General features: G+C 32.8%; 2 protein-coding genes across 2 annotated transcripts; one reads left to right on the top strand and one right to left on the bottom strand.

Annotated features, from left to right (window-relative positions):
* Positions 1 to 13,162: 13,162 nt before the first annotated feature.
* Positions 13,163 to 75,549, bottom strand: LOC129229242 (DNA-binding protein P3A2-like). The gene is given in 12 exon segments (XM_054863507.1): positions 13,163 to 13,434; positions 26,436 to 26,622; positions 32,808 to 32,963; positions 38,335 to 38,499; positions 39,229 to 39,336; positions 39,338 to 39,388; positions 41,201 to 41,350; positions 45,015 to 45,141; positions 45,570 to 45,684; positions 51,207 to 51,379; positions 55,155 to 55,254; positions 75,243 to 75,549. Coding segments are annotated over 12 exon segments (1,584 nt in total). The 5' UTR covers positions 75,265 to 75,549; the 3' UTR covers positions 13,163 to 13,204.
* Positions 75,550 to 75,632: 83 nt separating this feature from the next.
* On the top strand, positions 75,633 to 88,916 carry LOC129229243 (5-demethoxyubiquinone hydroxylase, mitochondrial-like). The gene is made up of 3 exons (XM_054863508.1): positions 75,633 to 75,737; positions 76,677 to 77,009; positions 88,388 to 88,916. The coding sequence occupies exons 2-3, from the start codon at positions 76,685 to 76,687 to the stop codon at positions 88,666 to 88,668; spliced, it is 606 nt and encodes a 201-aa protein (XP_054719483.1). The 5' UTR covers positions 75,633 to 75,737; positions 76,677 to 76,684; the 3' UTR covers positions 88,669 to 88,916.
* The last annotated feature ends 40,144 nt before the right edge of the window (positions 88,917 to 129,060 follow it).

Here is a 129,060-nt window from a genome sequence, read left to right as displayed (position 1 = left end):
CCCCCCCGAAAGTCGGGTCTAGCTACGCCACTGGTTATCCAAGTTTGTTAATCCAGAATTTTCGCTTTCACCAATTATTAAGGAAATAATGAAAACTAACATTATTTTGAGAAGCTCGAGAATACTACTAAGGGACGAATTAATTTCTGTAGCTGAAAGCAAACTAAGACACATCGATTGCGTTAATAAATACTCAGAACAAACTGCATGTGTTTACGTCAACAGACACACGTGGAACGCAACGTGGCAATGTTTTAGTTTCATTTGCAATTTTGTAAATCACCGCAAGGTAGCGTGTTCGAGCGCTGGAGTTCCGATATTCGCAACTCCAACGAACTATAGGGGGCACTGCAGTCACTGTCTAATGGCCGACTTAAAAACTAAAACAAACGCATGTGGTAACGAAGAAAATGCTAAAAGTGTTGTGATTTTTGTTCATATGTATGATATTTTTCGCTTTATTCTTTTTAAATTAATTTTCAAAGTCCTGTGGATATTCTGACCCACGTAGAAAGAAATGAGAATTCAAGAAGCATTACTAAACGTCAAAGATTAATGCAAACTACGTAGTTCGTAGTTCTAAGCAGCTATTTCCACGATGTTGAATTCGATATTTATCAATTCTTGATAAAACTAAATAATAATTGTGGCCTGACAAGAACAACAATTAATGCTAGAAAATTCAATATGACATTACAAATTATTATCGAAAGAAGATAATACTTGTTTGCCTTGCTTGGCTAGCGCTTATTGTTTTGCATTTGTTGCTAAGTTATTTTTCTCGAATTCCCGAATCGGTTAATTTAAAATTTTTCTGTTTCGATTTTTCTAATTTCTGAGTTACGATTTTAATTATATCAAGTTATGCAATTATGGAGAAGTTATGACTGATGGTATAGCAATATCACTGTCAAAGAACAAATTTATTGCCTTCTACTATTTATGCTCAGATTCTTAGCCTGATACTGGTATTTTAGCCATAGAATGGGGGTGAAGAATCTAGTCTTCTAAAGCACACAATTTCCACGTAGTTATAGTGGCAAGCATCGTCCACAGTGAGTCGATGATGGCTTAGCCGTGTGAGTGCTACTTACCTTCACCAAGTCGTAGGATCAGTAAAAGTTTTTGGATAATTTCACCTCTCACTTTAAAGTGACTTTCAAAAACTTGAGCAGATTAATTTACTGCAATATCATCCAAGTTTTTGGGGCCTCTTTTAGGGTCGTGCCGAAAATATTAATAATGGCAGGTTTTACATTGCTTTCTTCTTTGCAGAAAAATATTGTGCATTTAAAGTTATAAAGGTTTTAAGTGCATTCCTTAAACTTACAAAAGTTCTCCAACATTGCATTGAGGCTACCTCAGCGGGTTTTGCAATCCTTTTCTAAAGCGTAATTTTCTGGAATTGTAATTTTAGGTATGGTTTTCGAAAATGTTTTTAAATTATACATTTTCTCAGTTGCTGAAAATATGAAAACTAAACCCTCGAATGAGAATACCAATTCAATCTCGGAAAAATAAATTCAATTTTATTGTGTTCTTAAATGGTAAATCCACCGTTCATCATATGAGACAAAGTTTTTCTTGCAGATATAAAAGGAGAGTTGTGAAAATAATCATTTTATGAGGCAAAAGTTGGAAAGCATTTACATGGGAAAAAAATTGCGGGATTTGACTCTTAATCCCGCTAAATATCATGCGAGATTCGGGATTGGGAACCCTAAATTAAACCCCTACTTCGGTGTTTTCTTTCACTGAATAACAACCTTACCTAAGTCCTCCAAAGATTACCAAAAGCTGAGTTCTGAATACTTCAGCTTGTATACAACATTTTTAGTTTTTTTTCTGGTGCTAAAATTATTAAACTGCTTGATGAACTGGCTTTGGAACAAGCTACATAATATTGGTCGTGTGAAAAAAAGTCTTCTCTTAAATCGATCCTTTCTACTTTTAATGTCTGTCCTTGTGACTTATTAATGGTTATTGCAAAGCAAACTTTAACAGGAAACTGCACTCTTCTAAATTCAAAAGGATAGTTCGCCTGTGATGATGTTCTTAAAAACTTCGTTTCTAGTTTTGAAAAAATAAAAGCAAAAGACAGAAACATTATGATTTGACTTGAGAAAAGCCTCGAAGAATCACGTGAGAAACAAAAACAATATCAAATTTATAGTTCGCTATCGACCAAAAGTTGAGATGAAGTACTGAATAATGATTTGAATGGAGGAAAGCCTTCGAAAATAAGGGATTTGAATTTTAATTAATTTCTCCCGAACTAATTCGCAACTCCAACGAACTATAGGGGGCACTGAAGTCACTGTCTAATGGCGGACTTAAAAACTAAAACAAACGCACATGGTAACGAAGAAAATGCTAAAAGTGTTGTGATTTTTGTTCGTACGTATGATTTTTTCACTTTATTCTTTTTAAATTAATTTTCAAAGTCTTGTGGATATTCTGGCCCACGTAGGAAGAAATGAGAATTCAAGAAGCATTACTAAACGTCAAAGATTAATGCAAACTACGTAGTTCGTAGTTCTAAGCAGCCATTTCCACGATGTTGAATTCGATATTTATCAATTCTTGATAAAACTAAATAATAATTGTGGTCTGACAAGAATAACATTTAATGCTAGAAAATTTAATATGACATTACGAATTATTATCAAAAGAAGATGATGCTTCTTTGCCTTGCTTGGCTAGCGCTAATTGTTTTGCATTTGTAGTTGAGTTATTTTTCTCAAACTGCCGAATCGGTTCATTTTAAATTTTTCTGTTTGGTATATTTCTAATTTATGATTTAATTATGTCATGCTATACAAATCATCAACAAAATTCTCACGGATATATGGTGGTAGTTTTCTTTTCAATTTGATCTACCATTATTTCTTTTTACTTATCGAATTCTGTAATCTTTCTACCATTTTATTCCACTGATGATAAAAAATAAAAATGGTTTAACTAACATGGACGGAATCTCGCCAAGGATACTTAGCTCGCACAATACTAAAACTATAACCCTAAACAAATTTGGCGAAACCTTTCAGCTGAGAATAAAAGCAACAAAATAAATTCTTTCTCGGTTAACATTTTTCATTTCGTTCTACGATAATATATTCAAGAAAAAAATTTTGCATACTGTATATTCCAACTAAATGCTGCTGTAAAATATGGTTTGTTAAATTAATTTAAGATTTAAAAAAAAAAAAAAAAACCCATATTCTTACAAATTCACACAAAACAATAAAATTTTTTACCTGGTATAACGTTATCCAAGTTTGCTAATCCAGAGTTTTCTGGTGTTAACGCGCTTTCACCATTTCTCAATCAAATCACTTTTTAGAGGGAAATAATGAAAACTAACATTATTTTGAGGAGCTCGAACACTTTCTGTTGCTGAAAGCAATCCAAGACACATCGAATGCGTTAATAAATACTCAGAACAAACTGCCTATGTTTAAGTCAACAGACATACGTGGAACGCAATGTGGCAATGTTTTAGTTTTTTCGGCAGTTTTGTGAATCACCGCAAGGTAGCGTATTCGAGCGCTGGAGTTGCGAATTGAGATTTCGAAAAATCCTTTCTTAGTGGTTACTTTTGTAATCATGCAGACATGCCTGCCAAATTTCAAGTCTGAAGCTTCAGCGGTTTCGGCTGTGCGTTGATATATATATATATATATATATATATATATTAGGGTGTCTCAAGATATAATGGCGAAAAAAAAAAAAAATTGTGAAATCTAATACGCACACCCTCCAAATTTTTTCCTTTTCACCTCAGAAACATGAGAAAAAAGTTTTATTGCAATAAAATAACGGGAACCCGTGCCGACTTGAGGTCAAAGTTGGACTTGAAATCCTGTACAGCGACTACAGTGGAAATATTGCTAACTGTATAATTCCTTACTACACGTGACATCAATTTATTTAAAGCAGATATTTATAACAATATTAGACTACAAGAAACATTACTGTACATATTTTTATTCCAATGTTTGCTTTTTGCAGTCAGGATAGAGCTTCTGGTGCTCTTGAACGCAACGTAACACAAATTGTTTTTGTTCCTCCCTCATCAGCTGTAAGCAAACCATGAAAGTCCTGCATCATTTTCCCCGCTTTTTCAGTTGTATCGTTTACTGCTTTAAACATTGAGACAGTCTTTTTCACATCAAAGAATGAAATATTATTGACCATACCATAAAAGCTGGATGAATTTTTGTCGAGCAGCTTTTGAGATAACTGGGTTCACATTTTCGTACACTTTTTCAAAAAGCACAAATATTTCTTGGGTGCTTTGATTGCCAAAATGCATTGGAACCATGGTTTCACGTATATTGTTACTACAAACAAGCAGACATCAAACAATGTTTCATTTTCCTTCGTATCTAATTTTAGTTGTGAACTAAATAGTAATAGTTTTAGGGAGTAAATCGCTCGAGCCGTCCATCGAGCTTGTTGCATGACTCCCGGTGGTCTTATTTTAAATTCATTTTCTGTATCTCCCACTAAAAATATGATAGGCAGTTCTATCAACTCTTGATAGTCATCCTTGACCGTAATATTAGTGAGTTCAGCACGGTAAAAGTCAAGTAATTTTTCCAAGTTAGGGTACAGTTCGGAACAACTCCGCAGCTGCACTGTATTTTAGTGGGATATATCAGTTCATATATATGATGGCGGCAAGCAAAGAAAAGCATTTCTCTATCATATATTTTCTCAAGAATAGCGCAAGAACCACTTAAAGGACCTGTTTTGGAAGCTTCAGTATCACAACAAAGAGTTTTGAACTTTGTCTTCGAGATTCCAATCTAAAACTGCCTTTCAAACAGCCTGTTTTTTGTTCTTTTTCTGTAGAATTATCCAGTTTAGACTCAGCAATGAGTTGTTGGTCACATCCTTATGAAATAACTATAGATAAGCGATATTCTTTTGATTTTTGAGCACTCAAAGCAGGCAACACTTTTATATCCCACGGTAAATTCACTATGTGTGGTACCTCGTATACTTAAAACCAATTTTTATTCTTTCCTCGTGCTCCTTCCGCTTTTCGGTTCAAATCTTTGAATTGAAGATACCTATGGGAAATCCATCAATGTTACACCCAAGTGCGTCAATAGTAGCTTCAAGAATAAACACATAATCTCGTATACTTAGACACCTGTCCAATGCAGCAACTGACTTTGGAGTAATAAAATGGCTCCTCATTACATATTTACTTGTTCCAGGTTCTGATAATTCTTGTTCCAGGTTCTGGAATACTTGTTCCAGGTTCTAATATACTTGTTCCAGGTTCTGATAAATGGGGCTACGTACTGCTTTATATGTTTCAGGGAAATCTTCTGAATTAATATTTTTACTAGAGTTCGAAGAGGAAATTTCTTGTACAGATTCATACAATTTCGAGGATGTTGAAGCGGAATCGTATTTCATGCGCCTGTTTTCTTCTTTGACAGCTCAAAGTTGAGCCCTTTCCTCTTTATCGGCCAGTTTTTTATCCACCTTACCTAAAGTGACCACGTCGGTCGGGCTTTCTTTGGAGTTGCAAGGAAATCCCATCTTCCTCTATTTTGATTAGCCGAAGTGCACCAGCATGTGCAATATTGAATAAATTGTTTAAATTACTCTCAAATTCTTGTTGGCGCTGCCTGAATACTTCCTGCAGTTTTTTTTTTTTGCATTTTTTTGTAAGTCTCTCCAAATTTGATACAGGTTTTTAAGTTTATTCACACAATTTGGCGGGAATGCGTGCTTTTTCCCAAAAGATGATGCATTTCTGAATGTCGAGATTTGCACTTTCATTGATGGTTAAATTTACTTCTCAAATGTTATAAAACAAAACAGACAAAACTTGTCCGTTAGAAGGAAGTTTCAAACCGGTAATTTGGTGTTTTACGACTCCTATTAAAAATACAGTCGAGCCCGCTTAATGGAATAGGCAATTTGCCAGGAAAAATTATTTTAATAAGCGGAATATTCCATTATCCGGGATAAAAATAACACACATCAACGGTGTAGTACATTGGAGTTTTATTACATTAAGCGGGATATTCTATTATCCGATATTCCATTAAGCGGGCTCGACTGTATCTCTTTTTTCAAACTTCGCAATTCCAGTGCCATGTTTCGTTCCCTATGGAGCGAATATACTGCGCTCAGCCGACCGAAATGTATTCGTACTGACACGTTTGACGGTTTGCAAATTGCCACAGATAAGCCCTCCCCCCCTCCCCAACATATGTTTTTTCTGTTTTCATTTGTTTTCTGTGCACAATTTACAGCTGTTTTGAGCTTCTCAAAGTATCACGTTTGCTTGCTTATGAATACACGTGCTATTTGCACGTTTAGGCCTTTAGACGCAAGTTGGCACGGGTTACCGTGCTTCAAATTGCATGAAACTTTTTTTACAACGGTTTTTGATGTAAAAGGAAAAAAATAAGAGGGTATGCGTTTTAAAAAAACGACTTTCATTTTTTTGGGACACCCTAATATATATATGTATGTGTGTGTATGTATATATATATATATATATATATGTTATCTCAGGACATTGATTTTTATATATTAAGATTAGTTTTTGCTGATTGAAAATATCGGATGTGTATCAAAATATTGGATATTTCCGGAAATATCATTAATTTTCTAACCCTGCTCAGTCTGCAGTCCTTAATGCGATAACTGGGCTGTCTGGTATATTGCGTGTAGTTTTGGCTTAGGGAACTATTCAGATTTTGCAAGTATTTTACTGCCATACCTAGAAACTTCTGAAAACATGAATAGGTTGAATTATGTTTACCAATTTCCTCCAAGTATCTTAGTAGAATTTTTGCTCCGTACAGATATTTTCATGTAGTAATAACAATTAATTTAATCCTACCTTTTACAATCTAGCTATTATACACTAATTTCTGAAAAAGAAAAAATCTTAAGAAGACTGGGAAAGCAGCTTCCAAAAACTTGGAAGGTTTTAGTTGGTCCGTTGGGACATAGAGAATTGACTGTATATGTATTTTTTTCTTTTTCACTAAAGCAATTGCTCCCCTCCCCCCCCCAAAGAAAAAAAATAAAGAGTCATACAATTGGTTTTTCATTTATTTTTATGACATGAATATCAATTAGAATCTAAACCACAAAAATCATTCTCCATACCAATTTGCACATAAATTAATTTTCATACAATCTAATAATATTTACACTATGAGCTATGAAGCCACAAAATTGTAGCATTATGTACAACATTTACAAAATATAAATAAATATAATTTAATCTTTAAAAACAAATAACATAAGTGGATAACAAATTTAATAGGATTCCTTAAGCAAGTGATTTCAAAAAGAAACTAATAAAAATTTCCTAATTGTTATAAAGCTTTTGGATTGATTGATAAAAATGTAATTGATATCATCAAAAGTCTTTAATGGGATTTTATAGAATTATTGTACAGTGGATTTAGTTACTTGCAGCGGCTCTTCCAGGAGAGATCCACTGACATTGATTTTATGTCTAATATTTAGTTATAATGTTAAACTGAAAAAAATAACTAATTTATATAAAGAGGTTAAGTCATTTTCGGTATTTATTAAAGGATGTTTTACGTTTTCCAATTAGTCAACTTTTTAATTTTGAAATGCATCAAACTTTATGATGAAGCTCTAAGAGGATTAGAAAGGGGCTTGGAAGTGGCTAGGCTTAAAAAAGCCATCTCTTGATACTTGAAAATGTAAATAGAAGTAGTCGGAACTTTATTTTAATTTTACACCGACAGTTTATATTATATACATAAAATTTATAAGATGACAAAAACTTCTTTTAAACAGAAGAAAAAGCCTTTAATTTTCATTGTGATAAATTAATTTTGGGTTACAAGGGAAAGGTCCACTCTGGAGACCACTCTCTATACTATGCCACTGTATCAACTAAAACCAAAATATGGCCCTCTTAAAAATGATTATGACATGAAATGTAAAAGCTACGTATGGAAGACTGAGAAGCAAAGAGATGTAAGTGACAAATTAAAAATTTGGATATAACAAGTACAAATTGTAGGTGAACTTCTCCTCTGACTTGGGGAAGGTTGGCATGATTTAAATCTAGATGTAAATCAGTTGATTTTTTTTAAAAAATCAATGATTTAAATCATTTATTAGTTTGGACTTAATTTTTAAAAATTAGAACAAAACATTACTCCATACAGTGATGTTTCCATCTACTTTTCTCAGGGTATACTCCCAGTTATCTATTATGCACAATATGTGCACGCAATCGTGTATGTAATATGTCATTATATGAAGTTTTTTGAAACTTGCGGGTATAGGCTATGTGTCTAAAATAATATTTGAGAGTATACCGCGTATACCCTATGGGAACACTACTGACTCCATGTATTGCATGTGTCAACGGAAAATTTTGGGTAAAAATTTAGAAAAAGTGTTGGATAAGAATCAAATGGATGAAAAGATACGAACAAGCAATTTATGCATGCCATTGTGCAGGAGTTTTACTAAGCTCCTGTCTTAAATCAAAATGAAATTTCAACTAGTGTGGATGAAAATAATCCAAGATTTGGAATTTATTGAAGAAATATGTCCAAGCCTTGTCAGGACTGTAGCCAATTTCCAAACAAGAAGTGGCCCATTTCAAAAATCAGCATTGATTGATAAAAATGTAACAGGTACAATGACCCATTATGACTGGTGGGGTTCATATTATGCAATGAGAAGTAGAGAGAGATCACAGAACCAATAATTCCAGATTATACACCAAATAACAACAGCCGTAGCTTCATCTACTGGAATAGAAAGACGATTTTCATCTTTTGGTTTAGTTCATTTTAGCCTTCCTAACAATTTAGGAATGGACAAAGCATCAAAACTAATGTTTTTATAAGAACAATTATATCCTCTGTTTAATAAAAAATGCGGTATGAATGTAATTTTTTTCCTTTTAATAAAATTTTTACATTAAATATTTAATTTTCCTTTGAAATTTCCTTTATTTAGTCTGAATTATCCAATAATAAAAAGCATTTAGGTTGAAATATAGAAATAATTATTTAAATTTAAATAGAATATTTTGTGTCCAACTCTGATCTTGGGGAAAGAGAAAGTACTAGTAGCCCTGACAGGTGCTGCTATTCAGCATGATTTAGCAAAACATTGCAATGAAAGCCTATCTAGGATGTTATCTCTAAATGTGTTTTACACAAAACTTGAAAATGTCCTCTTACACTCTTTTGCTTCTCATGCCTCATGTTTTTTTTTTTTTTTTAATTCATTTGTTAGATAAGTTGCAATAAGTAATATCTAGAAAATATACAGTATTTGTTGACCTTTGAACTTAACAAATACTACATTTATGTGTTTAAAAATCACTCTTGAGGAATATATTCAGATTTTAGCCAATCATTGAAATAGTTGGAAAGGATCAATTAAGAATAAATTTTAAAATATTTTGAGGATAGCAAAAGCAGAATTGAAATGGGTGAAATGAAAAGGAAATATATTCACATTTGATTAAGTCTAAAAAATTTCGTAAGATACTAAGATATTTCATAAACAATACTTGCATAAATAGGTATAATCTCTGGAAAATTACTAAATAAATCTTTTGTTAAGTTACGATTACACAAAACAATTTTTACCAATTTGGTCGACTAGATTTGCCTGCTAATGCTTTGAAAGCAATAGGCATTTGAACAAAAAATATGTACATGAACTACAAATTGTACTGTGTAACCAAAGTTACAAAACAAAGTTTCAACTTAATCACAGCTTAATGTAATGGCAGTGCAACTTATTTTAAAACAAGTGCTATATCAACAGTGCAATTTTTCATGAAACCTTGATTCATGCAAAAATAAACAAAAAAGGAAATGCAACTTTTTTTCAAAGCACTCGCTATATTTTAAACAGAATTAATAATTAATGTATATAATTAGAAACACTAAGCTAGAACACAATCCAAAAGGAACATACAATTCACTCTCAGATATCTCAGAATCATTAGATTGGGAAAAATATTTAAACATGCTGTAATTGAGATATCAAACTATAAGGTACATTGATATAAAATAACAGTGCAAGAGATTTGGGGGGGGGGGGAGGCATTCTGATTGTACTGAATTAGTCAGAAGAAGAAATATATGAATGAACATGTTAAACTTAATAATATGCACGACAAGAATTTATTACTAAATTTTGTTTAGGACAGATAAAATTTTATTGCAAATTTGAAGGTTAAAGATACTATCAACTCAGCAGAGAAAATTTCATTGCAGCAAAAAAATTACCTTAAACTTTAGCATTTATTCAAATTACATTTGGGAGATCCTAAAATTTTGAGAGTAGAAGAATTTAGATAAACAAAATCAAGGCATTGAATGTCAAAGGTATGTTTAAATGGTATATAGTTTACCTTTTCCAAATGGGATAGAATTCAACAAAATATTGTACAGAAGACAAGTAATTCACAAATTGCTTTCCTTTTTCCAAGCGGTATTTACATTTTGTAATGGGCATAAAAAGAAGAGGGAATTTTCACCAGTCTACCAATGTGGACAAAGTAAATTAATACAAAATGAGACCCAAATTTCAGAATCCCAAATCCGGTAGACCCACAACCAGAACTTTTCCTTAAATATTTTTTTAATAAAAACATTTAAAAAAAAATTGTTTCAAAAGCAGTACATTCAGTTCAGCTATTGTTTTAACGTTTTTTCTATGCCACCTGTTATGTGCTAATTATATGCGCGTTTGTCTGTTATAGTGCAGCAATCTTTCAACAACCTTTTCAGCTAAAGGTAATTCTTTTTTTCTTCTCATAAGTATGCAACACAAAGCCTATTGAACAAAAGTACAAAATTATTTTTAGTAAAAATAAGATTTATTTTTTGCATTGATCGACACATTGCATAATAATAAAAAGCAACATTTGTGGACTATACAGATTTGCAAATCATCTTCGACTTTTGTTTTGGCATAATGAAGTGAACTTAATTTAGATTGATCAAAAATAGAAAAAAAAGTTAGAGCAAACATTTAGCGAAATCGGGGAAGGGGGACAAAACGTCACAAATACCAAACAGGAAAAAAAAAAATAATAAAATCAGGAAAGGCCGGATTTGGGACTCATACTGTAGTATTCCAATAACAAAGACAAAACAAAAGAGATTGTTTTAGAAACTTTGGCTCTACAGAGTTTATTTATTTTTAGTTTTCTGCATGCAGGTAGATGTTTTTGTGTAAATTAGAATGTATGGATCAACTAAATTCATATAAAACATTGATAATGCATTACATTTGAATAACAATGCCCTTTTAAAATTTAAATATACGTAAAAGTGCATTTCCATTCTTAATTGAAAATAAATATTTCAGACATATGTATCTACACAAATCAAATAAGAAAATATTCCCCATAATTTATTTTACATAATTTTGCAATATAGAAAAAGTTTGAAGAAATCACTGCCATGTGATTAAAACTGACTAAATTAAATTATATCAAGCATCAACAAAGATAGATTACCTTATAATGAGATCAATTAAACTTTCATTAAAACTCTCTTCAAAACAACAACAAATTAAATTAACTATACATGTCTATGAAATAATATGCATTATACACAGTTATGTAATGAGTTGATGAACTTGAATAGATAATTATATATATCAAAATGACTTTCAAAATATGAATGCCATGAAAACAACTATATTTATACACAGAATGACTTCTTGCCAGAACAATCATTAGGTTTAAAATCACAGAACTGTAACACGAAGGACACATGCACAGTAAATACTGAAAGTCTGTAAGACAATTTTTTTTTGTATAAATGAAAATCAACAGAAGTATTTACATCATGAGAAAGACAATAAATTGCATATGACTTTTTTCCCGGACCTCTGAATTATCTTCTTTCTAAAAAAAGATTTTAAAAAACATCAATTTTAAATAATGATAAATAAGTATGCAAATAAATAAAGAAAAAGCAATAAACATTTAATGATATTGTCACCAGATTAAGGGGGGAAAAGGAGGACGAAGATATTAAAATTGGACAAATATGTTACTACAGTGAAGCCCCCGATTTTACGTTTGTCAAGAGACTCGGTTGAAAAAACATAAAATACAAAGAAAGCAAAAATCAAATCGAAAAACTAAAGGCAATAAAGATGACTCTTTTAAATGGTAAATCTATATTTTAGGGTAAGAACATTATTATTGTAGTACACATTAAGTAAGTAATTTAATAAGTAAAAAATATAATAATTAAATTCATGCATGTTTTGACATTACTAAAAGAAACAATTGAGTAATTGGTCCAGCGAACCTGTAAACTGAACTAGTATCAAAAGATTTTTCCTACCAATATTCCCCCTTTTCTTCTTTCTGAGCATATCTACATGTCCCACACATCTTCTCTAATGATTAAACAAAAACTGAATGCATAGTCATTCCCGTGATTCTATCTCTGTATGATAATATGTAAAAAGGTCCGTTTCTCTTTTAAAGAATGATTTTTTACAATTTAGTAGGTGGGCAGTACTTCACATTTGGAATTCTATCTGATTGCAAAAATTGGAAGGTCATGGTGAAACTAGAGTGAATAGCACTTTAGTACAAGCAGCTCTCTTTTACAGCAAGTAAAAGATAGGAAATATTTCTCTTTTGTATTGTAAAATAAGGTCATTTTATGAAAAGTCAGAAAGTTTCATTATGTTCAGTTGATTATTATTCAACTTTTCGAAGAAAAAAAAAAACTATGAGAGGGGTTGCAGAGGCTCCTCTACTTTTTTAGTCTTAACTGTAATAAAACTATAATAACCGACTGTTGATTTAAATAAAAGTGAGTGATACAAGGATCCTACTATGCCAGAGCATATGATAATCAATCTAATGTTATACATTTACAGTTCATTCAGCGAGAATTGACAGAGAAAGTAAACAAAGAGGGTTGCTGTTTAGTGTCAACATATGCCACTGTCATGAATTATTCATATGATTGGTGAACCTTCTTAGGAACATATTGCTTATCTGTTTGGCGTTGTTTTGTCATCACATTGCCAATCCGACAAGGATATCGCCAAGAGTCACCTCGCTTTTACTTCCACTACCAGTTCTGGCTGAATTCACTATAACTATCTTTCAGGACAAACTTACCTGATGATAAAGGAATACTCATGAGTCATGAACAATGAGGCATTAACTCTGTTCTGTCACTTGTGCAGCTGATGAGGTGACAGCTGTCAAAACATTGACATTATCTGTTGTTGATGTTACATTCACAGGAGATTCAGAGTTGGATTCTGTTACAATTGGCGCCATTGCAACTTGAATTCCATGAGCTTGAACATCTGATAGCTGACTAATGTTAGCTACAACTGTTTGGTACATGGACACGGGAATTGAAACCATTCCAGATACAGGGAAAGCTTCAGGAAAGAAAAATTACCATGTATTAAATTTAAAAAATATACTAAGTAAATAAATACATAAATTGATATGCTTTTCCAGGAATTAAAAAATGATTCCAGTTCAGTCATCATGTATATGTTTTGATTTTTTTTTTTTTTTTTTGAAATAAAGTAGCTGCAAAGAATGCTGAAATCATAGTGAAGAAACAAGATAGACAATATTTTAGAGGAGCTAAATACAGTCAGCCCGCTAAAACGAATATCAACGATTCCGACATGCCTTATTCGATTGCAGGGGGAATACAAGAGACATATTTTTGAAGTATTTTGCTGGTACAGTAAAACCTGTGAAGTTGACCGCTTTTTTTCAGGCACAGAATTTGCCCTTATCATGTAAAACAACCTTTGTAAGTTGACCACCTGTTTAAGTTGACCACTAAAGTAGTGCACCGCATGTGGTCAACTTACACAGGTTTCACTGTATTATATTCATCATTACTAAGATAAATGGTAAATGATTTTTTGTTACTTAAATATGCACATGAATTTCACCAAAATAAAATTGCTAAATGTTCTTATGTAAATGATAAACAAAACTACACTGCATTTGTGAATACATAAAAAAATTATATTTACTTAGTTTCATTTCTTCTTAATGAACTCTTCTTCAATTTTACCAGCCTTCTGGTTTATTCTAGAAACCTGACTTTAGAAATCCCAAATTCTTTCACAATTATTTGTCTAGGTTTTTCCTTTTTTTTAATTGCTCCCAAAACTTTTAAGTGAACACATAAGCTTACGTTGATCCTTTTACCACACAATCAGTCCAAAGCAGAGCAGAAAATCAACAATTAACGGATTTCGGAAAAAGCCTTTCTGTATTCTCCAGCTACAACTTTATCAAACCAAGTCTAACAATGTCATTGACAACCTTCTCTTCCAAGAACAAGAACCAAATAGCCCTGGGAATCACTTTTCTATACAGAAAGCAGCCAAGTTCCTTCAGGCGTTAGTCTGGATGAGACCAGTCAGGATCAGAGACAAACAAAGAAGCATTTTAATCCTTGCTCACTGCATGTGGTCCAATTCTCTCAACTCTTTAAATACCCAACCTCTGATGCATTGTACAGCCGTGATAAGATTACAACTAGAAGCCAACTAGGATAACTGTTAGCACTTCTTTTATGCTTTGTTACAAGTGAACTTTTACTTTCAAGGGGTGAACTGGGACTTCTTTCCAAGAAATAGACGAAAAATTAACTTAAAATAAGTTTAGCTCAAGAAATTTTGATACGTAAACGATTAAGCAGGGTATGGATGAAAAAATATTTCTGGGGAATTTAACATTATTGCTATATTCTTTTTTTTTTTGTTCCACAGATTTATACTCCGATAAGTGGGTATTCAATTATCCGTTACCCGATTAAGTGAGGACGACTGTATCTGTTTTACAGTGTAAGAAACCTGTTTTGGAGCAGTAAGCTAGAAGTGTAGAAAAATTATTTTTTTACTCAATTTGGAACAGAAATAACTTTGCTTCATGTCAATTTAGTATGCAAAAAATTCTGTATGTCGGTTTTTAACTAAGAAAACAAGCGAGAGATTATTTAAACTGTATTAGTAAAAATTTCTTTGTACAAAGTTTAAACATTACCCAAAAACAACAACAAAACTTAAACACAAAGAATTTAAAATTTATCTTTCGAATACATTAACATTATCTAGTGACTTTAAATTTCCCTATTGCTATTTTCTTTTTACGCTACATACATTTACCTTAATGTGAATTTTAACAATCATTATTTAATTGGATATTCCATGGAAAACAGTTTGGTCCAGCATGCAACAACTCATACTATGAACTGCCATTTGTCTGCAAATAGGGTGGCACAGTAACCACAAAGGCTGCAAAATGGGTAAAAAACAATATTCTTTACCAATTTTGCGGCTATCGTACGCAATAGCGAGAAAACACTTTGGCATATTTTTTAACTATAGCTAAAAAATAAGTGTGGAAAAATGTATGTAAAATAAAATAAAAAAAAACTTTTGCTCACAATTGCAAACAGGGTTGGCTTTCTGCCGACAGAAACTAGTTTTTGCCGTGCCAGTAGCAGAAATGGTTTGCAGAGGCTCGTAGTATTGGATTAATTTAACAAAGGATAAAAAATCATACAGGGGTGCTTAGGAAAGAGGAGTGACCTACAGAATTAAACAGGCATTACTGATTGTAATTTGCTCACTTATATGATTCCTCTAAATTGTTTGTGATTGAAATTATCATGCCATGTGCTTCAAGAAGAAAGTGGCAGAATTTTACTTGCCTCAATTTTGTACCTAATGTCCCAGCTTTGCAAAACAAATTGGCCCCATTTCTCAAAACTTATTTTTCCCGGCAAATTTTTACCACTACCCCAGTTACTACATGGTGGACCAGTTATACAACAGATAAAAATTTCACAAACATTGCTTACTCCTTGATGCATTGTCTGCTAGCTCTTCTGTTTTAAGAATATTCTAAAATTTCTTATTTGTGCATAGTAAATTGAGAACCTGTTTAGATTTTTGAAACCACCTATTCTAAAAGGCAATTGCAGGGTCCAAATAGTGTAACATTTAATTTTTAACTGTGATAATTTTGCAATAAAATTACAGTACTTTGGTTAACAATTATTTTTTCCATGACTTTTCTGTTGTATATCAAGAATGAATTTTTCATTTTGTGAGTTTTTGCCAGTTTCTGCCGCAAAATGGCAGAAAGTGGTTTTTGCCATGCCGGTTTCTACCAGTGGTTTTAACCGCCTCGGCCAACCCTGATTGCAAATGAATCATGCACATATGAGAGCTAATCCTGCAAACAAATTTACTAAAACAGATTAAGCTAGGTTATGCCAAAAACGTGTAAGGGAAGGGGTATATTTTCTTGAACAGACCAGTTTGGTCACTCATTTATGAAAGTACTGTATATATAAAAATCAGTAAATAGTACAGATCTAAAGTCGTAGTAAGTATTGTAGATTTTAAAACCAGAAAGTAGAGAATATCTAAAGCAGCAAGTAGTGTTATTCAAAAAATTACTTTTCAACTAGTCATGTTTCATTGATGTTGGAAGGTTAAATGTCATTAGAAAGGAAGGGAAATGAAGAAACAGGACTGTATAAAAATAAATTTTGTACTTGCTAAGTTAAAACTGGTGCATTTATCTACATATCATGGGTGCAAGTTTGGTGATGTGTTCAAGACGGAAAATATTTTCAGCTCCCCCCCCCCCCCTGCCCGCATGCAGGCTTAAGGAAAAATTTATGTGTATTAATGTTGTAGATTTTACAATGCCAGGTTTGGAATGTTTTTTCGATTTAAATTTTAAGCCTTTAAATTGTAATATTTAAGCGTTTTGACATCATAATTAGAAAAAATCTAAAATCCAGCAATAAGTGGAAGGGGAGGGGGGGGTCTGGGAGACTCTCACCAGAAATTTTTCAAATTGAAGTCCAAAAAACACTATGGTAGGCCATTTTGGTAAAGTTTTGGGAAAGGAGGGGTTCAGGAACTCTTACATCAATTATTTCAAACTGATAGTCCCAAAATAACAATATTGGGCAGCTTTCAAAAATATTAGAGAAAGGGAGGGGAGGGGGTGCTCTGGGCTCTCCCAGAAATCGATGTTTTAAAAATGAAATTGTACTCCATCTTTCATAACGTTTATAAGCTTTTTGAATGTACTATGGAAGGGATGGAGTTCAGGAACCCTCCTTCGGCAATATTTCGAAATTGAATTTCCAAAAATGCAATTTTAGACGATGTTGGATAATGTTAGGGGTAAAAGCGTTCGCAGCGCCGCACCATTAGTTTTTGCCGATCGTAAATATTTTTATTGCAGCAATAAAATCGCTTAGGACATAAGGTTTTAACTTTTGCAACATAAATCAGTTCTGATCGGAATGTCCTACATTAGGTAGCGCCAACAAACCAGAAATGAAGGAAAGGTGGGGGAAGGGTATGGCCGACTAATGATAATGAATTGGCACTATTCCCCTACACAGTCTTCATTTGAAAAAGAATTCTTTTATAAGATAGCAGGTGTTGAAATTAGCAATAAAAAATCGCTTCAGTGAAATAGATATATTTTTTAAACAAGGTATCCTTTCCAATATTCCTTTAAATTTTCAGCATCAAAACATTTTCTGAAGAGAACTCCCGAAATCCTTCCTCTGAGTTCACCACAAACGTCCTAATTTCAATTTTTAAGGCTTCAGTTTCTAAATTGTTTTATAGGAATAGTACCCCTCTTACCTATAAACATGACTTATGACAGCCTAAAAGTTTTAATACTTTAATTTTGGAAACTTTTTGAAAGAACCTTCCTACACCCTTCCCCCTTAAGTCATCCAAAGATAACCCAAAACAAAGCTCTTAAAATTTCAGAAACGAAAATATTAAAACTTATTGAGAGAAAGCCTTCGAATTCCCTCTTCTTAAGTCTTTTAAAGATTACCTAAAACCGAGTTCTGAATACTTCAGCTTTGAATATTTTTTGGGAAAGGGGAACCCCGAACCCCCAAGACAGTCTAAAGTTGCTCTTTTAAGACTCCAGTGTCGGAATTTTGCCTAAAGAGAGCCCCTTCCCTCCCTCTTGACATTCCCAAAGACAGCTTAAAAGTTTTAAGACTTCAATTGCAAACACTTTTCGGGAGAGGGTCCCAAATGCCATTTCACTCAAGTCCATTTAATTATAGCCTCAAATAGTTTTTAAAACATCAGCTACAAAACATTTTCATGTTAAAACACCAAAACCATCTCTCATAAATTCACCAAAGATTGCCTAAATTAGTGTTTTAAAGACTCCAAATTTTTTATTTTTTTTAAACCTCCCCCTCCCCCCTTTTACATCATTAAAGACAGACTAATAAGTTTTAAGAGTTTGCAGAGGAGAAATATCAAACTACTCCTAGCTTCAAAAATGGCTTTCAATTCAGTTTTTCGATAGTTTATACTGTAACCCTTAAGTAACACCTCCCCCCACCCTCTTAGATTGTCCAAGATATCAACTTTTTAAAACCTCAGTATCGTGGGTTAATTTGCGAATTGTTTACCCTCTTTGCAAGAGCAGCGTTTTTTCGCAAATTCGTGCTGCCGTTATTTTTCTCCTTTTCTTTCTCTCCCCCCCTCCCATATTTACATTCTAGCGATTGTTAGATTCAATGACATAGGAATTTAGTGATTCCTAAAGTCTTTGTCAAAAATGCAGGAACGGTTGCTCATCGGTGTTTCCAACCAGCTTGAGATTTCCTCTTGATTATTTCCAAAATTCCCATTTTCATTGAAATATTCAAAATCCCTGATAGTTTCCGTTTTACCTGGTATGTGGACGCCCTTTGATGTGGCGAAAACATTTCATCTTGTCAGCAATCACTCACAATCGGTGATTCAGATTCAGCTCTTTAAGACATTTTAAGAGTGTACATAATTTTCATTTATGCGTGTAAAGTTTGCAAAAAAAAAAAACCCGCAAATGAAAAAAACGAAAGAATGATCGAAAATAGCATGAGAAAAGGCTAAATTTTCAATTAGAGTCAATTATTTCGAAAAAACAGGGAGAATAGCGAGTAACTCATCGGTCTGCAATGCAGTGAGTTGGAAATAACAGAGCTATACCTAAAAAAAGTCAAACGGCGCGAGTCGAAAAGCCACTCCTCCAAAAGCACGTTGCAAACAAAACAAGCCCATGGCGGAAAACCGAGAGAATATCTATGTAAATTCGTGGTTATGGAACGGTCCAGTAATTAAAGCATATTTTCCAAACACTCAATTTCTCTTTTTTAAGTAAAAACCGAAAGAAAGGCATCGAATTTCTTTCCGTCCCGACCTCCGTCTCGGAAATTTGTCCAAGACGGAAATCCGTCCTGAGACGGAAGGTCTTGCACCCTTGCTACATATAAATGCAATAGTTTTAGTGTAGTATTGTAAGAAATGCAGTGATTTATTCTTATTCAAAATGAATATAATAAAAGGTGCTATTTACGGCATTTTTCTTGGACTCCTTGGATATTTCTGCACTCTTTGAGATTTTTTGATAGTCTGTACCAACCCTGCTGTATGATTATGCTGCACCCAGTAGCAGAAACAGTGTGATGTGGGGAATGTAATTAATTTTACTGTAAATACCTAGTTTTAAACTCAGTTTGCAGGGGTCTGTCCAGGATTTTTCACAGGGTCCGTTTTTTGTAAAAAAATCAAATAATTTTGTGAAAAATGAATTAATTTTGTGAAAAATCAAATTATTTCGCAGAAAAAAAAAAAAAATTGTTAAAACGAAATTTTAGAATTTAGAGATGGCAGACACAAACTGCATCAATTAAACTTAAAGTTAAGTGTTTTCCTCTTCTATGTCGAGAATATCATTCTGGAGTGTTTTTTATATCGTTCTGGACATTTAGTGAGGGGGGGGGGCCTCGCTCTCTCAAGTATCAACATTTATCTACCATTCTACATTATGTTAAATTATACTAGACACATTTCTATACAGTATTTAAAATATATGTTACAGAAAAAAAAAATAAATAAACAAAATAAAATTCAGACAAGGGTTCAGCATTTTTAACTTTTTGACCCAAGACACTCTTAAAAAGCACAGAATTTCGTTTAAAACTTATAAAGTCCGTGATTTTTACAAAAATAAAAAGATATTTTAATTGTTTACCTCTTAACAAAGCGTAATAAACATCAAAAATTCGAAAATCGAATTCCCATAGCGGAAGCAAAGAGATTGCAATTCTCAAAGTGAAGGCATCAAAAGTATAAAAACGGCTTGTAAAAGAAATATTTTTGGTAAAATTATTTTAAAATTGCATTTTAGAGTCCTATGATCTGTGGACGCAGTTGAAGCAAAAAAAAAAAAAACTATTCATATCTATCCTTATAAAAGAAAATGGAATTTTTGCTTTAAAAACTTGAAATGAGAGTTCTAACAAAAATAAAAAGACTTTTCATTTATTTGCATCTTAATAAAGTGAAGTTAGCTTGAAAAAAGAACAAAACATGATTCTCATCTCATATCGGATGTTAAAAGATTGCATTTTTCAAAGCGTAGACATCTAAAGAACAAAAAAAAAAAGGTAATTAAAAAGAGTTTACTCAAAGTTAATCATCCTTGTTAGCATCGAAAAATCAAAACCCATATAATTTTCTCCCAAAATAACAGTTAAACATCGCATGGCACCGCACAGCACCTTAAAAACGCAAATATTGACAAGCTGGTAAAATGATGAGTATTTTTTCTAATCAAGTCATTATAAAGGTTCAATGCCAGACTCTAAGTGGTGATAATTTTGAAGTTGCTAACCTTATGTGAAGCGATCATATTTTTCCCTCACCCTTACTATCCCTTAGCAGTTTTAAGTTCATTTAGCAGTTTTAAGTTCATTTCACAGATATATATTATTATTATTGTTTATTAAATCATGAGCGGGGAGAAAAGTGCTTACAAACGCCTTTTCAGTTTACAACAACAACGCTGCTAATTAGCTGTGATAAAACAAACAACAAGCACTATATTTATTTGGCAGTAGCAATTATTTATCGTTTGCAGGAACATTGCAAGAGTGTTTTTTTTTTTTTTCTCTTTTGCAAAATTAGACGATTTAGTATAAGCTGATCCCTCTAATTTGACTTCAGAAAAGGTTCCAAAAATTATCGGTTTATACTTTCACATTTGCTCTACCAATAAATAATTTGTGAAAGATCCGATCTTGTTTATCAGAATTTTGTGAAGGGTCCATTTTGATTGATCGGGAGATTTTGTGAAAGGTCCGTTTTGGTTGATCGTGATTTTGTGAAAGGTCCGTTTTGGTTGATTGGAATTTTGTGAAGGGTCCGTTAACGGACCCAAATATCCTCTGGCCAGACCCCTGGTTTGCTATACGATTAGCTTGAAAAGATTATTTTATATGACTTCAATCCACTATCATATTTGTGTGCATTTAAGAGAAAATAACTGCTAATAATATGAATTATTTTGCTTATAATGTATTCATTCTTTAGCCACTGCAATATTTTTTTTCCTATCTTTTGTTATTTTACAACAATGGTTTGCACTCAAGAATGCCCATATAAGAAGGGGGGGGGGGGGGGCTCAAGCCCCATCCTTTGAAAATAGAACTTCCTTGCTTTTAGTACTTTTTTTTTTTTTTTTGCAAAAATATAAAAACATTTCTTCTCCAGTAATTAATGAATATGTTATTAAAAATGTCAAATTTTAATAACTAAGCTGTACTGAGATCTTTCTATTGGGAAAATATCCTGCTAAATAATGGGGGAAATATATGAGCTCCGCCCCTCTTAAAATTTTGCATATGGGCGCCCTTGTTTGCATGTACTTAATTCCATACTATCTGATCTTTACTGCTTATTTGGAAGTCATATTCATAAACAAGTGTTCTCCTTTGATTGAAAATCTCATATGGGATTACATTTTTAGTATTGCATAGGTGATAACTTCATGCTATATAAGAAAGTAATTGCATTAAAGAAGTTTTTAATGCTATTTGCTCAAAAATATGAGGAAGTTGTGTCAAGTGAAATTCCCGGGTTTGCACAAAAATCTAGAAACAATGGTTTTAAAACTGTAGATCAACAGCCTCATATGTGTTGTTAAATCAGTTTTTAATGGGTCATAGCTTTCTAATGTCGGATTTAGCATTACATTTAGTTCTATCTGGGCAGTGACTCGCAGAGTGATGCAGTTTTTGAATGCCTCTTAACTTTTTAATTAAACATTTATAGTTTAATTAAAAAATTAAACGTTATTTTTCACATATATCGAAATGTTTTCAATTGTTTTGAACAAGAAAAATTAAAAAATATTTTTTATGCAAGTGTAAGCTTAACTCCTTAAAAGTGACAAGAATTTCAGAAAAATGGTCAAAAATGGGGGAATTTTTTTGACTCTAATTTTTTTTCCTTATATCATTATAGAAGTTAGAAAATGGGTTTTCATTACAAAAATAAAAAAAAATAAAATAAATGCAATAAGTACTATTGTTATAATTAGTATATACACATAAAAAAAAAGGATTACACACACATCTTATTCGAATAGAGCAAATTAAACAACATTTTGATGCTCAATATAAAATATAACTAGTGCAATATGATATACAAACAATAATAAGATGTTAATGCGTAAATTTTACAAATCTTTTACAGTATGTTATGTCCCAAAACAAGATACTGCGCACAAGTCTGTGTCGCAGTCTTTGCAATAAACTTGTGTCTCACGTCTTATCTTCTACCCTTTTTTGTTGGTTTTACGACAGTATATAAAACACTTTCTGGTTGTAGCAAATTTTTCCCCCAATGGTGGAATCTAGAATGTGTTCTGGGAAGTGTCGACCTGTGAGACATAGCGAGTTCAGACTAAGCCACTCTGGTCCTAGAAGCTGCATTTTCAACTTATTTTGTTCCACAGTTTGTTCAACAATTGCTATTCTGTTGTTTATATTATTTTTTGCACCTCCTGCAGAACTATACAAAATGAACACTAGAAATATCAGTATCCGATCCGAAGGAGCCTAAACTGTACTCCTCATCGGTTTCTGCATCGAACATTGCGAAAAAAGAATTATTTGCAAATAAACTCACTAAAAACGAACAAAAACTAAATGAGAGAAGCGAAAAAAACTTGAACGAGAAAGTGAAACTGTCCAAGAGTGTTTTTGATTGTTTCAGCAGCCGACAGACTCCTGCCTTTCACTCCTTCCTTCCCACCTCCCAAGCTCTCATGATTGGTAAAAAACTAGTACAACTATTGCCATCAGGGTTGCCAGACGTCCCGTATTTCAAGGGACAATCCGGTATTTTGAAAAATTGTGCCGCGTCCCGGGGATCTTCCATACGGGACGGCTTAAGTCCCGTATTCTACCTGATAACAATATTGTACAGAACGAGACTTTATTTTAAGGGGAAAAAAATAAAACAACACATGTGAAATAATGAGCTATAAGAAAATCATGTAGCAGTAAACGCAAAAACTATTTTCCTTCCGATTTGGTTTGTTTGTTTTTGTTTTGGTGGCAGACCATAAAAAAAATCATAGCTTCATAACGTATAAGTTTTACTTAACAATTTGGAAACTATTTCTTTTGCGAATTTCAAAGCAGCTGCTGATTTATTCTTAAAGCTATGATGCAGTTGAGGTAACGTTTTGATACTACATGACACTTCCACTACTAATGTGGTTTTGCCAAGAAACTACCATATAGTTTCCTTTCATTTTGTATTTTTCATAAGCTGAAAAAGAAATTTATTATTTCACACAAACTGCTTCCTGGATCGAAGTGACTCTTCTAGGTAGTTTACACATTTTTTTTTTGAAATGTTATCGCGATACTACATTCCCTTAAGTTCGAAACCAATGAGTTAAATGGGTTCTGCTGCTCTGGCCTCTGAGTCCAATATTACTTCTTTAGCAAACAGAAATGTTTTTATTCATATGAACTTTGTGTTCTTTTTAAAAAACTAAAAAAAAAACATTTTTATGTTATAGAGAAGTCAACTAAAAATAATGAAATAGTGAAATTAATTGATCCCTTTGGGAGGGGCATGCCCCCCTCCTCCCTAAAATCCGCTACTGGTTGCTTCTTCTTTGCTCATTGACTAATGTTGGAAATATAAATCTCTGCGCATGCGTCGTCAATCGCAATGAAAACGATTTTTATACTTTAAAAGGCACATTTTGTAAGGTTTAATGCTTTGTTGCGAATGAATTTTTCAGATTTATCATGAATAGACTCCTCAAAAATCACCCTCCCCCCTTTGCACTCATAGAAAGCTTGTCCCGTATTTACTGTTCCTAATTCTGGCAACCCCGATTGCCATCTATTAGGAAAATAGTGAACTAAGTATTCTCAAAATAAATCTGCTTGGGATTCACAAAAAAGTGAATTTTTTCTCCAGCCCGAACTCAGTTTGGACATCACAAAAAATGCACTAAGTTGTTGCCTGAGCAAGGGGTGAAAAATGTAATTGTTATTGTTCACCGTGTTTCAACAAGATTAATGAGTTCAGTGAAAAAGTAACTTTTTCCTATGGAGTTTGACAATTTTCAGGAGTGGCATCTAGCATAGAATTAAACCATTTACATGCACACGTCACTCCATGATAGTACGGAGCTGTTACTGCTTATGGTATTTATTTTGTTTCTGTTGATTTACAATACTTTAAGATGCTTCAATCTTTTGTAGTGGTTTATGCAAATTTCAAATACATTGATACAGAAATTAAGTAAAATAAAGTTACCTCAGAACTTCCTTTTAAGATTGTATGACTAACATGGCAGTCTAGAACCATGCAAAGCCAAGGGTGTCACAAAGGGGGACGGGCGGTGAGTGAGGCTAGCCCCTTAAAATTTCCAATCCTCCCCCCCCCCCCTCCAAAAAACAAAAAAAAAAGGTGCAGGTTCCACCACTGATTTCTTCGGTCGAACGGAAGTATCAGTTTTTTTTTTGGGGGGGGGGGGGGGGGCATACACCCTTGCTCTTGGGAGATGGGCACCTCAATGACAAAAATATATGCAATTCAGCACATTATTCAGAAAGCCCTGCAGGTTTGTTGCACTTAGTCCTAAAATTTTTTAACTGGGCCCTGCACCAATGCGTGGATCCAAAAGGGACGTTACCCCTTCGAACAGATCAAAGAAAGTCCACAGTTACAGCTTTAGGCCTTTGAATTTGAAACATATTCAGGGGTGGGGGGCTGTGATTTGCACAAACCTCCCTCATATTGCCATAAATAGTTTAAACGTGTATTTTTGAGGCGCGAATTTCGAAATATGATCCTGAAGTTTTGTGACTTGTGCGACCTTTCATCCTTTCCTTGGACAAATACAGCCTACAATTTTGGGTGCCCCCCCCCCCATCCCTCACTTGTCAACAATTGCAAAAATGCTTAAGAGGACAGCTTAAAAAAATCTACAGCCTCTTCTCATAGAATCACCCAAGAGAGCTTGAAATAACGTTTTTAAAACTTTCAAGTCTGAGAGAGCCTAAGAACCCATATCAAATTCACCTAATGTCATGAAATCTATATATATATAAAGGTGACGATGTTTGTTTGTATCAGACGGCCAGAAGACCCCATAGCACCTACAGCCCTGAAACCTGGCACAAAAATTCGAATGTGCCCCAGGCCCGTACACCTCAAAGCCCGAATTCTAAATTTCGAATTAGTTTTTTTCTAATCAACTAATTAAGCTAAATTTCGGCTAATTAGGGGTAAAAAATCCCCCCCTCAAACATTATACATCTTCCCAAACAAGATGATGTTTGTTCCATTTTTCTCAATTATAACAGGAGATATAAGCGATTCTTATTGAACCAATTTTCAAGTCTTCTCTTTCGAGAAATTGCTATAACACTAGGTTCACTTTACAGACAATTTTTCAATTACTTACTTTTTAAACATTTTGGAGGAAGTTGCCTTTGTTGCTTATGCATATTTTATTGTTATTACTTTATTTTAAATTTATTGTGCATTTGTTAATTATTTTCTTTTTAATTGGAAAGTTGCTTGGCGAATTTGGCGATGAATTATGGAGTTTTATACATTTGAAAGCTACTGCAAATGTAATTTTGATGTAATTTGTTTATCTTTAATTCAACGGATTTACATTTAAATTTTCAGCACAGGCATCGATGTGCGGGTACTGCTAGTATAATATAGAAGTGCATACTGCTAGTATAACATAGAAGTGCGTGTACTGCTAGTATAACATAGAAGTGCACATGTTTTGTAATTTGCAGGCTTAAAAGCCTGCAAATTCCAAAACTTGTAGAGAGAGGGAGAAAGCACACCTCTTATTGATTTAAAATGTAATCAAAAATTGCATTTTTTAATACTTCAATATCAGAAATTTTGTTTTGAGCTAATCTCAATGCCACAAGAAACTATGCTTACCTTTCTGAATAGCAAAAAATACTTTTTTATTAACATGGAAGGGGAAAAAATAAACTAAATATACATACCACTTTGTGTGCCATCTTCACCAGTCAGAATAATCTGACCATCTTGATTTATGGTAGCTTCTGTTAATGTCGCCACAGCCTGAGCTCCTGCTTCTCCATTTAAATCTATACTAACAGGAGTTACAGTCTGTCCATTAACTTGATGTGTACCAGCTGTTATTTCACCATCAGCTTGTGAGCCAAGAACCTGCAAAGGAAAAGGGATTTTTTTAAGGGGAAATAAAATGAAACTTAAATCTTTTTTATAAATACAGTGACCTCTCACTTATACAAGATTAAAGGGGACAACGAAATTTTTGCACACAAGTGAAAAACCTAAAAATTAGCTTAAATGAAATAAGTTAACATTAATTATACGGATACTAATAGTACACTACTAATACTTATGAATAAATACACTCATAATTTCCGTTTATGCATTGTAATTTTATAAGAAAGTAAAGATTTGAAGCTGTACCTTTTGTGATTATTTAAACTGTATGCAAGCAAATTTCCAAAAACCTAAAGTATGTTTTGTGATCAGTGCCGTAGTCTATGAGGATGCAAAGCCCCTCGTAGGTTATATCGGTGCTTACCTCTTGGCCTTGCCAACCTTCTCGAATATAACCTGTTCTCGTTCTCCCCTTTCGACCTCAATCACAAGACTAATCCCTCCCCCAATTGCACATTTGTGCGAAAAACAATATGTTCTGGAAGAATGGAGTAAGTTCGTGTGAATACATTTCAAGAGACAGAAAAAAAAAACTATTCTTCAGGTAAGCAAAGCATGGAGCAATTTAAATAAATCTTGAAAAAATTAACAAAAACAAATTTATTATTTTTCTCAGAAAAATCTGATGTGATACACAATAATTTTTCAAAACAAAAGAAGCTTCAAACATGCAGCAATAATGTGTATAAACTAATGGTGAACAGTGAAGCATTAATTCTTTTTCTTTTGCATATTTTAAAATAAATATTTTATTTTATAGACAAATAATGAGAATCTAAAACTTATTACTTTTTAAAGCTAGTACTTTTCTAAAAAAATCTGCAATTAGCAATAATTTAGTAAATACTAAAACTAAGTTTATGATAAATATAATAAACAAATAATCAGAAAAAAATATTAAATTAATGTACTTCATAATTAACTTATCAGACAATACCAGATATAGTATCAACCAAAATTTTAGGATAGGCTACAAATATTGAAAAAAAAAAAATCCTGATTGAAAATTCTTCCAATTTCTGTATTTTATCGATGTTCCAAAAGTCCTGAATTAATTCTTTAGACCAATTTTATTTTCCAAAATGTTCATTAACTTAAGACACTGCTGACAATTAATTACAATTTTTTATGAGTCTCTTGAATCAACTCTGATGCAAATGACTTAAAATTTTTGAGTCGAATGAGAGGCAAAATTAGAAATATACAAGTCCCCAACTACACAATTAAGCATATAATCAGGAGGTTAAAAATCATGCTAAACCCAAAATTATAAATGTCCAAACGGTAGAATAACACCATAAAGGAAAACAAACAAGTATTATAGAAGCAGATGCAAACGGATTTCGAAATGTGAAAAATCGGGACTGATGGGTAAAAGTGTAAGAAACGGCCAAGATGCGTAAATTGCAGGGCTGCGGAGTCGGAAGGAAAATAGCCGACTCCGACTCCGACTCCGGGGTTTCGAAACACCCGACTCCGACTCCAACTCCGACTCCGTCTTTTTTATTTATTTATTTTTCAATTCAACCCCTATCCCCCTCATGAGAAGGGAGGAAAACCTCTATACAGAGATTGAAATATTAATTTGTTTCTTATGAAATTTAAGCGCTGTATTTTTTTTTTGTAAAATTAAGAAGCATACAACGTCAGAAATTGAATTTGAAAATCAAAGTGTTCCAATAATTACGATTTTAAAATTGAAATCACATAATCATCCTATTGTTAAAAAAAATTGAAAAGGTTTAACTTGCTCCCCATTAATGTTTAACGAATAGATGTTGATCAAATCGTGTGATTTTCAAAAACGCTTTTTTTGCTAAGTCAAAAAACCTTTCTAGAGCGAGGGCGGTCTGCTCCGGCCGAGATCCATCTGGTGGGTGACACCTCAAGTATATTTCAGAGTTTATAAAAACAATACACATACTTTAATTCTGAAAAAAAAAGCCCCAATAAATTATATTTCATCTATAAAATTTCAACGAAAATAAGGCACTATACTTGTATTGAGGGAAAATATGGGGTACATGTACGCTTGGAGAAAATTTTACAGAAAATGCGGCAATATACAGCTTTGTACAAATAGCTTTTCTTTTTCCCATAATTATTCCATCAATTTTTAATTTTAATTTTACTGGCTGCTTTAGAATTAATCTTGAAATGAAGATTTTAAGATTAACTGCAATTATTTGAGTGTTGTAACCAAGATATTTGTTCTATTTCATACTTTTGTTGAGAATCAAGCTCATAGATGTTGTCCTTAAATTGAAAAGACAGATATATTTTATCATGTCTTTTAGATTTGCGCCTTTGCACGCCAACACTAAGTTGAATTACAGAACACCGTAAGATACCTCTCGAACTACGGGCTCCAACTTGCTCAAGGGGTACATTCCTTTTACAATTTTATAACTGAGGTCGAAGTAAAAAAAATGTTATTATTGTTGTTTTAAAGTGATTTAAAAATTTTTTATTATTGTTGTTTTAAAGTGATTAAAAAAATATAAAATGTTAGGTAAGAAAACCGTGCTCACAGTTGCTATTATTTCAAGAATGTTGAAAAACAAGCAAACTAGGGAACAGCGTAGGTGGCTATTACAGAAAATTCGATGAACAATCAAGCCAGCTGGTTATTAATGACAGTTGTTTTCTTATTAGTAGGCTTTTATACATGTAATCGAATCAACTGGTAGTCAGTTTTTCAAAAAATGCCAGGAGAGTCAGCGAAAATTAAAGAAAAAAAAGTAGACCGGAGTCGGAGTCGGCATATTTTCTACCGACTCCGACTCCAACTCCTTTACGCCAAAATCAGTCCGACTCCGACTCTTCGACTCCGACTCCACAGCCCTGGTAAATTGTACACCTAATTTGTAGAATTCGATAAATATGCATGTTCTTGAACCCAAAATCCATGACCAGATGTCAGTTTCTATGGCTTTTGCGCATTTTTTTTGCTGAAAATCATGACTTTCCGTGACCATTTTTGATCATAGTCAAAATCCATGACTTTCCCCGACTTTCCATACATCCAGGGAGGAAGTGCGAACATAACTGCTATGCTAGCGAGCCCAGTAGCAGAAACTGCGAGACGCACATCTCAGATTTTTCAACGGCCTGCAGATAATTTTACCAAAGATCAAAAAGAAAGAAAAAATTATTAAATGAAAGAAAAAAAAAAAAGAAAATACAACTTGGCAAAGATCGTTTTTTGACCGGAGAGGCGATGGATGCTTCAGCATTTCAGTTAGAAACATAGTCGCCATATTTGGTTATTCACAAGATCGAAGTAGATTAGATGCTTAAGAGCCAAAGTTTTCAAAAATAGAGCAGATCTGGATGTCTTATTTTTTAACTGTAAACTAATGAAAATTACTTAAATGTGCAGCAAATCTTTTTTTTTCTTCTTATTTTTTCAAATAATTTTCTTGAGAGATGAACATTTTATGCTTAAAATTTCACCTTCTCCTCACTGCTTTGCAAGCAAAAGCGCTAAAAACTTTTCAACTAAAGTTGTAGTCTCATGAAGATTTTTTTTTTTTTTTTTTTGAATTATATTTTCAACAAATTCAGAAATTTATATCTTAATTTTTGGCGTAGCCGTCATGTTTGGTTATTTCCGAGATGTTAGTACAAAAGACTCTTTAAGGGCCTTTGTTTTCAAAACGGAATTGTATGTTGATTGCAATGAAAACTATTGAAAATTCTGCAAAATGTGCCATTTTTTTGCAATAATTCTTAATTATTGACTTGAAAAATGCAAAAGTTTATCTTTAGAACATTATCTTATCTTCATTGCTTTAGAGGCTAATGTGCTAAAAACTGACTATTTCATCTAAATTTTAGTTTAAGGATTTTGAATTTATTACTACTTTTATGTAGAAAAATCAAACATCTATTTTACTCATGATTTTTTTGCGTAGACGCCATGTTTGGTCATTCGCAAGATGGAAATAGGCGAGCCAATTGCCTAAGTGTCCAAAAACAGAATTGGATTTTTACCTCAATACAAACTATTGAAGATAATATAAAATGTGCAATGAATCATGTTTTTTAAAAAATTATTTTCATGAAAAATGTGAATTATTATCTGCACAATTGTACCTGATCCTCATTGCTTTAAAAGCTTTGCTATAAACTAAAACTTTCATCTAAAATGCAGATTCCGGCCAACTTCTCATTTACTAATATATTTATTCATTTATTGAAAAATAATTCAAAAACCCACTGCTCCCCCCCTTTCCCTTTATACTTTAAAACTCGGTGACAGTGGTGGCCACTAAGTTTTTCGGGTCTAATGGCTACTGGCTAGTTGGAAAATTTCTGAGTCTTGATATTTACAAGGGACTTGTATATTTTATGAAATCTTAAATAAAAACTAATAATAATGCTGCAGATTATTTTCAACTGCCCAAAATAGTGTCGCAGACTGGCTAGAAAGTTTCTGCTACTGGGCTAGCGAGTCACGATAAACAACACAAAGCGGTTTACTCTGTGTATGGACAATGGGGGAAGTCACCCACCTAATTTAATCTTAAAACTAAGTAAAACAAAACTTTAGATAAGTGCCTAGATCATAAAAAAACAAGTAAAGATTTTCTGAGTCATATATTGGGTTTCCTTAAGTTTTGAAAAAAGGAAGATATGCTGCCCCACCCTACATCATACTTAATCGATAGTAAACATCAGATGTGTTCACATCTACTCTGATAGTAAAGCTGCTATAAAGGCCTTAATTAAGGTTGTAATGACATCCCATATTGTTTGGGAATGCTATGATATGCTTTGCACTCTTACAAATCAGAATAATGTCACTCTCTGTTGCGTACCTGGGCACTCTAGATTTAAAGGAAATGAAATAGCCGATGACCCTGCCAGAAAAGGTTCTGATACTCCGTTTGTTTACTTGGAACCAACAATTGGAATTTCAAAGACTCTTATTAGGACTGCCGTTTTTAATATTTTTAGGCAAAAACAGTATCATGACTGGCATAACTTGGACGTGTAACATCAGACTATATTATAACATAACAGCTTAATAGGGCTTGTCCTAGAACTAAGCAAAGGAGCTTTTCAGTCTTTATAGCAATAGTATTAGGAAGAATCTAAGTTGAAGAGGTTGCCTCTTTTATGAGGAAACTGTTACTGACATCCTGTGTGATTGTAAAAAAGCAGTCGAAAACTTTGTACTGTGGAATGAGTAAAATGACAACAACGTGTGTAAAGTACAAATAAAGTATTAAAATAGAGTTGAAAACTCAGCAAATTTGACAGCCCCGAAACAGCTGTTTGCCGAGTTTCGAACTCCGTTTTAATACTTTATTTGTACTTTATACACATTGTTGTAGTTTTACTCATCCTGTGTGATTGTGTTTGCCTATAGGTTTGAACACCTTTGTCGTCATTTGCTTGAATTGTGGCAGATTCATGACATTTCTATTAGGTGTTTGCTGAATTTTGCTTCAGCTACTGATCTGTAACAAGATTTCTTTTGGAGACTAGTACAATAGACCTCTGATCCCAGTGCTCGGTTACATTGAGCAAATTTGTCTTTCATTTCATAACTGACAGATAAAAATAGTTGTTATGGCGAAGAAGTTAGCATATTTCCCAAATGAACTTGGTGAAAATGGTCTTTCTCCTGGCTGCTTTTATTTTTGGAAATTCCAGTTGGTCTTTTTAGAGAAGCACTCTTAGATGAAGAAACAATTATACAACTGTCTCAACAATCTCAGTGGAAGAAGCACTTGATTACCCAACCTATTAAATTCAACTTTGAAGAATTTCATGTTAAATGGTTTATATTAATCTGCATCTATTGCACTGCATACATATGACAAAATTTTAATTCACAAAAATATTCTAATAATAACAATAGGTGATTGATTTTACAAACATCTAATTTGCAAACTTTCAGGGTTTTACAAATAGCTTACTAGTCCCGAAAAATATTTTTCTAAAAGAATGCTATTTGATTTTAGATCTCTATCTCATAAACAATTTTGTAGCAGAAAAGATTTTGTAAAATCATCATTTGTATTATTTTTATATTGCCATTTAATGCAATACTAGGTAAACAAAGAATAAAGGAATTAGAATAAATTTTCCTTCAATATTCAATTTCCAACCTACTAAGAGAATAAAATTTGATTCTAAGGTCTACTTACTGCACTCACAGTTCGTAATTGTGCTTGCGTACCATCTGGTAATGTAACTACTGTATTTGTTGGATCTACTTGAATTAATGACACTGTGCCATCTGGATTACTTATGGTTTGCACCATAGCTGGATAATGAGCTGTCAATGGTTGAGCATATAAAGTCTAAAATAAAAGATGAATGAAGATTAAAAAACTAGTAACTCTACAGCTAAGATTAAATAATACAGTGTACTGTGTTTAAATCCTGCTTTACTAAAAGAAAAAACTAATTTTACTTTTTGAATGAATACACTGCTGCTTTAACATAGTATTTTTAACCAGTAAGTTTTAATTAATTGCTTGCTTTCATATATTTTTAAAAAGTATCAAGAATTAAAAAATGATTGAGAAAATATTAATCTTATTCTTTTTAAGTTCTAGAACATAACTTATCATTTCGGTTGAGGTAATACAAACTGGAAAAATTACCGCCAAAAGAGCTTGTCAGTAATGAGTGTCTTAACAGATTGTAAATGTGTAAATTTCTTAATATCAACAAATAAAAAATATATTAGAACAATCAAGTGTAACTCACTGCAGAAAAAATATTTTTCACAGGGTGGCTATCAAAATACAAACATGCTAGCTGACCCTTGTGAAGCACCTGTGCTCGACAGCGTTAGTTTGAAAATCAAGTTTTCTGATGGTATTTTTTTGAAAAATAGTCAAAGCGTGATTTGTTACCTTATGTTTAATTACTGACGACGGAATTTATTTTCTAAAATTATACTTTATTTTTGTAGTTTTATGGAGTGACTAGCAGCGTCACCAGGATTAAACTAGTCTACCTTGAAAATAAAATTTATGCCAAGTGAGGCATGTTCAATAATTCGGCTTAAATAAAAAGAAAAAAAGTGCAAAATTTCAGTGCTCAGAAAATTAGAGTAAATTGGCAGTAACTTAAGGGGATATCACACGAGAGAAATTACAGGACATCGCAACCGCAATAGCAACCGTAACGCTATCCGGAACTGGTTTTTCTACTCACTTGCACAAACGATTGCTCCAAAATTCTCGTGTGCTATGGAAATTCGCAATTGCTCGTATAGGGGCAAACTTTTTCCTCCGCTAGAAAAAAATTGCCTTTAATTCTGGGCAAGTTACGAAGGAACCAATCAGGGCGCAGGGATTTCGTGACGTCAGGCAGCGTCACTGTAAAATACATTTGCAATCGTGGCGACAGAAATGTGGGGATTCCTTTTAAATTGTTCTATTTATTTTATGTTTCAAAAATTTTCAGTTACACTTTAAAAAACGGATGAGCGACATTTAATCTTTGGTTTTGCATCTGATTTTGAATTTAAATTGCTACTTATATGTTAGTTAACATCAGTGCGAATTTTATGCATTTCTTAATTTATATTGGTGTTTTTCGTTTCATTAGGTTTTTGAAAATTATTTTGCACAAATGTGACAATGGGGTCGTTTCTAAAATTTTAAACGTATTTTTTTCTGAAAGAGCATGTTTAAAAACATAGGATCTGACCATTTTTTAAATAATTTGTTTTTGTTTAATATTTTAAAAAAATTACTTAAATCGTGGCTTTTTCATTGTTTACATTTCTGTCGTGTGACGTCACGAATGATGAAATTCCATTCGTGTTGACATTCACAGAGCAAAATATTTAATTCGCATCTTTACTCACGTGTATTTGTAACGTCATCAGGACCGCGCTTTGTTTGAAAAATCGGACATTTAAAAAAATTAATTAAAAAATAACGGTTGGGAAAATGAAAGTATTTTTGGGTCCAAGTTATTTATTTATTTTATTTTTTTTTTTGCTTATTCTATCAATTTCAGTGATAAAAGTACTACTTTTGACTGGAGGAAGCCACCCCATTCTGATACTTGAACAATTACAGAAAATTTTTTCCTTGAAAAAGTTACGTGAAAATTCCTTTTTAAAAATCATAGCATTGAAGTTGTACTTTTCTTTTTTAATTCAATCTGATGGGTACATACAGTATGTACCATTTGAAAATACTTAAAATGTAGGAGAATGTGAGGCAAAGTGAAATGGTGAAATATTTACTCTACTTTTAGCTCCACCTATTTAGTAATATTTTGACTGTGTAGTAGTAACACATGTACTCTATTCCAGTCAAGAAAAATAATCCCTCTGAAAATCAAAGAATAAGATAATACAAAGAATTTTTTAAAAATGATACGCACATTGTAATTTTTTGTTGAGATGTCAAAAATTATGTTTGGCATTATTAAATGATAAAGTTATTTTTATTAACATTTGAAATATTGATTGAGACGTACTAATATTCAATGCAGTGTTAATTTGCTCAGTATTAAGCTTATTTGTATTATAAATACTTGTATAGCTTGTATAAATGCGCATCATCGTTTCATTACATTTTTTTAAAGCGTCACTTTATTTTTAAATGTCTGGAACTATTTTAATAAACTCGGCCACAGATTTTCCTGTGTGCAATATGTATCTAGTGGCGTTATATTTGTGTAAGTTAAAGTGTTAGCACATCTCCAATATATTTATGAACTCGAAGTTTAAAAAAATTATTATAAAAGGCCTATTGATCAGAGTTTGCTGGCTTTTTTTTTTATTTGTCATGTTTGTTTTTAGCTATGAATTTAGGTATAATTTGTTAGAATTAAAATTTCTCCTTACCTGTCAATAAGTGACTAATAAGTCCTATCTAAAATTAAGATTTAATTTAGTAGTTATGGGAAAAAATAAGCCTAGAGAAGTCATATATTCTGTATGTCTTCTTTAAATGTAACAAGAGTATCACTTTAAATCAAACATTCAATTAATAGTAATAAAAGTTTCCTGTTTTTCTGAAATTTTCACCATAAGTTCTACAAATTAATGTTAAAACTCAAATATGAATTTAACAGGAGGAGCTTTGGTGACTGCATGAAATAATAATTGATGCTCTAGCTCTGAAATCAATCATTGCCTTGATCATTTCCCTTTTTTTTTTTTTTTTTTTGCCATCTTTTCACAAATCCACATACAATTAAAGCTGCAAGAGCTGTATTAAGTATTCGATTACTAATTTCATCCATAAGTGTCGAATTAACGCGGCGCAGCGTGATAACCAAATGCGGAATTGACGAAAAGCGATGAACAAGCGCAAGCACATGGATGTACACTAAAAAATGGTAGCCCCCGTTGTGAGCAAATCGAGCAACCGTCCGAGCAACCGGCAGTAACCCTGTAGGCAACTTCCCGCCCGAAAAACCAGTTCCAGATAGCGTTGACGGTTCCTATTGCGGTTGCGATGTCCCGTAATTTCTCTCGTGTGATATCCCCTTTAGGTCGTCACAAAAAGATTGTTGCTGATTAATGTGCCATTTCAAGTACCAAGATATCAAACACAGAAGTTATAAAGATGTGTACCTACTTTTGATTCAAATACATAAATTAGTTAAATTACAAAGATCAGAAACAATTCTTGGCTCAAACTTTAATATTTTCAATGAAACATTTAAGCAATAGAAAATCAAATTTGATAGGTTAAAAAGAAATCAATTACAGTTGGCTCTCTGTTTAATGACTTTCTCTATTTAAAGACTGCTTTTCGCAGTCCCAGATGGTCCACTATAGTTTTAAAAAGCATTCTCTTTAAGGACGATTTTTTGGTGGTCCCTTGAAAGACGTTAAACAGATAGAAAAAATATTCCTTTAATGCTTATCAGTCTCAAATAAACTTAGTTCATGCTTTACTTATTTTCTTTCAACGTGGGATTTTTTATAACTTCTGAAAATTTACTTTGAATTAATGAATAAAAATTTCTATATTTTCCTAACATCAAATGTTTAATTCTATTAATTATCTGAAAAAAAAAGTTAAAATACTATATATTGTCGATTTGGTTGAAAATACTTATTTGGTTAAGTTTCAGAGGTACCATGTGTCTATGGTTCAAGTAATATATCATAATTAGAGGCAGTACAACAATTTTTAGCCTACTTTCCCAGTAAAAGAAGAAAAAAGCATGAAAAGAAGGCTTAATGCATCTTAAAAATATCGCGAAAAACAAAAAGTCAAAAAATAAATAAAATAATTAAATAAATATCGAAAAATTAAAAATTGGAAAGTAGGGTATTGAGATGGGGAAAAATGTCTGTCGGTCTGCCTGTCCTCCCCCCCCCCCCCCCAATAATTTTTGAATGAATAGTCAGATTCGAAAAAACTTTCTTTTGTTCGAAAGATCTCGGCAAGGACACCTCATTCCCATATTTTACTTTTTGATTTGAACTATTTTTTGTTCAATTTTGAACAGTTCAAAAAAACATTAGCGCCTACAGGGAAATTCAAGGCAATTTTGAACTATGAGACGAATTTGCTTCAAACAAACTTTGTAGGAAAAAGCTTTTGATGAAACACACTTGTATATAAAATATCTTTTTGATTTGAACAATTTTCCGTTCAATTTTGAACAGTTCAAATCCCTTAACAATAGCGCCTATGGGGAAACTGAAAGTCAACGTACGTTGCATACTTGAAGGCGGATTTACTTCAAACAAATTTTGTTGGAAATAACTCTTGATGCCAAACTCCAGACTTCGACTCCGAGAATTTAGGGGCACCTGACTTCGACTTCTGCGCCCGACAATTAATCAGACTTCGACTCCCCGACTTCGAAGCTTTGGCAAATATTTATACACGGAGGACAAATGACTGACTCTGATTCTTAAATATTAGACTCCGACTCTTTTATCTCAAAATAAGATTGACTCTGATTCCACAGCTATGGTTTTAACTGTGAAATAATTATTGTTGATATGACTTGTTTTTATTTCTACGCTAAAGTTTCAATTTAGGTACTCAGTTTTTGGTGAATAAACTCGAAATCATTTATGTTTCAACATAAAGATATGTGCAGATGATTTTTTTTTTTACAATGAAAATTATTTTTTTAAGTTGACATTTTATTTATTTATTATTTTTTTTTTTTGGTAAGTGCATTAATTCATTTAAAAAAATGTTTTTGGCAACAGGGAAAAAAGCAACGATTTTTTTTTGATATGATGTATTTACTTTAATGAGCTTATTAATTTTAATTCTTATTTTTTCGTTTTGAAAGCCGTTAAAGATTTTTTTAATGGAAAAAAGTGTATTAGGTGCTTTGTTTAACAACAGTTGCTGCTATTTTATTCGTTAATTTTTTTTTTACGCATCTAATTTTTTTTAGATGAGTGAGGAATATTTTATTCTTAGAAATCAGCTTAAAGTATCTTAAAAATAGGTTTGAAAAAATTTGAGATTTTAGCTATTTTTGAGAATATTGATCAGGTACTAGAAAGTAGTATGGGTATACGGGAAAGTAGGATCGTCTAGTTCTAGACAGAACTTCTTGTTATACAATGAGATTGTAGTACAAATGCTGTAAACATTTGAAGAATAAGGAACTGATTTGACATGAAATGTCTATTTATAAATTAAAGTATGGAAACTATTATTAATATTATTATAAAGAAAGCTAAAAAAGAAATTTATTCACAGAATATCTTACTCCTTGAGCACCAGCAAGGCTTTCAATTGTCGATGCTTGTGCTTGGATTGCTGCTTTCGTTTTTTCTTTATCATCATCATTCGTAAATGCAGGTAATAGATCCTCCCGCCCATGGTATTTATAACAATTTATCACAATCTGCCGTAAAGCATGGGTCCAAGATACCTGAAGTAAAATGAGACATTTTTGAATCATAAATGTAAAATAAAACAGTCAAAATAGAGGAAATTTTTTAAAATAATTTTAATTTTTAAAATAGATGCAAATTTTATAGACCAAAAATTAAGTTATGCTTTGCGAAACATATGTTAGATTCTCAACAAATTGTTTTTCAATACATTAATGCATTTATTTTAAAATTAGAAGGTCCTATAAGAAATGGGGATTGTCAGTTCCTTTAATCTGTTGAATAAACTACCAATTTCAGAGTAAGTTCAAGGGGAATGTTGTGAGATATGAATTTGGATTAATGTCCTGATCAGTGTGTGTGTGTGGGGGGGGGGGATCTCATCGACCACCCCTTACAAAGTAAAATATCACACTGAGCAACGTAAGCATATCAATGGATTGAAACCCAAAAATTCTAAAAACAAAGTTCTGTAAACTATTATTCCAAATTGTGTGAATTATAGAGTTGACAGTTGTACAATGCATGCAAAAATGTATAACATTGGAACAACTTGTAAAAATAAATTACAATTTGATTAATGGTTGGATAAAGTTTTGAAAAATGTGTTTAAAAACTGCAGTATGCTTCAAAAACATATTTTAAAGTCTTGTACATATGATTTCTCCAGAACATCATGATGGTTAAAAATAATTAAGAACAAAACATTCTAACATTTTACTTTCATTTATATGCAATTCAAAAATATTACATTCTATATTACATACTTTCTGCTTATCTTCATCTGTACGGGCATCACTTCTTACATTTGCCCAAGGTAACTCTTTAGGCCACCATGCTGGTCTAGTAGATTCTCGTCCCCAACCTGGTTTTCCCTCGTCCGGTAGAATATTTTAACATTAGAGGTATGAATGTCCTTAATTGTGCCTAAAATTTAAAAAAAAAATTCAACAATTCTATTCAATAAATTGCAATGAGTATTATTTGTTACAAAAAAAAAGTAAAACAATAAATTATTTGTTTATATCGATTATCTATACTTTCATGTGCATGAAAAAATGGGTATGAGGTATATGCTATTTTAATCCCCCTGACAAACAATGAGAAAATAATTAATAGCAAAATTAGTTTTGGGTAAAATCAATGTGGACTCCTGAAATTGGTGGATTTGTTACGCTCCACTATATACAGACACAAATATACAGGGTGTATTAAAAAGAATGACCCGATTTCAAAAAATCATAACTATTCAGATTTTAATTCGTCTCATTAAATAAAGGTATCGTCAGAATGGGGAAAATCTTGTATTTCACAGATTTGCCAATCAGTAGAGCTAACTCTCATTCTTCGCCTGCCATTTCAGTGTTTGTGAAAATGACGACTGCACGACAAAACTCGTATTGTGTTCTACGCTTTGCGAAGTGCTAGTTCGTAACAACTATTCAGCGTAATTTTCATCAAGAATCAGGGTTGGTTTTTTTGCCGGCAAAATGGTATTTTTGCCGGGACAGTGGAAAGAACCATGGCAAAAATGGAAAAAAAAACGGCAAAAATGGAAAAAAAGGCAAAAACCTAATTGCAAATAAAGTAGCATTGTATTGTTAATCAAGAAATAGTGACAATATAATATAAATAATGCACTTTTAATATTTTAATTATGTCTCTCCATGTTACTTCTAATTTATAAGGTGAAAAATAAATAAAAAAGAAATGTTGGGATTGCAAAACTAGGGATTTTAAATGTTTGCTAACACAATTTTTTCAGAATGATCCAATTCCTTCAACGCTAAAAAAAGAATGTTTACTTAAGCTTAGTAAATTAATAAAAACATTGAATTCTAATTATATGTATATATACATATATTTAATTAATCACTTTTTTTATCCCACTAAAATTTTTAAGCTATTTCATTAATAACAGAATATTTACTTAATATAGAAAAATATTAACTTTTCCTCACTAAAGAAATAATGCATTTACATGCAGTACACTACCTATAGATTTCTGCACACTTGTCGCAACTCTTCAAATGTGTCCTGCAAGTTCTGTTGCAATAGAGAGATATTTCTCAAATTTTTCTTTTGTACAATCAAAAATACGAAACCGTTTGTCAGTTGCTTCTCTCATGAAACTAGTTTATTGCTATGCCATGTTGATGAAGATGGTATAGACTATGATGATTTAAGTGATATTTCAATCTAAAGAAATGTGTATTTTGCTTTTTAATTACTTTTATTTCTTTTATTTTATAGTTGTATCTTGATTAAGCATACTTTATATAGATATTTAGTATTCTGTAAAAAATGCTATAATAAACAAGCAAATTACATTTTCATTGTAAGTTAATTATTTGTCTTAGATGTTACAAACTGAAATTTTATGTTAAGGTTTAAAAATTTAGAAGTAAAAATTCTCCATAACTTTAAAAGTAAGTTAAACCTTAATTTTTTTTAAAACTATAAAAATAATTAAATTAAAATTTTATCAAAATATTTTCATGCTTTTACTTTTATATAAAAGGAAAAAAAAACTGTCCGTAAGTTGTTAACACAAAATCAAAATAGATTTTGCCACTTTGGCAAAAACCTATTTTTGTCTGGCGGTAGAGGGGGGAGATGGCTTATAGTATGAACAAATTTGAAACAGTTCCCTAAGATTGTAGTTAGGCGTAAAAATAGTTACATATAGATGACGTTTCAGTAGCATCAATCTTGGTTTAAAATTTAAAAAAGGCTTACTTGTGTCATTTTTTCTACAGGAGTAGGAATGCCATCTATGACTAAAGGTGGCAATTCATGGAGTGTTGGATCATCCTGAGTTTGAGGCGGTGCTTGCTGAGCTAATGCGGACTCTAATTCTTGCATTATAACACTCTTACAATTTCTAACCTGAAAGATAATAAGCACAATAAAATGTAGACAGAAAATTAGTCCATAATAACAATTACAGAGTGATATAGTCATAGAGGAGTGAGATAGAAACAAAGCAAAAAATGCTTTCTTCATGCATGCGTCATACGCATGTGTACAAAAATCATGAAACCATTATTCAACAATGAGAAAAAAAAGTAGCAAAATTTTTATTGATTGAAATCCGTGTATTTATTTTACCACTTACTAGTTTTGAGCAGTTTCTGATGAAGCAAGTTTGAAAGGAAGATCATGTCTTAATCAGGATTGTAATTAATCAAATTAAAATAATTAAATAAGTAAATTAATCAAATAATGGTTCAAAAATCTTTCAATGAATGGTTCATGTTTACTTATGACATTTGTGTCACTAATTTATACACATGTCATAAGAAATTAATAAATTTTAACCATTCATAAACAAAAACTGTGAAAGATCTTTTTGTCTTATTAATTCATATCTTTTTTACTGTGTGTTCAATAATTTCAACTTATTTAATGGAACTGTTTATCACTCATGGGTTTGGCTAAAGGAAATTTGGGTCCGTTAAAGGGCCCTTCATAAAAATCTGATCAATCAAAACGGACATTTCGCAAAATCCCGATTAACCAAAACAGACTCTTCACAAAATCCTGAAAAACCAAAAAACAGATCTTTCACAAAATATTTATTGAAAGAGCAAATCTGGAATCAAAGTACAGTCGGATCCCGATTTACGGATCCCGGGATGCGTTCCAAGACTTCTTGCGTAAGTCGAAATTTCGTGTTGTGAATATGACTTTTTTTATTAACATACCCGATCATTTTAGACATTTTTAAACACCTTTTAAACTGTTTTAGATCATTTTTAACTTTATATTGGCGCTTCTTATATAGGAGTTGATTTTTTACCAAATTTTTTAAAAAAGCTGCATTATTGAAACACTGCACTGTAAGAGTTATACAGTAGATACAATAAGTTACATTTATAACTTAAATATTGAAGATGATGACTTATGCAGTGCAATCTGATCGTCATTCTAATATCGTCATACATCTATGGTAACACCCCTCTTTCAGAGTCTCTATAATCTACAATACAAGAACAGATTCTAATTTCATAATGTTTGTATTTTGCTTAAACACTACTCTGCGAGCTGCATATTAAAACTAAGGTCTGCACTTATAACGGATTGCCTTCTCTTAATTTTTAATTATACGTATGAAAGTTTGGCCCACTTTTTAGTTGTTCAAAGTATAAAAAATCTTTACCTTTTCCTTAGATTGTTGCAAACTTTCGCTTTTTGTTTTCATCTTCAAACTTCAGATGAAACAGCGTGCCTAGGTGCTACACTATTTCATCACCTTTCATATTTAGAATAAATAAATGAAAAATATGAGGAGTGGTGGGTTATACGCTTTTATAAAGCTACGTTTATAGTGTAGTGCGTGTGAACTTGCGCAGTCAGTGATGCTGAAAGGAGGGAAGTACATTCACAAAGTCAATGCTTAGTTGTGAATAACAAAACCGAAACTTAACATCACGATTTTTTTCCAAATATTTTCATGTTGAGAGCGAGAAATTCGCTTTAGCTCTGAACTTCGTTGCTCCCGAAAAGCTCGTGTTATAGCCATTTCGCGTGAGTCGAATTGCGTTGTAGCGGGAGTCGACTGTAATGCATATTTCAGCGCAGGCCCGTGTTCAGAATTTCATAAAGGGTGAAATTATGTTCTGGTTTCAATGTTTTATCGTTCTTACCTGCACTATCAGAAAAATACAACAGTGGGTCAAATAATTCATTTCTGTTTAATGGCTACAATGAGGGGCATATCGGTGTGTGGGGGAGGGGGGAGGTTCAAATTCGCAGAAGATGTGTTTTTAAGTGATATATTACCAATTCTATTATTGTATATTTTATATACAGTAAAGCCTAGTTTTTATTCGGCTCATGTTTATCCGGATCAAATTTGTACAGTTAAAAATATATATTTACTTAAATAATAACTTAAAACTGTGAGTGTAAAACAGTGGTGCAACTAGAAAATAAGTTTTAAGGGAGACATGTTGATAAAAAATCTAACCTAATAAGAGGAGTCGGGGGTTCTCCCCCGGAAAATTTTTAGTATTGAAAACGGAATTTTAGACGGTTGGCTCCGCGGAAATTTGTAGAAATTAAAAGCGTAAAACGTGATTATAGGCCATATTTATTGACGTTAGGGTAAGGAATAGGGCTCAGGGACTCTCCTTGATCTTTTTTTTTTCTTGAAAAATTGATAGAAATTTATTTCTCCTTTCCTTTTCAAATTTTCTAAATTGAAGTTCCAAAAACGCATTTGCAGACAAACTTTGAAGATTTTTACGGGGAGGGGATTTTAAATCTGTCCCCTGGATTTTTCTAAAAAATCCTAAGAAACTTAAGCAGTATCCTAATATATTGGAAACGGGGGAGGTTCAGAGGTTATTCCACTTACATTTTTAGTAAGTTTTGTTTTAAAAACCTAATTTTTGATGATATTAAAAAAAGGCGGTTCGAGGACCCTTGCTCGATTTTTTTCTGAAACTGGAGTTTTAAAAACGCAGTTGTACGACCATATTTGGAAACATTAGGGCGCTTTCCGCACTGAAACAAAGCCAAACCCGAGTTAAGGTGATTTTTTACAATTTTAAGCGATGTTGTTAGATATTGGGGGACTTTTTCTGGAAATTTTGCAAAACTGAAGATCTGGAAACAAAATTTGAAATGCTCCATAATGCTATTGGCATGGGGCGCGGGGGGCGGGGGGGTTCGGAGGAGCAGCACTTTGAAGAAGACTTTCTTATTTTCAGACGAACTAGAAAAAAGGAAAAAAATTGCTGGGAAACTTCAAAGATAATGTTTTGTTTTTTTAAATACTATAAACAGACTTTTCAACATTAAAGTTAGTTTTAAATCAAATTTACACTTTTCTTTGGTTTTTATTATGTTTCTCTAATGGGAGGGGTTTAACCCCTAAAACCCTCCCCTTGGACATGGCTCTGTTTCAGCGTATGAACCGATAATTGATGGAATCTTTTTTAAGTTAAATTAGCTGCTAAAAAAGCTAAAAAGTTATTTTTTATCTATTGTATGACATTATGTTTATAAATGTAAAATAATTAATATCTACAAATTTTTGAAGATTTAAAAAAAAATAAAAATTTGATTTCAATTTTTAAAAATTCTAATTTAAATTAAAAAAATCCAACTTTTTAGATTTTATTTTAAAAATAAAAAAATTACAAACCCCAGGATAAAATGAATAACACAAAAGATAAAAATTATCCTTCCTGAAAAACTTAGCTGCATTGATGCATAATGCTTTCTACAAACAGTAAAAATTCTTTGCATTTTTGCACAACAGAGCTTAACATCAGTAAAGGACAAGTATGTATGATGAAGAAAGCACAATAAATAAAATAATAAGTTGAAGTAACAATTTTTTGACAAAAAGAAGGAAAAAAAAACAGCACTTGGTATTTGCTGTTGCTGCATAAAGACATGTCTCCCGATAGTCAATTGACTCGCAGAAATACTGTAGTTGCAATTAAATTCATTTTCTGATCAAATAGCAATTACTTTAAAAGCCTAACAGAAAATGATGAAAAAATAAATAATAAACATTCAACTTGCAACACATACATACCACATTTTCTAAAGGATGAGCCCCAAACACTTTGAAATTATTTTGTGGTTTACCCGGAGTGACTACTAAAACCACAGCTTGCTGTCCTACTCTTATGGTATATTCATCAATGGTTGCTTTCAATTTCCTAGAAAGATAAGCACCATAAACTTCAGGTTGCTTAAAAAAGTACATGGTATATATGTGGTAAATAAAAAGTATAATGTAGCTAATTTTTAATTCACTCAATTATGTTTTTACGAGAAAAAATTCACATTGAAAACCTTTTATTTTAACAGATCATTATAATTGATTATAAACAGGCTAAGGGGGGGGGGGGGATATCTTTTGAGAAAGTCTCCTTCAAACTGATTAAATTATAAAAATATTATCTAAAGAAATATTTTAAGTGCATGTTAGTATACACACTCAGATTTATAAAAAAAAAAACAAAGGAAGAGAATTTTAAAAAAAAGGGGTTACTATACATCCTTTGAAATACTAAATTGTATGAGCAAACATGCATAAAGACTTCTGAAGATAAATTTGAAAAAATCCTGCCTTATAAGGCACTACCTTAATAACCTTGTTTGTTGCCGTTTACGTATTGAAGGATTTGTTTCAAATGAATGAGGTCGTTTTCGTTTTTTGGCAGTGGCGATTGCAGCAGCTGCGGCCATTCCAATAGGACCTGAAACAAAGTACCAACATAAATTCATTTCAATTTAGAGGGAAGCATGGAGAGGCAGAAAAAATAGGATAAGTGCACCAGTTATGATTGCACAAAATCAATTAGTCGATATTTATTCAACATAAATTAGTAACAAAACCGCAAAAAATAAAATATGGTTTTCCAAAGAGCTAGAGTGCATTTATTGTTCAAATATTAAATTAATTACTACATAGCATGTCAAATGACAACGTGTGATCAAAAATGTAACATACTTTATTGCTATATTTCCAAAGTAGAATTAGAGAGAGCACTGTGAGGATTGACCCAGATTTGTGCCATAATACTGTATTATAAAATTTACTACTTGATATTTTGCACACACATAGCAAATTGATGCAACATAATTGCATAACTATTATGGGGCATTCTTATAAATATCGCTAGTTTCAGTAAAAAATTCTACAAATTAAATTATATCTATTGTGCACAATGCCATGAAAAATACTAACTACTTTTAGAATTTAAAATACTAAAAAAAAACGTTGACTATTGGATTCAATTTGGAAGGATTTGTGCACTATATTTCAGCATAGTATACTTTTAGACACAACTTGTAGATTTACTTCTGTGGTCAAAATATGCAATTTGAGCAGCTAAATTTTGAGGTGACCCTTGATTTAACATTTCTTAACTGTTTTGATAATTTTGCACAAATTTTCTTCCACAAGTAAGTTTACGTTTTTTATTTCACACTTTAGTCAAGTGATTTGGGTACTTATGCATTCAATTTTCCGTTATGACTAAAAAAATAAAAAGTAAACTAAAGTTTAAAGTAAAAAACATGACTTTGTAGCAATAAAAACTAAACTGTTAAAAATTAAAAAACCTTAATAGTCAGCATTAAAATCAGTTGATTTTACATAGTAAATTTTGCATTTCTACAAAAGAATATGTTTTTCTAAATTTAACTATACTGCATTATACAACCTTAACTTCACAACTGGCAAAACTTTATAGTTCCCTTTTTCTGTGTCGGTAATAGATTTTTTAGACTCTTGCAATTTTTACTCCAAAATTAGTTCAGAACATAGTGGCAAAAAGTTTTGTAGCTGTCTGCGACAAGCTTTTAGAACTTCATAATGTGTCTGCAAAATTTTGAGCGTGGTTTCAATTTAAAAAATAAAAGAGTTTTTTTTAAAATAATGATTTTTGAAATAAGGCAGGACCCCCCCCCCCTCCCAAAGACGATGGTGCAATTCTCTAAATTCTCTGAAGCACTCCCCTCTCAAGAACGAGACCTCCCTCCTCACCCCAAAAACTGAGACAAAAATCTTTCGCAAATTACCTCCCCCTAAGTCTCACTGGTGCAATCTGATGACCACCCACCCCTCTGTCCTTGGTGGGCACCTAACATTTGCAAATATGCGTTGGCTATTGAACAGGGGTCTGTCCAGGATTTTTCACAGGGTCCATTTTATTTGTGAAAAATCAACTCATTTTGTAAAAAATCAAATAATTTTGTGTGTGTGTGGGGGGGGGGGGGGGATTGTAAAACAAAATTTCAAAGTGGGTGTTTTTGTGATATTTTTTCTTTTTTTCCGTTAATAATATAAATTTAAATTGAATAATTGAAACAAAAAAAATAAGATAAAAATGAAGTACTGGTTGAGCATTTAACTCTTGAAAGTCTTAAAACTCTCAGAATTTCATTTAAAGCTTCTAAATTTCATGATTTCAGTAAAAATAAAAGAAGAATTTATTTGTTTACCTCTTAAAAAAGCGTACTAAACATCAACAATTCGAAAAGTTCAGTTTTCAAAGCGATGCAAAGAGATCGCAATTCTCAAAGTGAAGACTCCAAAAGTATAAAAAAGGCTCATAACAGAATTATTTTTTAAAAAATTGTTTTAGAATGGCATTTTAGAAACCAATGATAAACCGATCATTAATATCTATAAACACAGTTGCAGCAAAGCTAAAATTTAACCATCTATTCAGCATTTAAGTTTTTGACTGATAAACAAAAACAGAATTTCGTTTTAAAATCTTGAAATGATGGTTTTTAATAGACTTTTCATTTATTTGCCTCCATATGAAGTGAAGTTAGGTTGAAAAAAAAAAAGAGTAAAATTTCGTTCATTCCTAGCTACAGTTTCTGGATAGAACACAGGGGTCTGGCCAGAGGATATTTGGGTCCGTTAACGGACCCTTCACAAAAATCCGATCAACCAAAACGGACCTTTCACAAAATCCCGATCAAACAAAACGGACCTTTCACAAAATCCCGATCAAACAAAACGGACCCTTCACAAAATTCTGATAAACAAGATCGGATCTATCACAAATTGTTTATTGAAAGAGCAAATCTGAAAGCAAAATAACGCATATTTCTGTGTATAAACCGCATATTTCTGTGTATAAACCGATAATTTTTGGAACCTTTCTTTAAATCAAATTAGAGGGATCAGCGTATACAAAATCAACTAATTTTGAAAAAAAAAAAAAATCGGCACTCTTGCAATGCGATGCTCCTGCAAGCAAGCGCCTGCAAGCGATAAATAATTGCTACTGCCAAATAAATATAATGGTTGTTTGTTTTATCACAGCTAATTAGCAGCGGTGTTGTTGTAAACTTTATTGAAAAGGCATTGGTAAGCACTTTTCTCCTCTCATGATTTAATAAACAATAATAATAATATATATCTGCCAAATGAACTTAGAACTACAAAGGGATAGTAAGGGTGAGGAAAAAATATGATAGCTTCAGATAGGGTTACCAACTTCAAAATTATCACCACTTAGAGTCTGGCGTTGAACCTTTATAACGACTTGATTAGAAGATATTCTCATTATTTTGCCAGCTTGTCAATATTTGCGTTTTTACAGTGGGTGCGGGTGCGATGTTTAACTGTTATTTTAGGAGAAAAGTATATGGGTTTTGTTTTTTCGATGCTAACAAGGATGATTAACTTTAAATAACTTTTAACTCTTTTAATTACCGTTTTTTTTCTTTAGATGTCTACATTTTGAAAAATGCAATCTTTTAACATCCGATATGAGAATCATATTTTGTTCTTTTTTCAAGCTAACTTCGCTTTATTAGGATGCAAATAAATGAAAAGTCTCTTTATTTCTGTTAGAATTCTCATTTCAAGTTCTTAAAGCAAAATTTCATTTTCTGTTATGAGTCAAAAATAAAAATGCTGATGGTTTATTTTATTTATTTATTTTTTTGAGCAATCATGATTGTTTATTGCTTTCATTTGACTGTTTTGATGTCCTATCATTTTATTTTCTCACCGCCACCCTCCGCACCATCACCGTGGACCAGCCACCTCACGATGCTGCTCCTATAGCGAAAGTCGTCTCCAGGTTGCGTCAATATCCTACACTTACACGCATACATCCACGCACGTGAAAACAAACACATACACACGCATACATACACCTACATTATTACAAACACATACATACACCTACACACATACACATACATACACCAACACACATACACATACAGACACCTACACATACACACACACCTACACACAACTACCCACACACTCATGCCTACACACACATACACACTCCCCCCCCCCCCCCCACCACAAACACTCATACACACAACTGCCCACACACTCATACCTGCACACAGGCACAAACACACACGCCTACACACACACACACACACACACACTTGTGATTGCGAAAAACATAATTTGAATTTCAGATGTCAAAATTCAAATTAATTTTTATTTATTTATTTATTTATTTTTTTTGCATCAACTGTGTCCACAGATATTAATGAAATGTTTATCATAGGACTCTAAAATGCAATTTAAAAATAATTTTATCAAAAACATTTCTTTTACAAGCCGTTTTTATACTTTTGATGCCTTCACTTTGAGAATTGCGATCTCTTTGCATCCGCTATGGGAATCCGATTTTTCGAATTTTTGATCGCTTTGTTAAGAGGTAAACAATTAAAATATCTTTTTATTTTTGTTAAAGTCACGGAATTTATAAGTTTTTAACGAAATTCTGTGCTTTTTAAGAGTGTTTGGGTCAAAAAGTTAAATGCTGAACCCCCTATTCTGAATTTTATTTTATTTTATTTATTTTTTTGTTACAATTATTTTAAATACTGTACAGAAATATTTCTAGTATAATTTAACATAATGTAGAATGGTAGATGAATATTGATACTTGAGAGAGCGATGCCCCCCCCCCCCCCCCGCCAAATATCAGAAAAACACTCCAGTGCTTTTCTCGACATAGAAGAGGAAAACACACAACTTTAAGTTTAATTGATGCAGTTTGTGCCATCTCTAAATTCTAAAATTTCGTTTTAACAAAAAAATCTTTTTTTTTTGCGAAATTTTTTGATTTTTCACAAAATTATTTCATTTTTCACAAAATTATTTGATTTTCCACAAAAAACGGACCTTGTGAAAAATCCTGGACAGACCCCTGGAACAAGCATTGGTCATTTTTTTCAATTTAATATTTCGCAATTTATTCTAATACGTTATAATAGCTGAAGCAAGGGTGCCGACCCTGGCCGGGGAGGAGGGGGGGGGGGGGTTAATGGCTCATAGTAGAAAGTACCATTGAAATTCTTATAGATGTTTAAAAAGGATTCAAATCTCATTATTGGGAGATGGTACTTCTGGGGGGGGGGGAAGTGCCCCATAAAATTGGGAGGGGGAGGAGGCATCGTCTGGAGGCACCACTACACCATCAACATCTTTACAGGTACATAAAAAGTATTTTATTCTTATTGGGAATTACTTTGGCTAATGGGGCTTCATAGAATTTGACGGGGCTGGAGAGGGTCTTTGACACTCTTGGGGGGACACCCTAGTAAAATCTGCATTTTAAGATCTACAATTAAAAAATCTAAAACATTAAAATTAAAGCTAATTTTCGTGCATGAAACCCAATTTCTTATTTAAATGAGCATTGGATTAAATGGAAGTTAACCACTATAAAATTAACAGATATTACATTTTTGCACCTTCAGACATCTTCATTCTTTATGAAGTAATCAAGAGATAAGTAAAAAATCAATCTACTTAAGTTGAATGATTTTTACTGAAGCTAAAAAGATTAGGAATGATAATCAACAGACAAAAGGAATAGCTTGAAACTGATTTTACAGTGTTACTAGTTACAACTAAGATTAGAAATAAAATTGAGGGAATGTAAGCACTCCAGAACGGAACAACGACCTATCTACACGCCCCTGAACCCCAGATTATTTGTGAATTTCGTAGCAACCTTTAGTGAACATAATTTTCTCCGATAACCTTCATTTTTCATGAAACAGTTTTTTTCGATATATAGAGATTTTTTTGTTATATAGAAACAATTTTTCTATGTAATGAACATAGAAATTTGCTGGGATTTCAATACATAGAAAATTTTGACATGTGGAAGTTTGATATATGGAGGTTCGACTGTATTTAATGAAAGTTTGATTTTAATAACTATAAACAATTTAGCACGCTCTTTTTTGAGGACAATAAAAGTGCACTTACCAGCTGCAGCAAGTTGTGCAGTAACATCTGCAACATTGGATGAACTAAGAAGATCAGCATCTTCAAAACTAGGACTATCCAATGACGAAGATGGATCACTCATATCATCAGGGATGATAGAGTGATTAACGGTGGACGTCACATCTGCAGTTATTTCAGAGCCAGTACTCATCCTATGAAAATAAGATATCACTTGTTTACATGAAATAATTAAACAACTGTAGAATTGAATTTTATTTGGAGGTGAATGTGAAATTATTTAATCTCTGAAAACACTATATCATTTATTGCAATACAATACAGAACCCTTTACCTGGGATCCAGAAAACAGGTAAATGTTCGCCTGATTTTCCGGCCACTTTTTAAAAAACAACTTTTGAAAAAGGGCTCTTACTCGAAATGTGTTCGAAAATCATTGCAATTTTTTCATAAATATTACACACAAGCATATAGCTTGAGAAATTTAGTACACAAAAAAAGACGACTCTCTGTGTTAATCTATAGAATTTCTGCAGATTTTCTACAAACATCTCCTAACTAACGACTCAAATTTTTCAAAATCTGTAGATTTTATCCAGTTTAAAGTAAATCTGAAGTTCCTGAAAACATTTTTCCCGAGTTTTTGCCAAATAAGAGGAATTTGTGGGAAAGTTAGATTTTCTTCTAATTTCAAGAAATCTGCAGAAATTGTAGAATTTCTATAGAAAATTTCTGTTCGTGACGCAAATCACAAATTCAGTTGTATTCTGCTTTCAGACATCTTATCAAACTTTTTTTTTTTTTTGCAAATTACTTAAGTTGTAAACCTAATAAAAATGCTTAACAGTAAACTCCCCAAAACTCGGTGGTGGGATCACCTGGGAGCCTTTTCACATTTCCGTCAAGGACGAAAATTTCTTCATGATGTCAATCCGACGTTCAGTGCTACTGATTAATAAAATAAGGTTCTTAAACTGTCAGTAAAACTGTTAGCCTGACTTGCATGCCTTTGCAAATATACTGTTTGCAGTAATGAGCTTTAGCTTTAACATATATTTTTTTACACTTAATGTTATCCTTTTTAGCTCTAATTCAAATGCATGTGTGAGTTTCCTTCATGTTTTTTTAGCTATTTTATACACTAGTATGGTTTTTTTTATATAATATTCGTATTATTCGCAGTTTGCCGCTTATCCACAGTTACTGTGCCATCATATTTCACAGATAATTGGGACTTCAATTTAAAATCAGCTATAAAACTCTGTAGTTCCCATATAATTTTAGCTAAACTTTTTCAAGCAGTGGCAGCAAGTAAAAGTGCCTTTTAACAAATTAAAAAAACTATTTACTATTATATTTGACTAATAGATTTTTTTTTTAAATTATACCTAAGTTTAATATGTCAGAGAGTAAGATTTCTGAAAGCTTCATGAAATCTGGAGATGGTCAGGTTAAGTGCCTTGTTGATTTTACATGGATTGACCCAATTCAGAACATTATTCCATATTTTCTCATAAGGGGAGGTGGGGCACGTTGGTCCGCTTTCTTACTTATCATTTTTTATCTCATCAAAAAATTTAATAATCAGTCTGATTTTCTACAATAAGCTTCAGTAAACACTTTTCAACCCCACAGATTTTTTTGGAAGTGTTGAATTGATAAACTTTTTTATATTAATTTTTCTACGGAACCTTTTAAAGTGGACCAACGCACCCCCCGGGTGGGGTGCGTTGGTCCGCCTGGTGGGGCACGTTGAACCGCATAACTTGAACAACATCTGTTATAATTTTAGTGATAAATACTATTAAACTTTGTAACTACCTTATCCTCTGAAAAATATTAAGTTTAAATATCAATATAACATATTAAATTGATTTTTTGATAAATCATCTTTATTTAAAAACAGCAATAAGCACATTCACCATTAATACACAATTATTTTTTTTTTAAATCAAAAGAAAAATCATAGAATATTATTAGAATTGTTGAGATTTAAGAGAAAAAAAGTTTCTAAATTGTGTGGGGTAGGTTGGTCCGTTCCGAAGTGCCCCACAAAAGAGTGGACCATTTGTAATCACACCTGGCTATGCTCACACAGCTATGTTCTTGGTTTCAGACTCTCGACAAAAGCGCGTCTTTTCCCATGAGGTCGAGTCGGGGTTGAACTGTTCCTGTGGCCCCATTTGTCCGAGTCATTTTGGGCATCTAAAACTGGTAAACTGAAAACGCGGTAGGCACGGGGGGCTTCGGGGTGCAATGCAATGTAAAGAGTAGAGCAACCTATACCACCTTCTTGGTCTACAAAAGCGATGTCATATTTTTTTGCTTTTTGACAAAAAATGAAAAAATTGCCAATTATTATTAACGTAAAGGAAGTTATTGAAAGAAAGGAGTTCAATTTTTTTACTGCAATCTTGGTGAAAACCATGGAAAAAAAAATAAAATTACAGTTTTTTGAAAATTACTCAAGACTACTGAAATAACTTTCTGGAATAAAATTTGTTCAGTATACCTGTACTATGTGATTTTATTATAGGGTTTGTAGGGCCATAGGTGCTATTTGTTGGTCATAAAAGAAAATTAAAAATATTAATAGTATTAAAATAATTGAGACCGGTCCAATGTGCCCCGCGCTCCAATTTACTTCACCTCCCTCTATATATGACACTTGTCCTTCCTGCAACACCTGATCTCATCAAGATCCTAAAATAAAATTAAGGAGGTGTGAGAGACAAGGGCAGATCCAGAAACTGTTCAAGGAGGGGGCGGTTTATTTTTAACTTACCATTGATTTACGCATCTTGGAGGGGGGGGGGCAACATTTTTATCTTACAAAACTACAATATAGAGATTTTTCCAAGGAGGTCCTCGAGTCGTTTCCTTTAGATTCCTATTGAAGGGGGTGTGCTAAACTTGCGTTTCGGAGCTTCAACTTTGTAGACAACTTTGGAGAATGTTTCAAAACATGACCGAAGGTTGTTTAAAATTGCTCTTTTATGGAACTTTAATTATGAAAAGTTTCCGGGTGAGAGATTCAAACCCCTCCTCTTTCCTTAATGTCGTCAAAAATGTGATGCGTGTTAGAACTTCAATTTAAAAAAAATGCCAATGCAGGGTCGCTCAAGGGAGGGGCTATCGCCCTTCCCTTGTATCCGTCCTTAGTGAGAGAAAAGCAAAGCAATTTTATAATTTTTTTCAAAATTTTATCTAGTTGCATATCAAATTGAAGTTGATTCAAAGAGTTTGAAAACAAAGCTAGTTTCAAACTCATGTCACTTTTAGTTTCAGAGATAAAGGCAATTAATTGTATCAAACTAGAGCACTTTTTATAAAAATTTCAATTAATTATTTATTAAAAAGTAACGAAGATCATTTTTCATTCATAAATAGGTGAAATGTCTTGATGCACCAAGTATAATCAAGTTCTGTCAGGGTATATGTCGTAAAATTGTTCCAAATTGTGCTGATTAGATGTAGATTGACCCTCCAACTGAACACTGAAAAGGAATACCGATGCAATTTTTTATTGTATGGAAAATCAAAGCATATTAGAGCAAATGGTTACTACATAACAAAGTGGGGGACACACCGAATACCTATTCTGGAAATTTCTACATAGTAGTAGACAGCACAAAATCTATCAGTTCATTGATTTATTTATTTTACTGACACTAAAATGGTTTCAAGAGTGCAAATACCAAAGTTAGTACAAAAACTAACCCCTTTCTAAGAACCTCGCTTACAAAAAACTTTTTCATACACTAGTACAGAAAATTGTGATGTATTTCTTATTTATTTAAAAACGTTTATTACTAGTAAACTAGTGAAAAAATGCATCCCTTTAGCAGTTAAGATCCTACAGAAAACCACACAGATACACAACACAGGTTAAACTATAACCCTCTCTTTTTATGTCGGGGGTTAATAAAACAATAAAAGTAGAGTAGATTATATTTTAAACATATTTACCGGCTAAATAAAAATACTTTTTCTCTTGGCATGCCATCACACTTGTTTGTACTTAACAGAACTTTAGTTTCAGTGACATCGCCTTCGAAAGACATGTCCCCTGAAAAGAAAAAAAAAAAGTTTTACACAAGTATAACAATGCAAAAAATTCCAGGTTACAGCAAGTATTGACAAAAATATCATAAGTTAAAGACCAAAAAGGTTTTCTGGCCACAATTATGATTGCTGCTTTACAGTGGCGGCTCGTGCCTTGAAAAGTGAGGGGGCCAGATCATGGGTGCGCCTCCCCCCTCCCCACGGCTTTGAAAAAAAAAAAAAAAAAAAAAAAAAGATTTTTTTAAAAATATTCTTTTAATACTTAAACTTTCTTAAAATAATTATTTGTGGACAAAAAATAAATTTAAATTCATTTTAAACAAAGGACAAGCTATAAAATACATAAACTACTAAATAAATCACAAAAGACATTAATCTCATGTTCATATCCATGATTGCCGGCAGGGTGGAGTACTTTCGCTGCCCGACTTTCAAAAATAAAATTTAATTTATCAGGTAAGGAAAAGCTACAAAATTATTGATCTCACGTTTATATCAAGTACGGTAAGATGGAGGCACTCCCCTCTCCCCCGAATTTTCAAAATGAATAAACAAATTTGAGAAGAAATATTATTTTTAATCTTATAACTTAATATTTTGAATGAGTAAAATTTTTATTTTAAGCAAGGCCAAACTACAAAACTGCAAAAATATTGTGCTCAGAGAAACATGTAAAATTTATAAATTAAATAACTTTAACACGGACGAAAATACATCTCAGTATTTGCTTTAAAACAAATAAAATATAAAGAAAAACTAAACTTAAAAAAAAAAAAAAAATAAAAAAAATAAAAAAAAAAACTAAAATTAAATAAAAACCTAGTTTAAAAAAATTCCTAGTGAACAAGGGTGTATCTTTCTGCATATGATTCTGCAGGCCCCCATGGGCCAGATTCAGAATTTTTATGCAGAAAAAAACAAAAAATATTGAATTCTTTAATATGTGAGCAGTATAATTTAAAAAAAGTTTCAACTTCTGTGTAACAATGGGAAGACATTTTTTGAATTAAAAAAATTATCTTGTAACAATATATGCACATACGTACATACAACACACAACAGTGGCGCAACGAGAAAATAGTTAAGGATAGGGAGAGGCACAGGCTAAAAAAAATCCCATCACTTTGATTGATTTGCTCATCAAATCTCTGAATTTTTAAACTTGTAATTTTAAAAACACAATTTTAGACGGTTTTTGGTGATGTTAGGGGAAAAACGGTACAGGGGACCTTGCGGAAATTTGTAGAAATTGAAGCCTTACCCCTTAAAGCGGCCATGACGTAAAATTCCTTCACCCAGCGATGAATCGAAGAGCGGCCGTGTCGGAAAATTTCGCCATGAAAATTCTACTTCGAGAACGGCTGCGACGTAAAATTCTGCCACCTGAAAACTACTCTAAAAACGGCCGCGATGTAAAATTCTGACTGTGCTTTCCCCTGTTCCAAATTTTGTGAGGGACAGCCGCTGACCAAGGGGGTGTTTCTCTTTCTATTCACTGAAGGGGTGTTGAGAGCTTACACTGCGGGGTGCTGACTCTCTTTTTCAGTCAGTGATATTTGAAATCGACGGACAATAGTTTTGTGTTCACAAATGTTCGATTTAACTGTTTTTGTTACCACAATTATTTTCTATTCGTTGTTACTTTAGACATAATTTCGAAGTTTGCTATTATTTTATTAAATTATTGTTTCAGTTGCTTAACTTACCATCGTCAAACATATCTGGATCAAAAGGGGGCTGATATGGTTCGGCAGGGGCTGATCTTCATTTCCCCCTTCTTAGTTTAGCTTATGCACCAGATTACGGCGAACTAGGAATATGTTTCTCAAAAAACTATGTAAGTTAATTAATGAACTAAAAAATGTTTTTTTTTTTCACTGGAATTTTTATACAAAAAGTACACCATCTTTAAGCATTGAATTTCTTCGTTACATTTCGTTTCATTCAAACTGAAACAAAGCTGATTGCTGTCGAAATAAGTAAATCGTTTCGCATGTACAATGATGATCGCTACTGTTGAAATTTCCAAATGGGCTTAATCTTTTATTTAACGATTCTGGTAAATAAACAGAAATGTATTTAAAAATATTTTATAATTTAAAATAGTAAAAATATTTTCTGTAAAATATTCCTGCTGCAGATTTGCTGCCAATGTTTTTATCATTTTACAGTTCTTTTAATATAACGGATTAATTTCCCCATGTTATTTAGAAAAGAATAAAATACTTTTGATGTGAAATTTACTTGTGAAATTTGATTTGTGTTCTGGACCGCTGGCCTTCGAGGTCAGAACCTTGGTCAGCCACATTTTCTGAAACAATTTTGCCGAGTTGTCAGTTTAGTTAGGGGGGGGGGGGGGACTGATGTTCAGGCCCAGTTCTAATTTTCATCATACTCAGAAAGCTTGGGTGTTATCTATGAATAAAAGCGACAGTTGGGGCAACGGCTAGTAAAAACTGGCCGCATAAAAAAATGCTATAACAAGGCGTAGATAATGGTAACTTTGCTTCACAAAGTTATTTTTACTCATATTACCGATCATGGATTATTATCAGGGTTGGCCGGACTGGACCCAATGGTTTTTTTTTGAAAAAACCCATTTAAAAAAACCCATTACTTAACCCACTTTTGGGTTTTTTTAAATTTTCTGGGAAGTTTTTTTTTTTAATTAATTAATTTAAATACTTTTACAATTCAAACTTCTATTTTATTTGTTCTTCACCACAGACAATGGACATAAAAAATGAATTTTGAACTTTAATAGTATTTCTTAACTCTTAACAGCATTAAAAAAAATACTTCAAAGATTTTAAATAAATATATTTAACTTTTTTCTTTAACTGGTCAATAAATAACTCAAATTATCTTGACTAAGTCCTGTCACGTTTGATTTTCTCAATATTTGTGATTTGTACAGAGGAAACTACTCTAGCTAAAAAGCTTTCATGTGAATTATTTTCTGCAACCCAACACGTCACAAATCTCGAATTACAGTCGAGTCCCGACTTTCGCGAGGGATGCGTTCCAAGACCCTTCGCGTAAGTTGAAATTTTGCGTTGTAGAAATAGGGAATGTGTAAAAACTTTTATAAACATACCCATACGATTAAAGACACTTGTAAACACCACCTCAAACTGTTAAAAACCATTTCTTAATTATACATTACTGTTTCTTAAATAAAAAATTGAATTTTTATTTATTTTATTTTAAAAAAACAGTTTTATTTAACATAAAAAAAATGCTACGATGCACAAAATGAATGATCAATGGGATAGAAAGGCGTAAAATAAACCACTACGGTACGTACATTATGTAGTAAAAAAAAAAACAAATACACTACAGTTGTTGAAACTTTCTCTGTTTCCTCCTATCATCACAAACTTTAAATGAAACAGCGCTCTTAGGTGTCATTGTATTTCATCAACTTTCCCATATAGAATGAAAAAAATAAATGGAAAATGCGGAGTAGTTATTTGTATAAGCGATGTTGGGAACTTCCGCTCTCAGTGATGCCGAAGGGATGAAGGTCCATTCACGGAAAAAAAAAGCGATTCCCTTCGGAAAATTTTCGTGTTGTGTGTCGGTGAAGAATTCGCGTTAAGAATAAAATTCTTTACCGAGAAAAAAATCACGTTATAGCCATTTCGTGTAAGTCGGATCGCGTTGTAGCAGGATTCGACTGTAACAAGTTATATTTCTTTTAGAAATTTCCAGATTTTACAAATGGTTGGACAGAAAACAGAATAGGATGTACAGTATTTTCATTATCTTACGAAAAAGTTTAATATTTCTTACTCTGTACACAGAAATAAAAAAAGCAGGCAACATAAAATTCAAAGAAATGTCTTGATTAAGCTGGAATTCAGTAAATAGGGATTTAAACTACTTGAGGTTCTACAGTAGTTTTGCATAACAAAATGAAATACAATAAAGTAAAAAAAAAAAAAAAATATGTAGTAATTTAAAACGAACAATAGATTTTATCACTCAAGAAGTAACTTTGCCTTAACTGTTGGTAATCATGGAAACTAAAAAATCTGAAACTTCACCATTCTTGGGTTTTGTCGTCTTTCATACTTTTCTTCAGAAAACGCTGAATTTTAACTAGTTTTCCAGCGTTTTTTACCTCAAGACAATTTTTGCGCTTTGTCCATATACTTACGCTACAATATGCGACAAGTACCCTATATTTTCCCTAAAAAAGACAAAAAACCCACATTTCTTTTAAAAAACCCAGCTCTAGTTGGTTTTTTTTGGGTTTTATTTAAAAAACTCCAAAAAACCCTGGGTCCATGGGCTTTTTTTTAAAAAACCCGGGTTTTTGCCAACCCTGATTATTATTTAGTTTGTATATATCCAAACTTTTCCCAGACTTTCAGTTAAATATTAAAGTCAAATATTATGTTAAATTTAACCTCGTCTCATTACAAAAATATGGATATATATGTGACTAATCCAAGAACAGAAATATAGTTGAATCTCCATAGTTCAAGATGAATGGGACTGGGTCTACCTTGAAATATCTAAAACATGAATTATTAAAGTCAGAACTTCATTAAATAAGATAAAAAGCTGTAAAAATTTTTTTTAATATCCATGTGAACTATTATAATTTTTTTTTTGCATGAAAAATGCATTAAAATATTCTAACATTTAATATTACTGATAGTAGATTACATTGTGTAAAGAAAAATCCAGGGCTCCATGAAAAAAGTAAACAATAATAAGGGTTCCACCTCTACTCACCAAAAAAAAAAAAAAAAATCAAGCAACGCTGTCTTAGAATGAAGATATGACTTAATGAGTGCCCACAGAAATGGTTGCCACTTGTTACTATTTTTTATTCAAAATTACATTTATAGAAAATTAGGAGATTCGAGTTCTCATGTAAATGTTTCAATTCATGTAAATGTTACACAGGGGCCCAGATATGCTTTTTCTAGTATTCGCTTTCAATTTTTGTCTTCTTCTCTTTTTCCTTTTTCCTATATAATCGAAAAAGGAGCTTCAATGAATGATTATTTATCAAAGCTAAATGCTTATTTATTATATATGAATTATTTTGTGATGCAGGTCATCTATGTGCAGGATTTATTCAAGATTCATTGGCATGTATTTATTAACAATATATAAATTTCAATATTTTTATCGTGAGGAGGGGAGTCATTTTTCATTTTTGTTCTGGGGGACAAAACCACTTGAGTCGGCCCTGCTCCAAAATACGTGAATTTTTCATTTCAAATGTTTGCTGTACTAGTATAGATACCTTTAATTGCACGATCTTAATTGTTTTTCATATTCAACATTTAACAATTAAAAAAAAAATAGAGGAAGGATTCTCAAAAGTGGGTTGCTGTGGTACCCTATGGTGCCGCAGCGAGAGGTTTTAGTGGTGTGAAAATGGTGGTATCAAAATGGTGGCTTGATATTGAAATGTTAAAAGCTTGGTTGATAGTCCAGTCTCAGCTTCGCGCCATTTCCTACCCCAAGGACACCTTGCAGGGTATACCTGACCCTGACACTTGCACCCCATTGTAAACGAGCTAAAGTACTCCATTGTTTCGTTTGCAAGACGAAACGAGAAAGGGGAAGTCCTCGGTATTTTCCATCCACATGAATGCAGATCCCTTGAGTATCAGAAGGGGGAAATCTTATTTTCAAGTTCTTTTCATAAAGAACAGTGATTCAGCTTACTGATAAGAACATGTGCATTCAATAAAGTCAAACAGCAAACTAAGATATGCTTTGGAGAGTTAGCAAAACTCATCCTTACATTACTGGAATTATAATATTTGTAGAACTTGGTTTTTTATAAAGAAAGAGTCATTGTTTTCACTTGAAAACCAATTTTTAAATAAGTACTTAAACATCACATTCTTAGACATATATTTTTGAACCTTATGTTACTATAAGAATTGCGATGCTGAACAAATAGGTGTAACAAATGAAAAACAGAACGGAATAAAGTTAAGCTAATGACTTGGTAGAATATAATTAATGTTATTGGAGTGTATTAATTTTAAATGATATTCTTCAGTAAAACAGAAAGAGCGAAGAGTGGTGCGAAAAAATCAAAACAATTATTTTCGAGTGAATGTGGCACGGAAACGTTGCGATCGGTGAACGCAACGACTTAAAAAATAAATTATTTTGAAATTGCATGCTTTTGACAGCCGAATGAGTCTTAAAAATTCGAAAACGCGGAGAATTTTGCCGGTTTTTTGGAATTTTTTTCAAAATTTTGCATCTTTTTTTTTTCTTTAAGTGCTATAAACCATGAAACGTTGCAATAGGTGAACACTTAATTTTTGTAAAAAGATAATGAAATTGAATATTATTATCCAATCTACAACTAAACAAAAAATTCCAAAATGGAAGAATTTCACCATTTCTTCATAATTAAAAAAAAACCTTCATTTTTATTTTTAAAATACTATAAGACCAGAGGGTTCCAGTTATTGATGAAGAATTGAAGCGGAAAAGAAAATTGAAATCTGATATCAAAGCCGGTAACGTTCCTGAAAATTTGAAAAATATGCAAAATTTCATCGTTTCTTTGGGATTTTTAACGAACACTTATGGAATTACCAAAAACCAAATAATTTGAGCATTTACTTTTTTTCAAAATTTAAAAACAAAAAGAAAAACTATCATTTGATGAAGACAGAATCTTCTTTCTCTTCAATCTTGAAGAAAAGTAGTCTTTCATCTTAAAGCATGCTTTTAACAAAAGACAATAATGTTACTTGTTTTCTATTTTAGGATTTCAATCAATTATTTTTTCAATACAGTTTTAAAATGTTATGAAACAGTGAGAAACAAACGTATGTAAGATCCAAAATTTTAAAATTTGGCGATAATCAGTAGAAATGGCAGGAGAACCTCTTTTCTGTTTTGGGGCAAGAGATAGAACTCGGAAGTTCTGGCTCGTGCTGCTAAACAGTATAGTTTAGAAAAAAAATCAATCAAAAGTCTATCTAGAATCTAAAATTTAAACTTGTTTTACTCGAAACTTTAAAAGTCAACTTACATCCCTTCTTACAGCTTCTTGCTGCTTCATATTTTACAACTACAAATCTAAATAAATTTACGCTGTACGATGAATATTCACGTTATATAGTCATGTAAATTATGAAATACAAGAAATGAAAGCATTTTTGACTTCGTTGTTACGTGGTTTTAACAGTGCACGCAGTGAGATGACTGCTATAAATAGGTTTACAGACAAGAAAAACGAATCGAGGGGATAGGGGCTTAGATCATTGAGATGGTCTAAAAATAATGGGGGTGGCCGCCGGACACCATTGCGTTCGCCACGATACTGCCACTGATGAACATTTACGTAAATGTATGACTATATGTTTAATTTATTTTTTATTAAATTAAAAATTCTTTACTATTGCAAGTTAGTCCTAAAGTAGAAGATGGAGAACTTGTAAACACATAACAACCACCGCTCATGCGAGCTGTTCCGGTATCTTTTTTAAAACATGAATGTTAGGTTATTAATTTTCGAGAAAAAAATATAATTTATTATTATTTTTTTGTACTGTCGATTCAGAAAGTATAGTTCAGTATTTCTTTATTTCTTGTTACTACATAATTAGTCAAGAATTTTGTGCTATAGAACAGCTACAGGGAGGGCAGATTACCCCATAAAAGTCAGAAAACTTGAGCTTCTCCTCAGAATTTTTAGGGAGCCAGAAAATGACTAAAAAACTGTGATTAACAATTACAGTTTCTGCTTTTAAAATCATTTTTAAAGAGATTGTTAACGTTGCCGCATGCTAAATAAAAATGTTTGGAAGAAATAAATAATAATAAAAGGTGAGGACACATTTAATAAAATGTGGTCACAAGTTATGTTTTCTGGCATGGGATTTGGTTCAACTCTGTTATGGGGCATTCCACGGTATTTTGGACATTATGTAGAGTCTGTAACGTGACCTTCTTTTGCCATAACTTTTTAATTTACCGTTTGATTTGCAAATTATTTTAATTTGAGCTGGTGTGTTGGTAGGAAAAGATCAAAATAAAATAATATGCTAATCAAACAGTAAATTAAAAAGTTATGGCAAAAAAGGTCACGTTACGGACTCTACATAAGTGTCAAAAATACCTTGGAATGCCCCTTATAATGCTCATTTATGTCATTTAATTTTTTTTTGTGAAGTGTTAAATTTGATTTATACGTTTTACTACGTTATTCGTTGAGCATTGCAGTACAACATGTGTAAGTACGAAATATCAATTCGCCGGGAAGGTGGAATAAACTTTATTGAATTCTACTGGATCACTTTTGTAAATATTACTAGTAGCACAAATAAGTTTTGCATCAATGTGCATAGAATTTTCAAAAAATTTCCAAAAGCTAAAAGTGAGGGCCTTGAAATGAGACCGAGTTTTCCCTAATTTTAAAGGCTAATCTAGTCCTGACTACAGGAAATAAAAAGGCACGAAACATTTTAATTAAACACAAAACATTAACTAAAGAATCCAATTTAAAGTCATTTAAAAAACATTAATAACCTGTGTGAAACCTAATAGCAATGTATAATAAAAATAATCTTAACAAAATAAACTATTTCTTGGGCTGTGTAGTCTTATATTTGGTTCTTTTTCTTTTGTATCCAGCAAATGGAACAAACTACGAAACTTTCAAATTTGACAGTGAGCATTGTTATGTAATTCATAAAAAAATATTTTGTATTTGACACATTACAGTACAATTTAAACTGACAAAGTACAGGTCAGAGCTGTAGAGTCTGAAGGAAAATGTTCAACTCCGACTCCTGGATTTTGAAGCGTCCAACTTCGACGCCGGCTTTTTTTAAATTTATTTATTTTCAATTCCCTCCCTTCCCTCAAGGGAAAGGATTATATATTTTATCGGATTTTTCGGATTTGCCGTGCCAACACTTATCATGGGACGCGGGAGCGTCCCGCCCCGCCAAGGAAACCAAACATCAGCAGCCAACAGAAGCAAATCCACCGCCAAAGAAGAAAGATAATAAAAACGACCAAGAACAAGATTACACGACAGAACGAATTGGGGTTTTTTGGGTTTTTCACCCCTCTGTAACTCAGCCCCATGAAGACCCCCGGAGTTGATTTTTGGTACACTCAATCTCTAGTGGCCCCTGACGCCGTAAACCAAAATACAATCCCCAGGACCATCAGGGGGAGGAGGTATTAAAGTTATAAAATCGCTGTTCAAAAAAGTTTTCGCTTTCTTTGACAGAGCTACAGCTCAGACGAAAAATGGAATTAAGCTGAAATTTCGCACAAACATTCCTTGTGCCCTACTGATGTGCCTTTCGTGCCATTTGACCCCCCTCCCCTTCCCCCTCATTTTTACCCCCCAAATTGTATCTTCCCGGGGTTCTATCACAGCCCCCCGGGGGGCTACGGTAATGATTTTTTGCATCCATATTCTTGGGGGGGGGGCCATTGAGTACATATACAAAAATTCAACCTCCAGGGACATCAAGGGCCGGAGTAATTGAAGTTTGAAAATCACTAATTTCCCACTCTCAGCTTATAGAGTTTGTTGATCTCTGACTGCAATTGCAATGTTAGAGAACAGATCTAAGATCTAACAATTATTCAAAAGTTGTCTTTGGAAATGAAATTCAATCAAGACTAATAAAATATCCAACAGTTGCAACTAGACGTTAAATCGCGGATATCACAAATTTACCACAGCTACTGCGCATGCGCGCAGACTTAGAATCTGAAAACAGAAAGCCCAATGAGCTACGTTGTTTGTTTCTACTTTAGCAGAGAAACAAATTAATGAATGAGATTAGAATGCTGTCCCCCCCCCCCAAAGTTTTGCCGATATGAAATTTCCTTCCCCCTGTTTTTCAGTTTTGATATATTTATGAAGGGAAGAAATTTTAAATGTAGGCGCGAAACTGGGGTTAAACCATTACAACATTTTACGTGACAAATTATATGAAACTGTACGCATAAGAATACGGCACATATACCTTTTTAATTGAAAGCGAAAAATAGCACTTTTTTATTGGTTTGCTTATTTTCTAAATTAATGGATTTTTCACAAACAACACATAATGAAATGAAAATATATAAAATATGTGTGTGGATATCCGTGGTTTGTAGTAATTTGTAAGCTGAAAATTTTTTTCAATTTATTTAAGCAAGACTTCTAATGAGCTTAATCCGCGCGCAACATGCGCATTCCATTCGCTATGGCAAATTTGGGATATCCGCGATTTGACATCGAGTAAAGTTGTATAGATCTTCTGACACATTCAAATTTAAAATATTTAATGGCTTAGTTTTTTTTTTTTTTTTGCTTTGTGATAACATGTGTTATTTCGTTTTTTAAATGAACTTTTAAACAAAACTAGGTATTAAACAAGACAAAGACTTCTATCAAGAGAAAAATAAATCACCAAACAATTCAAATTATCCCATAAAACGTAAAATAATCTTCGATTTAAGAAAAATGTAATTAAACAAAAAGTGAAAAGCTAGATTAAAATAGCCCTCAAGCCCAGTAGCAGAAACTTTCTAACCAGTCTGCGACACTATCTTGGGCAGTTGAAAATAATCTGCAGCATTATTATTGGTTTTATTTTAAGTTTTCATAAAATACACTAGTCCCTTGCAAAGGTCAAGACTCGGAAATTTTCCAACAGGTCTGGCCCGAAAAACTTAGTGGCCGCCACTGGCGCCGAGTTTTGAAGTATAAAAGGGGGAGGGGGCAGTTTTCACTATTTTCATAATACTAAGTAGAACTCTGCGCACAATGAAAAATAATTGTTTAATATATTTATTTGAATATAGAAAATTTAAGTTAAAAAAGGTTTTTGATTTTCTCTTTTTTGAAAATGAATAAATAAATAGTAAATGAAAAGTTGGCAGGAAACTGCATTTTAGATGAATGTTTCATTTTATAGCAAAGCCTTCAAAGCAGGGAAGATCAAATACAATTGTGCAGATAATTTACATTTTTCATGAAAATAATTTAAAAAAAAAAAAAAACATGATTTATTGCACATTTTATGTTATCTTTATAATAGTTTGTATTGCGGTAAATATGCAATTCTGTATTTTGAAACCTAAGCAAGTAATAGTCTCGTCTATTTCCATCTTGAGAATGACCAAACATGGCGTCAGCACGTAAAATTTAAAATTCATGATTACAAATAGTTTTTTGAATTTGTTACATTAAAGTAGTGATAAATTCAAAATCCTTAAAAAACTACAATTTAGATGAAATAGTAAGTTTTTAGCACATTAGCCTCTAAAGCAAATGAAGATAAGATAATATTCTAAAGATAAAATTTTTGCATTTTTAAAGACAATAATTAAGAATAATCCGAAAAAAATGGCACATTTTGCATTATTTTCAACATTTTGCATTGCAATAAGCATCCAATTCCGTTTATGAGAACGTAGGCACTTAAAAGTCTTGCCTACCAACATCTCGGGAATGACCAAACAAGGGGGCTGCGCCAAAAATAAAGATATAAATTTCTGAATTTGTTGCAAAAAATTTAAAATCCTCATGACACTACACTTTAGTTGAAAAGTTTTTAGCTTTTTTCAGTCCAAAGCAATGAGGATAAAGTGAAGTTTCAAATTTTTCATTTCTCAAGAAAATTAGTTTAAAAAATAAATGAAAAAAAAGATTTGATGCACATTGAGTTATTTTCATTAGTTGGCAGTTAAATGAAACATCCACATCTGCTTTGTTTTTCAAACTTTGGCACTCTTAAGCATCTCATCTACTTCAATTTTGTGAATGACCAAATATGGCGGCTATGTTTCTAGCTAAATCCATCGCCTTTCCGGTCAAAAAACGATCTCCAAACGATCTTTGGCAAGTTGAATTTTCTTTTTTCTCTTTTATTTATTTATTTTTTTCTTCCTTTCTTTTTGTTCTTTTGCAAAATTATCTGCAGGCGGCTGAAAAATCTGCGACGCACGTCTCGCGTCTCGCAGTTTCTGCTACCGGGCCCTCAAGTTGTAAAACATTCAAAGAAACCTTCATGAAAATGTTGAATAATCTGTCAAATAAAGAAACTGTAATAGAATTTATTGCGAAGTTGTAAAATACTCGAAAATAATATAATTTAAAATACAGTATTTTATTATCCAAGAAGTTTTCTTTGCAACAAGATACAAGGATTGCAATAAAATTTAAACCGCCCAATTCTCGCAAAATGAACATAGAATCTTAATAGTCAGAAAATTACTTGACGTAAAATTAGGCTAGCCATTATTGTTCCTTAAAAACACAAAACAGCGTTGTTTCAATTGAAAATTTTCTGACTTCAAGCTTGCAATTCTAAAAACGCAGACAAAGTAATACTATCAATGCAAAAAGATGTGATATCTCATCAAAAACAACCCTGTTGTAAAAATTTCCCCGCCAAGAAAACCTTTAACTTTTCCGCACAAAAAAGAAAACCTGCATCCTAAACCCAAAAACTCTCAGCCATAAAAAGTTATGATATCTAGTTTACCCGCCAAGTATCTGCCAAACTACCATTCTCATCTCTCTACCAACCCCATTTAAAAGATCTATCCATATTTCTGAGGAGTTGAAGGTGGGAGGAGGTTCTAATGGAAGTAGCTGTGATGAAAAAGGAGAAGAGGGAGAAGGGTAGTTTGGCAGATACTTGGCGGGCAAACTAGATATCATAACTCTTTATGGCTGAGAATTTTTGGGTTTAGGATGCAGGTTTTCTTTTTTGTGCGGAAAAGTTAAAGGTTTTCTTGGCGGGGAAATTTTTACAACAGGGTTGTTTTTGATGAGATTTGAATTTACCGAACACCCTCAAGTTTCCTCTCAAGCTACGGGCGCCGGCTTGCTCAAGGAATACATTCCTTTTACTAGTTATTATTTTTATTTGAAAGGGATTACTTTAGGCAACAAATCCGTTTGATGACAGTTGCTATTAGTTAAAGAGAGTACAAAAACAAGCAAACTAGGGGACGGCGTAAATAGCTATTACAGAAAGTATGATAAACAATCAAGTCTGCTGGTTGCCAAAGGCAGTTATTTTGTTATTAGTAGGCCTATATACTTGTAATCGAACTAATTGGTGGTAAGTTATTTAAAAAATGCAAGGAAAGTCGGTAAATATTATTGAAAAAAAGAAGCCCGGAGTCAGAGTAGGTTTGTTTCGAATGACTCCGACTCCGAATCCTTTACCCCAAAATAAGCTCGACTCCGTCTCCACAGCCTGGTATAGGTCACAAACTCTTCAATGTAATTCGTTGAAATATGATGATTGTCCTCTCTTTTTTTTTAAAAATCTTGTTCGTATGTGCCCCAGGCTTGACGATATTCGGTCACAATCGGAGCACATTTGAACAATCGAAGCCTTTTCTTTTCTTTCTTTTTTTTCAAACACCATAAACTGAATAGATTTTCTTTCAAAATCTCATAAAGATCATGTCTCAAAGAAAATACTTCTATCATTAGAACACTTTTGTCCTGAGAAATTCATAACGTTCTTTGAAAAAAAAGAAACGAGGAAAAAATTCCCCTTAGGTACCTCTTTCACCTATACTCATATGATATTGATTTTTAGTAAGACTGAACTAAACAACTGCTAAGCAAACAATTGAATAGGAATAAACATTTGTAGCGTAGTACTGAACAAAATTAAATTTTGCTTGCGCCCAAACATAAACTATGACTTTTTGAAAAGGAATTTTAATATGTAATTTCTGCAGCAAAAGTTTAAGACCGTATTGCGAAATAATATTCCTGAAGTGCGAAGAAAAATTTAGTTCCTACTGCTACAAAATAAAGCAGGCAGCTCGAAATTGAGAACATTCCTTGTTCAGCAAACCACAACAAAACGGAAAAATCCAGATAACGTGTATTTGAATAGCTAAAAGGATTCAAATCTCCAAGGAACAGGGCGAGACCAGTGCATTGAGCAGTCAATATGGGTTCCACCTTGATTTGAAAGAAGGGGGGGGGGGGTTGACAACAGGGTATCTGGCATTTTCGGAGCACGTGCGTGTGGATGCGATGTGTCCAAATAGAGCAAATTCTTTACAATGGGTCAGACATTTTTGACTAGTTTAGTGGGAGAGGGGCGTCCCACTTTATGGGTTAAAATGCGGTTATTGGTCCGATTTATTGATCTTAGGGTAAGGAATGGAGCTCCGGGACTCTCCCCGAACCGTTTTTTTCTTTCTTTTTCTGAAAAATAAATAGATATTAATAATCCCCCCCTCCTCCAATTTTCCATAAATGCAGTTCCAAAAACGCAATTGTATAGACAAACATAGAAGATTTTTACTAAAAGGAGTTCGTGAGAGCTCTCCCCTCGAATTTTTTTCAAAACTGAAGTCCTAAAAACTTAAGCAAAATATTCTATGATATTATGAGAAGGGGTTCAGAGGCTAATGCATTTAATTTTTTCATAATTGGCTGTTTAACGAAACCTGTTTTTTGATAATATTAAAGAAAGGCCCTTGTCCGAATATTTTCTGAAAATGAAGTCTTAAATACCCGATTGTTGGACCATATTTGGCAACATTATTAGGGACAGCAATCTTTCGAAATTGAAGCTTAAAAAACGCAATTTTAGGCGATTTTTGAATGAAAAATTTTGCGCGATGTTGCAAAGTATTTGGAGTTTTCCACATACATTTTTACAAAATTAAAGATCTGGGAATGAAAATTGAGATGTTCCGTAATGTTTTTGGCGGGAGGGGAAGGGGGATTCGGAGGAGAGACTTTTATTTTCAGACGAACTTGGAAAAAAAAAGAAGGAAAGAAAAGGGTGGGGAAGGGGGGGGGGGGCAACTAGTTGACCAATTAGCTGTAACTATCAGGGGTCTGTCCAGGATTTTTCACAGGGTCCGTTTTTTGTGAAAAATCAAATAATTTTGTGAAAAATTAATTAATTTTGTGAAAAATCAAAAAATTTTGCAAAAAAAAAAAAAAAAAATTTTTTTTTGTTTGTTAAAACGAAGTTTTAGAATTTAGAGATGGCACAAACTGCATCAATTAAACTTAAAGTTGAGTGTTTTCCTCTTCTACGTCGAGAAAATCATTCTGGATTTTTTTCTGATATTTGGCGGGGGGGGGGGGGCATTGCTCTTTCAAGTATCAATATTTATCTACCATTCTACAGTATGTTAAATTATACTAGACATATTTCTGTATAGTACTTAAAATAATTGTAACAAAAATATAAATAAATAAAATAAAATTCAGAATAGGGTTCAGCATTCAACTTTTTGACCCAAGACACTCTTAAAAAGCACAGAATTTCGTTTAAAACTTATAAATTCCGTGATTTAAACAAAAATAAAAAGATATTTCAATTGTTTACCTCTTAACAAAGCGTAATAATCATTAAAAATTCGAAAAATCGGATTCCCATAGCGGATGCAAAGAGATCGCAATTCTCAAAGTGAAAGCATCAAAGGTATAAAAACGGCTTGTAAAAGAAATATTTTTGATAAAATTACTTTAAAATTGCATTTTAGAGTCCTATGATAAACATATCATTAATATCTGTGGACACAGTTGACCCAAAAAATAAAATCAACCATCTATTTAGCATTTTAATTTTTGACTCATAACAGAAAATGGAATTTTGCTTTGAAAACTTGAAATGAGAGTTCTAACAGAAATAAAGAGACTTTTCATTTATTTGAAGAAAAAAAAAACTGTAATTAAAAGAGTTTATTTAAAGTTAATCATCCTTGTCAGCATCGAAAAATCAAAACCCATATAATTTTCTCCCAAAATAACAATTAAACATCGCACCGCACCCACACCATAAAAAAGCAAATATTGACAAGCTGGCAAAATGATGAGAATATTTTCTAATCAAGTCATTATAAAGGTTCAACGCCAGACGCTAAGTGGTGATAATTTTGAAGTTGGTAACACTATCTGAAGCGATCATATTTTTTCCTCACCCTTACTATCCCTTTGTAGTTCTAAGTTCATTTGGCAGATATATATTATTATTATTGTTTATTAAATCATGAGAGGAGAAAAGTGCTTACCAATGCCTTTTCAATAAAGTTTACAACAACACCGCTGCTAATTAGCTGTGATAAAACAAACAACCATTATATTTATTTGGCAGTAGCAATTATTTATCGCTTGCAGGAGCATCCCAAGAGTGCCGATTTTTTTTTTTCAAAATTAGCCGATTTTGTATTAGCTGATCCCTCTAATTTGATTTTAAAAAAGGTTCCAAAAATTATCGGTTTATATACAGAAATATGCGTTATTTTGCTTTCAGATTTGCTCTTTCAATAAAAAATTTGACAGATCCGATCTTGTTTATCAGAATTTTGTGAAGGGTCCGTTTTGTTTGATCGGGATTTTGTGAAAGGTCCGTTTTGTTTGTTTTGTTTGATCGGGATTTTGTGAAAGGTCCGTTTTGGTTGATCGGATTTTTGTGAAGGGTCCGTTAACGGACCCAAATATCCTCTGGCCAGACCCCTGACTATTGAAAATTAATTCAAAGATTTCTTTTTAAAATAAATCAAGATTTACCCTAACATTATTATTTTTTCAAATTAAAATCTCTTCTGTACTATAGTTTCTCAGGTAAGTTTTTAGAAGTTTCAAAGAGCGAAATGTTCTTTGACAAATAAATGTCTTGTGTTAGTGATCGGCCGGCTTCACCCTGATCTTTCTTGAAGGAAAAGTGGAGAATATTAGGATACATATTACAGGAAAAAAATGAAACAAAGTAAATTTTGAAAAATATTTTCTGACCCCTCCTTCCTCTTCCACATATACAATCCTTTTTTTTTTAAATTTCAAGCACACACGCACACACAAAAAAGGGGGAGGGGGGACATGAATAAAAAGTTATAAACTATTGTCTGAAAAAGTGAGGCGGCCCGGGAGTCCTCTGGCCCCTCCCACGATCCGCCACTGCTGCTTACGTGAAATTTAGAGACGTACCGAGTACTCGGTAACTACTCCGTACTCGGCCAATTTGCCGAGTACTCGGTACTCGGCCAAATTCTGATCAGATACTCGGCCAATACCGAGTAGTTGCAAAAAATTGAATATTGTCCAAGACAGATTTTATAAAAAAAGGGCAAGCATTATATTCTGCAATCATTTACAATTAAAATTTATAAGTCAAATTTAAATTTTGAGAATAATGAAGTTTGTAATGCTTCAATGGAATAAATCTTTATTTTAATGTCCCCAAAGTTAATAAAACTTATTTATTAAAAATTACGCAAGAAATGTAAGTATAGAAAATATGGAATTTTTATATTAAAAATGGATTTTTGCTACAAACAAAAATTAGTTATAAAAAATGTAAAAATACCTTTGCTTAAAAAATAAAACAACCTTAAAAGTACAGTGCAGGAACTCTGCAGACACGTGTTTTGGCATTACAAGGAATTCCTTTTTCAATGCACAAAATGGGGGCTCGTAGATTTAAAGGCATCCGACAAAAGTCGTATTTTTTTGTTGAATGTCTTTACATTCTTTAGCTCACATGTTATGCACTGAAAAAGACGTTCCTTGTAACGGGGGGGGGGGGGGGGGGGCAGAAACACGTATCTGCAGTGTTCCTGCACATTTGTTTTATCTGCTTTTAAAAATTATTTATGTTTGGCAGATTAGAACTATAATTGATTGGTATACAGTGAAACCCTTCCTAACGGACACCCCTCAAAGGCGGACACCCCTCTTATGCGGACAATTTTTAATTCCCCAGTTCCAATGCAAATAACATTATTAAACCCCTGTCCTGCGGACACCTCTATATTGCAGAAAAAAAATTTGTCCTGTTAGTGTCCGCATTAGAGGGATTTTACTGTAATTTGTTTTAATTCCAACTTGATTAATCATACCTTTTATTTATTTATTTTTAATTTAAAAAATTATTTTTTTGTAAAATTTTTGACACAAACAAAATTGTATATATATAATGCATAATTAAATTTCAGCAGGAATTTAGTTTTAAAAACTATTATATGGACAAGGAGGTTTATACTACTATTCCAATAAGTTCAAAATTCATCACATGTGTGTCAGTGGTTCTTCTTAAAACATAATTGGTACTTGAAACTCTGCCGAGTACTCGGTAACTCGGTACTCGGCCGTGTAATAAAAGGCCGAGTACTCGGTACTCGGCCAAAGTGCTACTCGGTACGTCTCTAGTGAAATTGCTTACTAAGTGCATTCAAAACATGAATTTTTTCGGGGACTGGGGACCCCGAACCCAGAGATGGTCTAAAGTTTCGCTTTTATGACTCCAGTTTCGGAATTTCACCTAAAGAGAGCCCCCCTCTTGACATTGCTAAAGACAGCCTAAAAGTTTTAAGACTTCAATTACAAACACTTTTCGGGAGAGAGTCCCAAATTCCCTTTATATTAATAAATATATGAATATAGTCCCTAATAGTTTTTAATACATCAGTTACAAAACATTCTCAGGTTAGAACACCAAAACCATCTAAATGAAAAGAAATAATGCCAAAACAATTTCTTACATTCAAGCATTTTTCAAGAATCTTTTCATATAGTGTTCAAAGTTTGAAAAAAGGATCAAATAAAGCAATATACAGTATAATACTGATTCTACGATTGTCAAGGGACTTTTCTCCGCACGCACCCCACCTCTTAGCCGTAGGCCTTAGGTTCCACCGCCCGGGGGGTCCGCGTAGCGGGCCCCCCGCACGGCTGAGTGCGGCGGTCGATAGTCGCATCATACCACGGACGCGGCTGGCACTCATTGCGCCGGGGAAGGTCCCCGCGCCGGGCGCCAGCTCAGCTGAGAGTTTACCCCTTAATGTGTGGGTCTTGCTCACCGTGAGATACGGTATATCTCCCCGTACCTCGTTGGTGTGCCATGTACCCCTGAAAGGGAATGGGGTTAGACATAAGCATACACTACTGCATGGTTATATACTACTGCATTTTGTAAACTACGGCATAAACATAAACTAGGACACCCCGTCCATGTGGAGAACAGATATCAATCTGTCTCGATTTCTTGGGTGTCCTCTCTGTAATAGAAAAAATGATTATTTGCTGTTAAAAAAGAAAGAAGATTATTAATTCATCTGCCGTAGTTGTGATACTCACCGATCATTTACATGTCTCGGCTTAGAATGAGTGATCACATGATATCTGCAATGAAAACTAAGGTTATTAAGTGGGATATTCGAGGGGGGGTCACTGGGGGTGGAACTTGGCTTCCTTCTTGACCTCGAGACTTCTTCATCACCTGGAAGCTTGTTACATCTTGCAATGCTCTGGGGTTTTTTTTTACATTGAACATTTCATTATCACATTTAACTGGACATCACATTACAACATTTAACAAGGACAATACATTACAACATTTATATTTTTGGTTATTTTTGAGTCAAGGGACTGGAAAAAGTTATAATATAAATCAAGAGAACCGTTAAAACTAGGAGCATAGACATTCAATGCAGTTAAATCCGGACTAGTGAAATGTATCATTAAATTAAAGTCATACTATATTAAAATACATATACTTAAAAAAAGCTATATGTGGGAATACCTTTTGAAATTGTTTGCAATCTCTTTCATAAAACAGAAAAAAATATTGTATTAAATATTGGAAAAGGAGTTCCAAAAAAAAAAAAAACCCTAGAACTAGTAAACATTAAAAAAAACTCTCATACGTTAAGCTAAAAAAAAAAGAGGCCTTCTCTCTTTCTGAGAAGCAGAATTTAATTTCCAAAACGTAAGGAAACAGCAATGAAATTTATTACGCGTCAGCATCATTAGTCCTTGAAGTAGAAAGGGATAATTTCCCCAACAAAGAAAAACTTAGATTTTACTATAAGTGAATGGTATTAATACAATTCTTTCAAAAAATGGAACAAGAAAAAAAATCCCCCTGCGAACATATGATATTTGCTCGCCTTTCAGACTACTCTATATATTAGAAAAATTCAGAAGCATAAAACACACTACATGTCAACTACAAGAGGAAAACATTGTTCAAAAAAAATTACCTGACAAACGAAGCATCATCATTATTGAGAATAGTCATTCATTAGTTTATTTTTATAGAAACTGCTTTCTATTACTGAGTAATCTGTTGGTTAACCATCTTTTTTAAAAAAGAGAAAATGCCGGTTTTTCAATTGCTGATTAACGAAATTCAATATCGATCGGCAACCCATTTCTACGTTGACGGTTAAAACCAATCTGGAAGCGTAGGGTACGGCTGCCAAGACGATCATTTCTGAAGGCACAAATATGTACACACAAAAACGCAATAAAGTTTAAGCAACAGAAATTAAATTGGTAATGCTCAGCAGACGCCCACTTTTCGGCTTTACAGCTGAGCTTTTATTTATGATGTTAAATCGGAAAACTGAGCACCTCCATTGAGCAGTAAGTGAGTGCGTCTGCGCCAAAATCTCTCCAAAGTTTATACCTTCGGGGGCTGGCTGCGAAGCATAGCCTTCCAATAGTTATTTAGCTTAATAACAGATCTTCAGATGGTACGTATGTTTTGTTTAGTACAATTGTTGCGCAGTACTTCTTGTTGATGATGAAAGTTCAAGTTTGAGGAACAGTCCGTCCCGATATTTGTAAAAAAGGATATTTAAACACATTCTCATCCAGCTACTCCGTAATCGCCATTTTGATTTCTGCGACTGCGCTGTAGTGCTCGATTCAGGAGAATCGTCAAACTCCTATTTTAACACAGAGTTTGGTCTTCAAATTCGACGTACTAGGCAGAAAATCTCAAGTTCTATGCGTTTTGTTCAAAAAAGTTGTTATAAGTATCTACAACTTACCTTGAAAAGCCGAGAAATTCAGCTAGTCGTCATGCGCGAAATAGCCCAAAAGATTTTAGTCTGAGCAGGTAATGGCATGGCGTATTCTCAGTGTGTTTTCAACCTTGCAGCTGTAATTTCCACCAAGGCGATCGATTGCCATTGAGAGTTAAAGCGCCATCTTTTGTTCGAATTTAGAGTAAAACGTTTTTCTTTCCCCTTTTTTTCTCTCGTTTTATTGCTTTTCAAAAAAGAAATTAACTTTCCTTGACAGATCCACATGGACGATACAAACTTTACACATTCATTTTTCATTAAAAGTTTGTTGCGTAACCGTAATTCAAAAAATAACGCGTACACTCAACATTTGAGCTTCACGCTACATATTATATAAATGTCCTGTAGTAATTAACTTTTCATTTTGCTGACATAAATGGGTTACAATTGTGGCTATTTTTATGAAACATTTTTGAGCATTTGATTTTTGTATTCATAAACTATTTCTAAACTTAATTCTTTTCATTTAAGAGGTCTGTAGATTTCATTTACTCAAAAATTAAGAGAATTCTGATTAAGGGCAATCTATTCTTTTTAAAACAACTAGTAAAAATTTTATGATTTGAGTGCATTAAGTCATATTCATTTTATCTTTTGTTTTAGACGAAACTATGACTGCTATTCCTCTTACTACATTTTGTGTTTTAAGAAGAGGCCTTGCTACTAAAGCATACCAAGAAACAAGTGTGTATCGCAGACGAAATTTGCAGGATAAAATATTAAGGGTGGACCATGCTGGAGAACTTGGTGCTGATCGTATCTATGCTGGTCAGATGGCTGTGTTAGGTAGAACTAGTGTTGCTCCAGTAATCAAAGAGATGTGGGATCAAGAAAAGGAACATCTTCAAAAGTTTGAAGAATTACTCCCCAAATATAGAGCTAGACCCTCTATGCTGCTACCTATATGGAACATTGCAGGATTTATCTTAGGAGCTGGTAAGTAAAAACGAAAAATTACATTGCTACACTTTTTGTTAGTTTTATTATTGTCAGTAGAATTCTTGTTTTCTTCAGATTTTTTTTTTCTTTTTGTTGTTTTGTGATGTCCATTTTTTGGTCTGTAGGTAAAATACAGAGTTGAGTAGCGGTTATGTCCACCTATTTGGAAACTAGTGCTGGCATGACTCAGAATCAGTATTATTCAGGGCTGGCTGATGTTGAAAAGCGCTGCTTAAAATTTATGTACATATTTTAAATCATCGCGTAGACTCTAGTGACAGTGTATTGCTGCGAAGAAAAAAACTATGGAACAAATTTGAGTTTTTCACTTTTTCATTTGGCCTTTTTTTTTGCCTCCTTACAATATGCCATCATGAAATTTGCCGCCCTAGGCTGTGGCACAGGTTGCCTAGCCTATCCCAGGAGCTGAGCCTGGTAATATGTTTTATGAGAGGGAATCGGCCTGGTAACAAAACTTAAAAAAAGGAATTTTCTATCTTGTTTTTCAAAATTTTTCCCTGAGGAAAACCCCCAAATGCCCTGAAATTAAGGGCAATTGATACCTAATTTAAAGGGAGTCGATGCATCACTTACCCATCCCTCTCCGAGGTCTATTTAAAAAAAAGAAAAAAGAGAGGGAGGACACCTTAGCAAGGGTGTATTCAGCTCAATATAAGTGAAGGGGTAGGCCCAGGGCCGGATTAAGCCATCGCGGGGCCCTCGTTTTCGAATGATATAGTATACAATATAGCACTTCTTCATGGAGACGGGAGCTGTACTTATAATATGCACGAATACATAAATGTGGATATAGTTTTAGAGCTTTACGATGGTTATGATCTCCTTCAATTGCCCCTCGTCTTCCCGTTACTACATGTTTTTAACTTTTAATTCCAAAAACGCAATTTTGGACGATATAAAGGAAGGGGGGGGGGCTGGAGGCTTACCCCCGGAAAAATTTAGATATTTCAATTCTAAAAACTCAATTCTAACGACCCCTGATCATATTAGAAAGAGAAGAATCGAATACCATTATTTGGAGAAACTGTAGTCAAAGAACACGATTGCATCCTATCTTAGGTAAGATCATAGGAAAAAATCTGGGTTCACAGCAACTCTTCAGCCAGTTTTTTAAAATTGAAGTCTTAACCCATTAACTGCCAAAACTCGAAATCGTTATTTTTTTTTGGATAAAAATTAAAAAAGTTATCATTCTGAACCTGTATAATAGTAATATGCTTTAAAAAGAACAAAAATGCACTTACTTTTACAAATATAGGGTGTTGCGTTGACGCAGCGTCAGCGGAAAAGGAGTATTAATGCTAAGTAGTTTTATCAGAAATTCTTCAGCAGTTTCAATGCTTTTTATACACAGGAAATTTTTATAATATTAGTTATGGTTCTTAGCCATGCCAAGCACTTTAGAAGAAACTGAAATTTATATAAAATAAGCACATAAATGCATTTTAGGAAATTTAAATTTTGAGGAAACATCGATTTTTTATAGTTACACATGAAAAGCTTCGCTGCAATCGTGATGAAGTGCAACCTTACACACATTGCAGCAACAAATAGTTAGGCTGTGGCAATTCTTGCAGCATAGTCTTTTATTGTCTGTCGACCTTACGATAAAATGTCCCCCAGATACAGGCATTAGTAAGCTGAATTTGCTTGGCCGTCCTGTAGCTGGACTTTCTTTTTCATGTTACTATCATAAGGGGTCTGTAAAAGATGAAGTGCAACCTCTCGCCTAAAATCCAATAGTGACTTTCTATTTTCTTCTTTCCATAGTCTTGAAAGTTTCCAAGCATTGGTTAATGCAACATCAATATAATTGGAGAATATTGGCCACCACCATTTTTTCCCTCGGTTTCTAATTCTGTAATTTGAAACTAAATTGTCACACAAATCAACACCCCCCATTTTCATGTTGATTGCTCAATTATACAAGGTTGAGGAACAGAAATCTTCTTCCTCTGGTTTCTGGAATAGCGAGAAACGTTTTTGACAGGCTCAATTTTCCATAGGTTGAACCCATAGTCACAACAGCGTTGTCATTCCATCGTTTTTGCTGGGCATACAAATTTGTTTGTTCTACAAGATGCGATAAAACATCGGAATAAAAAAAAAGATTAAAAATATCAACACTAGCCTTACCTTCTAGAGTGTGTCTTACAGCTTGAATGGGGACCTGTTCTTCATTTTTTTGGTTGATACCTATCAATTGGTTCCTGTTTTGTCCATTGCCAATCTTCTGTTTTTCGTTTTTTAGTTTTTTTACTACGGGATTTGGAACAATTGAACTTTTTTTTTTACGTGGACTTCAACTTCGCCTGCAATATCGCCCGGTAAAACTTCATTATCATTATTTAAAATGTTGTCATTGCTTTCTTCTTCATCACTAGCTTCTGTAATTTCTGGTGGTACAAAAACAATACCTGTTTCTTCATTATCATCAACATCTGAGTTTTGTTCGAAAATCTGTTCCAATGCTTCTTCCAAAGTTAGATATCTTGTTCTGGGCATTTCGAAAGGCAGAGACGAAAAAAAAAAGCTTCCACAGTTAAAACGCGCAGAATAAAAATGAAATATAGTTCTACCCTAAAGCAATTGAGACAGACAGTCAGTCTACCCCTTTTTCGCTGACGTTGCGTCAACACAACGCCAGTTTTTACTTCCCCCTCTTCCCCAGCAGAAGCAGTTTCTTTGAGGTATAATCTGATAAAAAGTGACCTTGATTAAAAGCATTTCATATCTAAACCAAAACTTTTTTTTTATTTTTATTTTTTCTGACTGAAAACTGGATCACAAATTTAGTCAAAAAAATTATGTGAGAGAAACAATTTTTATCATACATAAAAAAAGAAAGTTAAAGCAATTTTTTTATTTAACATATTTCTACTAATATTCTTAAATTTAAATTAGCAATCAATAAAAAAATTAGATTTCTAGTTTAGTTTCTATGGATATTTATTATAACCGTTGCGTCAACGCAACACCAGCGGGTAATGGGTTAAATAAAACTAGATTATCCTTAATGATGTTGTAGAGAGAGTAAAGAGTGGTATTCAAGGAGGTCCAATTGGAAAATTTTTGAATTTATTATGTGTTATTAATCTAAAAACACAATTTTAAGCAAAAATTCTTGAAATTATATACTCTGAAATGTTTTTTTTAATGTTCTTTGGTGATTTTGGGGAGGAGTTCGCGAAAGCCATCCCTGGAAATTTCTCGAAAGTGAAGTTGTGAAAACGTGATAGATAGACCATCGCAGGTTACGTTTCGGTATGGGATGGGTTTCAGGCACTCTCTGAGGCAACCTGGAAATTTTTCGAAGTTTAAGTCTTAAAAGTGCATTTTAGACCATTGTTAACAATGTTGGAGGGGGAGAGGTATACTCCCATTGAAATTTTTCGAAATTATAGTCCAAAATACGCATTTGCAGGCCACTTTATTAGAAGACGTTATAGGACGGGATCGGGCTCGAGATTACACCTATGGAAATTTTTTGAAACTGAAGTTCCAGAAAACAGTTTTTAGCGGGTTTTCAATTATGTTGAACAATTTTCTTCCTGAATTTTTCTGAATTTCAAGTTCGAATAAAAAAAATTTTCGGCTACCTTTGGTGATGCAAAAGAAAGGGGTTAGGTTCGGGGCATGGGTGGCAGCTTTTTAGTTCCCTCCCACTCAGAAGAAAAAGTTAAAAACGATATTTAAAGTCTTTCTTCTACACATAATTATTTTAGTTCATAAAAAAAATAATATTCTCTTAACAATTCATTTATTTCGCTCAGCATAAGTGTGGAGTCTCAAAATCTTTTTCTTTTCTTCTATCATGATCTCTTAATTTTGCTCATTGTTGTTTACAGTGCCGGATCTACGGGCCGGGTCACGGGCGGAAAATTTTGAGGGTGATGAATTGACATTAAGTTAAGTAACCAAAAAGAGTTTAGGATGACTAATAATTACCTTTTCAGGACTCCAATTTCGAAAGCTTTAAGAAGAAAGCACTTTTAAACAATTTCTGGATGGTAACACTTTTCCCTCTCTTGTCTAACATCACCAAAGAAAGCCTTAAAATGTGGTTTTAGGATTTGTGCTTTAAGAATTTCAGCATCCTCCTTCTCCTGCTATCAACAAAAATTGCTTAAATTTGAGTTTTCAGAGCCTAAACTCCAAAAATTCCGGAGAAAGCCCTTAAATTTTTTTAAAATTCAAAAAAATTCGAAAGGAGAATACCCACCTACTTTCCTAGCATCTCAACATTCGGGGGAAAAGGCTCTAAAGCATCACTCTTTACCTAAAGTTAGAACTAAAGATAGCCTGCATCTTGAAGATTTAAGTTTCTAACATTTTACGAAGCAAACCCGTATCCCCTCCCTCCCCCCCCGATAAAGTCTCCAGTGATAACCTAAAACCACGGTTTGAAATTTGAAGTCGGAATTGTTTCTGGGGGAGTTCAGACCCTCATTCCTTTCTTTTATCTTCCCACATAACTTAAATTTTTTTTTCAGCTATACCATGGGTCGATCCCTCAAACCCTTTCCTCCTAAAGATAGCCTGAAATTGACTTCAGTTTTGTGCACAATTTCAGGAAAGAACCCCTTCCCCTTTGCTTTATTGTTATGAAACAACCAAAACTTTCTTTTTCTTTCTTTTTTTTTTTAAAGGCTTAAATAGCTGAAAGTTTTAGGACCCTAACTCCCTTAAATTTCCTGATACCTTAAAATTGACTTCATTTAGAAAAAAGAAAAAAAAATCTAGTGAAAATCCAATTCACCGTTCTCCAAACTTTGCCTAAAATTGTAATTTTTAAGTCAGTTTTGAAACTTTTCTGACCCAACGGAGCTTTTTCTCCTGCCACTAAGAAAGATCAACTAAAATTGCGTTTTTAAAACTTCAATTGGGAGACATTTCTGGAAAGCAATCTATCAAAAAAATAAGATTTTTAATTAACCTGAGCATTTAGAAAAGCTAAATATAAATAAAAAGAGAAAGGTAGAGAGAAATTAAATGGGTTAAAGAACGGAAAGTAGTTTTTTTTTCTGGAATTTTTTTCTCAAAAAAAAAAAAAAAAAAAAATCAAATTCTGAATCAAATTGTCGAAAACAGAACAAAATTCAGCTTTATTAAATTAGCCACTTTGTGGAATCAAAACTGTTTAGAACAAACAGAATTCATATAAGTGGCAGCCACTGTAGTTTTGGAATTTCGTTTGACATTTCTACAGTAAAACAATTACGGTTCCATTATATTAATCTTTTCACTCTTAAGTCTTGAGCATAAAAATTGTATAATATGTCCATTCCTTTTTTTTTTTTTTTTTGAAACATGTTTTTTGATTCATTCTTTAAAAAAAATATTTCCCTAAAAATGTTGTAAAATGTTCTGAATTTTTCTCTGATATTCTTAAATGTTTACCTGTTGCAAGGAATGCTTAAATTATCTCTTACAGATTCTTTACAAATGATGACACGCTTGGAGAGAGAGGTGGGTTTGACATTTACTAAAAATAAAATTCTTAAAAGTGACATTTATTAGCAGTCCTTAGTGAGAGGAAAAAATATCTTATGCCCCTTTGAAAATATTTTTTCAAACCTAAAAGTTGCATATATTTTTTCTTATTTAAAATTACATGTATATTAATCTGAATTTTGAGTTCTGCTGGATATCCAAACACCAAATTTTGGGTAATACACTGACCTTATTTAAGAAATCTTTACAAAGATTTTAAAAATAAGTTTTCTACTCAAACTTTTGTTGATAAATTCAAAGTCTCCCTAATTTTAACCTTTCAATGGCATGTGTTTTATTGTTTTGCCCTATAAAATGCATTGAGTATTAACTTTTTGACCACCCCTGGTAAAAATCCAAAATGACAGGCCTGGGGGCAGGGGAGGGGGGGGATATATATATAGAGAAAGGACACCAGTTGGCCCGAGCCTGAAGAGGACCCGAGATTTTTAAAAGAGGGGTAAAATGTATATTAGGAGGTAGGGGTAAACAATATGAAGGGAAACCGTAAAAGTCATTTTTGACGGGCCCCAAAATTTCTGCGCGCTCTCCTGCCTGCGGGGAGGGGGGAGAATTGTTTATATTTTTAAAATAAATTTTTTTTTTCCCATATTATGGAGAGCAAGTTGTGTGTAATAACACTTTTTCAAAAGGGAAAACACTTTTTTAGGGAACCCAGAGTAAGCAAAATATCAAACGGTTCAAACCATACTGAATAATACGAATACAATATGGTTCAAACCGTACTAAAGCATATTTTTTTAAGATATAACTTACAAGTATCTTCTAATCATTAGTAGTTCAGCTTAAAAAACATAACTCTATAACTCCATTAGCACACTTTAACGAATGCTAATAACTGAAAGTTCATGGATTTTTGACATCAAATTCAGAACCACATTCTCCGTTTCCTTTCTGTATTACATTGACAGTATGCATTAAATACTTTTTATAACCTTTTAAGTCTGTTTTTAAAACTTGGATATCCTCCAATCGAGTTCTGGCAAAGTTAATAACTGTTGATTTCGGGTCATTCCATACAAAATGAGCAAAAATGACAAAAAAGTGGTGGCTGCATGGTAACAGATTTTTATGAAATTTGGTATACAGGTTCCTTTTATGCCTATAGAAACATCTAAAATATTTTGGCTTAATATTTTTTATTTTAATAGTTACATGCGATTGAAAATTGGTCACATTGAACAGTATTCTCATAAATGCTGCAAATGAGTATGGTTATGTTCACAACAATTTTTCTGAGGTTATGCTCGCAGTGATCCTTTATGCCCAATATGTGTATACATCATATATATAATATGTCTAAAAAATGTTAGAGAGTATACAGCGTGTATCGAGTACACCCCTGGTTCTATTTTCTGTTTAAGTTTTCCCGACTTATAGTGTTTGTGAATCTCCCCCCCCCCTCCCCCATTTATAAGCCTCAACCACACTGAAGTTTGGCAGCTTTTGTTATGCTTATTACTTTTACGTAACAGTTTTTTTTTTTAATTTTAAAAGCAGTTTTGAAAAAAAAAAAGAAAGATGAAAAGTTATGGGGGGGGGGGGGGAGGCTCATGTGAACTCATTTCAAGCATATTCATTCTTGCTACTCACTAGACGATCACTATTAAGAGAACCCCATATTTAACTAAATAAAATCTGAGAATTATCCTTATTTCTCAAGTTAAATTTTATTCAAAAATTCATAAAAATATGATCCCATTGAGATCCCAACTTGAAATTTTGCACAAAAAAAGATAAATACACAGAAACTTTTGGGAATTTAAAAAAAAAAAATTCGTTTTATGTTTTTTGAGAAATTTAAGAGCCATTATTTTGAAATTCAGACAAAAAATGGAAATTTTGGCAGTGACCATTTTTGATTTTCCTAATTTTTTTATATCTCAAAGTAGGCCATAAGAAGTAAACATTCTGAAATTTTTAGCTTTCCAAAAATTTTTTTTCGCTCGTTAAAAATTCCCAAAGTTTGACGTTTTGCAGCGCTTTTTAGAAAAATTCTAAAAGTCGTATTTCAGTGCGCTTTAGCTCTTTACAGAAACACTACCCCACAGTTATATTTATATTTATTGGTTGTACTGTATCTAGTGATGACGACTTCATAGTTATTTTGGTTGGGGATTGTTGCTTTCTTCAGATAAGGGGTCGCAAAATATGGATTTTATCCGTTTTCGCGCAAGTTGAACCTGCGTTATTTCCCCCAAAAAGCCACCCCCCCGAAAAAAATGTAACATATACTGAAAGTTTATACTATGAAGAGAATAAATGACACAAAATTTGTTTGAGGTTTAATTTCTATTAGGAGAAAAATGCCCTGATATTTTTCAAATTATCAAAAATTGTGCTTTTTTGATCACAATTAACTCAAAACAGCATCACTAGGAAAAAAAACCTTTTATATATTACTAGTGGCACCCGCACGGCTTTGCCCGTAATAGAAAAATCTAAAGGTCTTTTGGTTAGCCTGTATATTTACAAATAATGTATGGTGAATTTTCTCGCCAATTGGCTTGTATCCACATTACAGTTCTACATTATGATAATTTCGTATCTCGCCAATTGGCTTGTACCCACGTTACAGTTCCACGTTATGATAATTTCGTATCTCGCCAAATGGCTTGTGCCCATGTTACGGTTCCACGTTATGATAATTTCGTAATTTATCATAGTTTTGTTCTTAAAATTGGAACAGAAAAAGAATTACATGGAATTTTCGAAAAATCGCTTCGAGGTGCACACCCCCATGCTACAAACTAACTTTGTGCCAAATATCATGAAAATCGGCCGAACGGTTTAGGCGCTATGCGCGTCACAGACATCCTACAGACATCCAGACATCCAGACATCCTCCGGACAGACAGACAGACAGACATTCAGCTTTATTATTAGTAAAGATGGTACCTGGCTATGTGTAAAACATCATGAAAAAGAAAGCAGCATGGGATCTCTTCTTGTTTTCCAGAAAATAATTTTTTTTGTAGCTCATTTTATGCGTTTTCTCGTACGTAAAACGTGTGTCCAGTATGCAGATTAGATCTTCTAAAACTTTAAGGATGTAGTAAGAATGTATATATGTGTGTATAGAGAAAGAAAAGGACTAGTAATACTTTATTTTTCTGATTTTTACAAATTGATGTTATTTTAATTGCAGGTAATTCAGAAAACGATAAATCGATATCATATATATATATATATATATATATATATATATATATATATATATATATATATATATACATACATATATATATATAGATTTATCGTATCAATCCCAAAATAATTCTTTCTTATTTATGTCCGTAGCAATGGAAGAAATATCATGAACAATATCTGTTTCACTTTCCTCTAAATGCCTTTTTTCTATGTCATCTTCAAATACCTCTAAAAGGCTGTCGGTTCTTGATAAATCAGTATTATCCACTTTTTTTTTTCCTTTGTATATCGGTTAAAAGCAGCTTCAAATCCGTGGGGTGGTGTTTCTGTAAAGAGCTAAAGCGCACTGAAACGTGACTTTTAGAATTTTTCTAAAAAATGCTGCAAAACGTCAAACTTTGGGAATTTTTAACGAGCGAAAAAAATTTTTTGGAAGGCTAAAAATTTCAGAATGTTCACTTCTTATGACCCACTTTGACATATAAAAAAATTATAAAAATCAAAAATGGTCACTGCCACACCTTGTCTGAACTTCAAAATAATGGCTCTTAAATTGTAAATTTAAATTGAGATTTTTAAAATTGAAATTTTTTTATAAAATTAGTCATGTTGTATATCATATTTAACAGTAACTAATGTACTTTAAAATGATTTTTACCAAATCTTTCTATCTATATTTGGTGCTGAGTTATTGTCCATTTTATATTCAAGCATCCATGAAAAAAAGACAATATTTTTAAAAATCAGTCTCATAAGTAAAATAATAAAAGAGATAAAAATCTAAAAATTTGGACTTTTGATGACCTTGAAGGGTACAATCAATGAGCCAAATTCCAAAGAAATACAAAAATGTGATGAAAAAAATTTGGATAACTTGTCATGGAATGCCCCCTTGATTGATTTTGCGTTAAAAACTTAGTGTGGTTACTCTGACTTCTCACCCCCGTGAATTTAAATTTCAGGAGTGTAAATTAATGTAAAAAAAGAAGTGAACATGTTTTCATATGCTTAACATGTGCAGATTGTATCAACGAAGAAAAAAAAATTCCTTAAAAAATGTATCTATTGGGCGTATATTAATGTCAAATTCCTCACCTCCGTGACAGACTTTCTCAATGTCATTATTTCTGAGGTGAAAATAAATGATGGAGAGGAAATACATCAATAATAGGCATTCTACCAAAATTATAAATTGCCAGTATATCCTCAAATTTACTAAACTATTTTTTAACATACTACTAATACTAAGGAAACTACTAATTAAGCCGTACTTTAATTAAGAGAGCTTAATATTATGTTCCCAATAATCATTAAAACAGCTGATTGTATGCACAATCAACAAAATTACTACTTTAATATTAAATTGGCCTCAATTTTTAAATATTAAAAGTTTTTTCATTTTTTTAAAATTTCCGTGTAGAAGGCTTTTTATTATTTTTTATTTATGAGTAAAATAATTAGAACTTAGCTGGGCCATTGTTTATGGTTACTTCCAGTAAATAACACTTTCATGAAAGAATGGAAAAAAAAAAAAAAAGAAAACAAAAGGTTTTGAAATTGAAAAATATTTGCATTTAAAAGTTACGTTTTCTGGAGAATGACCCATAAAAGAAATACCTTACTTTTGAAGTTGCATTTTAACTCCATTGTCTTCAAAATCAGTTTTCACATTTTGTAAAATCATGTTTTTCCCCTTCACTTAGGCACAAAAATTTCAATGAAGGAAACTTTAGACAACTTTCAAATTGTACAAAAATATAGAACAGTATTTATTCTATTTGCTTGAAGAAATTCAAAATTGGTTTTTGATTTCCAAGCTTAAAATAAAATTTAGAACAATAGCATTTTCTTTTTGTTTTATGTGAAATTACAGGCATTCAGAGTACAGTGAAACCTGTGTATGTTGACCACTCACGGTGCACTACTTTAGTGGTTAACTTAAACAGGTGGTCAACTTATAGAGGTTGAATTATATGATGTAAACCTAATTATGTGCCTGAAAATAGTGGTCAACTTAGACAGGTGGTCAATTTAAAAGGATGGTCAACTTTACAGGTTTTACTGTACTAGATAAATGACTAAATGAAGCAAAAGCAAGTATATCTAACATTCATTTCATTTTTTTAAAAAATGTATTGGCATAATGTGAAATTTATTTAAAAAAAAAAGTATTAGTGGATAAAATTTATATCTTAAGCAATAACAATAATAACTTCAACAAATGCATCAAAATATTTTTTTTTTTTTTTTGCTCTCTACAAAAGCTTTTTTGATCTGCCTAAAAATTTTTTGGCTCAATTTTTGTAGAAAAATCCGATTGGCGACATTAATAGTACTTTCATAAATATATTTTTTCAAGTAGTTCCAGACAAGCATTATCTTTAAGGTCATGCGTCGTACTACAGTGACGGTCCATGTGGATTCATTAAATAAGAAAATCACTTAACTGAAAAAAAATATAGATGCATTCAAATTAATGTATGGAAACACATTATCTAGCCACAAATAGTTGCTATATGTGTAACAAACAATTAAAATTATTGACATTGGATTTAGGCCTGATATTTAAACTCTTTTTCTTCAAACATAATTTTATGTTAAATGACTTTAAAAATCCAGAAAGTTGGACTCGGTGCATTTTTAGCATACTTGTATGTGTGCAGTTTTTATTTATTTATTTTATTTTTTAGGGACGGCTTTGTTGGGTAAAGAAAGTGCAATGGCTTGTACAGTTGCTGTTGAAGAAGTAATCGCAGATCATTACAATAGTCAAATACGGGAGCTGATGGCTGATGATCCAGTTCAAAACAAAGAACTTTTAGACATTTTGAAAAAATTTCGTGATGATGAGCAACATCATCATGATACTGGACTAAATCATGATGCAACAAAAGCGCCATTTTACAAGTATTTATCCCAGACAATTAAAATTGGTAGCCTTGGTGCTATTTGGTTAGCTGAGAGATTTTAGTACATAATACCATGTATACATCCTAAATACTTAATACATTAGGTCTATGTAATTTTACAATTGTTAAGAACAAAATAAAATGCTTATCCTTTGTTTATTTGAAGTGTATAAATTTTTGGAGCAGTGAATGGTTCAAAACTTTTCAGTTTTGGTCATTTGAAAATTGTCATTGAAGTCTTGTCGATTGCTGATATTTATTTGTTATTTTTTAGTTTTGCATTAAAAGTATATCTTTTTTATTTATTAAATTGTTCAGTATTTTTTTTCGTATTATCAGCAGCTATTCAACTTTAACTTTTCTAATGGTACATTTAATTTTTTGAAGGTGACACACAGAAAGGAGGCTCGTGTCGGTATTGGTGCCACTTTGAAGCAGTTGCCAATAATTTAGTTGCAATAAGAAAATATATTCGTGACAACTGTTTTTCTTTTTACCTTAAATGTCAATCATATATGTATAAATTTAGTTTTTTTTTTTTCAAAGATCAGGCGAAAAAAGCAATCAATAAAACTTACCAGGCATAAACTGCATTCTGCAATTGTTAAAAAACTAAATAGATGTACCAAGTTGCAATTGGAAAGAGGAATTTGCATGAAATGCACATTTGTTAAGCTTAATTTTTGTCTCGCAAATAACAAGAAATAATTAATGGAAAAAAAAGTTTCAATTTTTCACGTTTTGAAATGAAGTAAAAAGTGTACAGTAGTTTCTCTAAGCTTCATTCAGATTTAAAATCCTATACAGATGTAAATTTTCTTGCACATTGTCTGGAAAATTTACAATTGTGAGTTTTTAATAACTATCAAAATACTTGTGCCCTTTAAAGGGAAAAATATGGGGTGCTTGCAACAGACAGTTGATGCATTTATAGTTTAACAAACAATTTATCGCTCTGCAAATGGTATAAACTGAGACTGAGGTGTAAGCTTTGTCATTGATAGCCATTCTTTACACTTATGGTTATGCAGTAAGTACATGTGCCCCATGTTTTTCCTTTTAAAGCTTACAACTATTTTGGTAGCTATTAAAAACTCAATCACAAATTTTCCAAACAATCTGTAAGAAATTCTGACTTTTGGGCTTCAAATTCGACTAAAACGTTAGGAAATTATTTTGTACCTTTTATTTCATTTAAAAAAAGACAATGACTGAGATATTTAAATTATATATTAAAGGGTGGAGGAAATTTGAAATGTTTACAAAACTGGGGGGATAAACCAAAAATTAGTTTATTCCAAATTTAATCAACATTTTTGCAGAAATTCTCTAATATGAGGACGAAAAATGCTCGCAAAAATTTGAATAAAATATCCATGAAACCCCTATTTTTTTCTGCATCAGATAAAATTTGTTGCAATGTCCCAAGGTAATTAGAATGTAAATTATAATTGTTTTTATCTAATTTTATGCTAAAATGTATGTAAGCCTTCAACTAGAAATTCATTGTTAAACAGTGTCTTTGTTAAAATTTGTATTGAAGCTTTCCAGTTAGCATTATTCACATCTCCAGCGCTCGAATATGCTACCTTGCGGTGATTTACAAAATTAAAGAAAAAGGTAAAACATTGCGTTCCATGTGTGTCTGTTGGTAAACATAGGCAGTTTGTTTATGAGTATTTATTGATGAATTTGATGTGTCTTAGATTGCTTTCAGCAACAGAAATTGTTTCCTTCCGTAATGATATTCTCGAGCTTCTCAAAAGAATGTTAGTTTCATTATTTTCTTCTAAATAGTGAGTTGATTGTCGTAAATGACGAAATTCTAAAAACAGGAAAACTTGGGATTAACACGCATTTGCATGAAATTAAAAACAAATATGCTGTTCGAAGCTTTTTTTTGAAAGAGGATAACGTTATACCAGATAATTTTTTTTTTTTTTATTGTTTTGTGTGAATTTGTAAGAATGTTTTTTTTTCTTAAGCTTGAAAGAAGGATTTAATAACACTAGCAGACGAATTTGGACTTTCATCTCCGCCTAGTTTTAAAATAATTAATTTAACTAACCTTATTTTACTGTAGCATTTGGTTGGAATGGACAGTATGCAAAATATTTGCTTAAATATGTTATCGTAGAACGAAATGTAAAATGTTTAACTGAGAAAGAAATTTGAAGCAAAAACAAAAGCCGAGAATTTTCATCGCCAAAATAGTGTGGCAACTTTAGTTTATTGCTTTCATTCTCAGCTGAAGAGTTTCACCAAAAACTTGTTTAGGGTTATAGTTTTAGTATTGTGCGAGCAAAGAACCTTTGGTGAGATTTCAAATCTCAGTTAAACCATTTTAATTTTTTATCATGAGTGGAATAAAATGGTAGAAAGATTACAGAATTCTATAAGTTAAAAGAAATAGTGGTAGATCAATTATTAAGAAAACTACCACCATATATCCGTGAGAATTTTGTTGATGATTTGGACAGCATGACAGAATTAAATCATAATTCAGAAATTAGAAATGTACGAAACAGAAAAATTTTAAATTAACCGATTCGGCAGTTTGAGAAAAATAATTCAGCTACAAATGCAAAACAATTAGCGCTAGCCAAGCAAGGCAAAGAAGTATCATTTTCTTTTTATAATAATTCGTAATGTCATATAATACAATTATCTAGCATTAATTGTTATTCTTGTCAGTCTTATGGCTACACGAAAATTTAGTTCCTTCAAGAACATATACTCCTAATTAAACAAGTCATTAAGCAATCATGAATTGATTATTATCCTCACTTGATCTAACATAATGTTGTTCTGATTTTTCAGATTGCCATGATGCCGAGAATTCCTTGTTTTAAAATTTATGAAGAGAAAAATATTTTCGTCACTATGGTTACGAACCATTAGCGTTCATTTAAGGCTTAACTCAGGGGCGGCTCCAGGGCCGTGCAGTCCGTGCGGCCGCATAGGGCCCCGCGCAACTTGTATTTAAAAACTTTTTTCTCGATTTTTTACGTCTTTTTAGAACAAGTTTGCCCTAGTTGAAAGCTCTGTTGTACGTGAGGTCCCATTATAAATGCAAAACAATGACGGACAGGGTCCGTCATTCAGTCATGCATTAGCACTGCTCCAATGAGCACCGCCACCCCCCAAGGGTCAGGTCCCAAGTTTCTGGCTATAGACTGACACAGCTTCTCGTTGGCCCTGGAGATTAATCGCAGATGTTGTTTTCGGGGGAGGGAGGGGAATACTTTTGTTTTTGCTTTGAAATTTGACAGTTTGATGTCTTCTAAAATAGGGACTCTCCAGGGGTGCCCCCTTCCCTAAGGGCCAGAGCGCACCCTCTCAATATAGCCCCCCAAAATGAGAAAAAATGCCCATCATGTCTATGAGGTTCGGTTCCTTTTTCAGCTTGAACCAGGGGCCTCTGCAGGCGTGGCTCCTCTGGTCCTGAGCACTGTCCCCCAGAATCCGCTTCTCCTGGGCGGTGGCGCCCATGTCCTACACAAATGCATGCGCCTTTACACGCATACACACAAGCCTGCACACACGCAACTATACCGAGGCCTTCGAGATAGGAAGGCCATCCAACTAGCAAATGACGTCATCGTTTGTCGATCCACAATGATATTGGGAAGTGAGCACTTCGATTAATATTTTGGTTAAATAAAACTATTTGGTTTATTTATTATTGACTTCTGTTATTTTAGTAGCATTACAAGTTCTACTTTTTCATTTGAAAACATAAAAAGGAACCGATAATCATACATTAAAAAATACACTGAGCTTAATTCATAGTATTTGACATAAAAACATTTATAAGCATTACAAAGTATTCAAATAACTAAACACGATTTTATTTTACAATCATGTTAAAACAAAGTGATAAATAAACACAGTTTTATTTTTCATTGGAAATTGTTTTTTAACTAATTGCATTTTAACTACTCGTATATTGTATTGAAATATTAAGTCTTAAGAAGTATTCAAATAAATAAATGAACTTTCATTTTACAATTACATCAAAACAAAAAATAATGTTACTATTGTATTTGAATAAGAATTAAATGAAATTTTAAAAAATAAATAAACATTTTTACTTAAGAAAACGGGAAACATGACTGCAATATGTTTCAAAGACATAACATCAAATTAAAGTACATAATACCATATTATTAATGTTAACTTAGCTGAGCAAATTTATGCTTTTCAAAAGACGTGAATGCTTGGGTGCCATCCCCCAAAGTAGACGGTGCCCTACCCTCTTCAATTATGAAAACTTCAAAAAAAAAAAAAAAAAAACCCAAAACATCTCCATCTCCCTTAAAATTTCAAGGGCACAGTTATTTATAACTATAGCCGTTGAAAAGCTATCATTACTATGAGACTATGATTCCGACCCCCCCCCCCCTTCGGTGGGCACTCTCGAAAAATTACACAGGAATTCAACTTGAAAAACGTTAAAGAATGTATAATACAACATCATGAATACTGTATGTTGTACATCCAAAAAATGTATTCAATATCTAAACAGCCTTTTTTTTTGGAATTCGGCTACTTTTCCATTTTCAGCTTTTTCTGCTGCTAATGATTCTTGTGTGTGGGGGGTGGGGGGCTTTAATAGTTCATCATTTTAGGCTTTTGAAAAATTATTTTAAAAAGCATTAATTGATGACAAAGTAACCTTTTTCAAAAAACTTTTCATAGAATGACCATTTTAGCAACTTTCTTTAATACTTAAAACCTCATATATGTTAAATTTAGATCAACATTTTGCTGAGTATGCTCTTTTAGGAAATCAATGTGACAGTTTTGTGACAGGGGGAAGGGAGGGGATAACAAGAAGTGTGACATCACGCGTTGTTTATAACAATATGCTCATGTTGAACAGCGTTACATGTAACAAGGAGGAGGGGGGGGGGAATTTGTTCAAAAGTTTGCATAATACTTTATAGACAGTCCCTTAATTCAATTTATGTTACAGTTTCAGAGTTCCTGAAAGCTTATTAACAGAAAACCCAAGGAGTTCAAAAAATATGTAGTTCAAGATATTTTGCCCTTTTTAAGCATAAACAAACAAGCACAGAGCATTTGGCAAAAACACGTTGTGTATCCACTGCTCAAAACTAATCTTTCGCAAGCCCAGAAATTATGAATTACCGTTAACTTAACCACAATGTGTGCATAAATATCATAAAACTTAAAGACAACAGTGAAAAAAAAACCGTATATATTTTTTAAATTTACGCACAGAACCAGCTTGTTTGAATAACATTGCAGGGGCGTAGTTGGGGGGAAATGTTTGAGTATCGGACCCACGACCTCCGGCGTTCAAATCTAATCTTCTATCTCAGAACTACAGAAGCCCACCAAGGAATGTTTTTTGATCAAAATAACACATGCTAGCGTATGAAACAATTTAATCGAAACGGAAAATATAAGATTAGTTCAGTTAAAAGTCTGTTTCAATAAACTTGTTTACATATCAACTGAATATCAACAAAGTTACGTTGCTTCTGATAGCAACAAGTATATTTGCAGAAAATTTTGACATATGAATATTGTCAGCTTGGAAAATCCATTTCGAATAAATGCGTGTACAAAGTTGAAAAAATAAAGAAATAAAAAGTTGCAAGTTAACCGTTTCAAATATTAAAGCAGTATACTAAAATTACAAATTACAGACAAAGATATCAGAAAGGAAACTGACAATTGTTCGTGTAATGGAGGAAAACTTAAGTAATCTTAACGTCGTAGTAATCTTAGTATCGTATTGTATTCCAAAAATGTGCAGCCGAAGTTAATATTTCCTATTTCATCCAGACCAAGAAGCACTATTGTTTAACTGGTAGACTGCACTGCTTTCAAAGTTTCGCGCCAAGTTCAAAGATCGACTACTGGGGCCTTACAATGATCGTATCTAGAAGGGAGTCGTTAACGAGAAACTGGTCAGAAAACCAGTTTTTCGCCGTGCGTGACGTCACTTTCCGTGACGCACCATTTCTCCCTACCATGAAGCTATCCTAAACGTCTTGCTGTCGACTTTAGTTGCCGAGAAGGACCGTTCTCGTTTTCACCCGGGTGGCAGGTGGTGAGTAGGCTTTCTCGGAAGGTGAGAAGTGCTTCCTAGTCAAGATGGCGGCGGCTGTTTCACTTGCGTAGTAATGGAAATTTTGCAATTGTGGGAATTCTAATGGTCGTAATTTTACAAGAGGAGGACTCTAGGCAATATTGCAGCCAAGTTACTTTTAATAATAGTAATATTGTTATAGGAATATGTTTTTCATTAAACACTGACGCATTGTTTAAATCGGTTAATAATTTAAGTTAAATATTTTCGTTTTCAAAATTTTATGAACGTGTTTTTCGGAATAAAGTAGCACGAACATATTTTTCTTAGGCTCATTCCCCGAATATGGATGTTTTTAAACGAACGTTAATTATGATGAGGGCAACTAGATGCACTTTTTAACAATATCGATCGCGAGAAATAACTCATTTCTTGGTTTACATATTGGTGTTTCTGCCTTTAAATTACATGATTTGATAATTTTGACATGCATATTGCTGGATTCAGTTTTGCGGCGTTAAGCAACGCTGCTCTACATATAGACGTTCTCTAATAACTGAGAATATTTTTACACTCCCCCCCCCCCCTTATTTTTTGTCATTTTACAATTAGTTTTGTCTTAAAAAATAGTAGGGTATGACATTTGATCATTTTAATAGAACCTCAAGATCCTTAGAAATTTTTCACCAACCAAATATTTTTAATTTTACATTTCATAAAATATAAAACTTTATTTTTCGAATCAAATTGCATTCATTTTTTTTCCGTCGCATTCCCGCTTTTAAGCAGTATGTTTACGTATTGTTTTGTTGTAACCTCGGTACAAAATCAACGCGAAATACTTTCCATGTAATTAAAAGAAATAAAGTTTAAAACCCACAGCACTTTTCATGTTAAGTTATAAGTTATACACTACTAGCCAAATTGATTTGCTGGACCACTGTCTTTTCATTAGAAGTAATGAGAAAGGACATTGCAGTCAATTCAAGACGATCGTTTTTGAGTTCCCCAGCTTTATTATTTATCCATTATTCTTCAAATTTGCATTAAATGAAAAAAAAGTTTCTTTATCTTTTAAATAAATTTCACTCTGTCTATTTGAAAATCCTTAATTGAGTAGATGAGAGTAAAGGCTATGACAGTAGCCTGACTACCTCCCACCACTCTGAAAAGCACTTAATTTAGGGCCAGTTTATAACAAGATAGAATTAACAAAAAATAAATGCATAATCATAAAAAGAACACATAAACACAACACAAGCAATGCAATAAAGTACGTCTGATTTTATAACGGAACTCAGGTATACTATTACAAATATGCTACTTTATCCTAAATTGACTGCAGTAGAAATTGAGTATAAAAAGTTTTAGCCTTTTCTTCAACAAATTTCGATTATTAATGGTTTTTAAAAAATTGGGTAAGGTGTCCACAATCTTGGTCCGTAAGAGTAAATGCCATTAAACAATAGATCTGTTTTTGCGTTAATAGGTATAATGTTTTCACGGTTTCTAGTGGGATAATTATGAACCAAAAAAATTCTGTCAAATAGTTCTTAAAAGGCCCTTTGTTTTGCTTTTTAAAGATAATCAAGAGCGAGTCCATCGTTTGTTTTTTCAAAAATATTACAATTGCTTACAAGTTTTTTTTTTTTTTAATTATTAAACAGATTCCACCTAAATATGTGGCGCATGAAAGTTCATGCCAAAAGAGAATTCTTTGGTGTAAACGAATATTAACAGTCACTAGTTTCAAACTAAAGCAACCGAAGCAAATCTGATTTTCTAATTTTACGATACATAACCGTAAGGATGAGACTACATTGTCAACAATTTGGTGGGGGGGGGGGGAATAATCTTAAAACTAGACCATTGTCAAATTTTATCCGCTTACTTACGGTGAAAAGGTTTTGAAAGCTGATGTACTTTAAACAAAAAGGCACTTTGTATTTTAAAGTATTCTTTCGAAAAGAATATTTTTAAAAGAAAAGAATAAGCCAAAAATAAAATTAATAAAATGCGTAAACACAAAAGAAAAAAAAAGTTGGTTATGACACATCAAGAAATGTATCTGCCAATTTGTTTGGCCATGAGATAACTCCTCGGATCCCGAAACGCCGTGGAATTAGAAGTTGCGGATCCCCGTTGCTGTGGACGAAAAAACTCAATAAGTACGGGAAACCGCAAATGCCGTGGGAAACGGATTTGCCAGCCTCTTTTGCCGTAGGAAAAAGAACTCCAGTCCGACTGAAGAGATTCCTTTCCCGCGTCACGAGTAGTTCTCGGAACGCTGGAAACAGTGACAAAATACTCACTCGATACAATGGTGGTAAGAGCAAATGGGAGGAACCGACTATTTTCTCGGTTGTACTCGGTTTCCGTGAGGGAGAAAACGTCGTCACCAGAATGGAACGTTACTTACGTTGTAGGGCCCCTGGTGGCGTAACGAAGCGGGGGGGAGGGGAGTTGTCTGGGGCCTTACAATGATTATATCTAGAAGGGAGTCGTTAACGAGAAACCGATCAGAAAACCAGTTTTTCGCCGTGCGTGACGTCACTTTCCGTGACGCACCATTTCTCCCTACCATGAAGCTATCCTAAACGTCCTGCTGCCGACTTTAACTGCCGAGAAGGACCATTCTCGTTTTCACCCGGGTGGCAGGGGCCTTACAATGATCGTATCTAGAAGGGAGTCGTTAACGAGAAACTGGTCAGAAAACCAGTTTTTCGCCGTGCATGACGTCACTTTCCGTGATGCACCATTTCTCGCTACCATGAAGCTATCCTAAACGTCTTGCTGCCGACTTTAGCTGCCGAGAAGGATCATTCTCGTTTTCACCCGGGTGGCAGGTGGTTCTAATGTTCGTAATTTTACAAAAGGAGGACTCTAGGAAATATTGCAGTCAAGTTACTTTTTAATATTATTATAGGAACATGTTTTTCATTAAACACTGATGCATTGTTTAAATCGGTTAATAATTTAAATTAAATATTTTCGTTTTCAAAATTTTATGAACGTGTTTTTCGGTATAAAGTAGCACGAACATATTTTTCTTAGGCTCATTCCCCGAATATGGATGTTTTTAAACGAACGTTAATTATGATGAGGGCAACTAGATGCACTTTTTAACAATTTCAATCGCGAGAAGTAACTCACTTCTTGGTTTACATATTGGTGTTTCTGCCTTTAAATTACATGATTTGATAATTTTGACATGCATCTTGCTGTATTCAGTTTTGCGACGTTAAGCAACGCTGCTCTACATATAGACGTTCTCTAATAACTGAGAATATTTTTACACTCCCCCCGCCCTTATTTTTTGTCATTTTAAAATTAGTTTTGTCTTAAAAAATATTAGGGTATGATATTTGGTCATTTTAATAGAACCTCAAGATCCTTAGAAATTTTTCACCAACCAAATATTTTTAATTTTGCATTTCATAAAATATAAAGCGTTATTTTTCGAATCAAATTACATTCAGTTTTTTTCCCCCCCGTTGCATTCGCGCTTTTAAGCAGTATGTTTACGCATTGTTTTGTTGTAACCTCGGTACAAAATCAACGCGATACACTTTCCATGTAATTAATTAAAAGAAATAAAGTTTAAAACCCACGGCACTTTTCATGTTAAGTTATAAGTTATACACTATTCTAGCCAAATTGATTTGCTGGACCACTGTTTTCTCATTAGAAGCAATAGGAAAGGACATTGCAGTCAATTCAGAACGATCGTTTCTGAGTTCCCCAGCTTTATTATTTATCCATTATTCTTAAAATTTGCATTAAATAAAAAAAAGTTTTTCTTTTAAATATATTTCACTCTATTTGAAAATCTCTGATTGAGTAGATGGGAGTAAAGTCTATAACAGTATCCTGATTAGCTCCCACCACTCTGAAAAGAACTTAATTTAGGGCCAGTTTATAACAAGATAGAATTAACAAAAAATAAATGCATAATCATACAAAGAACACATAAACACAACACAAGTAATGCAATAAAGTACGTCTGATTTTATAACGGAACTCAGGTATACTATTACAAATATGCTATTTTATCCTAAATTGACTGCAGTAGAATTGAGTATAAAAATTTTTAGCCTTTTCTTCAACAAATTTCGATTATTAATTGTTTTTAAAAGATTGGGTAAGGTGTCCACAATCTTGGTCCGAAAGAGTTAATGCCATTAAACAATAGATCTGTTTTGCGTTAATAGGTATAATATTTTCACGGTTTCTAGTGAGATAATTATAAACCAAAAAAATTCTGTCAAATAGTTCTTAAAAGGCCCTTTGTTTTGCTTTTTAAAGATAATCAAGAGCGAGTCCATCGTTTATTTTTTCAAAAATGTTACACTTGCTTACAGTTTTTTTTTTTTTAAATTATTAAACAGATTCCACCTAAATATGTGGCGCATGAAAGTTCATGCCAAAAGAGAATTCTTTGGTGTAAACGAATATTAACAGTCACTAGTTTCAAACTAAAGCAACCGAAGCAAATCTGCTTTTCTAATTTTACGATACATAACCGTAAGGATGAGACTACAGTGTCAACAATTTAGGGGGGGGGGGAATAATCTTAAAACTAGACCATTGTCAAATTTTATTCGCTTACTTACCATGAAAAGGTTTTCGAAAAAATATTTTTAAAAGAGAAAAAAATAAGCCAAAAATAAAATTAATAAAATGCGTAAACACAAAAGAAAAAAAAGTTTGTTATGACACATCAAGAAATGTATCTGCCAATTTGTTTGGCCATGAGATAACTCCTCGGATCCCGAAACGCCGAGGAATTAGAAGTTGCGGATCCCCGTTGCTGTGGAGGAAGAAACTCAATAAATACGGGAAACCGCAAATGCCGTGGGAAACGAAGTTGCCAGCCTTTTTTGCCGTAGAAAAAAAAGAACTCCAGTCCGACTGAAGAGATTCCTTTCCCGCGTCACGAGTAGTTCTCGGAACGCTGGAAACAGAGACAAAATACTCACTCGATACAATGGTGGTAAGAGTAAATGGGAGGACCCGACTATTTTCTCGGTTGTTCTCGGTTTTCGTGAGGGAGAAAACGTCGTCACCAGAACGGAACGTTACTTACGTTGTACGGCCCCAGGAGGAGGGACAGGAGCTGTTTCTAGAAACAATAACCCCAATGAGTAGGGTCCTGTCGCAACTCGTGATTGCGAAACACATAATTTGAATTCAAACTTTCAGAATTCAATTAATTTATTTCCCTGAACAAGGTATTATTATTATTTTTTTATTTATGAGTAAAATAGTCGGAATTTAGCTGGGCCATCGTTTATGGTTGCTGCTAGTAGGTACCACTTTCATGTAAGAATGAAAAAAAAAAGCAAAACAAAAGGTTTAGAAATTGAAAAATATTTTCTTTCAAAAGTTACGCATTCTGGAGAATGGCCCATAACAAAGTGCGGATCAATATTTACTTTTTCCCGCTAGATGGCAGCAGTATAAAAATGTGTTCAGCATTTGGATCGGACAAGCATATGGATATGCCAAATATGCCATTGGCAGGAAAAAACAGCATTTGAAAAGTGCTGCCATCTTTAGTTAAAATAGACTATGAAACGTATTTGGTATTTTAGCCTTGAACATAAAATGCGTTTTTTTGAAAGTAAGATTATTATGCTGAGTCTGCCAGTTTGGTCCCCATGCTTTTGAGAAAATATCCTGATTCAAACAACACATACGTTTCTTCGTAAGATCATGACCAGGATACCGCATTTCTAGTGACGCACTGAGGGCGAACTGGGTCCCCCCCAAGAGGGTGCCATCCTTGACTCCCAAAGGGCGCAAAAAATAAATAAATTAATTAGAAAAAGTTAGTAAAATAAAAATGTATAAAAAACGAAGGTGCACAGGTTTAAGGGTGGAAAAAAATAATAATGAATAAATAAAAATGGATTAATTTCAATTTTGACTTCTTAAATTCAAATTATGTTTTTCGCAATCACGAGTGTGTGTGTGCAGGTATGCGTGTGTGGATATGTGTGTGTGTGTGTGTATAGGTATGTGTATGTAAGCGTGTGTGTTTGTGTCTGTGCATGAGTGTGTGTGTAGGTGTGTGTATGTATGCATGTGGGATATGAACGCAACGTGGTGACGGTTTTCGCTAGAGGAGCAGCATCGGGAGGGGCCGGGACGGTGGTGCTGCAGAGGGAGGCGGGGGGGGGGATAAAATCATAGGAACATCAAAACCATCAAGTGAGACAGAATAAAAAAAAGTCGCACAAGTTTTAAGAAGGTAAAAAAAAAAAAAAAAAAAAAAAAACACCGAAGGCACGTAGAGAGCGTTCGAGGGTGATGGTTCGGTGGGCCAGTACACCCTTGGGTGCTCCTAGATTTCTAGTTGGGGGAAGAGCTACTGATTTCGTTAACTCATGCGAAGTGTTTTTTTTTTTTTTTTTTTGTAACTGTAGAAAACAGTAGTAAAACCTGTAAAGTTGACTACCCTTGTCCGCAACTTTCAGGCACAGAATTAGATCCTATCATATAATTCAACCTCTATAAGTTGACCACTAAAGTAGTGCACCGCAAGGATCAACTTACACAGGTTTCACTGTATTTTAAAAATTACAATGTAGATTAGGGGTGCACGATTAAGCAATTTGCCCGATTACTGATTAATCGGCAACCGGTTAATTGCATTGATTTTTAATACTGCTACTTCTTCTATTCTCTCTCTCTCTCTCTCTTTTTTTTATTAACACGCTTTTATTAGCTTCACCTGTATGTATGTACGTATGTATGCATCTTGTAACGGAATCTTGCAGCTCAAATTTCGCCAACTTCCTGTGATCGGATTCTTTTGAAATTTGTCACGCGACCTAAGACCCGATGACAATGCAATATTCTGTAATCAAATTAATTAATTAACTCTTTTAATTGTTAGTTTCCTCCAATTTTAATCAATATTTTGGCATTAATCCAACAATGTGAAAAAGGAAAAAATTAAAAAAATACATCAAAAAATGCTCGCAAAAATTATTTAAAAATATCTACAAAAACTTTAATTTTTCTACATCAGACAAAATTTGTTCCAATGTTCCAAGGTAATTAGAACATGAAATATAATTGTTTTTAACTAATTTCATGCCAAAATTTAGGTGAGCCTTCAATTGGAAATTCATTGCTGATCAGACCATTGTTGAAGAAAACTTTTGTTCAAATGCATCTCAAATTTTCAAAATAATGTAAATATTATTTCCGCAAACATACTTCGATGACTCACAGTAGCTTCCCATCGGGGTGCCCTTGTCTTAACTTTAAGATATTACCTCGCACTCGTTTTATAAATAATTTCGTCGCCTGATAACAACATAAGACTAAAAAACAGAAAAATAAAATAATAGTTTAGAAAACTAAAAAAACACGCTTTCGTAGCAAAATGAACTAAAAAGTGAAAAATAATCTTTGAATGATAGTAGTTGACCAATCACTTAATTTTAATGTAATACAAAAAAGCGTGGGGGGCTTCTTATCAGTTGTCTTGAATTTCTTTCATTTGTTGTCCAAGCAAAAATGTAAATAGACAGCACCCCACGCTTTTTTGTATTACATTAAAGTTAAGTGATTGGTCAACTATTATCATCCAAAGATTATTTTTCATTTTTTAGTTCATTTTGCAACGAAAGCGTGTTTTTTTAGTTTTTTAAAATAGCATGTTTATACCTGCGATAAAAGATTTATTTTTCTCAATTTTCATGTTTTAAAAAAATAAAAGGGACCGTTTTGAACATTTACCTTTAGTAACATATTAATCATATGTTTTCAATTCGAACGAATTATTCCACATTTAGGATGTGCCTTAGTACTCGCCTCAGGACAAGGTATAGATGTGTAGACATGTCCCTTAAGAAGTTAAAAAAAATGTTTACTGCCCCAAGTTAGGGAACCCCCGTTCTAACTTGGGACACTTACCTAAAATTTTGATCTTTCTTTCATTTATGCATCAATAGATAATAGTTTGAGATCATTTTAAAGAAGTTTATTTTACAAATCAATAAAGAAAAGGTATCATTTGATTGAAATAATATAATCTTGAAAACCTTCACGGATTTCAAAATGTATACTTGGCCCTGAAAATATTGAATGTCTCCCCAGCCTTCTTAATTATTTTGAATGCAATGTTTTCGCGTAACCTATCTATATTTGGAAGCATAAAAGCAATTGGTGAACCCGAATAATTCTTAATTACAGCTGATTTTTAGCTCTCCATGTTCCTCTTCACATCTTTTCACATTCAGTTTTATTCCTTCATTATACGTGAAATTCTCAACAAATTAATTAGTCTCATCTGTACTTTGAGACACATTTTCATTAGTAGAAGTAGCATATGTAATACTTTTTGCAAAACGTCTTTTGCTCATCAATAGATTCCAATTTTTTAAACAATGACACTTTTCTGTCCTGTTATTTATTGTTTGTTTTCAGAATAGTCATCATTAAAAAAAAATGTACTGTTTGACATTTTAAACCGCAACCTTCCTCAAATTTGCGCATGCGTCAGGTCGCTTCTGATTTTATCAAAATAGGGGAGATATTGATAAGAAAGATAACGAATGTGAGGGGGATATTTTTTTTTTTTGTTTTCCGTTGGATTTGTTTATTAGAGATGTTGGCTCGAGTTGAGGCTTTTTTTTTTTTTTTTTTTTAGCAGAAATGCTACCATGGTGCATTCTCTTCAACAAGCTGTCACCCCTTTTTAAAATAGAACCGTTCAACGGTGCTAGTCGCGGCTTTCGAGATCAGACAGTATTTATACTTTTTTCTTGATACAATTATACTTTATTTCCTCAACATACCTTATAGACACTTTTTATACCTTATTACACTAACTTAGGACAGTGTCCCAAGTTTGTAGCGTATTTGCAATTTATTCAATTTATGAATGAATTAGTTAAGTGGAAATTAAATTGCCAAAATAAGGGTACACTACCGAGATGAAATGTGCAACAAATTCAATATAATGCTGCTCAGTTAGTGTCGGTAACCAAGTTATTTCCATACTTAAAAATCTCATATTTTCTCGAAATTTTCAGAGTTATTAAACTAACCCATAAAATGATACATCAAAGTTTAACTCACATAGCCTCAAAAGATAACTATTGTACGTATTTCACAAGAAAGCACTTGACTCCTCCCTCGTCACGTGGTATCCGATGATTCTATTTCGCTGTTTTCGACAGAAGGTATATTCGAATTATAGCATTTTGTTGCAAAAGCAGCAGTTTTTAAAATGTAAAAATAACTGAAGTGACAACAGACAAGTGAAGCAAGTGATGTAAAGGACACTAACACTTTTTTCCACATTAAAATGCAAGCACAAATTAAGACTGTCTGGTTGTCTCATTTAGAAGCGCGTGGATTGCGTACCGATCACCCCGCGTAAAATGGAACTCTGCGTTAGAGGAGGCGTGGCGAAGTGCATTCTCCTGAAAAACGGACAATATTCATTTATTCTGTAACAAAATTTTTTCCTAACAGGTGAAGTACTGACAGGTGTTATAGTCTTCAAAACTAAATCCAACAAAATATCCCAAGTAAGAGTACTGTCTCAAGTGTGGGCACTTGACTTTATTTTAAAATTTTATTCAAACTCTGTAGGCAATTTTTTTTATTATCTTTATCTTTACTAATAATAAAGCTTAAAGTCGATCTGTCTGGATGTCTTTCTGGATCTCTCTCTCTGTCTGGATATCTGGATATCTGTGACGCGCGTAGCACATAGACCGTTAGGCCGATTTTCATGAAATTTGGCACAGTGTTAGTTTATAGCATGGGGGTGTGCACCTCGAAGCGATTTTTCGAAAATTCGATTTTGTTCTTTTTCTATTCCAATTTTAAGAACTTTCACCGAGCAAATTATGACAACGTGAGCGAGTAAATTACCAAATTATCACGACGTGGAACCATAACATGAGCAAGCATAGCAAATTGGCGAGAAATTCATCATCCATTTATTTGTAAATGTACAGGCGAACCAAATGACCTTTTAATATTAAACTACGGGCAAAGTCGTGTGGGTACCACTAGTTTTAAATAAAAATACACTACATATATTAACTGGACTTGAAAATTCAAATACAGTAAACACCAAATACATTGGATGCAGTAGTATTATCCAAATACAGTAGGGTTATCCGCGGGTCTTTTCACATTTTTTTTAATGGTATGTACTAACATTACAGTCATTAAATGTTTTTAGAACTTATTGTGTTATTGGTCATTTTTAGCATTTACATATATTTTTTACATTCAATTTTATTGTTTTTAGCTACAATTTAAATTATATGTGTGAGTCTTATTCATATTTTTTAGCTGTTGTACACTGTTAAAAAAACATGAAAATTCAGGTAGTTTTCTGACTGATTTTAACAGAATATTTCTGTAATAGCTTCAAAACGTATTTTTTCCTTACAAAAACAGAAATATCATGAAAGAAAGTAACGAAAACGGAATTTTTCCATTTTTAGGGTTGCCGCTGTGTTGTATTTTGTTAGTATCCTGATTAGCCCTCAAGTTATGATAAATGTCACTTTTTGATTGCGCTTATTAAATCGCACTGTTACATGTTGTTAATTAAAAGCTTATTTAGATAACATCTCAGATGTTGTAGACAAAATAGATAGCTTGCTATTTCATGTCTGGAGAGTAATATACTCGTATGTCGAAATTGTTTTTACTCCTTTAGGCTTTGTAGGTTTGGAAAAAATGATCGCGCCATTTTCAGACAGGCAGATGTATTTTGATCCCCCCCGGTGATTTGTTGTGGGTTTTACTGAGTCAGTATCAGAATATTATTGCGGTGTATTATTTTGCTCAATACTTCGAACAATTCTATTCGTTAGTCATATTGTGTGTTCTAGCGGTGAGAATAGTTTTAGGATCTCGTGTTATCCATTTAAAATAAAGGCTATTTATTGGATTACTTGTATCCAGATCAGGCTTGGAGTCAATTACGAGGGAATGTAATCGATTACGATTATGATTACGGGCACAATAAAAAGAGGATTACAATTACGATTACGATTATAATCTTCTGGCAAAACGTAATTACGATTACAGCAACTATCCGATTATGTAGAAAATGTAATCGATTACGATTATAATATGCCGATTATGATTTGGATTACGATTACAGACTTACATTTTAATGTATATATATCACTTATTTGCATCAACAACGCGATAGTTGAAAATTATGATTTTTGATTTAATATTAAAGAGATAATTGCAACTACCGTGTAGTATTAACTTAAAGATTATTTATTTTGTATTATTGCGCTGTTGCAGGAAAAGAGCGAAATATGAAAGATTTAAAAAAAAAATGTAGAAAATTCAAATTGTGTACATTACACAATGCTACAATGACTGTACAGGTATAGGCACACTCTTATCCAAATGGATACACAGTGCATATTGTTTTTGACTCGGATGTTCATTATTATTTTGCTATTGCAGTAGTTCTGCCTTAGCCCTGGCTTAAGGACACTTACTGCTAAATTGCTCAACATTTTATAGCTTATTATTTCTGAAAATTGTGTGGTATATTTCAGCATTGTATTCTCAATTATTTAGTATATTATCAGTTAATTTAATACGCAGCTATTTTTAAAAAAAAGAACCTCGTATGGGTCTTTATGCAGAAAAACTGCAATGTAATAAAATACGCAGAAACTGTAACTAAAAAATACGGAACTAAACAATTGAACATTTAAAAAAAAGGAATTAAACGCATTTAAATGTAATTAATACTTCAAAGATGTCTGGTTTTTTTTTTCTCATTCTTTGAGAAGTGAAAAAATTTCCAGCAATGCTAAACAATTGTTGAACTGGAGCAGATGACGCAGAGGTGAAAAAATACTTGGGTAGTATTATTTTTAGCAAAAGGATTTTTATGAGTGTTAGACCCATACAACTCTTCAGGATCAGTTTTATGATCATTTGATAAGCTATTTGCATATGCTTTGATTTCATTTTTGAATCACTCACGTACTATGCACTTTTACAAGAGCTAAAAGGTTTCAACTTAACACACATAAAAAATAAGATTGGACATAACATGTTTTGCTATGATTTCCACTTTTTTTGTCATACAGTTTTTTTTTTTTTTTTTTTGCATAAATGAGTATTTTATAATGATATTTATACATCACAGTTTTAATGCAACAGTGAAGTGCAATTTTTCTCACTTTAAAAATGTAGCTTAAAAGATAATTAAAGTTCAAAATTTGTGTTAATTCCTTGATACAATAAAACGAAAATTTTTTTATGAAATCTGCCAATGCAAAATATTTACTTTCATTCATACTCATTAATTAGAAATAATATCAGTTGTAAACATATAAACATACATTTAAGATGAAACTATGCGAGGATCTTATTCACCAGGGTTTAGATTAGATGTCAAGTAGTAAAAAATAAATGCAATACGTGTAAAGGCAAGAATACTTAAAGAATCACTGAAACACAAATGCGAATTTGGTTTTCTTTTGACAAAATCTTTTTTTCAGTCATTTACTATTTTCTCATGAAAGTATAAAAAAACCAAAAGCTTTTTGTTGCGCAAAACTTAGTTGTACTTTTGATATCATTGTACTTTTCTGCCAAAATACGATTTTGAGGCGGCAATGCGCTTCGCTTGATTGCCTAACATTGACAGATGAAAGGGAAACTGATGAATGACTCTCGTTTACAAACAGGGACGAAAGAGGACGAGCACTGAATAGTCGTTTAAAGAAAGAAGTTGTTTTCAATGTTACTATTGAACTATGTTATCTTTCCATACATTAATAAAAGGGAGGCTTAAACGTTTTCTCTTTTAGAAAGTCAAGATTACGCGATTACAAGGGGAAATTACAGATTATTTTACTTAGATTACAGTTACGATTACGCATAAAAATCCTGATTATGATTTCGATTACGATTACGGCAGTATCCCATCGACGGATTACGATTATGATTATGATTACACAAAAACGTAATCGATTACTCAGATTACGATTAAGTAATCGGCAATTACTCCAAGCCTGATCCAGATGCAATGGAGATACTTAAATTTAGCACCGCTGGTCACATGTAAGTATTGTTGAATATCTTTGTATATGTTAATATACAAATGTATTTTTCTTGTTAATATGCATTTGATAGAATTCCGATGGTGATTTAGAATTTATAGAACTATTATAAAGTTATTGTTTTCGCTCTAACGCATTGTATTCTTTTGAAAGTCATTAAAACATTAAATTCCAACATTTCGTATCAACCGGAGATTATCGTGGTTGCGAGCAAGACAGAAAAAATCACTCAGTTTTTTTTTTTTTTTTTGACTGATTGAAAGTAAACATTTTAAATCTCTAAATAAAAGTATTTCTTGCTGTTATATTTTTTGCGAAAAGGCATAGTAGATTCTTAATCTTTGAAAATACGATTAAAATTTTGACAAGAATAAGTTTTCTTGACTACTTAGAAATCTGGAAACATTCATTACTCCTTTCGGGATTTCATTTATAATAATAAATATAAATTACTTAATTTATTTTATTAGGATCTCATCCAACAACTTATTTGAGATTACTGCAAGTTTCTTGTAAAAACATTTCGTGTAAAACGAACTGATTGATATGTTTAGCCTAAGTATAATGATTATGCACTAAAAATCTATGTTGCTATTCCAATGAGTGAAAAAGGCGGAAATCACCGGCGGGGGGGGGGGGGGGGGGGGTATACATCATCTGAGCTAAAAATTCTTCACGTGTATGTCAATGATTCTGCTTTTAAACACAGTAAATTGGTATACTCTCCATTCAGGTATATTATTCCATGATGAAGTCAACAGGTTTTTAGTGGTATTTTATTTGACTCATTCTTCAAATAAAAATACTCTATTTTTCATATATGCTTTTCCATGCCACCCCAGATAATGTAAGACGAAGAGAATATCGAACAGTATCAGCAGGGACAATTGGTGTCATATTCAAATCCATCAATTTTTCTGCTTGTACTATTTGATTAATTTGATTCATCTGAGGGTGTATGGTAGGTAAGTTTTCAAGCAAAATTTTCACTTAAAATATATTTTAGTAATAAATACAAATTAAAAAATAATAGTTTTTGAATGGTTATCTATTTTTCTATTATACATATATCATTTTAAAGATAGAATAAAAAAACGAGAATGAAATTTCAGTAAAATATGTGAAAATGAAAAACGAAAAAATAGCGCAACGAAAAATCAAGAACCGAAAGTTCTGTAAAGAGACAGAAAATTTAAAAACGGAAAAATAGATCAACGGAAAGAAGAGAAATGGAATTTTCGTTAAATCACGGAAAATTTATAAATGGATGAACAGAACTAAACGGAAAAATGAGAAATAGAACTTCTGTTAAGTCACGGAAAATAATTTAACGGAAACGTAATATTTACGGCAACTTTGCTGCCGGTACTTTATCCGTTATTTTCAGGAATTTTTTTTAACAGTATATACAATAGCATCGTTTTTTTTATTTATTATTCGGACTGTCTGCAGTTTTCGCTTATCCGCGGTTATCATTGCCACCCTATTCAGCGGATGCTCAGGTGTTTACTGTAGTATTTAGTTAGTCTCTGATGATCAGTAGACACTTAAGTAACTTTTAAATTTAATTAAATAACTTTTTTTATTTTATTGGTTGTCACTTAATCCAGGACTTTGATTCTTTATGAAAATTTGAAGGTAATTTTAAAGCAGTATGGAACAACTATTAAAACATGTTTTGAAAAATTGAAACATTTTAAACAATAATACTTTTAATGAATGAAACAGTAGTAATTTTTGAAACGAGTTGTAAAATGTATGTTGTTATGTGTATAAAAAGAGAAATACAATAACAGATGAAAAACATTGTTCGGAATTGGAATAAGTATAAGAGGATTCTCCTTCAAAAGTTTGAGGGAAGGCAAGGGGCATCGAGGCAGACATTCCTGTAATGGTCTCAAACCACCTACTATACTTTTTAAACAATTAAAAAAAAAACTGCATTTACTTGTTGTTTACAAATTTATTCTGCATAGGTTTCTTTGTTCTAGGCACACAAAAAGTCATTTCAAAACATTTTTTCCGCCAGTTAATTGGAAAAACTTGGCCGATTGCCGATTATTGGTGATTAATCGGTGCATCCTTAATGTAAATGTCCTTGGGGGGAGGGGGTGATGTTTTCTTTGATCTGGACGCTGGACCCCCACAAATCAAAATAGAGCCTGTTGTTAACTATAATGCTCCAAATTTATACTAAAGCAAAATGAAAAAAAGGAATTCATTTCACTCTGTCTCAAACAGCAGAGCAGACAATTGGTTTACTTAGAAGATAATTTTTAAGCATACATATTTATTAAAAAAACTGACTAATGAAAAGTTTTTCATGCTGCAATAACGTTTATCATAATCGAATCGATAAAGTTAGTTTTTGGTTTGTACCAGCTTTAAACGTTTGACATCTTAGTTTTGTCGATGTTCTGTTACTCATCTCTCAATATCGGGAAGAAGGGGGGGGGGGGAGATTTTGCATAACTGTCTCCCCCCCCCTTACTGCCTTTTTTATTCAGAAATCCACCCGCAAACATATACCATGCCATTTATTTATTTTAGGCATTTTTTTTTGTTCTTTTAAGTTGTGTCGTTTGCCCAAAAAATTTTTTAACCGAATATTTGATGAGTTTTCCTCAGTTATTATTTAGCACAGAATGCGTACCAAAGTAGTAATGTCAAAGTACTACCAAAGTACCAAAGTAATACCAGTAACTGTAGTAATATCAAAGACCTTACAAGTTTTAATATCTTTAGTAGAATAAAAAAAAAAACTTAAAATGGGGGGGGGGGGAGCATTTCAAAGATATGTTAAATTGGTGTAAGAAATAGGCAATGCATCAATTTGGAGAACAATGAAATAAAGTGACTAAAATACTGTTCCTTGTGTGTGTGACTTCTCTGCAGACGTGTATTTTTAGTAATTTATTATTTTATTTAATACCAGTGATACCCGCACGGCTTCGCCCGTAATAGAAAATTAAAAGGTCTTTTGGTTCGCCTGTATATTTACAAATAATGTATGGTGAATTTTCTCACCAATTGTCTTGTGCCCATGTTACGGTTCCACGTTATGATTAATTTCGTAATTTACTCGTCCATCTTATGATAATTTTGTTCTTAAATTTGGAATAGAAAAAGAACCACTTCGAATTTTCGAAAAATCGCTTCAAGGTGCACACCCCCATACTACAAACTAACTTGGTGACAAATTTCGTGAAAATCGACTGAACGGCCTAGCCGCTATGCGCGTCACAGAGATCCTTACAGACAGACAGAGATCCGGACAGAGAGAGATCCTGACTGACAGAGATCCGAACAGAGAGACTTTCAGCTTTATTATTAGTAAAGATAAAGATTCTTTTAAACTGTGTGTATTTGTTTTAAAAATTTATTCGACCATGCTTCCCCTTTCTCCTTAATATGCGCAGCCTCTTAGAGTGAAATTCAAAAAATCTGGTTGCATAATTTCATAAGATTTGGTCCAAACAAGAGCAGATATGATACCTCTAACACACCTGGCCAATTCTCGACCTTTCAAGGTTTTCCTGATAAAATCAAATATCATTTACTATCTCAGGAAACAATTACCAAAGCCTTATTCTCATCGAAGAAGTCAGTGCCCTCTGACGGCCCAGGAGGTCGACGATTAAGGTACAAGAGGTGCAAAATAAATGTAACGCTCCACCCTTAATTGACCCTTTTGATGGACCTACAAATTCCATTTCGGGGACTTCTGAATCACTGGAGAAAGAAGCACTTCCTTATTCGCGTCCTTTGTGTGTTTTAAATACAAAGCGTTAATGATATTTTCAGAAATATCGTCTGAATACCACTTGCTGCTGAGTTTTATTTATTATTTTTTCGAACCGAGTTTCTGGTTATAAGGTTGACTTGCGAGATCCATTTCGTAATCGCCTACTTTCAAAATTGGACATTGGCGACAAATAATGGTAGTGCTATGAATTAGAATCCCTAACATCTTCAGAGAACAGGCTGGCCTACCCGACATTTTTGTTTCCAGAAAGCTTTAGATCCAGACCTGCCCGTCATTTAAAACTTTTCCGGGTTGAAGGGAAAAGGGTATGAATTTTATGCTCTTTATGAGAAAAAGCATCCAAGTACAAGAGAAAATAAATAATTACATTATGCTTTTCTTTAAGTAAAATGTGTAATTCTTTGAAATCTTTGCATCCACCCTTGTTTAACAATCAAAAATTCATTTCGAAAAAACAAAAATGCCGCTCACTTGTATCTGAAAATTCAAAAAACTTAAGAAAATTTCAATTTTTTAAAAACTTTAAGGCTTTTTTTTTTTGTTTTTGCATTTCTTTCAAAAATGTGTTTTGATAGATGATCACAATGATCACCTACAAAAAAACTGAATTTATTTACTTACTAGTGGCACCCGCACGGCGTTCATTGTGGACCATTTTTTCGTTTCTTCATTCCCCTGAAATGACACAGTCTTACTAGTAAAACAGTCAAGTTACCGGATCCAGTTCAGCCTTCTCACAATAAAACCATTCCCTGCATGTTAAGCATTACCAAAACACAGTATCAAATTATCATGCCATGGCGTTAGTTTCATTGTTGAAACACGCGGGTTACTCGATCATCGGTTATTATTTATATGAGGATTCTGTGATCTATTGTGTAAAAAAATCCTAAAAATTTCTTGACATATTTTGTTTCTAGTTTGTTAAGAAATTTTTTAGGGGTGAGAAGTTGAGGGGGGGGGGACGTCAATTGGCCCAAATGGAGGGCCTGATCCAGAATTCTTTCAAGCGCAGTACAATCTTGTTTATCCAGCTTGAGTGAGACCAAAGGCAAGCCAGATGATCGAAAATCCGGATAATCCGAGTAGTGAATAATAAGCAAAGAAAATGAGTCCGCTGTCTTCTGGTTTAAACACGTGTGTTGTATGAACACAATAAGGCCAATCTAAAACTTTATTACTAATACTAGCTGCGTGCCCGGCGTTGCACGGGCTACCTAAAAAATGTAAGAGCAGTTCAGTTGATGCTTTTGTAGTACACTGACACTAGTTTCTAACGCGTTAAGGAATAAATAAATGCGCGTAAAGCAAGGTTTGCAAAACACCAGTAAAACATATTTTTGCCAAAACACCTCATCAACGTTAATAATCGTTATCAATGATACAAGTTATGAGTACATTTTCAGTCAGCACAAAAGGGGAAAATATATGCATTATCAACTATAATCTTTACTCACGTTAAACTGAATTACATCTGATAGACTATATCGGAAATATTTATGCACAATAACAATCCGCTTTTTACATAAAATAGTCTACTACCCGGCGTTGCCCGGGTGTTTATTAATGCAACATACCACTCAGATAAATATTTGGATGGATTCTATCCACATGGTCGTACAAGAATTACATCAATCCGTTTTCCAGGTACAAACCCTCAAAGAACTCAAATAACTTGTAAATCACTCATTTACTTTACGATGTGCACGGTCCTCCTCGAAAATGAAAGTTATGTCATGTGACGCGTATTTAACAATCAGGCTTGAACAAAGAAAAAAAAACAGCAAAATTTTGCTGCAGATTAAGGCAAAATAATCGAAAAGTAAACAACTTAAACACCCTGATTACAGGAAAAGCCTTAAAACAAAAGCCTAATTTTATTTCTTTATATTCGAGAAAAAAAATTGCAACAGATGTTTCTTTTCAATGATTTTCTTCACGCTGTAAATTTTAATAAAAGCGTTCATCCGGAAAGTTGAGTTGAAGCACTGAATAATAATTTGAATGGAGGAAAGCCTTCGAAAAATAGTGATTTGATTTTGAAATCTACCCCAGTAGCACCAGAACGTTCAAATCTGGTACAGAAATCGTGTTATTGGTCGAATGACGGTGTTAAGTGTTACTTGCACGTAAAATGAGACGTACAGCAACAGTGATATTATCACGGTGCCAGTTTAGTTCTGAGGTGACATCATATTAGACGTTCAAAAAGCGTTCTAATGCCACGGTGTTATTCCCGTGCTAAAAGAACGTAATATTTGACGTTCAAACGTCACCGCATTCGAGCGCCCTCTATTTCTGAAAACCGTGGAACAATTACTACAACTTTCTTTGCTTACCAACTTCAACCTTTTTCGGAGCTGCTTGCAACTACAGAAGAACAATTCCAACAAAAGTTTATTCTTTCATCAAAAGTAAGTCATCAATTTAGTTATAATTATTTTTAAAATCTTTCACATATACATTTTATTTATAAGTCGAGTTTTATTAAAATGTTGACTTGTGATTTTTTTTTACATACTGAGTTTAATCCAGTTCGAAACATTTACTTACCTTCGAACATTTAGCGAAAAATAATTATTCCATTTTTATAACTTATTATCAATAACTATTTCGCAGAAATATTTTTCGCTTACATTTCTTAGTGCAAATTTAATTTCTGATTTGTATTCGAATTGATTGGTACACATTTGTTTTCCTTAAAGTGAACGTTTTGCTTATTCTTATTTCCGACTACGAAATTTTTATTAAAAAGGTGTTGCTGCTTTAAAATGTGGTTCATATTGAACTCAAATTCAAAAATTAATATACTTGAATACTGAGAGAGAAAATGAATACAATTATTTAAAAAATTGTTATTCAATTTAAAATATTCATGGTAAAGAATCAATTTTACTAACAGAAAAGGTCTCAATCAAAATAGTGTTTGAAAAAGATAGAAGTTGAAAATAGTCAAGAGAAAAAAAATAAAATTCGATGTATGACGCAATTTGTTCTATCTCAAAGCAATATCCTGTAGTTAAGGGTATTATGTTTGAAAAGGCTTTCAGTAAATTTAATTGTGTTACGTTTTATAACTATCGATATTTCCGTGCATTAACTAAGAACATTTGAAACATTTTTCGAAGTTCAGCTACTTTTACAAAAAAAGAGAAAAAAAGCACTTTTTGTAATGCACGCAATTGATAAATCACTAAATACTACCAAATATTCCGCTTATTACTGTAGTTTTTTTTTTTTTCCAGAAGTAACTTGAAACAAAATGCTAGGTTTTGTTTTTGGTTTTTTAGAATAGTATGCGTATTGCTTCTTTATTTTATCACAGCAAAACAAAATGGCGAGCGGCTTCCATCTGTATTTGTCATGTTTCACCTGGTGCTTGAAAGTTTTCAACGCTAGAATTCCCCGCAAAGATTCAACAAACAAAAAATAACTTACTGGAAAAACTAGCATTGGGTTAAAAACAGATCGGGAAAGAAAAAAATAATAAATAGACGTGATAGCTTTTTTATTTAGATAACGTGGCTTGACTTAAAATTATCTCCTACTGTTGTCTATTGTAAAAAATATTCCGCTCTGTAACGAATAGTTTGATCAGATTTTTTTTTTTAGTTTTTGTTTTGAGTTAGATACGGGTTTTGAATTTTTTATATCTTATAACGGAAAAAAACAACCTTACCTGTTACATGAATCGACATATAAGTGCAACTTAATTGTATGTAAATTTAACATGAGTAGACTATGTTTTGTGCCATTTTTTATTACGCAGTCGAAACAAGGGGGGAAAATGATCAACCTGACCTCATATTTTCATGAAACTTTTCAAACATCTTACTCTCTCGTATCTTAAATGATGTCTATTTTTTACACTTGATTATTTAAAATTTTAATTTATACAGGGGTGCCCACCTAGGGGGGCTATTGTAATTTTCAGGATGGGCTGGGTATTTTTCTTACTTTTAGAGGGTGCCCAATGCTATTGGGAGGGGGGGCACCCCTGATTTATAACACTTATTCTGTCCAGTGATTCAAATAAAGATTAACTTGTTGTAAGAAGATTTTTTTCGATTAACTTATGAAAAGTTATTACTTCCTTTTACAAAAAAGGAAGTATTGTATTCGCGAAAAAATTTTCACTCAAAATTCGGAATTAATTTCCATTTTGCTCATTCCCGAAGTAATGTTGAGTTTTTTTTTCAACCCGACCACACGCGGATAAGTGCCTAAGAACGTAAAAATACGTAAGATAGACAGCCAAAATATAGACCTTCCCCGAGTTTATTACAACTTTCCTAAGTACCTAAGAACGTATAGACACGCAAAACATTAATTTTGAATAGTTAATTACGACGAATTTTCTCGTGACGTCTGTATGTACATATGTATGTATGTACGTATATATATATGTATGTGCGTATGTATGTCGCATAACTCAAGACCGGTATGTCCTAGAAAGTTGAAATTTGGTACGTAGACTCCTAGTGGGGTCTGGTTGCGCACATTCCATTTTGGTTGCATTCGGATGTTTCAAAGGGAGTCATTTACAGCTTTTTTGGGGGAAATCAATGTTAATTTCAATGCAAACTCAAGTGGTGTTATAATTTGTCGGACACTTGGCAATATATCGAGAAGTTTTTAGTCACCACGTTTTGTCGCAAACTTGGCGACAAATTTGGCGTTTTTTTTTAAAATTTGGTTTCAATTTGGTCATTCTTGGTCATATTTAGAGAGTTAACGATTGAATCACATTAAAATTGCCAATAATGGGGAAATAACTTTAAATTGGTAGAAAAGGAAGTCATGTGATGCACATATCAGCTCGTTTTTTTATTTTTTTAGTTGACGATGGATAGAAGTAAGCGTCAAAATTATCGTATTAAACAAAAATTTTTGAATAAGAAATACAAAGAAATCGTTTTAAATGCAATTATTGAAGATAGTAGAAATATACTTTGAAATTTTTTGATACCATTCCGGATCTCGACATTTCTGAAGCTGGTCCTTCAACATCTAATGTTCCTCAAAACCTCTGGTCCTTCAACATCTATTTCTTTACTTCAAGACCATGCCAATCTTTCACCCTCTAATTATTTACCTCAAGACCCTCCCAATTTTACTTCTGCATCTACAACATCAATCAGTAATGTTATATTGGGCAATTCTTCTTTAAATTCTATTTCAGTTATCAAGTGTCCACATGAGTTTTTTGAAAGTTATGAATATAAATCTTATGAAAGTGGCCATGATTCGAATGAATTTTTTGATATTTCAAAGTTTCGTACCTGATGTCTAAAGCATAAAATTTCCCATACAGCAATCAATGATCTCCTAAACAGTGGAATTTTCCCCAAACAGTGGAATCTGCCTAAAGATGCTACGACAGTTTTAGAAACAGCAAGAAATGTAAATATAACAGATCTAAAAATGGAGAATATTGTCATTTTGGTTTGGCAAAAAATGTCAACAAAATTATATCCAACACAGATTTTTCTTCTGAAATCGATATTGATTTCAATGTAGATGGGTTACTATTACATAAAAGTTCAGGGAAAACTTTTGGCCTATATTAGCAAAATTAAGTGAAAAAAATTCACACGTTTTTAGCAAGCCTTTTCTGGTAGGCGTCTTTTGTGGTGTGGGAAAACCTCTTTCACTGTCAGATTTCCTGAAAGACACTATTGACGATCTAAAATGCTTGTTGTCAGATGGTGTTGAATGCAATGGAAAACATGACAATTTTTATTTAAGGGCATTCATTTGTGATGCACCAGCAAGAGCCTGCGACTGAGTCGACGATTGAAAATACACTTAAAAACTGTTTTGTCAGGTAAATTACATTGATAGTAAATTGGGCTATATATTTAATTGATTTCTTTAAGGCTATAGGTTTAATTTTTTTCAAAATGTATGTACATTTAAAAAAAATACTGTGACTTGGTCAAATTTGTTTGCTTACCTTAAACCTTCAAAAGCTTGTTTAAGTAGTAAAAATTTAGAGGTCTAACTAGAAATTGGACTTAATTGTAAATATAAATAATATGTTGTGATCCTCGCACCTTACTGAAGTTCTCTCATGACTTTCTTGTTGTGGGATGAGTTTTTTGCACTGATGAGGGGGCTCCATTGTAGCTTTGAAATAGTTATGTGCTGTACTTTTTTCAGAATTTGCTTTATGTGTTACTAAAAATTTGTTTGATTTCATATTGGCAAAAAGCTGTGAGTGCTAATTTAGAAAATATCAATAAAAGTCTTACAAAATTAAATCAGTTGGTGCTTGCAAATAATTCAGCTATCGGTGGTTTGTCCCAAGTAGAGTTGCTGAAGCTTCCAAATCAAACAATGGAGGAGTTTGATCAATGGGAAGATTTTCTGAATAATCAAGACTATTTTTCTTAAGCTGTAAGTTTATTTTTTTGAAAAAATCAAATTACGATTTTACATATTAAGAAGTGAATAAACAAATGAATATTAAGATTCAGCTTACTATAGTAGAACTTCTCAATAAAGGACACTAACTTTGTTGACACTAGACTTTGTGTTCCTTAAATAGAGGTGCCACTGGCATATGAATTGATGCATGCTGTGTACTTTGAAAAAAATAATCATAGTGGACATTAACTATTAAGAGTAAATATTACAAATGTTTGAAAAAGCTAAACTAAAATTTAAAGTTATTCAAATTGAAAAAAAAATGTTGTCTTTAAAATTAAAATGTAATCAAAAATTTAGTAGAATCAAATTTAGGAATTCATAGAAATAATATTTGTATAACTTGTTTCATGGATTTGCTTCATGCCACATAATTTACAATGCAATGCAATGCAAATACAGTGTGACCACGTTTTAGGTTTTCTATAAAAAGTTGATCATTGGCGGTGCACTATTTGTCTGAGTTGAACCCATGTGAATAAATTACTGAGAAGGAAAAATACGAGTATAAATCTCAACAAGAATTTTAAATACAATTTAAATTGCTGCTTTGCATGTTCATGTCAAGGCAAACTGCTACCAGTTAATTTTTAGACAAAAAAAAAAACTTTTTGTCTATGCATTTTTACAATAATTACTGCAGTTTTTCTCTCTGACTGTCCCTTAATTAGAGGAAAAAACGTGGAAGTCCCAAATTAAAGGGACTGGGACCAGAAAAAATGTCCCTTATTCAGAGGTACCCCTTAAAATAGGTACTGCTGTATATTTGTTCCCTCATTGATATACAGTGATCGATGCTTATTTGAATCACGTTGGTTCTAAACCGTTTTGATTCCTTAAAGCGGCTGATTCAATAAAGCGGCTAATTCAATAAAGCTGGACTTTGTTCTGTTTTTGACAATTTGGTTCATTAAAGAGGTTGATTCAATTAACCACTGATTCAATTAAACGGCGACCACTGTATGTGTAAAATCTTTTAGTTACCCTGCTTCTCCTTTTTTTTAGGCAAGACTGTTTTCGTCCAAAGTTGGGGCAGATGTGAAACTGGGGCAACAAGAAAAACAATGTCTGATATTCTGACAAACCATCTGGGCAATATCCTTCAACTGGGCAGGCAAAAAACCAAAGAGATGCTTCAAGACATCAAAAAGTTCTCTTAATTATTGGTAGCTATTATTTTTAATGTATTTCATAAAAATATCAATATAAGTGAGATTTTTAGATGTTTAATCCATTTTTTTAATTGGTACATAAAACTAGAGTTAACCAAGAATATCTTGGTACAGTGAAACCTGTGTAAGCTGATCACTTCTGGTGTAGTACTTAAGTGGTCCATAGAAGTTGATAAATTAGATATAAAACAAATTCTGTCTCACAAAAGCAGTCAGTTTAAACAGATGGTTAACTTTACAGGTTCTACATAGTAGAAAACAGTATGGGAGTTTGGTAGAATGTTCTAGTGCTCCATTAATACTGAAATACATGGGTACCCATGACACAAAATACACACTTGAAACTATTAGGGAGTGATGTGAAAGGGTTTTTGATATTATGTGGTGGAGGGGGTATTTGAGAGGGTGCAACCTTGGAGAAGATGACCACCTCTGCGTAATAAAATGAAAAATTATTCCTGGCTTGTCCAGTAGCTGTTGCAGCTTTAAACTCCAGCTTCCATATTTAGGACAAAGCTAGGCATATTTTTCAATTTTACTTTGGCATAAAATGCAGCTGTCCCATTCATTGTAACTCTACCCTATAATGTTGGAAATTTTTGAGAGCTTGGAAAAAAAAAAAATTCGTTTATTATTAAGTTGTATGAATTTGTTGAAAATATTGGATCATGAAATTTATTTTTTTTCAAACTGTTTCATTTTTTTTTCATATGAATTTTCAATCTGCATACAAAAAGTTACAAAATGAAGGTTTGCGATTTTTGTCATTATAATATATAATATATTTTTCTGAAAATATGATATTTTGATAGAACTTTTCTAATTACAATATTTTCGGTAAAAAAAATGTGTGTTTTAATAATATTAATAGTATTAATTTATCATTAAAAATTGCCAAAAAGTAATGTACTATATTAAAGTGATATATTAATGTATCATTAACATCATGTAATATTTTTTTTTCATCACAACATAATTCTAGTCTACTTATTAATATGTAACAAATATTTCCAAATTCTTGCTTCACTAGATACAGTTACATTCATGCACTGTGTCATAAAAATGTGAAAAGTAGGATGCTAAGCAGTTTTTGAGAAAAAGATACACGAGTTGTTTTGAGAGAAAGAGATTAACTAAAGATCCTACCCCTTTAAACATTCCCAGCTTCATAATAACTAAAGAAAATTCACAAATTTTAAAGAAATTATGAATTTTTATATCATGCTTTTTATATGCTTGCATTAATATTATATTTTTTTTTTCTCTTTTTAGCTGCAATAAGACAAAATTCCAACATTCCATCCATTTTCAACGGGAATTGCAGTAGAGGTTGTTGAAAATACCATTAAAGATTGGTTGAAGCATGCAAATTTTCGGCATAATTATACAATTTAAAAAAATAATTGAATTGTATTAACACTACCTAGAAAAGCTTAAAAACTCATCAAGATCATTCGCTTTTTTCATAATGAACAAAAATCATCAGGAAAGACCTAGCTTGAACTTCTTTTTCCTACGAGCAAAGTACTTGAAGTGACGGGTATAGTAAAAAGTGATGAGAAAAGCCCTCACCAAAAATGGTGAAAACTCGAGTGAATTCCAAACAAATTAGTTTTTGCACATTATTTAAAATTTTTGTTAATATTTTTGTGTTTAATGTGCATACATTTTTGAATTGTGTATGTACATATTTTTGCATTTAAAAAACCGTAAAAATCGTCCTTGCAAAAATACATTTGCCAACAATACATTTTGTGCCAAAGGAGCATACATTTATTTTGTTTACAGGTGCTTAATTTTACATTATTAATTATAGAAAAAATTTCATATGTTATGCATAAATATTATGGTTAAATCTGTATTTTTATGTTTTACATGTATTATTCATATTTCATGTGAGTGCATACATATGTTGAATTTGGTATCTGCAATTTTTTACAACATCGAACATTATTCATTCTGTATCTGCATAGCTTTAAACGTATCTTCCTGACTTATAATATTTTTGTAGTAATATTTAATTTATTTTACTCGAACCACATCCTTGATCAAGGTTGGTTCTATAGAAGTATCTTAATTTTTTTGAGAACAAAAAAGAGGTTGGAAATGCCATGCATTTCTGATAAAAAAATATCAGTACAGCAATTTTTGAGTCAACGAATAAAAATAAAATCATTGTTCTAACAATATATATATATATATATATATATATATCCCATAAAGTTTTAAAATAGTAAATAGAATGCAATTAGGACACTTTTATGACAACTTGATGGGTTAATTGCTTTTGCTTGTGCTGTACAAAATTTGAAAGGTCTTAATGCTGACCTATCATTCCTCTATTGTGATTTGTATTAATTTTTAGTGTTGATAAGAGCAGTTTATCTGCTCTTATCAACTCTAAAAATTAATTAAGAAGAAACGAAAAAAAGATTCTGAAATCGGCACCTTTACATCAAGCTCTGATTCATTAAAAATCTTACTCTTCTGATACGCAAGTTTAGGCTTAAATTTTCCAACTGCTGCAAACTTACTTAGAACCAAGAGATTTTTCCCTTTATACAACTTTTTAGTGAAAAGAAGCATTTGTGAGCAAAATGACTTTGTCTTGAACCAGGAATATTTTATAGTTTTTGGAAAATAGAAATTTGTTTGCTTCATTCTGGGTCGACAAGAAACAAGAAAAGACAAATAAATTATCAGTAAAATAAAAACAAAGAATATCAGGACTAACGTTAGAATCCAGTACATTTTTTTTTCTGTCTGGTATATCAGGACCTGATGATTGAAGTTTTTAATTGATTTCTTTTATTAATTCATGTTTAATTGCCATTTAACCTAACTTGAAGAGTTATGGAGCTTTAAATAAATCGTTATTTTTATTTTGAAACTCATTTCTCCACTTGCCACACTAATTGACAAAGACAGCAAAATTTTTAAACCGCTAACACGATTTTTTGCGATACCTAGAGTTGAAGATAGTAATAATTATTTTACTGAGTTTTGCATTTCACAGAATAAGACCAAAACTTCTTCATCTGCTTAAACAAGCGTGTTTATGTCTCGCAATTCTATATATGTCAATATTATTTCCAAATGTATTTGCAGTGTCTGGTGAATACAATTTTATGGATACATTTTACATTGAGTTAAAAATTAAAAATAATTGCTATAGTACTCATTAAGTAAAATTTACCTTTTCAGGCGTCATTAATCGCTTGATCTATTGTAAAATATATATAGAATTCTTCTTTTCCCTTCCTCTCCCACCCATTCAGGAATTGAATGTCTTACCTGCCGCTTTCTTTCTTTCTCTCTCTCTCTCTTTCTTTTTTTTTTCTTCGTGTGACATTCAGCAGGCTTCCAAACAACAAAAATAAATCTTTGTAAAGCACTTTTGACAGTCTATTGTCATAAGGAGCTGTGCATAAATGATTCCCCTAAAATGGTTAATTTTAAAACAGGAATCCCCTTCACGACTGTAACTTTCTTTTACTATGTAGACAGAAGAAAGTTAAAAAAAAAAAAAAAAAAAATCTTCAAATAAAAGCCTTGGAACAAAAAAAAATCTTAGCCCCCCCCCCCCTTAAAATTATACATATGGGCGCCATTTCCCCCTTTGACGAAGTGTCACACTTCGCCGTGCCCCCACCCCCTTTGTGACAGATCTCGCTCTTTTTATAAGCATATTCTTGTAAAAAAACGCGTGATGTAACACTCCTGATAGACCCTGCCTCCTCCTTGTCACAAACTCAAATTTAGGAACCTTCCCCCCCCCCTTCCTCAAAGCGTGACATCATTTAAGGACAGCCTCCAAAGAAAAATTTATTTTTAACGATCGTGCCAAAATGCCGCCTCTAGAATATGTTCAAGAAATCAATTTTCGTATATGTTGTACGTTTTGATAGTTTAATCTGGGATATTTTTGTTCTTTTTGTGTGTACATATTTGCATAATCTTTGTATTTAATAAATAAATGTTTATATATATCCATCAATGTGTATTCAATTTTATTTTTATAACAAACATTATTACATTAACTCTCTCTCTTATCAATTACTTATAACATTACTATATTTATTTATTGCAGATCATGTTTTAACCGGTATTTGAATATAATAAGTTCTTTTAACGTGTGACTAATTTCATTTTTTAATAGTTATTTTCAATAATGGTTTTTCTTTGTTAGCACATATTTTTAATATTTCACAATACGGTCCACCTGCATGATTTAAACTTACCAAAAGTAAAACGGAATCGAACTGACACTTTAAAGAAAATCTTTTATGATCATATATTTCAGAAGTTGTTGAATGAACTTGATTAATCATAAAGAAGGAGAAAGAATAGGCTTGAAAATACGTTGTTTCTCAAAAAAAGAAAGCATAATTGTTGCATATATTTATTATGCAATAATGATACTTTTTTTTTGAGAAATATTGCATTTTCAAGCCTGTTCTAATTTTCCCTATTAAATTTGCCTTTAAAACCAAAATATCAACACCGTGTAATGAGAACTAAAATCAAACGTATTCCTAGCACCTAAATGTAACGTAACATTCGACGTTCTACTGAACACCAAAATGAAACGTCTTCTTAGTACTTTCACATAACGTTTTATTCCACGTTCAAAATTGGTGCAAAAGCGGTGGTACAACACCTGATTTCGACGTGCTATACGACATCGATCGACGAGACACATAGACGCTTTTTAGACCGTTCTGGGAGAACGTAATTTGAACGTATCGGCTGGTGTTCTTTGAACGTGTTATACAACGGGTTTTGAACGCCTCTGTGCTGCTTGGGTAAGAGTCATAATTAAAAGTTTTTAATTGATATCTCCGCTAATTATTATCGGAGAATTATGTTAAATAGCCAAACATGAAGACGGGAGGATTACGAATCCATCGATACCTGGTTCGATGGTCAGTTCACTGACGTTCGGGAGAAGAAGCTTGGACATAGATAGATAGATAGATAGATACTCAGATTTTATATGTATAAGATAGGGTTTACCCCAGCAGTCGAAATTCGACCATATTCATTACTGAATATTTGAGAAAACTTATATGAATTTTCCTGTTTCTAACATTTCTATTTTCACTCTTATACATTCGTTTAGTGCACATCTAGGAACATATAATGTTACGGGGGGGGGGGGGGCAGACAGACCGACCGAAAAATTTTTCCATCTCAATTACCCTATATCCATCTTTTAATTTTTCAATACTTATTTAATTATTATATTTGTTTTTGACTTTTTTTTTGTTTTTCGCAATATTTTTAAGATGCATTAAGCCTTTTTTCATGCTTTTCCTTCTTTTTCTGACTTTTACTGGGAAAGTAGGCTAAAAACGAATGTTCAGCATAATAATAGTTATGATCTTGCTATCATTAATTAAAAATCATTTATGTAAGCATAATTTTTTTTAAACCAAAAATTTGATCCGGATTAAGCCATTAAGGATCCGAGTGAACGAAGGCCGGACAAACAAGGTTCTACTGTATTTAAAAATATTTGATTATAGTCGTTGGTTGCTACATTGTAAAGATACCTGATGAAAAGTTGGAAAAAACATCTTTTTGAGAAAATCTTATAAGATGGATAATTACTACAAAAATAATGCAGTGGAATCTCGTTACAACGAACTTCACGGGACCTCATATTTCGCTCGTAATAGCGAGAATTTCGTTGTGATGGAATTCAAGTAATGTAACGGAAATTAAATCTGTACTGAAAGTTTATTTCGTTGAAACTGAAACGGATATTTCATTGTATTGGTACTTGTCATAGCGAGATTTTACTGTAATTGCTTACCGAGAAATGTTTTCTGCAAACAATTGTACTTGCATACCTCTTTTGCTTCAAACGTGAATTGATGAAATCATCTCCCTTTAAAGACTAAAATAGTCAAACATCAAACAACACACCTGAAGCTCAGGTACCAGTTTTCTATAACGTGGTTTTGGTACGCAAACAGTACTACGTTCTTGGAAAAGATAGATCAGAAGTAAATAAGCAGGTTGCCAGAGGGTTTGCAGCTGTTGGCCACTTTTCGGAATTTTCGCTGGAATAAAATAAAGTAAACGAATAGTATTCCCATTTGCCGCCTGCTTGGCACCAATTAGTTTTTGTCCAAGACAAAAACGAGATTGAAGTCGCCAAATAGCAGATTTCTTTGTTTATATCTAGTTTAACTTTTTCATGAACGCAGTATAGTAGTATCACGCGTTTTCTTTTGGAACCAAAATATCGAATAAGTCGACTCGCCATATAGTTCCTCACTTAGAATGTGAGGCAGAGTAATGGGGAGGAGAGCGACCGAGGAAGGGATTCGATCTTTTTGATAATACTAAAAGTGTTGAACTAACCCTTTTTATAAACATACCTAATCTGTCCTACTTGACCTCATAAGAAATTAGTAACTGCAGTAATACGAAGAAAAGCAGCACTTAAAAGAAAAAAAATCTATGAATTAGAAAAAGGGTTATACTGGACCGAAAATGTTCGATGCTGCAGTTCTTCAAAATATTAAATTTTTTTGTTCTTCGATCTCAAACTTGGAAAAGAAACCAAATGCACAGTACTAGCTTGCCTAGAACGAAAATAATGTTTTTAAATGATTAATTTGAAAATGTAGTTAAAAGATAAGATTTAGTTTCTTATGCTTAAACTGTTCGAAAACATAACAGTTTATGATATTTTAACTAAATCTTAGGGGAAAAAAAAAACAAGGTTTAGTAAAGAAAGATGAAACATATTTATATTATAAGATTTGATAATGCAAGTATAATTTTAACTACATTAGAAATTAGCAGGTTTTTTGTAAGCATCAGTGAAAACTCTGATAACTTTGGCAAGTTGAAAAAAATGACGCTTTGAGCCCCCTTTAAGTGCACAAATAACTCTCATAAAGTGTAAGGAGGCAAAGAAAAAGAAAAAATAATCCATTTATAGGTATGGCAGTAAAAAATACGAATAAATATTAATCTTAAAATAATAAAAAAATCTGCTGGCCAAACGGGACTCAATTAGCGTAACTAAGACATTCATCTTTGTTACCACTGGAAAAGAAAACCAAAATAGACAAATATCAATCAGATTCGGACACCTATTATTTAATCTTTTTTATGTTCATTTCAATCTAATTACATTTCCGTGAAAGCGAGAAATCAGTTGGTTATCATTCAGAAGCTATAATTTTTGTCGTAAATTGGGAAATGGGCTTTTTTTTTTGCCCTCTGTTACGAACACAAAACCATTATTTCACTACTGAACCATTTTCCACGTTTTCCAAGACCATTCCGAAGAACTTGCGAGTATTAAAACATCTAATTACCTGAGTTTTTTAAAATCCTCCATCCTGGTACCAAGCCAAAAGTACGCTAATTATAAAAGTAAATATCTTTTGGAAGTAGTAATTGGCAACGGTAAGTTTGATCAACCACTGTGATTGTCGTAAAAAAACATAAAAAATGGCATTTTAGTTCATTTATTTTGGTGTTTGTTAGCTTTTTGTTGATTGCATCTAAGGAGTTAGTTCTCAATGGTAGAAAATGGTTTAGGTTGTAAAAAAAATATATTAATTTGAATTTTTGGCATCTTGAATTCAAATTATGTTTTTCGCAATCACGAGCATGTGTGTGTATGAATGCGCGTGTGTGTTTGCGTAGGCGCATGTGTGTGTGTTTGAGTAGGCGCATGTGTGTAAGTGCGCGCGTGTGTGTATGTAAGCATGTGTGTGCGTGTTGTGTATGCAGTGCTGTGTGTGTAGGCGCCTGTGTGTGTAGACGTTCGTGTGTGTGTATATGTAGGCATATGTGTTTGTGTCTGTGTGCAGGCATGAGTGTGTGTATGTGTCTGTGTGTGTGTGTGTGCGCGCAGGCATGAGTGTGTGTTTGTGTGTGTAGGCGTGTGTGTGTGTAGGATATGGACGCAACCTGGAGACGGTTTTCGCAAGAGGAGCAGCATCGTGAGGCCGGTCGACGCGACGGTGATGCTGGCAGAGGATGCTGATGGGAAAATAAAATAATAGGAATTCAAAACAGTCAAATGAGAACAATAAGCAATCGTGATTGCTCAAAAAAAAAAAAAAAAAAAAAGAAATGAATTTTGACATCTTGAATTCAAATTATGTTTTTGGCAATCACGTGTATGTAGGCGTGTGTGCAGGCATGTGCGCGTGTGTGTGTGTGGGTATGCGTGTATGAGCGTGTGTGCAGGCATGTGTGTGAGTATGTAGGTGTGTGTATATATGTGTATGTGTGTGGGTATGTGTGTGAGTGTGAGTGTGAGTGTGAGCGTGAGTGTGTGTGTAGGTGCGTGTGTTTGTGTCTGTGTGCAGGCGTGTATGTGTGTGTGTGTAGGCATGAGTGTGTGTATGTGTATGTGTGTGTGTGTAGGAGTGTGTGTTTGTGTCTGTGCGCAGGTATGAGTGTGTGTACGTGTGTGTAGGCGTGTCTGTGTATGCGTGTGTGTGTAGGATATGGACGCTAGCTGGAGACGGTTTTCGCAAGAGGAGCAGCATCGTGAGGCCGGTCGAAGCGACGGTGGTGCTGGCAGAGGGAGATGGTGAGAAAATAAAATGATAGGAATTCAAAACAGTCAAATGAGAACAATAAGCAGTCGTGATTGCTCAAAAAAGATCGATGATGAGAAGAAGAAAAGGAAAACTTTCATGTTCAACTATACATACCAAGAAAGATTTAAAGCGGTGGTTCCCAACCTTTTTAGTTGTGTGGCCCACCAGTTTTGTAGAAAACACCGTTGAGGCCCACTAAGTGCTATATAATGCTTGCACAACCAAAATTTACTTTCGGGGTCGGGAGGGGGGGGGGAAGGGTGCTGCTTACAACTTTTCTTAAATGTAAATAATATATCATATTAGGATTGAAAAGTGTGTTAAAAACAAGAGTTCTGGAGATGTTAATCCCCTTCTCCGGTCACGCTGCACAACTGATGTAGATATACTGTACAAGAGCAATTTTCAAAATAATATTTAAGAAAGAAAACAACTTTATTTCATTCACTTTGCTGGCATAACTGTAAGAAAAATCAAACAATAAGTCATCAAAGTCAAAGCTCCATGGGATTTTTGACGTTGTATTTCCTCAAGGAGGAAGTTGATATTTGGATTGAAACTGGATAGTTTTAGTCTCAAATAACTTGCAACATTCAATGCATTTCTATGTTATTAAAAAAAGAAATACAATGAAAAGCCTCATTCAAATAGGCAAGTTGTCAAAAAACCCCTCAAGTCTCTCAATTTACTGATTAGTCATGTCAGTTCAAAGGAGGAACATATTTAACTTGAAGCTTGAAGTTAATCCTAGTTTCTTTGGCCATTTTCTTCAAAAGAGTTTTTGGTTCATTAGATTTCATCTTCAATTTGGGAAAAGTTCCTAAGAAATAGGAAAAGTCTTAACCTTAAAGTTTCTTACTGTGATGGTACATCTAATAAGTGAATTTTCTCAAAAAAAAAAGTATATATATTAATTTGAGTTTTTGGCATCTTGAATTCAAATTATGTTTTTCGCAATCACGAGCGTGTATGTGTATGAATGCGCGTGTGTGTTTGTGTAGGCGCATGTGTGTGGGTGCGTGTGTGTGTGTGTGTGTATGTACACTGTTAAAAAAATTTCCTGAAAATAACGGAGAAAGTACCGGCAGCAAAGGTGCCGTAAATATTATGTTTACGTTCAATGACTTTCCGTGATTTAACAGAAGTTCCATTTCTTATTTCTCCGTAGTTGTAGTTTTCCGTTTATATATTTCCCGTGACTGAACGAAAATTCTGTTTCTTATTTTTCCGTTTATTTATGAGCTTTCTGTGTTTTAACAGAATTTACGTTCCTTATTTTTTCATTGCGATATTTTTTCACTTTCCCGTATTTAACTGAAATTACAATCTCGATTTTCTATCTACACTATAAAG

This window comes from Uloborus diversus, chromosome 9 (genome assembly GCF_026930045.1).
Source record: "Uloborus diversus isolate 005 chromosome 9, Udiv.v.3.1, whole genome shotgun sequence".
In the NCBI taxonomy this organism is placed as follows: Eukaryota; Metazoa; Arthropoda; class Arachnida; order Araneae; family Uloboridae; genus Uloborus; species Uloborus diversus.
This window is presented reverse-complemented; position numbering and strand designations above follow the sequence as displayed.

Excerpts from the sequence above, each read along its gene's own strand:
- LOC129229243 (XM_054863508.1), top strand. The coding sequence starts at position 76,685 with ATGACTGCTATTCCTCTTACTACATTTTGTGTTTTAAGAAGAGGCCTT. Across the intron at positions 77,010-88,387 it reads AGGATTTATCTTAGGAGCTG|GGACGGCTTTGTTGGGTAAA; the intron begins GTAAGTAAAAAC and ends TTTATTTTTTAG.